The 144,179-nt window shown below is 37.2% G+C and overlaps 5 protein-coding genes across 8 annotated transcripts; 4 read left to right on the forward strand and 1 right to left on the reverse strand.

Annotated features, from left to right (window-relative positions):
• Positions 1-14,212: 14,212 nt before the first annotated feature.
• On the forward strand, positions 14,213-68,909 carry LOC105381457 (transmembrane protein 151B). The gene is made up of 8 exons (XM_038114102.2): positions 14,213-14,612; positions 54,136-54,284; positions 59,904-60,107; positions 64,606-64,690; positions 66,601-66,766; positions 67,137-67,260; positions 67,423-67,543; positions 67,622-68,909. Exons 1-8 carry the CDS (start codon positions 14,562-14,564, stop codon positions 68,519-68,521), a joined length of 1,800 nt encoding a protein of 599 aa, XP_037970030.2. The 5' UTR covers positions 14,213-14,561; the 3' UTR covers positions 68,522-68,909.
• Positions 68,910-70,283: 1,374 nt separating this feature from the next.
• Positions 70,284-72,680, forward strand: LOC125489916. Its single transcript, XM_048627510.1, has one exon. It carries the CDS (start codon positions 70,284-70,286, stop codon positions 72,678-72,680), a length of 2,397 nt encoding a protein of 798 aa, XP_048483467.1.
• Positions 72,681-106,204: 33,524 nt separating this feature from the next.
• LOC105381414 (upstream stimulatory factor 2) lies at positions 106,205-112,452 on the forward strand. Of its 4 annotated transcripts, none has more exons than XM_048627287.1 (9): positions 106,205-106,361; positions 106,558-106,601; positions 106,782-106,868; positions 107,202-107,285; positions 107,505-107,626; positions 107,869-107,925; positions 110,222-110,308; positions 110,744-110,784; positions 111,016-112,452. In XM_048627287.1, exons 1-9 carry the CDS (start codon positions 106,315-106,317, stop codon positions 111,173-111,175), a joined length of 729 nt encoding a protein of 242 aa, XP_048483244.1. In that variant the 5' UTR covers positions 106,205-106,314; the 3' UTR covers positions 111,176-112,452. The 4 variants fall into 4 exon arrangements, with proteins under 4 accessions (XP_048483244.1, XP_048483243.1, XP_048483242.1 ...); XM_048627286.1 differs by having other exon boundaries at positions 110,222-110,278; positions 110,714-110,784; XM_048627285.1 differs by lacking the exon at positions 110,744-110,784 and having other exon boundaries at positions 110,222-110,349.
• Positions 112,453-116,415: 3,963 nt separating this feature from the next.
• Positions 116,416-121,975, reverse strand: LOC105381415 (zinc finger protein with KRAB and SCAN domains 8). Its single transcript, XM_011551133.3, has 10 exons — positions 121,680-121,975; positions 121,148-121,335; positions 120,730-120,788; positions 120,244-120,433; positions 119,606-119,817; positions 118,832-119,415; positions 118,482-118,619; positions 117,492-117,646; positions 117,063-117,163; positions 116,416-116,672 (listed from the first exon to the last, which is right to left on the reverse strand). Exons 1-10 carry the CDS (start codon positions 121,818-121,820, stop codon positions 116,485-116,487), a joined length of 1,956 nt encoding a protein of 651 aa, XP_011549435.3. The 5' UTR covers positions 121,821-121,975; the 3' UTR covers positions 116,416-116,484.
• A 2,075-nt stretch (positions 121,976-124,050) lies between these two features.
• LOC105381416 (protein FAM177A1) lies at positions 124,051-125,610 on the forward strand. The gene is made up of 2 exons (XM_011551135.3): positions 124,051-124,341; positions 124,896-125,610. The coding sequence occupies exons 1-2, from the start codon at positions 124,174-124,176 to the stop codon at positions 125,169-125,171; spliced, it is 444 nt and encodes a 147-aa protein (XP_011549437.3). The 5' UTR covers positions 124,051-124,173; the 3' UTR covers positions 125,172-125,610.
• Positions 125,611-144,179: the final 18,569 nt, after the last annotated feature.

The raw sequence follows: 144,179 nt of genomic DNA on the forward strand, positions 1-144,179 counted from the left end.
CATATTGTTTCCCTAGTATATGGTATAGTTTATAATCCTTGTGCCCCCTCTTACTTAACTGATCGCTTTTCATTCTTTGACTTTACTGACCGTCCTCAACGGTCAAGTCGAAATTTGCTCTTTCGTACCCCAGAGCATAATGCGGCAGGGTATTCGGATTCTTTCACCGTGTCAGCGGTTCGCTTGTGGAACCAGTTACCATTGCATATAAGGCAATCGCAGTCCATAGAAACCTTTAAGTCTAAGGTTCGTCTGCACTACCTCCAGAAGCAGAACAATCAGCAGCAGATCTAATAAATAGTTTATGTGTTTTTGTTGTAGTATGTAAGTGAGACGATGATATTATAATTTTTTGTTATAGTAACTATATATTTAAATTATGTATGTAGGTATACGTTTATTTTATAATATTATGTATAAGTAAGTATATATTCTAGTGTTTAACAATATAGATATTAAACAAAATTAAACTGTCCTCATTGTCTTTCGCACTACCTTTCACTTTCTCCACAACGCCCAAGGTTAACTGGAAGAGAATGCTTTTAGCATTAAGTTCGCCTATGTACAAAATTAATTTATGTGCAATAAAGAATTTAATAATAATAATAATAGGTAGGTATGTCAATTGCAGGTGGAACTTTTTCATTGCTTGTGAGTGTATTTTTAGGGTTTCGTACTTATGCAAGTAACCCACATCTCTGGTTTCGTACCATCGCCGTGTCTGAATTCGTCCTAAGCTACTATCTACTTATCTTGATGTGATAGGTACTTAATTATTAATACATCCTAATCCTAACTAATATTGTTGGATAAATATATTTAATAAAATAAATATTATATAGGTTTTTGCTCACGTGAAGGTTCAAGGTCCAAAGCTCGGCGTGGAGGGCCCTCCCGATGCTTGAGTAATCCGTTTTAATCTTGAGGTTCTCACACACAAAATCACATGTCCACTTATAATCGTATACACAAATATAATGCCTAATAGCAGCTGGTAATATTTAACCGAAAATACAAATATTGCGAATATCGAGACCGCGCCGAAATACAAGAGCAGATAACCCGACGAGAGGCTGCCAACGACTGAGTAGACTGTCAAAAATAAAAGAACCTACCCACATACAAATATAAGAACCTACCCACATACAATTATTAAAGTGTTCGTCGGTACCGAACATTCTCCCGCCTAAGCAGTAACCGCTGCTTAAAAATAAATAAGTATACAAGTATATACGTACAACCGATTTTTTTTGTAATTAGTCTAAAGGCAGTCTAGATAGCCTTCCTATTGCCCGCTTGAGCGTTGCTCCATTTGCAACCCGAATATCCGCTAATCTGACCACACCATCCGATCCTGGGTAGAGTTTAATTATCCGACCGCGATTCCACTGAAGAGGAGGGACGTTGTCCTCTTTCAGCAGAACTAAATCACCTTCCTTAGGAGGAGAGGTGGAGTCCGTCCATTTGACCCGCTGTTGCAAAGTGTGAAGATATTCTAAGTGCCACCGATGCCAAAAACTTTGTGAAATTTGCTGTAACAGCTGAAACCGACTTAATCTATTCATCTTCACGTCTTGCAACGGATACTCCGGTAGAGCATCCAGCGGATGACCGATAAGAAAATGACCAGGGGTCAATACCTCCAGATCATGAGGGCTTGAGGAGATGGGACACAAAGGTCTAGAGTTCAGTACGGCCTCAATTTTGCAGAAAACCGTGTTAAGTTCCTCAAAAGTTAATTTTGTTTCCCCTATGCACCGTTTTAAATGAGTTTTCGCCGATTTAACCGCAGCCTCAAACAAACCACCCCATGATGGACAAGCTGGAGGATCAAAAATCCAAGTAATACCGCGCTTGGACATATTATGACCGATATAATTTTGATTTTGTTCCAAAAAACGATAAACTTCCCTTAAATAATTATCCGCACCCTTATAATTAGTGCCACAGTCCGACCGAATAAGGGAGGGCAAGCCGCGCCTTGACACAAGTCGAGACAAGGCGGCAATAAAAGCCTCAGTAGATAGTTCCGAAACCAACTCCAGGTGAACCGATTTTGTGGCCAGACACACGAACACGCATAAGTATGCTTTGGTGATTTTCGGATTCCGTAACTTATGTGTTTTGACCTGGAAAGGTCCAGCAAAATCCGTACCGATACCTTGAAAAGGTCTAGCCGAAGTAACGCGATCACGAGGCAAATTACCCATCAATGGCTGAGTCGTCAGGACTTTCAATTTGTAACATTGAATGCACTTAAAAGTGACATTCCTGACAGCTCTCCTAGCTGAAAGTACCCAAAAATTCCGTTGTAATATAGCCGTAAGAGCATTTGGTCCCGCATGACAATTTTTCAAATGCAGATCCAAAATTAAAAGTTTTACGAAATGTCCCGATTTTGGCAGAAGCAAGGGATGTTTTGCTTCTAATCCGATCTCCGCATTTTGGAGCCGACCGCCAACGCGCAACAGTCCACGAGAGTCTACGAATGGAGTAAGACTCCTTAAATTGCCTCTGATCTGCTCGCCGTTACCTAGAGCTTCAATTTCTGAACCGAAATGTTTCTTTTGAATCAAACTGACCCAACAAAGTAAGGATTCTTTCCTTTCTGTCACCGTTAAATATTGCTTTGAAATCCGATTATTTTTATTTTTACGATTATGAATAAATCTCCGAATCCAACCTGTAGCCGATATTAATTTATCAAGTGAACTATATCTATCTAAAATCCACTCAAATTCCGAATCCGATTCCGTTTTAGTAACTGCACAACATCTAATACCAGGCAGTTCCGAAGGCCTCTCCACCTCGCGAGAGGGCCAGGCGGACTCATGTTGAGTAAGCCAGGCAGGTTCCCACCACAATGGATGAGAAAGTAACGTTGAAGCCGTTGACCCGCGTGAAGCGACGTCTGCCGGATTCAAATTGCCAGGTAGGTACATGTCGCCAGGTGATAGTAACCGCAGAATTTTGAATTTGTGAAACTCTGTTAGCCTCGTATACTTGAAGAGTATGAGGTGATGTATTAATCCATGCCAAAGAAATCATACTGTCGGTCCATCCAACTATCTCCTCAAATTCAACGGATCTTTGAAGACAAAGACTCACATGATTGAGAAGCTTAACCAGTAGCACGGCTCCACACAACTCCAATTTAGGAATGGTGGGACGTGTCCTGAGAGGGGCGACCTTGCTCTTAGCCATGAGCAAGTGTACCGACACCAAGCCGTCTTGGTTACTTGATCGCAAATAAACCACTGCCGCAAAACCTAACTCCGAAGCATCACAGAACCCATGTAATGAGTAGCTGCTTGCAGGCTTAGTCATAGTACATCGAGGAATAGCCAACCTTTTAAGGTTAACCAAGTCTTCCCGAAACGCTTGCCACTCACGCAACAAATCCGAAGGTAAAGGATCATTCCAATCGAGCTTGTTTAGCCAAAAACGCTGCAGTAAACATTTAACCCAATACACTACTGGGCAAATCCAACCCTTAGGGTCAAATATCCGGGCAACTACAGATAAAATAGATCGTTTAGTGTCCGAACTCGATGCACCAAGATTTAGTTTATAAGAAAAGACATCTCGAACCGGATCATACAAAACGCCGAGAACCGCAACCGTATGGGGATTTTCCGAATTTTCAAATAAGAGAGGTAATTGTTTATGATCATCAGGTAAACCTTGTAGAATTGCTGAGCTATTTGAAATCCATTTACGGAGCTCATAACCACCCGATTTCATTAAAGTAATGAGTTCTTGCTGAAGGCTCAACGCATCAGATTCCGAATCCGTACCAGTGATTATGTCATCTACGTACACATCTGTTCTTAAAACCGCTGCCGCACGAGGAAGGCTTTCACGCTCTTGCTCGGCGAGCTACACCGCAACCCGTAAGTGTTAGTACACAACTCATATGTGAGGAGAGGCTGATCAGGAGACTCCCGCCATAATATAAGTTGGTACTTCCGATCCGATTCGTCTATTACCGTTTGCCGAAACATTTGTTTGACGTCACAAATGAAAATAATTTTATGTCTCCGAAAATTTAATAAAATGTCCGTTTGTAATTTGGGACCAGTGTGAAGACACTGACTCAATGATACGCCCGTAGATGTGACGCAACTGCCATTAAAAACCACCCGAATTTTGGGCACGTCACCCGAATATTTAAAAACCGCATGATGTGGGATAAAAAAGTGTTCCTCGCCCGATTTATAATTAAATTTTGAAACCGACATATGTCCCAGGTCTTCATACTCCCGCATAAAACTGATGTACTCCTTTCTTAAGACCGAATTTTTCATAAGCCGTCTTTCTACCGCATGAAATTGTTTCTCGGCTATGTAACGAGACTCACCTAACACTGGACGCGAGGAAACAAATAAAAGTCGAGTAGAGAACCGACCGTCTGATAGCCGATGTGTATTTTGCTTATAAAGCTGTTCACACTCCTCATCAGCTGGGGTGATCTGTGAAACCGATGGAGGCTCCTCAACCTCCCAAAACTTTTGTAAAGCATCCGAAAGTGATAAAGCAAAAACGTCACCTGCTGGCTCCGAAGTTACGTCAAACGAATGATCAATAGGTCCCAATAAAATGTAACCAAATACCGAATTATACGCCGTTAAACCGTTTGTACCAAAAGTAATTTTATCACCACCGACTAGTGTCAAAGTCAAAGTCAAAGTCAAAATTTTTTATTCATCGTACAAATATAAAATTTTCTGATGAACGTCAATTTTTACAAATTACTCTCCGTTCGGATAAGGGGGGGCTCTTTCTGTCTAAGGAGAAGAACGGAGGCAAGAAACTCCTGAGCCATCTTTTCAAAAGAAAGACTTAAAACTAGTTGGTATACAATACATATAAGCTTAATAATAATTATTATAATAATATGAGCAGAGCTAACTACTTATCACAGCCATGCATTAACGTCCTCTAAGTAATCATCAATCTTATAATAAGCTTTTTTACTGAGTTTCTCTTTAATGTAACACTTAAACTTATTCTCTGGCATTTGAGCAACTTCTGTTGGAAGCTTATTATAAAATCTAATACAGTACCCTAAAAACGATTTATTAACTTTCGCCAGACGCATCGCTGGAAAAGCCAGCTTATGCTTGTTCCTAGTATTAATGTCATGATTACTGCCAATTGTATCAAAAGTTGAAATATTCTTTCGTACATACATTAAATTGGCAAAAATGAACTGACATGGAACTGTAAGGATGTTAATTTCTTTAAATAGTTCTCTCAATGAATCCCTGGAACCAAGTTTGTATATAGAGCGGATGGCTCTTTTCTGTAATACAAATATAGTTTCAATATCAGCGGCTCTACCCCAAAGCAAAATGCCATACGACAATAAGCTGTGGAAATAACTAAAGTAAACTAATCTGGCGGTTTCAACGTCGGTCAGTTGTCTAATTTTCCGTACAGCAAAAGCTGCGGAGCTCAACCTTCCAGCCAATTTGGCAATGTGAGGTCCCCACTGCAACTTTGAATCTATAGTCATACCAAGAAAGACAGTATCATTAACTAGGTCCAATTTATTCCCATCTAGAATAATGTTAGTATCGCATTGTCTAACATTCGGCAGTGTAAATTTAATACATTTCGTTTTCTTAGAATTCAATAAAAGATTATTTACGGTAAACCAATCGTGTATGTCAGATAGAATAGAATTAATTTCATAAAAATTATTTTCACTTCTTTTAACTTTAAAAAGCAAAGAAGTATCGTCAGCAAATAAAACTATATTAGTCAATTTTTCAACCATAAAAGGCAAGTCATTAATATAAATGAGGAATAAAAATGGTCCCAGAATAGATCCTTGAGGGACGCCTATCTTTACATGAGCCCCCTGTGATTTAGTATTGTTAATATCGACCCTTTGTTGCCTCTTGTCTAAATATGAAGCTATCAAATCTAAAGCCTTTCCTCCTATTCCATAGTATCTCAGTTTCGAAATTAAAGTCTGATGGTCTACACAATCAAACGCCTTCGACAGATCACAGAAGACTCCAATAGCATCGTGATGGTCTTCCCAGGCGTCAAATATGTGCTTAATTAACGCAGTACCGGCATCGGTTGTTGATTTGCCTTTTGTAAAACCATACTGCTGGCTATGAAACAATCGAGCTTCATTGAAATGCAAAAGCATCTGATTGAGTATGACCCTCTCAAATATTTTACTCAAAACTGGAAGAACCGAGACAGGTCTGAAATTTGCAGGGTCCTCCATATCCCCACTCTTGAACAGAGGTATAATTTTACTCAATTTCATAAGATCTGGGAACACACCTTCAGCGATACATTTATTAAAAATGTTAGCCAAAATTGGGGCGATTTTATTAATAATAGAAAGAACAAATTTAACTGACATTCCCCACAAGTCTTCAGTTTTCTTCATATTTAAGGACTTAAATGTTTTTATAATAGTTAATGTATTAATATATCTGAATTTAAATTCCTTATCGGTTGAAGGTGCGTTCTCCTTCATCAGGGTTTCAGCTAATGTAGCTGAAGAATCTAGGTTGCAAGTAGTCTCTAAAGGAATGTTCGTAAAAAACTCTTCAAACACTCTCGCCACCTCGTCATTTGATGTTATTATGTCATTGCCTACCTTTAAAGATAAATTAGTCTCGCGTGTTCGATTCTTCCCCGTTTCGTTATTAATAATATTCCAAATGGCCTTAGATTTGTTAGCCGAGTCTTTAATCTTGTTATTAATAAAAATTGTCTTCGCACAGTGACAGACACATTTGTACATTTTGCTATATTTCTTCACATAAGATTGAAAGTCAGGGCGGAGTATGAATGTTTTCATCTCATACAGATCATATAATGTCGCCCTGCTTTTGCGAATACCATCTGTAGCCCAGTCACAAAATTTAATTTTATTGTCTATCAAAACTTCCTTCGTTTCAAAATTACTCTCAAACTCATCAGCTATTATCTTAAATAAGTTAGTATACATCTTATTAGAATTGCAATCTACTTTAACCTTCGGAAGTTTTTCGTCTAGTTTCTTCAAGTAATTGTCAATTTTCTTTGTAGTAATCGGTCTGCATCTCACCTTAGTTTTATTTGTCTTGTCAGTGTTTACTAAGGTAATGGTCTGCCCACTGTGGTCTGACCTCAGACAATTTATCACACTACTGTCTTTAAACTCACAGTTACAGAATATGTTATCTAGACAAGTGGCCGACGTGGATGTAATTCTAGTTGGTTCCAGAAAGACATTAAAAAGATTAAATGATTTAAAAAGTAACAGTAATTTCGACCTATTAGGAGAGTCACGTAATAGGTCAACATTGAAGTCACCACACACTATTACTTCCTTTTTACTATTGGAAGCTAACCTTAGAACATCCTCCATGACAGTCTCAAAGGTAATGAAATCACCAGTAGGTGGCCTGTAGGTACATACTATTATATACTTGTTTAGCTCTGCACATGAAATTTCTATATGGTGTTTAACAGAAAGAGCAACTATGTCCTTTCGTTCTTTACATTTACAATTTTCTTTAAGAAATATAAGTGACCCGCCATGCTCGTTGCACTTTCTGTTAAAACAGCTTATAAGTTTGTAATTTTTCAATTGGAACATCATTTTATTCTCGTCTAACCAATGTTCTGTGATACATAAACAATCAATGTTAAATTTTTCCGAAAATAGTTCTATTTCTAACAATTTAGAAGAAAGACTCTGAATATTCTGATGTACTAATTTAAATTCATTCTTAAATGTCTTGTCCTTTAAAAGATTTGAGCCGAGAGAGCAGTGAACTGAATCAATCTTTATATCAACGCTATGATGCTCTCCCGTTGTCTGAGAACCGTAAACATCCGAACCGAGTAATAACTCAACTGGTTTGGACTTATGAAACTCTGGATCAGCTAAGAACAGTCCTTCACATAAATTTAATACCGATTCATTTAAATTAAATGTTGGCTGATTACCGACAAGATTCCGTAAACAAGTAACCGGAGTGGAAATAACCGGAAACCGCTTTCCCGAAGGTGAAAATGAAACACAAGACCGACCGAAAATATTACCGAGTTCTAATCCTCCTACCCCTCTCACCAGCTCATCCGTAGGTTCTAACATTAATCCTAACTTCCTAGCTAAATTTATAAGAGAGCCTTGGGATCCTGCATCTAATAAAGCCCGAATTTCAACAAAATCATCCAAGTTATCACCATGCACTCTTACAATAGCCGTAGGAAGTAAAATAGTTTTATGTTGAACCGGTGATTGCAATGGGTAGGTAGGAGCCGTATCCTATTGTCGATCATTATAAGATCGCTGCGGCGCCTCACGTTCGCACCGCTGATCCCTTCGACCATCACCGTCACGCTGAGGGTGATGAGAATAACCGTGGCCGCCCACTTGAACCGCACGACGCGGGCTCCACTGGTCGTTCCTCCGACGCTCCGGGGACGCGGCGCGAGCCGGTGACATCCGAGGTGAACGGGTTCGATTCCCGCCGCCGCCGCGACGATAAAACTCCGCGCTCCCGCCCGCACGCGGCGGCGAGCGTCTGTCCGATGCACCATTATTCACACGAGGCTGTGCAGTGCCTACCCGATTAAAACACAGCAATGGATGGTGCTTCTGGCTACCACATCCATCGCATTGCGGCACCTGGCGGCAGTCACGGTAGTGATGACTAGCCAAACAGAAATAACATAGCCGCTTCCGAGTAACAAATTCCTTCCGAGCTACGGGTGTAAGTTCCCTGAACCGTGAACATCTATTCAACACCGAGTGCGACGACTCACCACAGTAAGCGCAGCACGGGACTTGCGCTGCCGCAACCGCATAATTTTGGTGGCGCCGTGGAGGGCGCTGGTCCTCGCGATTATTATGAGAAACAAATTCTCTCTTGGTACTCTCCAATAACCGACATTCTGTTTCTAAAAATTCTACCAACTCCGAGAATGTTGGTATAACATCTGTTTCCGTACCGTATTTTTGTTCGAACCGAGTTTTAATTGATGGCGGCAATTTAGTACTAGCAATATACAGTAGCAAAAAGGACCATTCAGCTACAGGGAATCCCAAACGTTCCAGCGAGTTTGTTGCCATAATTAATGGATTTAAAAATTGCGATCGCAATCCGATTAAATTTGACGAAATAATTGGCAAGTTCATAATTTGACCGACATGAACGTCCGCTAGATGGCGGGAATTTTGGTATCTCCGCATCAAAAGGTCACGAGCTGTTTTATAACCAGCATCCGATATTTTAATATGTTGAATTAGCCCGCGAGCCTCACCAGAAATGCATGACATTAAATAAGCTAGTTTCTGTGAGGATGACAAATCCGTACGATTATCTACCAAGCTGTCAAATAAATTATTAAATCCGACCCATTGATCCAAATCACCCGTAAAAATAGGTAACTGCAGGGTAGGTAATCTCGACACCAAAGCCTCTGAGTCGAACCTGTGTCCGTCTGACCGCGGCTCCGACTCGTCCGTGGAACCGCTCGTGCTCCGGCGTTGTTTTAATTTTTCATACATTAATTTGTCAAAAGCTTCTAATGCCCTCACATACTCCTTACGTGCCGCTTCTAAAATTTGATTTTCCGGGTCCGCGAGTTCAATTATTCGTTGATATGAAGCTTCTAAACTCGTAAATTCTGTATTAACCGTTAACAGTCGAACAGAGACACGGTTGACATGTTCAGGTCGATCCAGCAAGTCAGCACTGTCAATAAGCCATTGAAGTTTTACTTTAAATACCGAAAACGATGCTCTCAAAGCCATATTACAATCTTAAACAATAAACAACGCAACAATACCGATCTCGATGGTCGGTTATGAATATTACCTCACTTTATAACGTCAATATCAAACTTTATCCCGTATTATAAGTATAATATTTTCTATGAAATTAACCAGTTATCTTTAATCAAAAAGCTATAGTTACTAAGAAATCGAAGTTACAAAGTGACTAAACCAACCGCCATTTAAATTCACAATAATATTAACTACACTTCAATATTACAGCCGTAAATTATTCAACATAAAGTAACTAGGTACTTTCTCAGGTCGAATCACCAAATCACCGACCAAATCTCACCACAGCAATACTGCACGATTAGTTAATAAATAGGTAAGTATGTTTAACTTAAAAGATAAATGATTCAACGCCCATAGCGAGCTGAGACAATATGGTAATTACTAACGTGAGACGTAATTGTACCTACCGAATATCTGAGTTACAATAATAATCAAATTATAGCCGTAAAGTTAAGTAGTTAGCTACCGTAGCTACCGTAGTACCTACCGTACGAAAACCAACACAAATATAAGTATTGACCGAACCGAAATAAATATACCTATACTTAGTACAATAGAAACTGTATTCCGAAAGTAAAATTATTACGTAAACAATATGCAATGAAGCTAACCGAATTGATAACGCCGCCCTGAGCTAACCTCAAAAACTTACGTAACACGAAAACCTAATAATATAGCCGTATTAAAACCACGCTCTGCTACCAAAATGTTGGATAAATATATTTAATAAAATAAATATTATATAAAGGTTTTTGCTCACGTGATGGTTCAAGGTCCAAAGCTCGGCGTGGAGGGCCCTCCCGATGCTTGAGTAATCCGTTTTAATCTTGAGGTTCTCACACACAAAATCACATGTCCACTTATAATCGTATACACAAATATAATGCCTAATAGCAGCTGGTAATATTTAACCGAAAATACAAATATTGCGAATATCGAGACCGCGCCGAAATACAAGAGCAGATAACCCGACGAGAGGCTGCCAACGACTGAGTAGACTGTCAAAAATAAAAGAACCTACCCACATACAAATATAAGAACCTACCCACATACAATTATTAAAGTGTTCGTCGGTACCGAACAAATATTATAAATGCGAAAGTAACTGTGTCTGTCTGTCTGTCTGTCTGTCTGTCGGTCTGTCTGTTACTCTTTCACGCCAAAACTACTGAACGGATTTGAATGAAATTTGGTATACATACGGTTTAGACCCTGGGAAAGAACATAGGCTACTTTTTATCCCGGAATTCCCACGGGAAAACTTTTTAAGGCGAAGCGAAGCGCGCAGGAACAGCTAGTATAATGATATTTTTATACGTTTGGAAAGTATTTTTGTTACGATTTTTGTATACGTAGGCAGGTACATTGTACATACCCATACTACATCATACTAATATACCAATATATTTTGCACATGAATAATTTACAGTTATGTTACGGTCCGTACGACTTATTTTATTTACACTTTAACTGCAACGCAGTATGTTTGTGCGCCCGCTATCGGATATTGCTTCCCTATTTGTGTTTAAACTCCCTCGGGGCTGAAACCAAATTCAGTTATTGGAACGACGCAAAACAAAATATAAACCCTTTTCCACTCATTTGGACTGTGACGTATGCCCTAGAGTTTCCCTGGATCAATACTGAATACACCAGGTGTGGAAATAAAATTAGACTTTATTGTAAACCGATAAGAGTGTTCATTTTAGCGACTTCATGATGTTAAAAATAGGTAGTAAAAAGTCGCCAACAAATTTTGCCTTAATTTTGTATAGTTGTACGTTCACGGTTCAGTATGATCACCTGAGTCATGCCTTTCTGCTTACTATCCCCATTTTAAACACCATGACTGTGTACTTAGATATAAAAAAAACTACATGAATACTAAACCTTAGTAATTTTGCCTTATCCTGATTTCCTGAAGTGCTCCGTTCTTTCAGTACCTATGTAGGTCAAAAAGTTCACCTTATTAATGATTGTAACGGCTGAATGAAGGCTCTATCTTGTCTCTGGCCTGCGGAGAAGGCGATATTTCGTAGATACGACGCCGCCGCGGCGCGCCTCGCTGGCGCCGACACCCAGACTAGGTAACTAGGTTCATATACTTTAACAAAAATAACATATTACTGATACATACATACTCAAGAGTAGCCTTTCCTCTTACCCAAGTAAATATATTACTTGTTTATACACTCACGGGCAATGAAAAGATTCCACTGAGAAAAGGACCAAATGACTTCTAAACGGAAAAGGCTAGCTTAATGCCGTCTTCTGCAACATTAAAGTACATTTTACAGAGCATCAGGATATTATTAGTAACTAAAATCGGTATTTCTTTTTCCAATTTTAAATTAAATCTTTGTTAAAATACGGATCGTTTGTTGTCGCCATTTTGTGAGTGGAACTTTTTCATTGCCCGGCATTGTATTTTAGTGACATCAAATTGTACCCTTATTATTAAATGTGAAAGAAGTTTGTAAGTTCGTTAAACTTTCACGACTGCAAGGTTTATATTATTTTAAAATAATCGGACGATTTAAGTTAAAGTTACCTACATGGAAATTGATTCAGTCACTAAAGTCTGTAATAACTTCGCTTAGCTTATGACCAGGATCATCCAAATCGCTACAAAATACGTATGATAGAGCAGTAATCGTTAGTTTCATGTAGCTTTTCCTGAAATTCCTAGTCAAATAGACGACTACTTTTCTAACTACGTTCGCTATTGTTCCTTGCAGTATAAATATCCAATAAAGGTCATGTCAAGGTCAACCAAACGCAATGCACCAAAACCCATTAAAACTGTTGGCAATAGTTAGTTTACTTGCGTATTTTCAAGGCGCCACCATTACAATATAGCGTTGTTGCAAAGATAAAAGCTCTCATGTGTAATTTTTGAGTTTTCGAGAAAATCTATGAAATTGCTTCTTTGAATCGAAATGTTTACAGTGTACGATGTGTGTGTGGTACGTATTTTTACTCTATGTGTCTTATGCAAATAAAAATTTTACATGAGAGATTTAACACTGGAATGGAAACTCAAACATACGATATTTTAATTAATAAATAATTAATAAATAAAGTAAACAAAATGCGGATTGTTTTTTCCTTTGTTTTTGTATGTGAATCAAATTAAGGAGTCAGGATTTTTTTGAATAAAGACCTATACTTACCTGATGTTTTGTATTCAAATTAACATAAGAGTTTTTGCAGGCAAGAGTAGCACTTTAAATTATGTATTTATAAAAATGTGCTAAAAAAGTGCATAAGAGTTTTTTGAGTCTTTGCAACTACGACAGATGCGTGTAATTTCAGCTAAAGCAAAATTCTATTATTATACAACTTTAGAGCTTTTTCCCGAGAGTGTTTCCGGGATAAGAGGTAGTCCGTGTCACTCTCTACTAGCCACTTGCCTCTCACGGATGCCCCTCTGGGACTTGAAGGGACGATATTGATAAAACAAATGAACATAAAATAACCGCAACAAAAATGCTGAAATCATACAAATATAATAATTAAAATTCTATACAGCAGTGTTCACTCAAAGATTACTGAACTAAACAAATTTTAGATTAATGAAATCAAACATTTTTTCAGTATGACAATTTGCTACGAGTGCTATGGAATACTTATTACCCTGATTTTTTTACGGGAAAAGCTCGCTTGGGTATATACGTCTAGTCTAGTCTTTGAAAACGTTGTATTGACTTTGAATCTAATTGAAGATTAAACTTAGTCAATATAATTTATTTTCAGACTGATTAAACGAGGAGATCAATCGCGAGTTTCAGTTTTCTCTTAATTAATATTCAAATGTCGTTTTCAACTTTATCCTTCAATTCATTAAATCACAGAGTTGGGTAAATTACCTTTAAAAAGGTTGAATAAGGCGTCTAGCAACTCGATGGTTGATGAACTCCAAAAACTATAATAGTTTGCAATGAAAGTATCGCATTTTTCATGGCAATAGGCCCGCCCCCTATTACATTGGGACTAACATACACTCTGGCGAAAAGTGGGTGCAGCAATGCACCTCTGCCTACCCCGCAAGGGAGTACATTAGTACAAGGCGTGAGTGCGTGTTTTTTTTTTTTTTTTTTTTATCGCATTTTTCGTCTGGTGCACTTAAAAGGACCAACTTATTCTATTAGCTTTAATTAGAATTTTCATACTATCTAACTACTTACTTTATTTTTCATTACTTTACAGTTCTTGCAATTTATTTGGAGCCAGGACAGGACAAAGGTGAAATACCTCTGAAACATTCTCGAGATTTTCCCGTCGATCGTTCCCCTCCGTGCACACAGATGCAGGAGAGTGCCCCTCGCTGGTCCTGTGTGGAAACAAATGAAGGCTATGCGTCGTCTCCATGGCGACGGGACGCTGCAGCCCGCCCCGCCGCCGCGCCGCAGTGGGCGCCCGCCTGCCGCCCGGGACACGCGCGTTCCAAATACGAACTCAACCTCCAACCTATTTGCGATAACGAAAATTAAAAAGTTAATCTGCAATTTTAATTCGCGTGTGCGTTCTTAGTGGCCAGCTGTATTGTGTTCTGTATGAGTCCAATTTAAATAAAAAGAATATAAAATTCGAATCGTGGTTTAAAATTCGAAGGACGCGTATCTTAGTGAAGGCCTGTCCGGATGCAGTTAGTGTTTGTTTATCCGGTGATGGAGAATGGTGATGTGTGTGTGTGAAAAATGAAGCGCTTTTTCTATGGATTTTGGATCTTTCTAACGGAGACATGACGACGCAGGACCGAGCCAATATTTTTACTGATGATGATGAGGATTTGGTGAGTTTACCTTGATGATGTACTTATTTAAGTAAGTAGAAGTTGGAGATGGGGTCTGGACAAGAGAATATCAACCGTTACGTAACATTATCCTTAACTTTTTGGAATGTTGCCACGAGGGCACAGCCTCCAGCTCTTACATAAACTCTCTGCAGTACGATTACAAAATGAGGTGAATGCATGAATAGAAATATTTTCACAATAAAATTCATTTCGTTTTCCACGAAATGTTATTTATCTTTTACGCAAATTTCAAGTGTAGGTACTTAGGTATAGTATAGATAGTTACTAGACTAGCAAATACAGTTAATTTACATATTCCACAAGTATATTCATGAACACTGCAACACCAATATCGTACATACGAGTAGGTAGGTACCTATCTAGAGAAATTCATTAAGTAATATTTATAATACTCGCTATATGTATGTAATATATACATATACTCGCTATATGTATGTAATATATATACTTACTAGTGATGTAACGAATATGTGTTTTTGGACATTCGCGAATGCGAATGCGAATGCGAATATCTGATATCGATATTCGCGAATGCGAATGCGAATGCGAATATTCAGTTTGTGTTCAAATTTGGCGACATTTGTATGGTTTGGTGGCAGTCTCGTACTGAACGAGTTACGTTCCGTTCTAGGCGTATTCCGAATAAGACTAGGCAATACTAGTCGCAGTTTGTTTTAAAATTAGCTACACTTTATTAAGCTCCCTAACTGTTACGACACATTGCGACTGTGTGCGGTTTCTGAGGGTGACTTAAACGAAACATTTAAACGTACTTAAAATCTATGGATGTCTTGCTCTGACACTATATACTTACGTTCAAAATACACTTTTTGTTTGGTTAAAGAGTTTATTTATATTTAGGTCCTATGAAGCTATTTGAAGTCGGCTTATGCTGAATTTCGGGTAATTATGGATTAAATAGGCGATTTCTACCAAACGCAGCCATACTTTGAACGGTGGAACCATTCACCTTGATGGCAACTTAAAAACTTCGCTTGGGTTGACTCAGGGCGCTAGGACCGAGCGTGCGTGTTAAAACATAAAATTAGTAAAAAAGTGCATATTTCGGCATTTTCGAATTTTCGGTATTACCCGCCCGCACATCGGTAATTAAGAAATCAGTTAAATTATTTAAATTATTGTTTTTTCATAAAAAAAGATTGTCGTTTTTGTTCACTAAGTTGGGAGTTTAAAAACCCTAGCACATATTTTTTTTTGTATTTTCCGTAATTAGCGGACTAAATGTTGGAACATTTTATTATGGAATTCTGTGGATCGGGTAATTTAGAATTATAAATATCACATAAATGTGTCAAAGTACTTCTGGACAAATCTAGGTAATATTACGAAATGTTATGTTCTTGCGAGGTTAAAGTTGATCAAAAAATAATTAAAAGCTTAAATTAATTTAAACAAATTTTTCGATGTAATCGGAATTACGCGCATATATTCGGAATTGCCAAGGGAATTTACAGAATCCTATGAAACAGAGTTTTAGGTTATACATTCAAGTATACAAAGCGACCTTACATGGATAACAATAACCCAACCAGTTCTGATAATATGTCAAAATACGAACATGTAGCGAACTCGACTAAAAACCTTTCGGAATAACCCACCTTCACTATATCTAATGTTCGAAACATTTAAAAAAATATTTCCCAAAGTAAATAAATAATACCAAGTGATAAAGTAAGTCCGGTAAAGTGATTAAGAGGGTAACTTGTAATAAAATGGTTATAGATGAATGGATTTTGATTTTATTAACCTAGGTACCATTATTATCAAATAGTTTTTTTCTAATAAGTACTGATATTCGCAAAACATTCGCATAAAATTTTGCGAATGCGAATGCGAATGCGAATATCCAAAAATATGCGAATATTCGCGAATGCGAATGCGAATGCGAATATTCGTTACATCACTAATACTTACATATAGGTATATGACTTTATTTTTATTGAGAAACTCGTGAATGAACAAATATTTTCTTTCCTGTTTTCATCTAAATTTTAGAGCATCTCTATATGCAAGATCAAGGAACATAAATAAGTACCTACTTGTGTAGAGCAAGATTTACCTGGCAGCTAGGCTATCCTTTTGCCATGTTTATTGATATAAGCTGATTTATAAACCTACTTCCACACCTTTGTCCATGATGTAAGATTCACTCACGAGCAATGAAAAAGTTCCAGTGATAAACAGTGGCGGCTGCACCTCAAGTGCGCCCGTGCGACGCACTACCATTTAAAAACCTTCTAAATATGTACCTTCTTTCTTCCTATACCATACTAGGTACGTCTGCAAAAAAACTTAAAAAAAAATACCAATATAACAACCTTAATACCTACCCTAAACATAAATTACATATATCTGATTATCGTTACAAGTAAAATTAAATCGAGCTGGCCTATTTTGATTTCTACTGCAAAAGAATTAGATCTTATTTTTGCTTGAACAAAAACGGCCTCGTGCGCTCGGATTGTCGCACGGGGCGAGCTCCTACATGTAGTATGAAACAGGATGGAAATCGCCCGGCGCGTGAGACGGAAGATGCTCAGTACAAACTGTATGCAGTTCTAGGATAAATTCGTGCGCCGCACGCGGCCGGAAATTGCCGAAACAATACGAATGACGCCACGGGAGGCGCGGGCGGCGGCCTTGACCGGTGGCGTGACCTACGAACGATGCACTTGTCATTGTCATGTCATTCTCACAGTTTCACCTTTCGCGCGCGAATACGTAATTAATCTGTTACTCTAATTACTTATTAACTAAGAAAGTAGTACAGATTTCGTGAGTGTGTATGTGTGTGTGTGAGTGAAAATTAGTGCAAAATACAATATTGACTTCATAAAAAGCAATACTTAGGACATTTCAAAATAGACTGGACATTAAATCTGCTGGGCCGCCTCGGCCTTTTCTCATCTTAAAACAGGAGTGCAAAACGAATTTTCAAAAGTGAAATGTACAATAAAATGAAATGGTTAGGTGGATGTGAGAGACTATGATGAGATGCTTTATTTTGCTTTCCGTGTGTTGTTTTCGTTTTGGCGTAGAAGCAATTTCGCGTTAAAAAAGGAATAAGGTATAATATACTTATATATTTTTTTACTTCTAATTGTAATAATCTATTTTTCTTCCAAAATTTACTAAACCCATAAAGTGCACCACCGGGTATCTGAGGCACCAGCCGCCACTGGTGATAAACCAAATTACCTACTGAAAAAGCCTGCAAAATTGAAGCATCAGAATATTATCAACTACTTAACATCATTTAACTATTAGATGGGTTTGGGTTATTTGGTGTCGAAACTTTGAAACTGGAACTTTTTCAGTCCTTGTGAGTGTACCTATGTACTAGGGTTTCGTTTTTCCCGACCTTTTTCTGTTCCCGGGAAACGGGAAATTTATTCTAGATTTCCCGGGAATTCCCGGGAAATGGGAATTTATTTCAAATGCTTGCTTTTGCTATTTTCGGGTATTAAAAGTCTATAAAAACACTTACAATTAAATCAAATACCTATACTTTTATCACTCATATAGGTAGAAAAAAGCAACAGTGAGATAAATTAACAACCAAAATTATAAATTATAATGATTTGTTTTACATGCCAAATCATTTGTTTTTCTTTATTATAAATTAAACAATAACACACGTATTATAATTAACAGTTTGAAAATAATATTATTATGACATATGATTAAAATAGAAAATTAATTACACTTGAGGTAATGATTTAGAAAAAATAATTCATTCAACGATTTATCGCTCAACCTACTTCTTATTTTGGTTTTTTCTATGCGTTAGTAATTTATAAAAAATAAACGCGGACACAAAACATAAAAAAAATACAAAACATAATGGGGACATAAAAAAATAACAGGCGTCACACTAGCGTTAGCTTTTACATACGCTTTGGTCACATATGTAAAAGCCGATCAATTGTTTGGTTTTAGGTAGGCGGTAGGTCCAACAGATAAATAAAGATGAAACAATTGAATCAGGAAGAGGTGAAACAAGGTCATTTATCTTTGCAATGCAGCTGCGCGAAAACAATAACACGTATGATTTTCCAATAATTTACAACAAAACCGAGTTTCTGATCGTAGACGATAAGCCTGCCGATTATTTTTTTTGGTTTAAGGTAGGAGAAGCAGATAAAAAATGATGAAAATATAGCATAGAATCGATTAAAAATCAAACCCGGGAATTGCCGGGAATGCAATTTTTTTCCCGGTTTCGGGAAGGACAAATTTCCCGGGAATTCCCGGGAACGAGAATTCCCGGGATCACGGGAACGAAACCCTACTATGTACATTGACCTACCTATGTATTGGTGACTTTTAGCATGGCGCGATACATTGCGGCATTGTACCGAGCCATTGTCCGAGTAATGGAGCATCTGCCGACCGGATTGTACAATGTACACCATTTATATCCGTCCATCTCGGGGAAAATCCGTACCTATATGGGGGAAACTATATTGAGCCTTTGTAACTACAAATTGAAGCCAGGTCTGTGGCAGCACTGACAGAGATCCTTGTTAGGTTGGTCAGTGTTTGACTGAACGCTGATCTTTGTTGACTATATACCTATTATTATAAATCATAGAACAATGCGGACTCGGGTGTACTCATACTCAATCATTATGAATAGTATACTTGCTAGATTTCGGTCATCTACAGAGAAGAAAAAAAACACTCTTCCCGATAGCAGGACGACTTCTGATATTTCTTATCACACACACACGGTTTAACATCTACGGTTTATGTTAAAAATATGAAGAGTTCATTAAAATGCTTATTTCCTAGTGTTAGAAGTCGGAATCTCATTCTATTCATATAATATATACATATATATAATACTAGCTGTTCCCGCGAGCTTCGCTTTGCCTTAAAAAGTTTTCCCGTGGGAATTCCGGGATAAAAAGTAGCCTATGTTCTTTCTTAGGGTCTAGACCATATGTATACCAAATTTCATTCAAATCTGTTCAGTAGTTTTGGCGTGAAAGAGTAACAGACAAACAGACAGATAGACAGACACAGTTACTTTCGCATTTATAATATTAGTTAGGATATGTAATAATAATATACCTAATATATGTACCGCCCACAAGAACCATATTCAGTAACAGCCGAAAAATACAAAAAAAAAACAATAGCGTTTGTTGCACCGTTTGGCAAAATTAATCTACCACCCTTCCTAAATGAATTTTCGTGTACCCGACACAAATTTTAATTTCCTCGTGATATAATTTACCCTTTCATAAACACAATGTGGATTAACATTGTTTATTAGTATTTATTCCCGCGATCCCCTGCAGCTTTTTCTAATTATCAGGTATTTTTCAGTTTCTAATTAGGCATTTTTTTGCGTGCTATTTCAAGTTTCTGTTGAAAAAAATTATATTCCATTTACCGTTACTTAAACAGTTACCAGTTTTTTATGGTGTGCAAATAAAGTTTATTGTATTGTATCCATCTCAGAATCTGTACTCAGAAAAACAAAATCCTTCATCATCGTATTTTTCTTTCAAACAAAGCCAGAACAAAGTCTCCAGCAAGACGTCAGACCTTTCATTCCCAGGTACCTGTACTTCGCAGGCTATGGAGATGCCACCGCATGTCTCACATAAAACCTGGAGGGTTTCTCTATACTAAGTAAAACGAAAGAACGAAAGTGTTGAATGCAACGAGATAGAGTCGTGGCTTGCGCAGCAGCGCTCCGATATACTTCGTTTCTTGTCATATAGAGTGACCCCCTGTGTCGGCGTAAATACGCCCGAACGAATGTGCACCCGAGAATTATGTAAGAAATGGCAAGATTGTGGTTACTTTTGAAATTGAACAACATTTCTAAATATGCATAATAGATAGATAGAATATTCTTTGTTTGCACACACATAAAATAAACTTACATAACTTAAATACTAACAAATATGTACAAAAATGGCGGTCTTAAAGCGATTTTTTCAAGACAACCTTAGGGTGGAAAGAATAGTTAAAGTAAAAAAATTGTTATAGTGTCATAGCCTAGAATTACCTGTTCCTTAACTGGATAATTAAAATTGGGAAAGTTATTATATGTATTACCCCCAGCGCAACAAGTCTACTTGATAATAACGATACCATCTGGTAGTCACATCCACCGGAAAAATACGACAAAAATTTCCTTTTACTTACGTGGAAATCTCTGGTCTCAAATGGTTTGCACAGTAACCCTGAAACAAGAAGACGAGAGCGGCGCGCTGCTCACATTGTGCAGCCACTCCGCGCCTGCAATCTTACAGTTTTCTTTCGCCATTCCTACTTCTGCCCGTGTACCTTTTTGTAATATAATATTCTGTCCTGAATAACACTGAACGGCCTGTAGATTTGAATCTACGGTTTCGTTTTCGGACTTCAAAGACCTTGGTAAACAAAGAACCAAAAAATTATTTCCTTACAAAAATTCAAGTTTTACTAAGGTTTTCTATTTTCGTTTTGATTGTTGATAATTGTTTACCCATGAATCAAGCGATATTTTATTTAAATATTTACTTATACCAGTCGAAGAAATAAAACAAAAAACGACTGGAAACTTTAAAAGCCGCATTTAGTTTCCGTAAGGAATGTACAAAGAGAACTCAGACGTGTATCGTCAAACGAAATCTACGGGGGAGGAACGTGCTTCCTGGAATCCTATTAATTGTAGCGAGCAGCTTCAAAGCGATGGCAAGATAGATCTGCTTGCGGTAAAACAACCGCAATATCTCTTTAAAAGTGAGTTTTTTTTAATATTACGTAAGTTCAGTTAATATTTGCTTTATTTCTTGAAAACAATCCGTGATTTTCAGGCACCTACTAATAAATTGCTTACCATTTAAAAATACCGAATACCCTTTAATTCACGGGGAAATGGGGTAAACAAACTCAAGAGCAAGAGCCATGTTTTCATCGTCAGAATTTTTAGAAGAGGCCATTTGTAGTGGTTGCAGAAGTGCCATAAATAGACTGACAGGAAAAGGTTTCGCGATCTGTGTTGGTGTTTTATTGTCTGCATATGAGTATGGACTCATACGATGCAATCAGACAATAATGCTGCGTATTATCTCTCAAACAATTTCAGTGCCGTATTTCAGGATCCAAAAGCTCGTAGCTTGCTTTTTTCAATACCTGAGCAGCGCGGACAATGGAACCAATCCACGCTCAACCCCGCTGATGCACGCTACTTCACTAAATCCTAGCTTTTATGTCGAGTGAGATAGAGACCATTATAGTCTGCAAATGAATAGCTTCGCGAACAACGTGTTCGGTGAAATTGAACAACATGGCAATATGTGTTCCGTTTTAACTATTTTGTGCTTTAAGCCTTTGTGCGAAGGCTGGAAGTTGTAAATCAGAGCAAGTTTCCCTTTGGCATATTGGCTGAATGGTTGTGTTTTTGACACACTCACTTTCTGCTCCTTCGTCTAATATTCATCGCTTTGTTCCGTACGTGACGGTAACCAAAGGATCGAATTAGAAATGAAATGAGTTGTTTCAATGATTGTGTTACAAGTTACAAAGGTATTGTGTTTTGTTTGTACGATGTTGTTTTGTTTACACAGTCCTCAATAAGTAGTGTTTGCTGTCGAGTAATTATTCTGTTTCTCAAATAAAATGGGATAGGTAATCGTAACAGAATATTAATTAAAATCTCGTTTTGTCTTCAAATTAAACAACTTAACTATAATATTATATTTAAAAGCTCTTTTTGATAAATTGGGATTTTTATTAATTGCAACAATTTATTAGTTGTTAAGATGCATTAATTACTGGTACGCATACAACGGCTACGTTTTGCCTTAGATTTCCCATGTGAAAAACTTTTATAATGGCTATGAATATTGACAGGATGACATCCTACCTTGTGCTGATACCTGAGGCTGCTACATTCTTTTGTACATTTCCAGTATAGTGCCACAAACTTATCTGTTCCGGTGAGAGCTCACGTAAATGTCTAATATTTCTTCATTCTACAAGATTTTTAGATTGCTCATAGTAGTAATTCGCCCTTGCGGTATTATCAAACCCATTTAATCCTTAACAATACATAATTCATTACTTAATAATAAGATATTAATCAATTTAGTTAGCTCTCACCGGAACAGATAAGTTTGTCGCACTGTAACACAGACGAGTCACAGACAAGCTAGAGTGAATGAGTGACACTGGCCCAGTGGCCTTGCGCCCTCTCTGTAGCCTCTATGAAATATTCACGCCTCACGAGCTACGTTACTCTGTACTAACTCGAAACGGTTTAACTTTAATTTAAACATGTGTACAGGACCGACATACATACCTACTCGGAAATATTCATGTCTTCTATGCGTAGGTTACCTAGCTGTTTTTAAGTTAGATTAGGGAAAATGTACAATTGGCGCCCTATAACTATGAAGCGGCTTAGAACATAACCGATATATATGTTACTGTAAAAGCCCGAACAACGGTAAATCCTAAGATTTACGCGTAAAACCTAAGATTTACCAACTCTTAATGGTAAAAGCCCGAAAGATTTTGCGATTCGCACTTTTACCACTATTCACTTGGTAAATCTTAGGATTTACATTAAGGCACGGTAAATGTTGAAAAAGCCAGGTTATAGCTTATAACCTCCGTAGTCGAGCGGGCTTCAGTGATCGTAACTGATCACTGAGGTTTAGCAACAACCAGCATGGTCAGCCATTGGATGGGTGACCGATTTCAAGTGGTTCTTTTCCGGATGCTTTCGTGCTTCGAACGGCACGTTAAGCCGTGGGTCCCGGTTGCTGCTTCGGCAGCACTCGTTAAGCCTAGTCAGAGGCCTTCGGGCGGCTTGAAAACGTCTGACAGTCGGGTTGCCCACTTACCCGACAACTCGCTCAGCACAAGCTTGCTTGTGTTGGGGTCCACCAACCCGCACTAGGCCAGCGTGGTGGACTAGATCGAAACCCTTCCTTCATTGGAAGGAGACCCGTGCCCCAGCAGTGGAGACGTAATGAGTCGTGATGATGATGATAACTTATAACTAACCGAACTTAAGAAATATTTATTAATGCAATCTACTTTAGTGGACGTCAACAATAAAAATACGTGAAAATTATTTTACTTCCGGTTTCCGTGTTTAAATTATCGTTCAGTGAATGAGTGAAAATAAAGTTAATTTTAACTATTTAGGAAATAATTTAGAGGTGGATAATAATTACAAAATGAAAAAATATATGATTATTACACATTGTTAAAATAATTATGTTGATTTAAAGGTTTTAAAATGACTGTTCATAAAAAATAATATAAATTCTGAAAGAAAATAATTTAAGTTTTTGATTGAAATAAATGAATAGGTAATAATTAATCTTTGTTTTATTCCCAAAACCAACTTTTACTAGGTGTCAGTGGTAAAACCTAGCATTTACCAAAATCTAATGGTAAAAGCCCGAAAAAAATGACCCATTTTCACAAATCCTTACATTTACCAACTCATGTTGGTAAATCCTAAGATTTACTGGTAAATCCTAGGATTTACCGTTGTTCGGGCTTTTACAGTAACATATACACTCACGGGCAATGAAATAGTTCCAGTACGAAAATTAACAAATTAGTACTACACGGAAAAAACTAACTTAACGACGTCTTATGCAATATTGAAGTACATTTAACAGCGCATCAGGATTTTACCTACTAAAAACGTAGATATTTTGTTCAAATTTTAAATTAAAATGTTTGAAAAAAAATGGTTTGTTTGATGTCGGAATTTTGTGAGTGGAACGTTTTCATTGCCCGTGAGTGTATTATGTATAAATATATACTGATAATTATATACTATGTAGTTCTCTTCTAAGAAACTTTTAAAGTTAATGTAGTCTTCTAAGGTTTTAAGACGAAAAGTTGTAATTCAGACACTCAAGCCCCTGAAAATATTCATGACGTTTTCAAGTTAGGGTAATGGATACCTTACCTACGAAACTTTTTACTTAGTGGGCGCCTGTTGACCCACTCTACACTGGAAAAATAAGTTAATTTCGTAGTATTAGTAACTTTGCGTTAATCACAAGTTTAAAAAAAAAATAACCTTTAAAAAACTTAAATACGTTTAAAATATGAGAAGGCCGAATAGCCCAAAGTATTGATCAATCCAATAAGAAAATTACTATTGTGTCTGTCTGTCATTTTTGATAATGGTTTTCTACGTATGCTTTAAGTATATTATTATATTAATTGGTATAAAGTATGTATGTAGGTGGCTTTACTTCCAACAAAAGTAGACCGCAACGTAATCTTAAATAAGAAATATGAAAAATTGGGATTGTTTGATGTGACCTATACGAGTAGTTATTAAAAACTAATTGTGTCTTAATAATTCGTAATGATTAAAAAAATTCAAACTGTAAGTACCAAACAAGACAAGAGTATTATTTATTTAAATACATTGCTGGTATAAATGATAAGTGACCTATGAACTGTTAGCTTGAATTATCCACTTTTGGACAAAGAAAAAGTTATAAAACACCTGGTTCAGTAATTCTACGAACACCTTAAGAAATATCTTCATAAAATTTCAACTAACTTTGCGAAGTTCTTTTGGAGCTTATTTATTATGAAAATGTCTGTAATTATGTAGTCCGGAAGCATTCTTCTTAGTAATATTCATTTACTAAGAAGAATGCTTTTTTTTATTTATAGGCTCGACATTGAAAAAAACACTATTTATTTTATAATGCGACTTGTGTGTAGTTATAATTTAGTCCTACAGCAATTTTATTTTATATAAGTAAGACTCTAGATTTGGTAACACTAGCTAGATAATAGAGAAGATGATTTAATAAATACTCTACTGGCCACCGTGGTTTACATACCACTTCATTAACATGAATTTTGGAACGAGCTGAATCAAATTTATAGCTTAAACAACTGTGCCATTAAAGTGGTTTCATGCTAGTACTAGAGCGTATATTATTTAAAATTTTATAATTTTATTTCCACGTTCAGTTTAGCTTTTCAGTCAATAGTATAGTAATATCACAATATATCATTTCCGAGTAATTTTTGTATGACGTTGCCGCGTTGATTGTTCGTCAAACTTTTCCCGATAATTTTTAATTGAACACCTCTAACTACGGATCAAAAAACCGGCCCTAAGGTGAAGACCTGCGTCGGTATAAACTATTGGCAGTCGATCAGCTTGCTTATCTTGCGGCCTACCTGGCTTTATTACAGGCGCTGTTATCAGGCTAGCCAGATTACGTGAACCCTCGTATGACCTGTTACGTATTACACCGTAAACCAACCCTCGTATGTGAGAAAAGCCACTGGCTTACAGCGGTGAGACGTCTAATTCAACACCCTTTGAGGCCTACTGAATCTTGTTTGATACAATGTAGGTAATATTCATAGGACTTACAAAGGGTTTGTTACGTTCATTAAGAGCTTTATTAATCGGTGTACATTGTACAACATAGGCAAGTGGTTTGTATCTTTGTGTTAGACAGATAGAAAAATTTCGTGTATCACGTAATTAAGCCAGCATCAGTTGATGACTTCCAAGGTTTGCCATTCGTACCTATGTTTGTAATGAATACCCATATCGTATGTTTTCGTGCACCCCTACTACTTATCCTAACTAATCCTAACTATCCATATATTAATATTATAAATGCGAAAGTAACTGTGTCTGTCTGTCTGTTACTGTTTCACGACCAAACTACTGAACGGATTTGAATTAAATTTGGTATACAGTTGGTTTAGACCCTGAAAAAGAACATAGGCTACTTTTTATCCCGGAATTCCCGCGGGAAAACTTTTTAAGGCGAAGCGAAGCTCGCGGTAACAGCTAGTACTATATATTTTGTGAAAACTTAATGCTAGGTATGTAGGTATAGGTGGAAAATTATGACACACACAGCTGCTTTCAGTAGGTATGGGTGCTTTCTATAAGGTTTTTAAACGGTTATACTGATAATAACCATTCGATTATTGAATCGCGTGCCAAGTACAATCGATAGAAACATCTGGGTAGGTACAGTGGGGGCTCTATAAACGTAACACTGTTGACTTTGTATCGTGGGTCTAAGAATTGATTTTAAAAGCAACAGTTGCGTTTATGGTGCAAAATGCTCAGGAAAATACTGATACTGAGTCATGAACCCATCACCTGGGATATGTACATGTCCATCACACATATTTTACTAAAGAGATGTACTTTTGTTAGAAAAAAAAAACATAACGTCACTAAAAGATGTATTTTTCCAGATATTTGTTTTTTTCATGTAATTTCACTACCGTAATAGTATAAGAAACCTTCTCACAGACAAAAACTTGTTACAAGAGTAAGCCTCGGAAGCAAATAAATCAAATTGGAATTTACGTAATAAAAGGGTATATTGATATAAAAAGCAAGAAGAAACAGCAACAAAATCCAGACGTAAAACCCGCAGCTTAGTATAATCTCAGAAGCACTCTTCCCCGTGTGGAAACAAATATCAAAATGGATTTTGCTCCGTCAGCTACAAATGTACTGTGGAGGACAGATCTCAGATTTTGTTCTGTTCTTATTTTTTACACGATAGGAGTTATATCCAAAGTGTGTGTATATATGTATGTTTTTATATTCAAACTACAAGTACGTAAGGCACATTATATTTCACCTCACGTCGTGGCCGTTTATTCTCCACTGCACCAGTGACGTCACTAGAAGTCTTTGTGTCTAGGTAGGGCCCGCTGAGTATCTTTATCCTGTTCTGTATATGTTATGTATATGTTGTATGCAATTTTTTAAATTATAAGTATGACTATGAGTTCGGCTTATTTACTTAAGAGTTTAAGACTGCTGGACATAGGCTATCCTCGGCCTACCTCATCCAGCCACTACCAACGACCTATCGAATGTTGTAGATTGAGCAGACCAGAAGACGTTTCAAGATAAGGTTTCCTGTTCTTCTACTCAATGAATTAATCATATTCTGTCTATCTAAAGGTGGCATAGATTATCAGCTCTTTGGCAGATTGTCCAGGCCACCCAATATACATATTTCTATCCCTCTCCAACAAGCTATTTTAAAACATTTAGCTCAAAGTTCTGAAGGCTGTAGTGAAAAGGAAATCGCCCGCCATAGACTGGGCTTATCGACTGGCAACCCTGGCTGCTTCCGGCCTTCATAAAATAGGCTTTCGCTGATCGTTATCGTGAACGCTCACCTGCCACACAATCGATTCAATATTGCCAGCCAACTTTGATTTGATTGTTTTGTGCAGGTAACAGCATAAATTTAGTTTCCCGCCAGTTGATGGTTTGTGTTGCCAGACTGTTAATACTGTTGTAAGCTGGCTTATCATGGATTTCATCAAGGAACATCTGACAGACTTTAACCGCACCATATATATATATATATATATATATATATATATATATATATATATATATATATATATATATATAGTTATCATTTGAAAACCCGATTGCCAAATCAGAATCGCTCCAAATATTTTTACCTAACAATAACAACGAAAGTACTTAGCCTCAATATATCCGTAGCGGTATAGCGGAGCAGTATTCTAAGCAATAAAACAAACCCAATAGGTGAAGTTCCGGCGCAGCGCGTGACCCGTGTGTCAAGGTGTCTTGGCGCCCGACGTGTGGCTACAGAGGGGTCACTCTATATGACGAAAAACTAAGTTTAGATGCGTTGCTTTTCGAGCCACGAGTCTCATTGTATTAACCGTGCCGATTGCTCCACAGCCCTCGTTCGTTCGTTTGTTTGTCCGTATAGAGTAACCCTCCAGGACCGAGCTACTTGCGCTATTATGCTATCATTATTGAACTTTATACAGGGTGCAATTTTATCAATTACTTCCCGTCGGTAGGTTGGTAGGTCGGTAGGAATACATTCGACATGCTGAGCTAGTTTCAGTATGGGATAAGCTGTGAAATCTTACAAAAACTGGTGCTACATGAATTTTGGTTGAGAAAGTTTCAAAGTTCATGGCATGCTTGTTGTTGTAGTTGAAAATTATATTGACGTTTTTTTTAAACATAGAATTGAAGGTTCTAAATCGACATTATTGTTCAATCTGCATGCACTAGGTATCATGATACTTCTACCATCGCATATTTCTATGCAGTATTAAAAAATCCCGTAAAATTGATAAAACAATATTATGACTACCTGAATTTTTTCAACAGTAAACTTACCCCAGTTTTGTGCATCGTTTATTGTCAAGGCTTTGCATAAAATAAAGCATATACTTTACAACTGCTCTTGACAGTAAAGCTGTATGTTCAGTTCCTACTGTACTGTAGGTATACGTAAAAGCAAAAGAATGCTTATACTTTAGATTTGTGTCAAGGTTTGCTACCTTGAAGTATTCCGTGCAGGAAGGTTGCTGTTCTGTACATACATACATCGTCCAACTATACATACCTAGTGCACCTAGGGCACATATTCTGAAAAAAGGTATAAAAGTATCATTAACGAGGGCAGATTTTCTGCAGATGTTTTGTTCAATTGTTTCCTAACTTACTTTAGATAAAAGTACCTACATCTAGTATTCTGTCATTTAGTCACCAGGGACAGTCAGAACTAAATAAAATAAGCGTTAAGTATATAAAATACTGTATACCTGGTGCCTTCGAGTGAGTGTAGAATGTGATGCTAATGCAAACGTCAACATTTCACTTTCAGCAGCAGCTTTGAAATATTCAGGTTGCACGGAAGTTTACCGTTCGAGTACTACAAATTCGATTGAGATACATATTTTGGTATATTTTCTAATAAAGTTTTAAAAAAATGTGGTCCCAAACCTCACCGAATATCACCAGGGGGGAGGGGGGGGTCAAAAAATGAGAAAAACGACCTCACGTGATTAATGGACGGCCCCTTATGCTATTCACTAAATTAACATACGTACCTAATACTTCTAACTTCCTCTGTCTTCCCTTGTCTTACCATTGGCAGAGAAAGCTAGAGAAACAATTAGATTACTGTCAAAACGAACTTATTTCCATTTGCTGCAAGTCGTAAATGGAATGCGAGAGTTTTCTCTGGATCTAGAGATTCTAGAGGCCACTCTCAGTCGTTAAAATATTCAGAAGCTGAACAAGTTGCGGGAACTCCTCGGTAAAGCAAGTACCTTCACTCTGTAAAGTAGACAGTTGGCATCGAAACTTCGGGGTATGAAAACACAGGGCCGGTCATTAATGAATTGCTATCCAGCATCTAGTTACCTAGTATACATCTATAGTATAACTATAAAGTCCTGACAACGGAAGTGGATCCTAAATTTTTAACTAATTGTTAAAGACCGTATTTAATCGATGTATTATATTTATTAAAGGACAAATCCGTAAATAAGTAATTACCAAACGGTGTTTTATTTTAAAATGTATGTACCTAAATGTAAATAACTGATGATGATAGAAAGTCTTTGCAAAACCGCACTTTTTAATGTCATTACTTTATAGTTGGACTGTAGTTTTCAGAAGTGTTGTATTAGTCCCAACGCTATAGGAGGAATGCCTTTTGTCAACCTTCGAACAAATAAAAATCTGAATGGGAAAATACTTCGGTCAGTTCGGTAAAATTAAACAGATCTAGATAGATCTCTATCTATCTAAGAATACACTTTATTTGTACACCAACAAAGAATAATAAGATTAACAAATTGCAACTTAATTAGGGTACAAAAGGCTTATCACTAAGTTCTAAAATAAATCTAATTTGAACTAAATATTTTTTGTGAACTCCACGGTACTATACTTACTAGGTACATAGTATAATATGATTACTGGTGGAAAGGTATTTTAAAGATTTACCAAATGTCGTGAAAAACTTACTTACAAAAGAAGACTAATATTTAATGTTTAACAGCACAAATAAACTGCGAAGTATAGCGGCTATTAAGTCTTATATTTTCGAAATAGAAAGGTCTTTTGATGATACAATAGAAAAAGTAGGTACTTACCTGTTGTTCGTTAAAGTTGCCTTCTTCAGTAAATTATTTTAGAAAAGCTTGTTCTAAGAATAAAGAGCACTTATTAATAATGTTGTAAACAATTCTTTGGAATGAAATATCACCGTATAGATAATGCCGGTAAGAGTTTATACAAATTGTTTTATTAGTTTCATTCTATGCCACTTATGTTCTTGGAAAATAGGCGAAAAAAAACCTAATATTCCTAATAAGTAACCCATAAAAATATTCTCAAATTTGTATTTTTATTCAACAACAAAAAAAAATATATAACGAATTGAAAAAAAATACTTTCTGTTTCAAATGCATTTCATCAACGCCCTTTGCCTAAGTAAATCACGTGGTGCCCTTTCCAGTTACAGACGGGCTATTCACATGCTAGCGAAGCTGTAGTTGCTAGTTAGTTCACTAACTCACTAACTACATGCGGCGTCTTTGTTCTTCAGTTTCAATGTCACGCCACAGATGGCGTGCCGGGGCTAAACTTTCGTTGGGCAAACTAAATTGATCTTTCTAACAACTTGTAGGGCAAATCTAGTCGGTGTAAGTTCGGGTGGAGATTATCTGACTGTAATAATTAGAGTCTAAATATAGATTCTGCGTTAATATTTGGTGAGCTACTCAGTTAAACACCCTAAGTTGTATAATGATGGAATATTTGGGTAATTTTGCGAAAGGGTGGTTAAAAGCAACCTTACATTTACAATTGTTGATAACAGATTACTACTGAACCTAGATTAGAGTATGCTTTATTCGTTGTCAAAATGAGTTCATACCACTGCACCCCAGTTTTCAGGCGAACAAGAAATTGAATTTCATGACAATGTTGTGGATTGTGAATATTATTATAAAAGTTTTCGTTTCCAGAATCTTAGATCTCTACTATTGTAACTATTTTACTGGTTACATGAATATTTCTACATATTTATAAATATCTGTAGAGTAAAAAAATCGGTAAACTCTTTTTCATACGACCACTCAATCTGTACAAATGATTGGGTGCTCACGACTACCGCCCTGCACATCTATTATCCCGAAACTTACTAAAACCCCGTATCCGATAAAATAGCTGCGTCACGCATTTTGTTCATTTTCCCCAAGCAAAGTGCGTCCTACCTACCCGCAGTCACGAACACGATAGAGGCAAAATTCGCTTGTCACGGTAATAAGCTAGCGGACCACACCTTGTCGACCCCAGGTTCTTGGAATCAATTTTACTAATGAACGTTATGGATAAACGATCGTTTGCATTAATTATGTTGCGGAATTGTTAGTAAATTTTTCTATGTTTATGCGAATATGAAAATATGAAGTAAAGTATAGTTAGTTCCACATTTAGGGTGGCTTGCGCCAAATATTTAAACGCTATTAAATCATTTTCTGTCCGGCTTTGGCAGTTTATACTGTGTCGGAGCAAGAGAGCAATAGATTTTTGATTAACTTTTTGTTGCAAATTTCATATTATGTCGATTTTTCATTAAAAACGCTTCATTTTATTTGGCTGAGCTACGACCCACGACCTAAAGTCAAGTGTCTCGAGCAGGTTACTGCGAGCACCTCTCAGCTATCTTAACAAAGAAGTCGCCGAGGACCATTCCAATTTCAATATAATGAATTTATGTGGATGCTTTTTTCTGTCATTAATTGTATGGTTTATTTTATACCGAAGGTACTTATTAAATCTACGCCACGATTATTTTATATATAGGTACTTATGTTATTCTGTTTTGCAAGCCGGATTTTGGAAAACATTCCAATAAAGACCAATTTAGCTAAACTTTTTTTTCCAACTAACGTTAAACACTAATATTTGTATTTATATTCTGCCTAGTTGTAGTAAATTGTAAACTTCTACTTATCTCTAGTGTCAAATGGAAGGAAGCCTATGATACAGGTTTAACCTAGTTTAGGTTTTCAGTGATCAATTATTATACCTAGTACTTACAAAACCAATGTATATTTGTACCCTAGTTGTAATATTTCTTTCTTTTGCCAAATAAACGATTTGAATTTGAATTTGAATAGTGGTTACTCACAGCACAGGCTTAGCCTAGTGTGAGAACCCCAGCTACCATAGTTTTTAATCTGGTCCAAATAATTTAAAATATATATTATATTAGATAACCTGTGTTAATTTTTTGGTTAAATAATTGTTCATAATTGTTTCATTTTCATACACCAAGGCTGTTAGTTAATTACCCGACTGCCGAAGGAGGAGGGTAATGTTTTTTGATTGTATGTATGTATGCATGTATGCATGTATGCATGTATGTTTGTCTGTTTCTTTGTTCCTGTAGCCTAAACGGCTTGATAGATTCTGATGTATGAGGTATCGTTAGAAGCGTATTGATGGCGCGATGGTTATAGGCTTTGTGGCATTACATTAAAATGTACATAGCGCCCTCTAGAGGACATGACGTGATAATCGAAAAATAATATTTTTCCAATTATGCCGTGTGGGGTATCAAATGAAAGGGCTTGATTTGTATATTACAAAAATATGCATATTGTAAGTAACAACACCAAAATTATTGAAAAAAAAAATGTTCATGAACTAAAACTACTGACGTAAAAATTCATAAAATAAAAATAACTAAAAAGTTACAAATAAAAAAGTATAATTATAAACAAACAAAAAACCCGACTGCACGCTTAAAAGATGAAAACAAGTCCCAATGTTAATGGAAAGTATCGCAGGCGGGGACCAACTCGACCGCCACACAAGGCCGTTTTCTAAGTAACATTCAGGATCAGGTAAATGGTGAACCCTCTGCTGGTCCCCGCCTACGATACTTTCCATTAACATTGGGACTTGTTTTCATCTTTTTTAGCGTGCAGTTGGGTTTCTTGTTTGTTTATAATTATTTATTTATTAAGTAAGCATGGAAAACCAACAGCATGGAATTATAAAACTAGGTAGGTATAGTTAAGTTAGTAGTAACAAACATGCCATTTAAAGGTTTTCGCATATAGAAACATGCCAGTTACATAACAAAGAAGATCGAACGAAGATGATATAATCAGCAGTTAATTGGTTTTCTGATTGCTTGCTTTTAATGAACGTTCGTATCGCTGAAATATCGCTTACACAAGACCGTGTTGCTTCGCTTATTTTGTTTATAAATACGCCGTGCGTAATTTTCCACTCACATTTCCATAATACGAGGGCGGGTCAATAAGTCCGTGACTTTTTGAACAAAATACTGGTTTTTGGATATTTTTTTTATTTATTTTTCAACGTAGTCTCCTTTGAGCTCTATACACTTTGTGCAAAGTTTCTGCAATTTTTTATCCCTTCCAAAAAATGAGGTTTCTCGAGGTCATCAAAATACCCACCTTGGCCTTCTTTGGCGCCGATTCACCCCGAGAAACCCACCGTTTAGACTGATTTTTGGTCTCTGGTGTGTTGTGGTGGATCCACGTTTCATCCACGGATACAAAACGGCGCAAAAACTCGTCCGAATTTCGGTTTAACAACGCCAAACACTCCTCTGCGAAGTTGTCATTCGATTGCGTTTGTGAGCAAACGCGGCAGCCATCTTGCGGAAAGCTTTTTCATACCCAAGTGATCATTCAAAATTGAAACCAGTGAGCCACGTGATATCCCTGTGGCTTCCACTATCCCTTTCACTTTCAATCTCCGATCGGCCAACACCATGTCGTGAATTTTTTCAATCATTTCAGGTGTAGAGACCTCAACTGGGTGCCATGGACGTCCGGCATCTTCCGTACTTGTACGGCCACAACGGAATTCAGTAAACCACTTTTAACCATAGATATTGATGGTGCAGAGTCCCCATAATCTTTATCAAGCTTAGCCTTGGTTTCAGTGATGGTTTTTTTCCGTAAAAAAATCATGCTTAGTGAGCACACGAAATTCAGTTTTTTCCATTATGTTTTTAAATCACGCGGTTGTTGCTAAGAACGGGTGTAAAACACAAACCAAGTGACGTAACTTGTGCAAATTTTGACAGATGTCTACTGACAGATGCTTGTTGACAGGAGCAGTGTTGTTCTTTCAGTTAAGTGGCGGGAAATTATAAAAGTCACGGACTTATTGACCCGCCCTCGTATAGGTGAATATTTTGGATATTTGCAAACCTAAACTTTTTATAATACAATAATTTACATTTACATTTATAATACCTATACAGAAGTGGACGACCGAATGGCGTAGTGGTTAGTGACCCTGACTACTGAGCCGATGGTCCCGGGTTCGATTCCCGGCTGGGGCAGATATTTGTTTAAACACAGATATTTGTTCTCGGGTCTTGGATGTGCCCGTAAAATGGCAATAGGCCCGCCCCCTATTACATTGGGACTAACATACACTCTGGCGAAAAGTGGGTGCAGCAATGCACCTCTGCCTACCCCGCAAGGGAGTACATTAGTACAAGGCGTGAGTGCGTGTGTTTTTTTTTCTATACAAAAGTTTCTAGAATGGCACCCTCCTTCGGCTTACTATACCGTTTTTGCAACACAATGTAGTAGCCATTGTAGGATTGTAATTTTACTAATCAATCACTGTTAAATCACACCATATAGATAGTTGTTTATCATACCAAGGGCTTTGCGAAGACAGGTGAAAAGCTGCTTAGTGGTAATTTATCTCGATCTTCAAACCATTGTCCAGAAGCTCAGGATTTATAGCGGGCGAGTGGCGAGGTTCATCCCTGAAACATAAAAAAGCATCTTAAAGGCGGAAGAAACTTCCCGCGAGTGTAAAATTCGACCCTCCAATTCTGCCTCTAAATATTTTTAACACACACTTTGGAATTTACAAGTTTATCTTTTGATTGAAATTCCAAACTTGAACAATATTTTATGAGATCAAACTGCAAATAAAAGAATGCATAAATTACCTACCTACTAGGTAAGTACCTTTTTAAAAATAGGTAGTATCCAATATTACTATCAAATAATATTATCCGACATAATCTCCGGTTAAAACTTTTTTTTTTACCGGAAAGAATCTAACGCGCCACTAAAAATATCTTACGATTTTCATAACAAAATCAATTTACTTAGTATTGGTCCGCGCGAGTTGAATTTATATACCAAAGGAACAATATGAGAGGGACGGAACTAAAATAACCTGATTATTTATTCAAGCAATATCGACGTCCTGCGATTGTGCGAGACACGCCAGCCGCTCTATTCAATTTGTAACCGCCCCGGGTTGTTGCTGGCAACATTGACAAATCAATTTGAAATTAGAACTTTTGGTAAACATAAATGCTGGCTGGTTCGGAAGTAATTGTTCTGACAGTCGATTGTTGCTGAGTCGAGTGAATGTTCCTTCAGGTTATCTACTAAAGTTGTCGTGTATTGTACTTAATTTAGTTATTCCTGATGGGGTTTCGCCTTCTATAAACTATCCTGCTCCTGTTACACTGTAGCGTTAGGCTGTAAGAGCAAAGTATCAAAAACACTCGCGAGCAATGATAAAGTTCACTTCCGTTGCCACGTGCTGGAATTTTTTCATTGCCCTCAGTGTATTTGTAAATTACTCGTTACTTACACCTCATGAGTCAGCACTTAAGTAACACTTTTCATTTATAGGGTTAGAATGAAGATGGAGTTTTCGATTCCCGCACTATTATCAGGCTGCCACACGCTTCACTCGACCTTTCGTCCCAAAACGATTTGCCCGACGCATCAACCTCTGATAGGCTTGTAGGGCGAGCCAATAAACAAACCTTACTTTGTCCTGCGGATTCTTATTTTCCTCTATATACAGGGTGGTACCAGTTATTATTCTGTGATACAGGGTGGAATTTTACCTGTGACTGATTCATATTTTCCTCTACATATAGGGTGTGTATTTAGAGGTGACGTGCCCGTTGGTAGATTGTAGTTTTACTATTCAATCGACTTAGTCAATCTCTTAGGTATATGTAAAACTACACCACATACTTACTATGGCACATATAATATTATTATGTCCACGGAAGTAAGGGCTTTGTAAAGACAGGTGAATGGGTAATCTGAAATTTCAAACCATTGTCCAGAAGCTCAGAATTTATAGCAGGCGAGTGGCGAGGTTCATCCCTGAAACATGAAAGAGCATCTTAAAGGCGGAAGAAACTCCTCAAAATAAGTAGGCCCTATTCTATTTAGTTCGCACTTTTGCCAAACAGAATAACTATAGATTCTGTTGGACTACAAATGGAAGAATTTTCTTACGTAAGGAGATTGGCTCTAAAGAAATCAACATTACCTCTGAAAAATGCCTGAGAAACCTGGAACAAAGCACTACTAACACTAAACAAACATAATAAGTATTATATAGAAATAAGTAATACCTACTCATGCCGTTCTTCTACATTAATCGGTCAGTTTTCATAATGTTTGCAATAACTTTATTTAAAAATATCAACATAATCACTGTACATGTCATATCCATATTATCTTTATTGTATAAAAAAAATAATAATTATAAGATGAGCGATCCTACTTCTCAATTTACATTTCTGCTGAAAATTAGCTCAAACAGAACCCGCTGTAGAATTAATTATCTTTATTTTCTTTCAAAAAATAGTGACCTTACTTTTGTACCTACTCTATTTTTTACTTTCCTGTCGCTTCATATTGCATCTAAACGGTTTTTTATAGTAGTCAGTAACCTAACTCGTACTCGTACATGTGAACGGCTAGCTTGTCACTGGAGTTATATATTGTCATAAATGATTAACAGTAATGATGTTATGTCAGAAATTGACAATCTTGCCGTGTCGAACTCATACCTTTGTACATTAGAAAATTGTGTTAATTTAATCGAACAACACAAATCGCCTCTGAACATCTTACATCTCAACATTCGAAGCATCAACAAGAATTTTTATGAGCTGCTTACGATACTATCACAGCACAAACTAGAATATGATATAATTGCCCTTACTGAATGCTGGCTCGAAGCTAACACTAACTCCATCATTCCACAAATAAACGGTTATGAAACTCACTCATCTAAAATTCATAGCAATCAAAACGATGGCTTGGTCATATACATAAAAGAGAATCTGAAATGCTGTGTATCTGAACCTCTGTTTGTAGAGGGAAGTTGTATGACTGTTAAACTTGGGTTAGATATGGTGTTTGTCTTTATCTACAGATCTCCGTCATACAAAAATACAGATCAATTCATAGCCAGCCTAGATACAGTCCTTAACAATCTAAAGTCTTATAAAACTCTAGCTATCGTGGGTGATTTAAACATCAACATAATAAATGACAAACAAGACTCTCATAGCGACAACTACCTAAACCTAACTGCATCTCATGGGCTCTTGCCTGCCCATTTGTACCCAACTCGTGAAGAAAGCTGTCTGGATCATGTCATTCTTCGATCACCCATCTCATCAATTACTATGGTTATTGAGACAAGCATAACCGATCATGCCCCGGTGTTATTAAGTATCGACTGTGCTAAAACGAAAACGGCGACGGGCAAATACAAAACCTGTATAGATTATGAGGCGATACAAAGGGACCTGCTTGCTTGCGATTTTTCCAATGTAACTGATACTTCGGATGTCAACATTGCTACAAACAACCTTATCAGCATTATATCCAATGTGGTTGAGCAGAACACCAAATACACCATAGTTCCAACAAAATACCGCCTCCTGAAACCATGGATGACTGCGGGCCTTCTACGTTGTTTAAAAAATCGCGATAACATGCACAGCAAACTAAAAAAAAACTCCGGATGATATCATATTAAGCATCACTTACAAACGGTATCGAAATTTTTGTACTAACTTACTAAGAAAAATTAAAACCAACTATGAAAAAAACGAATTGGCAAGAACTAAACACAACTGTAAAGCTCTATGGAAAACAATAAAATCAATTGCTAACCTGAAAAAAACACTTAAATCCTCAAAAGAATTGCTTAAGTGTTGCTCCGTTCCTTCACTCTCTATAAATGCCGTAAATCAATTCTTTGCACATGTAGGCGAAAATCTTGCATCAAAAATTCCTAACTTAGGTAAATTTAAAGATCCTCCATCCTGCTGTTCCCCTAAAGACTCTCTGGTAATACTTAAATCCGACTACAGTGATATCGAAACCCAGATACTCAATCTTAGGGATGACTGCGCTGTGGGCTGGGACAAAATCTCAGCAAGAATTATCAAGGCCTCCAGAGCTACTCTTGTTCCACCTATTGCATATATCTGCAACTTGGCAGTAGATTCTGGAGTTTTTCCAGATGCCTTTAAAAAGGCGATTGTTCACCCAATCCACAAGGCGGGAGATAGAGGCAGTGTCGACAACTACCGACCAATATCGGTCCTCCCAGCTCTGTCTAAGATATTGGAGAGAATTCTTAATAACACCCTCGTAAACTACATGAATAAAAACAGTATTATTTCTGATAAACAGTTCGGTTTCAGGTCTGGAAGGTCTACCGAAGACGCTGTTATTGCATTGACCTCCTCAATTGTTCAACATATCGATAAGAAACGTAAATGTCTTGCTGTATTCCTAGACCTGTCTAAGGTTTTCGATTCTGTCTCTATCCCGCTCCTTGTGGAAAAGATTGAGCAAGCAGGAGTTAGAGGCGTCGATATTTATTGCGACTACCTTAATGGCCGAAAGCAGGTATCTCAGATTGAGTCTCTTACAAGTGACGAAGAAGGTATCTCCTATGGTGTCCCACAAGGCAGTATTCTCGGCCCCACTCTCTTTCAACTTTATATCAATCAGCTATGTAACCTTCAACTGTCAAATTCTGAAATATTCACTTATGCCGACGACACAGCTATTGTCATCCACGGCACTGATTGGTCGGAACTTAAGGAGAGTGCGGAGATCAGCCTTCGACGGGTACAACAGTGGTTATCTACCAACTTGCTCACTTTAAATATTAAGAAGACACAATATGTTGCTTTTGCATTATTGAACTCCCAACAACCACCACCAAATTATTCCATCATAGCCCATACATGCAATAACGGCACTCTATGTTCGTGTATTCCCATAACTAAGGTTACTAGTGCCAAATACCTCGGCGTTTATATTGACGAGAAACTTAAATGGCATGCACACATAGAAGCTCTTACAAACAGGGTCAGAAAACTAATAGCCATATTTAAAAATCTCCGTCGCTCAGCTGACTTCTCTACATTAAAAATGGTATATTTTGCCCTAGTAGAATCTAATCTTACCTATTGTATAAGTGCATGGGGAGGAGCCGGGAAAACACTGTTACTGAAGCTTGAGCGTGCTCAACGCGCGCTTCTAAAAGTGTTGATGTTTAAACCATTCCGATATCCAACTGCTGCACTGTACTCAGAATGTGGCGTGTTGTCAGTTAGGAAATTATATATTCAAAAAACAGTATTACGAAAACACAAATCAATTACAGCTGAACATCTCGCTGCCATAAGTAATTCGCGTATAGGCAAAAATGTTTTCCCGACTGTTAAGCACAGGTTGAAGTTTTCCAGTCAAAATTACGATATTCAAGGCTCTCGACTCTATAATAAGATAAATAAACTGATCAATATTTATCACACAAATAACTTTGAGTGTAAAAGAAAGGTCACAACACTTTTGCTAACCTTAACCTATGAAGAGATTGAGGATTTGCTCAAAACTTTATTGTAATAGTTTTAGATAAGTAGTATTTTATATGTAAAATTTAGTTATATCTTGGCTTATATAATATCATTGTTCATTGTTTATTTATTTCAGTAACATAAGTTAACTTTAAATTTAAATAATGTTTATCCCAAAATTTCAATCCAATTAATGTCCTACGTAAATCCATGTAGTAATGTGTGTTGTATACCGGTAGCAATTAAGGATATTTAAGTATCCCCTAAGTTACAGGCTCTGCCTAGTTTAGGGGTTACTACCCCATATATTTCTACTGTAGACTCTCTGCCATTGTACCTATATACCTACTGTTTGTACATTCATTGTAACTGTGTTCTTTTTGGCAAATAAACTTATTATTATTATTATTACTAAATTCAAGGATAAAAAAAAAAAAAAAAAAAAAAAAAAGCCATAAATATTTTAACCTGAAAAGAAGTATACCACTACTCTAAAAAGATGTGTTATAGCTTTGTATATGTGTCAAGTTATCGAATATCTCATTTTATTTCTATGATTTTTGGAATTATGCTTGGGGACTTGTTCGTTTTGAAAATTGCTAAAATGTGTAACTGTATTTTATTATGGCTACAATATTTTCCTCTTCTGCATAAGCTGAATAATTTTATAGTTTAAGTACAATACTCATTTGTATGAGAGTCAATCATTATCTTTTACATTTATAGTTATCATAAAACTACATTAGCAAATTTTGAGCAACGAACGACCCTCTGGAGTCCATGATATTCAGAAGGATGACTCTAGCTTGACAAAATCTCACGAACGAGAACTGTCATGGAATCGGGACGTTTAATACAACGAGATAGAATGGTGGTCAGCGTAGCAGTTCTCCAAAACTTCTTATTTCTAAAGCTAGAGTAAGCCTTCAGGTTTGTGACCTAACATTGAGCTTACCTCTATCTAACGACTAGCTTTGTGCAGCGAGACTCAAAGGACTTGATTTGAAGCTTCACATTATGGGACTTTCTAATTTGTGACGTATTTACCTACTGTATTATGTTTACACTAGTACACCACGTATAGGATTTGATTTCAGAACTAACTATCGACGCATTAAGTCTGACTGAAGCGTCCGTAGTACTGAAAGTGTAGTCAGAGGTGAGTCACCTCTCACAAACTAGCCAGTGGCTTTTTGCTGTAAACATTGATCATGAAATATTATAGCGTTGATTTTTTCACTTCATGTATGTAGGTATTTAAAAATATATATACTTGTATACTTGTACCCATGATCACAAGGTGGTGTGATCATAAACTTTAATTTTCAAACGACTATTTTTTGAGAAATAAAGGGTAATATTGTCCAAAGTCTAGTCATACATAAGCTTTACCTAAGCTTTGTGCAAGGACCGTGGGTAGTAAATACGTTACGAAATATAAATATGATCTACGGACGTACATTTTGTATTCATGGAGGAAGTGTTCATGCAATCTTAAAATAGTGCTTTCCTGTATCAGTGTGTGGGCGGAGATCACAAATTCATTCAACTACGTTCAAACTAATCACTACAAGCTGAAGTTCCAAGCAAAAAGCTGACGTATAGTAGTAAGTACTTATTACATTTAGTTAACTGTATTAAGTCTATGGTTTACTCTGATAACACGATACCTTACCGTAGTTTATTCCTATAATATTGTGGTTTTAAAAATGCTTCATTTCATGGATGGTATCGAAGCGATTCAGATGAAAGGAACACAGAAATGTTTTGATATTAAATAATGGTGGAGAAAAGAAAAATGGCGTCATTATCATTCATCTCGCTGCTTTATAAGTACCGGATTCCTTGCATAAGACGAAGTGCTGTGTAAATAGGGAATATGCAAGTGGTTCAAATAAAGGTCAAATATTATTTATAATAAACTTTGTTGTTTCATAACTACGACTCCATCATTATTTTTGATGATAATTTATTTTTGAGCAAGTAAATGAAGTTGAAAAGTACAAAAAAACTTCGGTTAAATTCTAACTTCCGAGAAACGTCACCCATTTTCTTAGGGCGGATGTGACGTCATAATTCTTTATATATCAATCTCAGAATAATTACTTATTTACGTTTGCGTATAGTTAAATAAATGTCAAGTGTAAACAAAGAAATGTTAATGTCACCGAGTATTTGTGATGCTCGTTGTGATCAGATACGATGGATCACATAAAAATTCTTCCAATACGAGTAGATCCTAGCCTCCTATAACCTCTCCACTTCTTGTTTGATATGCTTGTTTGTTTGCAAAGTTTAGGACTTTTTATATTTTTTGTTGGTAGTGTATGGGCTGCCACTAGTTGTTCTATTGTAATGAGGCGTAAACAGCCATTCGCTAGTCAACGAGCCACTCAAATATGCTCCATATTGCAACACAATAAAATTAAATTTGTATTGTAAGTATTATGACATGAACATGACACAAGTTGCTCTTTCTACTTTTAGGTTATAATGGCAGTCGTTAGTATATTTCAAAAGTTGTTATTTTTTTCAAAATTAAGTTATGGAAGAATTCTCGTAATCAGAAGAACTGGACACATTAAATTTATTACGCAGTATGAACGAGTAAACTGTGGCCAGCTGCGGAAAAGGACAGCAAAGACTATTGAAAAGTCGAGAGCCGTGTGCCCAAATATTAGGGAATATGCATAATATTTTTATACTCTTATTCGATAGTTTAGATAAGGGGGTTTAGACCTTTGAGATATGCACAATGGTTCCATTCAAGAGAGCCAGGTGCAGGTTCTTACACCCCCACAGATAATAGAATAGAATGACCCATTAACCCTAGTCTCTCTTACTGAGAACCAAAGTTACAGTAAGTACTTACATACAATACAAATATTACTTTATATTCATAATGCCATAATAGCGTAATATTGTGTACAAGTCCTCTGGTTTGCGCGCTCCCATTTCAAAAGAGCTACTAGCAGCTATTTACGAGCTCCCATTACAAAACAGCCACTGGTCACACTTTATTACCATTACAAAACAGCCACTGATCACACTTTATACACTTCCTTTTTCGTTTGTTACCATGACAACATTGGTTTGTTGAAAATACAAAAGTACTCTGTGATTACTTGATTAGGTAAAAAATCTATGCCGACTGACGGGACTCATTATTCTGAGCCGTGAAATTAAACGATTATGACGTCACGACAGCCCGCCATCCTGACGGGAATTTCAAAGTGGTCGTGATGGTTGTAATTTTTAAACTTTCTTTAAAATACCTTAAATTACTTATTTTAGCGTTGAATTTTTTTTTACTATAATAAAGTGATGTAAAACTATCCAATAAAAGTATAAAAAAAAATTACGCATATTCCCTATTGACAAAAGAGGACTTAAGAAATAATGGTCTGTACATCTACTTATGCTATAGACTATAGAGGTTATTATGTTTATTATGTTAAGAAAGTTAAAAGCCTACTTGCGAAAAACCTTTATTTATTTATTTATTTATTTAATACTTTATTGCACAAATATGAGAAATAAGTGTACAAAAGGTGGGCTTAATGCTAAAAGCATTTTCTACCAGCCAACCTACAGGAGGTACGAGTTTATATTTTATTGGTATAAAAATAACTATTTACATTTTAACTACACAAGTATGTCATAGCATTTAAAAAATCATTTAAAGAGTTGTGAATTTTATAGAACCGGACGCCTCCGGTGAAATTAAATTGAATTAGTCTGCGCCGCGTCGATCACGTAGCGGCTCCGGGAAATATACACATTTTACAGCATTATGTTTAATAGCAGCGATGTACACTATTTGCATAGGTTTATTATTATTATATCGTACCTACTAGCTCTGTAAACGATGAAATGAAAGGTAAATTAAAACTTTTTCATATTTAAAGCTGTTCGAGTGAAATTTCCATGACTTTAAATAACTCTTGTTAAGCGTATCGGGTGTATTTTCAGCCTGCATTGGTCACCGATTAGATTCACCATCTGTATGTTATTTTGCTTACCAAGTCAGTATCTACGAACTTACACCTATTATGAAGTTATTTCAGTAATATGTGGTCATATCTTGCTCTATAAAATTATGTTGGTACAAACAAGGGTGCTCCGTAAACCATAATGGAGGTAGTCACGGTAGTCAACTACTACATTCCCCATGTTGTCATCCCCGCTAATGACGACGTAAACATTTTAAGTAGCTCTCAAAACAGACACGAAATAGGATTACTGTCTTTGGCCCTTTCATCTTATTTCATTATGCAAGAGTCCTTACTGTACGGATACTTACAAGTGTTTGATTTTTTATTCATCCTTTTAAAATAGAAGTAGTAATAACAAAGCAAGAATATTGAATTTATAAGTTGAATACCATCAAAATGTAAGTGCATCAGATGAAAAATATCTGATTTAAAAATTGTATGATCGAGTTAACCTTTTATGCGTACGTAGGTAGCAGCAGTAGCTAGGTATATATACATTCTGTGTAAAAAGTATCGGGATTATATCAATAAATCAAAAAATCTTAGTTATTCATCCAAAATTATTTTATGACCTTCAAAGTATGCTCTTTCAGAAATGATACACATACGCCATTCAGAACGAATTACTTACCGCTTGACTTTCTGGCAAGAATTCCGAGTGCACAACACCACGATAGTCAAAGAAAACAGTCAACATGACTTTGACTAACAATTGATAGAAGACAAGACAATAAGAAAAATCGCCGCGAGTACTCGTACTAAAACACAACTAGCGATAAAAAAAATGTTGTGATGATTGGATAATTCATTCGCGTATGTGTATCGTTTCTGACGGAGCATACTTTTAAGGTGATAAAATAAATTTGGATGAATAACAATCATTTTTTGTTTTATTGATCTAGTCCCGATACTTTTTACACAGAGTAGTATTATATTATCTACACGAATTTACATAACAATGATTAGAATAATTAAACGCAAAAAGTCCATATTCTCGTCGACAGCCCATGTGAAAAACGAGATAAATGAAACATTTACGGATGGAATGGGAACGGGAGAGATCAATCAATTTTGAATCTCTCGTTTTTTCCCATCCAATCTGAGCGATGGCAAATCCATCTGATGGGACATAAGCGGTAAATGAGTAGCTTTCTAGAAGTATATTTAGGTACTTTTTTCATTTTACGTATGCATAATGAAGCGTCCGTAGTCGAGCGGGCCTCAGTGATCGTAACTGATCGCTGAGGTTAAGCAACAATTGACAGCTTTTCTGGACGCTTCCGTGCTTCGGACGGCACGTTAAGCCGTGGGTCCCGGTTGCTGCTTTGGTAGCAGTCGTTAAGCCTAGTCAGAGGCCTTCGGGCGGCTTGAAAACATCTGACAGTCGGGTTGCCCACTTACCCGACAACTCTCTCAGCACAAGCTTGCTTGTGTTGGGGTCCACCAACCCGCACTTGGCCAGCGTGATGGACTAGGCCTAAACCCTTCCTTCATTGGAAGGAGACCCGTGCCCCAGCAGTGGGGACGTAATGGGTCGTGATGATGATGATGTATGCATAATTAAGATCAAAAAAACTATCTAGGTTAACGTAAAACAACCAATAAATGCAAAGTTAAAAGAGTAAATAGTAATGAATGGATGATTCAGGAAACTAATATGCTATGTCTCATCGATCAAATCAACAGAAATGATTCATCATAACTTTCAAAATATTACACCCGTGTCTTTATATACACACGAATATGAAAAGCTGTTTGCAATCTGTGTTACGTGTAACGAGATAGAGCCGTGGTTAGAAAAGGGGGGTCACTCTATGTGACGGCAAACGAAGTTACGGAGCACTGCCGCGCGAGCCACGACTTTGTCTCGTTGTGTTAAACGTGCCGATTGCACGACAGCTCTCGTTCGTTTGTTTTTCGTCAGTATAGAGTAACCCTCCAGCACAGCTCTCCAAAAGCTTCTCTTCGTATTTCGTTAAACAAGAGTAGCCCTCTAGGATATTTCAGTTAGCGAACATTTTCCAATACTGGACGAGTAGGAAGTAGAAACTTGCAATATGATCAAATCGTTCTGCATTTGAAAAGCTACCGAACCAGGCTTGGAAACTTTATAAGTGGGATTCAACTGTAGACTGAAGTATTGGAGTAATTTCGTTGGCTCTCTAGTGGGCTGTGGGTTGAGGTATACAGGATGTTACAAAATGAACAGGAATAATGTGATCGATGGATGGTCATACAAAAATGAGTTAGCTTCATACGAAATTCGTATTTTTGTCCTTGTGTTACTTACTTAAGAACTATACAGGGTGTTGCAAAAAGGGTATACTAAGCCGAAACCTATATGTGCAGCATGGTATATCTAAGCCTGAAACTGAAATTAGAATTTGAAAATTCGCGAACAAAAATATTCATTTTCCATAGAAACTTTGTTGGTCACGTGACTTTTTACTATGGAAAATAAAATATTTTTTTCGCGAATTTCCAAATTCTGATTTCAGTTTCGGGCTTGGATATACCATGCTGCACATGTTGGTTTCGGCTTAGTATACCAATTTTGCAACACCTGTATAGAGTATTATAATTTGTTAATTATTTCTTGGTGTACAAATAAAGAGTACTCTATCTATCAATATAGACATGATCAAGATTCTCCTTCTAAGAATGGTGGCTATCAAAATATACTTATATTTACAGCGAACCCATTCATCGTTTCCTATTGTATTAATTGTCCTCGAAATTTATAAAGTTAATTCGCCGCGTATAACACAAGACAAAAGCAAACAACAAAAACCCTCGAGAGTACAAGTCCTTTTTGTCGGAGTGTTTCCGCCGAGGACGACGGAGGGGCAAGAGGGGGTGGGAGGGGGCGGGGTTCAATTTATGCTAACGGGACTTGAGGTCTCCTTAAGGTAAAAATAGTGAAAAGGATAACTGGGAAATCGCCGATAGTGGTATGGGTTCTTTTCTTACGCGATAGTTGGGTACTAGTTAGGCACTAAAGGGGTTTCCGTCACAAAGGAAGGGTTTTTTCTGTAATATCGATGCCGGGACGACACAGAAAGCATCAGTTTTCAACTAAGTATGTTATAGAAAAATATAAAAAATCGCTTATATCGGCCCAACCGCCGAAATAAATAAATTCTAAGGGAACATTTTAAAAAACATATACGTATTACGAACCTCGCTTTATATTGAAGTTGTCACGTACCCAACACACGTCACATTTTCCCACTTAATTGCAACTGTGCAGAGAAGTATGGACTCTCTAGCGATGAAACTTAGTAGAACTCCGAAGAACTTTGCTACACAAACGTACACATCCGAGAGACTATTTAAAGAGATAAGGTTCTATGTTCTGTAAACGCTACCTTCATTAAAGAACCCGAACAAATTACGGAGGCACCTAGCAATTTACGAGAGATAATAAACCGTGAGACGAAAGGTTTGTGTTAAAATTACTTACGGAAGTTGAATGTTTTATGTGTGTTGATTAAATTACACAGACATGCACAAAAATATTCTAAAAGCACAGTAAAAGCTGATGTGTGTATGTCTAATTGTATGTGTGATTATGATATCGTATTTTATACCATTGACAAGTGTCGGTAGTTAATAAGGCAAAAATACTAGTAGTAGGTACGCCTGAGACCTGAGATAGTTGACTACACAGGGAGTAGGTAGGCTAAGTAGTACTCACATAATAAGTAACAACTTGCCATTGTTGTCTGTTTTTCAACAAGTAATCATGAATGGGAATGCCTAACAAAAATCAGTTAATATATGCATAATACGAACGGGGTTAGTATAGATTTCTGATCGTGTTTATAATTGTTAGGAAGGTTTTATACCTGTCTAGCTAACCTATAAAGCTTTAACTTTCTCTGTATAGGTTCAGATAAAACGACCCAAAATAGATGAGAAAGTTAGGAAAGTGAAAATTATAGCTGTCTAGGGCCGTAAAGATCGCTCGGGCAGTCTGATTTATGACTTCAGAATAAGGAATATTTTGGCAGCAAGTGACTGCCAAGTTTGATTGATGGAGAGTAACTTTTCCTTTAATCATCGCTGTGAAGAATTTTTTGTATCTAAAAAATGATTAGATAAATTAGATTGGTATTGTAGCTACGAAGATAATTTATTTGTATACTTATAAAAGTCCTAGAACATACGTTGTTCAGAATTTTGAAACACCATGTATAAGGTACATCGTGGAATTAACCAACCTACATGTTATAGCTAATGTAATATTTTTTTTACTTGTTTATTGAAAACCATTTTTTTTTCAACCTTCTCCGAACAGGAATGAACAACCTTTGAATAAAATCGTGGAAATGAAAATATGTATTTTATCCTCCAGTAGACAAGATGGGTTTAATAATTAAAACAATATTTTATACCCGGTTTTTCCATCTCTGGGGTAATATAAAAACCTCTGACCAGAATAGAACAGTTAAGCCATTTTCGGGCCTATGAAAATAGTAATAAAACCCATTATCGTGTAAGTGCTCAGTGTTGTATCGTTTCCATAGCCTTGTGTTAGTTAAAATGTATGCGGCCCTAGTTCGTGGATTTCAGATTATTTTTGGCGGTGGCGGTGATACTAGGAACTGATTCGGGGAGCCTTGTTTGTGTGATTGTGATTTTTTAAAAACATAAGAACTTAACTACAATAAAAAAAATAAGTTCAGGAAACAAATACCTAGGTACCTATCGGCTTCTAACTCGTATGTAGGTATTATATGTATCATAGTAAACCCCGCTAATATCCGTACATATCTAAAATATAGATGTGCAGGTTTACTCACGATGTTTTCCTTGACCGTAAGAGTACGTGATATAATTTTACTTTATCTCCTTATTTCTATAGAATTAGGTAATTGGTAAATTGCATGATTCGAACCCACGGCCTCAAGAATGAGACTTTATGAGTTACGCCACCACTAGTTTAATGTTTCGCCAGAAAACCTGAAAGAAAAAAAAACTGCCCTGTCTCCACACACCATCGTACACCGGTGGCCGCGGGCAACTGGGCACGTCAATTAGAATTGGAAATCGTAGTCTCGACCGCAGCGGCCCGGATCAGACTATTAGATACGGAAACTCGGGCTCATTCGGATATAGTGCTACCTCGAATGGCTTCATTTCTGACTAATATCTGAAGCCGACGTGTAATGTGTCCGAGATTAATGTTATTTCTTTAAGCGCCGATTTTTCAATAGTCATATAAAAGTTCTCTGGGGAATAATTCTGATGCTGCCGCGTCTGAATGTTTGTATTAGACAGTGACAGCAACAATTTTATTCCTCAGATAACATTTACAAACGTAACAATGAGTAACGTACACCGTATGTACAATTGTACATTATTATTATAACTTAAAGTTCAATTACCGATGTCGCTATTGATAAGTCAAATTCTATTGGTCATGGATACGTAAGATTACATGAAAAACTGCTTTTAATCACAACGAAACAGAAACTATTTACAAACTAAGAAGGGCCGACGGGGAACGAGGGCCAATATTGCTCGCACGTCGAAATATTCCCTAACAATACTGTTTGTGCCGCAAATTTAATATTGTTGATAGAACCGAAGGCGTCGTTGCAAAAATAGCTTTATTTTCTACCATATTGGATGGTTTATTGAATGAATTTCGCTGTGAAAGGTTCGTTTCTCTATTGTCAGCATGCACTGGGAGAGTTCAGAAAGTGGTATTGCCGTTGTGTCGATGTGTTTTGTTTTTGTTCAAGGAAACGAGATCAAACAGGCAAAGTGATCTAGAGTTCTTGTACTAGTTTACAAGACTCTTGATATCTATTTCTCGTATGAAACATGTAACAACCTATTCATATTATTTATTTTTGCTAACTGATTCATTTATGATGTGATGTTGTACATAATATTTTATTACAGGTACTAAGACCTGCTTAGGTTTTGAATTGAACCCGCGAAATTCAATGTGAAAGGGCGCCCATTCTTCCAAAAACCTACTTTGGGTATGCTATACCGCGCTATACTGATATTACGCCTATACTTTAAGCTATAAGTCAAGACAACAACACATGCTATAAGTCTACATGTGATGTGGCTTACCACGCTTACCACAAATATCTATGTAGATTGTACCCAAATATGCGTGGTTTATGTTAGAAGAAATGTATGGAATTTAGACCTAAAACAGTTGTAAAAATAGTAGAAAGTAGAATCCCGGGTATCGCAGAAATATACATAAAACGATTGGCTTTGTTTACTAATGTATCCTTTATGGAAAGTAAGTTTTTAGTGCTTACTTATAGGTATTTTCAGTACACTATAAAGAATGATTCTAATATGACAGAACAAATACAGGTACACCAAAATACGTACTTTTAAACAGCCTCTAGTTTTGGCCACCATCTTTTTTATGATAAACTGGGGCATTATGGTGATTTGGTTATTTTTAACGAACATAGTGTATACAAAAAAAATTGTGTGCTTTGTAAGCCTATAGAAAACTGTGAAGCGAATATTTAGGAGACCAAGAAATTAAGATAATAAGGAGACATTCGTTCTGCAACATTTCCCCATCTCAGAAGCTTCAATTTCCATAATGTAAGTCATTTGTATAATTTTATGTCTCCTCTGTATTGACAACAGTACCTAACTACCTACCTTATACGACTACGACATACACAATAGATAGAGTAGTCTTGTGAAATTTATTGAAATCTCCAGTTTTGTCATCATACTTCGTTTGATGCTGCTTCCTCTTCTTGGTCTACCAAACGGTTACACAATTCAAACGTGAGTACACAGTTTATCCAAAGGTTAAAATATATATGTGTAGGAATTAAATCAGATGTTGTATTTATCACTTTTATTATAAAATAAAGGTCAAAATAAAATAAAGAAATATGAAATCGTCTTTACGTCTTTATACGTCTTTCACACTCTGCTTTCACTCTATGCTCCTCTGTTATTCGTCGTCATGGATACTTCACCTTGCGTTCTGTTCCACTCCCACATATGTAGCGAATAGCGAGTAGCCTAGGACAAAAGTACCAAATTGATATATGAACCAATTACAAAATATAAATCTTAGAAACACAAAATTGGTACTAAATTCCATTACCCACAAAATAAGCTCTATTACTTAGTATTCAGTCTAGACAATAGAGCCACTGGCGGCTTACAGACCCGGAGGGCACAGTGCGGCTTTAACTGCTTTGGATTAACTGAAGTTTCCTGAATTTAACTTATCATTGTGAAAGTAATCTAGCCTTCCATTTTTTTCTTTTGAAATATCGATAGTGAATAACTCTATCTATTTTTATGGATTATTGCTAAGGGGAAAGTTTTTTTTTATTACTGATTTACTAGCTAATCATAAACTTTGAATCTATCTCTAGCTATACATATTATACCGGTCTACCTTTACTACAAGCGAAGGGAATAGCTTCAACACAGCAATTATAAACTTTTGTTTGTTTTTACTCACCAGAAAGTCAATATTAACTCTACGCAGTATACTCGGCGGGAAACTACAGTCATTTTCTATTTATTTCTCCTCCAAGTTTTAACAGCATACATAAGCATAATAAACATAGTTACCTATACATAAATCATCAGGAAAACAAACACAATTTAATATACAAAATATTACAGCACTCCTGCCTCGTGACATCCCAAACAAAAAATATCCTTCCACCCTAAGGCTGTCTTAAAAAATCGTACTAAGCGATAAGACCGCCATTTTTGTACATATTTGTTAGTATTTAAGTTATGTAAGTTTATTTTATGTGTGTGTACAATTAAAGAATATTCTATCTATCTATCTAGCTAACAACATATGGACCCAAACACACAGAATCACATATACATAAATCTTATATCACCTCTAAGATCCCGAGTGAGGGTAGTTAATAAACGTGTCCTGTGAGCGATGGAGGTAGTCGAGCGATTTGTCCGCCTCAGGCCTCTATGGGCGTGCACTCATGTGTGTGGGAGGGTAGTCTTGCAAACATTATTAGCCTACCTACTGTGGCGCACACGGGTTTTTATACTCGACTAGAACTTGGATCGACTATTCAATTTAGTACCGTTATATGTAGAGTAGTATTTTTGTTCGCAAGAATAGTTTTTGATATTACAGTCGGCAAAAGAGATACAGCAGATATAGCTCCAGCGAAAACACGTTCATGCCCGGAACGCTAAAAGATGGATGCTGCCTGATGGGCAAGCTTTAGAGCCGAGACATATTTAGTAATATTTACTTATTGTGTTACCAATAGAACTATAATAATTTTAATTTCTTATTTAATCAAACGCACATAGGTTGAGTTTAACCACTGAGAGGTAAAAATCCGTCGATCAAGACAATTTTCAAAGAAATTATAATATGTGTCTTTAATCTCGATCTCTCATCTTGGAGATACAATACCAGCAATTTTTTTATAAGTATACATGTTCTCCGACGTCAATACCATTCCACCCCTCTTTTTTGAGTATATTAAATAAAGTAAACTCACGCGTAAGCAAATACACCAAAGAAAACAAAACTAGTAATTTCACCATTTCACCGAAAGACGAGACGTAAGTAACCCTCTACATACAAAGCAAGTAAAATATGCGAACTCTGAAACCTTATTCTGAGAAAAGGACTATTCCAAACAAAAGAATGCCTTGAATTTACGAAATCCCGAGGTGTGTTTCACCAGAAATCTCAGAGGGAATATCTTCAGGAATGTATCTAGTAATTTAAAAGCAAACGTGAGTTGTTAACAATGGAGCATAATATTGATACTTAATGCAAGCACTTAAAAAGAATCCTTCCTAATGTAAGCAAATTCAAAGAAACATAGAGAAATATTAAACAATTACTATTGAATATTCAGAGAATACCAGCTACTTTAACCTAATCCTACGTACAATATACTAATTTCGTCGCTACATTTCGGATACAATATAGCAACTAAATCACAGCACTTTACACCTAATAGCTCTTTATTTTCATCACAGTTAGCAAGTCTTTCACACACAAACTTCCATTAGTGAAGAGGGTGCGGATTACTGAGCCATTGCACTATTCATTCTAAGTCTGGTTTTTAGTACAAAGGTAAATTAAGACTACCTACTTTTACCTCTTATTAGTATCAAGTATAGCTTTAATGTACGTTATTTACGGTACACACAAAGAGAAAAAATAGTGTCAAAATAAGTTTTTTTTCCTATCTAACTTTGGACGGTGTAATTTGATGAGATGAGTATTCAGGGTGGAATTTAAACCTGGCAACAAGAACGTCATTGATAAAAATTTACCCTGCATAATGAGTATAATTACAGTCGTATAGTCCTCGTATGTCTTCCGCATGTTGTGTGTTGTCGGCGCGTTCATCCTCTGTTCGACCCCCATCGGTTAACCGCGAGGTTTACTAACAGGACTTTGATGTCCTGTGTCTTATACGTAGCGAACCCGCTCCCAAAGTGGAGAGATTATGTTAAGAGGTAGCTAAATATGCATGAAATGAAAAAAATATAGTCTTCACAGAAATTGTAATCTTGATTTAAGTGTATTACAATAAAATATAAAAAAATGACAACTTATAAATAAAATAATACAAAAGGCGCCTATTGCCGACAACCTTTGGATGGAAGAGCAACTTGGTGTGCTTAGCGTGCCGTCCGAAGCACGGAAGTGCCCAGAAAACAACCACTTGAAATCGGTCCCTCATCCAATGGCAGACCATGCCATGTGTTGTTTACCCTCACAGTGATCAAGCTAGCTCCAGTACGGACGCTTCACCATCACTCCTCCTCCAAACCTTGTTTCTTTGTATTATTTTCTGTTTCTTTTTCATATTTTTTTTGTAGTATTCTTTTTCTTTTTGTTTCTGTTTTTTATTGTTCAGTGTGTCAAACAAATGTTTCTTTCTTTCTTTCTTTCTTTCAATCAATCCATCACTCTTCCCTCATGTTTACCTTTCGTTCCAGCGTCCGCGACAGCAGAGCCTGGGCGGCGTGCTGCGGCGCGAGGGCAACTGGAAGTGCTTCATGCTGACGCTCATGATCGCCGGCTGCCTCGGCTCCGTGGTGTGGTGCAACACCGCCGAGATCGACCGGGAGATCATTGACCTTAACACGTGAGTTACAGATCTTAGAGCTACTCAGTAACTAACATAATAGTGCTTCTTGCTGGCATGGACTGATGATGCAAGGTTGTCTGGGCCCCGTGATGTGATGCAACACCGTAGAAATTGTGAAAGAGCTTAGTATGTATCCTTTGTAGCTTTAGGCTTTATCGTCTCAGTTAGTGAGCCAAAATAAACTGGAAGTGTTTCATGCTGACGCTCATGATCGCCGGCTGCCTCGGCTCCGTGGTGTGGTGCAACACCGCCGAGATTGACCGGGAGATCATCGATCTCAACACGTGAGTTACAGATCTTAGAGCTACTCAGTAACTAATAGTGCTTCTTGCTGACGCTGATGGTGGAAGGTTGTCTGGGCCCCGTGATGTGATGCAACACTGTAGAAATTGTGAAAGAGCTTAGTATGTATCCTTTGTAGCTTTAGGCTTTAGCGACTCGGTTAGTGAGGCAAAATAAACTGGAAGTGCTTCATTCTGACCCTCATGATCGCCGGCTGATCTAGGGCTTAGTATCCTTTGTAATATTAGGCTAAAAAACATTCAGACACACGCAACTTGAAGTGTATGCTGTTAACTGAAACTGACCAGCAGATCACGTAGTTTCAATGTTCCGCACCTTGACATTTAAGATTTAACATATTAATTAACGCGGATCTGAGAAAAGTATAATGTGTATTGTAAATGGAATAATCCCGAAAAAATATATTTATAATAAAATAATTTCATTGTGACGAGGGAGACATTTTAATCGGCCTAGCATTATGAATAATATTAAAGTTTTGAAAGTACATAGAACCGTAAAGTTAACAAAGGTGCGGTGGAGTACCTGCCGCGTGGTCACTGTTTTGTTTTCTCAATCCACTTGGGCAGTTCCTATTTACTATACTACGACTGTGATTAACATGTGTACTAACATGTATTTAAAGTTATACTTACAGTAGTAAATTATTAAGTTATTAACATGTTTAAACCTATAGCAGGACCTGTCACAAAACCATGCCTTGTGCACAAAACATACAAAAATATACTTAGTTTCAGTACTATAGGCGGCCTTATCGCGAACATCTTCATAACAGCTTGTAGTTTATAAGCTCACAATTGCCGAACAATCTTAGTAGGTAATTAGTTTACCTCCCACAAGCCATCTATCATCAGATATCATCTAATTATCCTACCTGGCAATTAACCTATTGTGTAAGTCAGCAGCTATACTGTAAGGTACAGTGAAGCAGCTTCCTACAAATAGCAAGTTAGGTATACGTGTTAATTAACATGTAAGAGTATTACTTATACACTTTTATACCTTGGGACCTATCGCGAATTTGTTTTAACAACGATTTTCCGATTCAAGATGGATTAAATTTGACACTAATGACTACGTCAACATTAATAACAGGCAACACAAATAACATAACACAACAAGGCACAACAAATAACATTATTTCGATTAGACTTCGCCATAAGTCCCTTAAATAATAAACAGTTTCTGAATATACTGTTTTTTTCTCTTTTGGTGCAAATAAAGAGGATTGTAATTGTTAATATCTTACATTTATATTTCAACATTGATAATGTACAAATAGTTACCGTGTTTATATGGATGCCTGTATATGGATACCACTCATACAACTCTCTATAGCATCGTAAATACGGAAGCGCAGCAAAGGCTGGAAGTTAAAGTAAACTTGTAAAAGAAACACCGCTGGAACGACTAGGCTTGTATTTATTGCTCAATAGTTTATTGATTTTATATAACTATTTTCTACGTTGCGCAATCATTTATTCATTCATATACATTCATTTATACAATCATTTTAAAGGCTCGGTCGATCAAGAGTCAAAATAGCAAGAAAACCCACTATTTCACTTGCTAAGTGACATATCAACTGTACTTTATTTACTTATTATATGTCTGGCGCTCCCTGGGCAGTAAGTGACTGATGCTAATCTGACTGGCTTATCCTATCACCGCGGTGACCAAACCAACCCTAGACCAGCTCTAGTCTTTGACACCGATACTTTCAGGAGAAGAGATTGAGTAGAGGTGAGATTTTAACTACTGTAAGCTGATAAATAGAGGGGAGATGTAGCTATCTACGCTGACGGCTGACGGTTTTATGTTTATTATACTGTTTCTTGTGGATACTCCGAGCAAGCTTATTAGTACGCAAGAAGGAAACCTAACACTGTATCATTTGCAAGCAGCATTAATTAAATTTTATCCTCAAATGAGTTTTTTTATATTCTTTGCCTGGTGTACTGTAAATTAAAAATGTTGCTTCAATGGTATTTTCCACTGTGAAAAATATATTTCCGCTATAAAGTTACAGAATCTCGTGAAAAAAAACTATAACATACATAAATACCATAAAGATTTATTGATATGACCATCGTTTTGTCTGGGTTTTAACGTTTTAGTATCGAATAAAATGTTAGTGAAATACGAATACAAAAATGTTTCAGTAGCACAAATCTCTTTCTCGTGAATAAGTAAACATTGAAAAATACCTTGTTGGTTGGTATTTCGACAAATAACTCCGCAGGGTTGAAATTTAATTAACTCAACCCGTTTCAGCGGATACCAGACAAATCCATTAGACAATTAAATAGATAACTGGGACAAACAAATGGACTTGTGAAACCAATTATTAGATATACATCCCTTTATTCTGGCCGTTGAAATATCTTAGTAACGCGAGGTGTAGAGTTGTTGAGGGTAGTCCAAATATCGATAGTCGATAAATACACTAAGTATGGATAATTCAATAAAATGGTAAAGGTACGTGTCTATCGAACAAATGGGAAAACTATAGTATTGATACTACAAACCCGCTCGCGCTATAAAAAAGTGATAAGTATCCTAGTGTTTGCCACCAGAATATTAAATTTCGAAATATAGCACCTATAGGTAATGGATTATACGAGAATTAATCAAATTGTAGTCATATTAACTGTTACATGATTGATTTGACTATAACAATCAATACTGAAGATATCGATTTCTCACCAGAACTAGTCTAGACTATATGGGGGGCACCCTGTATACGGCTCCTTTCACTGAAGCGATCAATACGCCAAGTCCGATGCATAATGGTTGCCTGACGTGGAGGTCTCGTAACGGGGTAAGTCGTGATTGATAAGGGTTTAATTTTAATGTCTTTCATCGTCTATCGTCACATGTGTCACCCTGCGATAAAATTCATACAGAAAACTTCCAATAAATGGTAGGCAATAACTTTGAAACCGTCCCATATTTATTCCCGTCGCTTATTGGTATTAAATTTTAATTGCGGAGAAAATTATATGCCTACTTTAGACTGTAAACATTATAATTATTATTACATACTGTACTGTTTACAAACCGCAACCAATAATAGCATTTTTCATTTAATTTACGAATATAGTATAGTAACTAGCTACAAAAGAGAAATGTATTCATTCACGGTCCAGAACGTGACCGAAAATTTATTCAAAGTGTCCGAAACGAGCCGCATCTAAGAAATGTCGCTACTAAACTTATAATGAGTCGCGCAAACGAGCCAGCTCTTCTGCAAACGGGAAAAATATGCAAATAGCCTACAAAGTGGCGTACTGTTCATTCAGTGATGCTGCCGAAATGCCGGTCAACTCTGCGAAAACCTAGTTATACCCTATAATAACGTAGCTGTTTGAATTTGCCAGCGTTATAATGTGGTTTTCGTTTGATGCTGGCAGTTGGTCGGTATATTTCCGCTAAATGCTTGTGCAGTAGGATTGATTGTCGAGATTGTGAAACGCCGAGTCATGCATGCCACTCGTGAGGTTATGAGCATCGGGTACAACGTGCGACACATGTAGCTACGTATGAGTAGGTACTTTATTTTGGACTTAGAATACCAGTGTACAACTGTACATGTTTTGCATAATCATTAAAGGTTACGTTTTCTTACACTCTATGAGGCAACTCTAGGGAAACAAAGACACATAATACCAAATTAATGTAAACAACACATTGTACCACAAACGGATCAAATAATGGAAGAAAACCATTTTTTTTTTCGTTTTTGTAAACAATAAAACCGCTACTATTGCCACGAAACGTTTTGGGTAAATCCATGCCAGCCCGATCTCGAAACAATATCCCAAGACTAGTGACTAACATAACACTAACAAAATGAAAAGACTCCTTTTCAATAACATTCAGTACTTATCAACACGCAGTGTCACTGTGTCACCATCACTCCACATCTACACAGTATGCATAATGTAGATTCCTGTAAAAACGACAGAATGATTGATTGTAATATACATTGTTACAAGATAGCGGGGCGTTTGTTTAGAGAGAGTGCTTTGCGAATTTAAGCTCTATGTTGATCGAAAGCTCGGGAGCTTCAATCTAATTTGCATACCAGAACATTGGTGCCAGTCTAGGGCTTATACCTAATTTTGTTTCATTTTGACGTTCGTAAATATACCGTAGGGTGAAGTGGACGTTTACTGACCATAGTACAGAAGGTACTAAGTTCGAATCCTAACAACGGATTTCATTTTCATTACTCTTCTATATGATGTGTGTTTAGTTTAAATGAAGAAGGCGTTGTGTAATCTAGAGTTAAGAGTAGTAAATAGGTAAGTAACATTTTACGTGAACAAATATGAAATACTAACACGAACAAAATAGTTTTGGCTTTTAAATTGCACTGCGAGTGTGAGTCCCAACAAACGGAATCTGTTTGGGAAAGTCCAACTTAGTTGTGAATGTCACGAACTGGATGGAAACAAATAATTAAATTCACAGTCGTACATTGTTGATGCGATGTACGAGCTACATTAAGTTCACTATTTTAATAATTTTACAGCGTTTGTGAGAATTGGGAGGCAACTGTTTTGGTAATAATTAATTATGATATGCCTAATGCTATGTAATGTTGCATGTAATATCATTTAGGTATGAGATAAAATATGCATTTTGTAATTCATCGTTATCTATTACGTAAATACTCCTATTATTTGTATTGTTTATTCAATTATCGTTAAATCGAGATTAAATCTATAGCAGCTGTCATGTGTGGCAGCTGAACAGTAAGAAAGTGACAGCAATATATTTAATCTCGTTTTATAGGCTTGGTGGATTGGACTTATTGGTGTTTTTTCCTTCTTTCTGGTTTAGTATACATAGCTTTATCATTTTATTTAAAATAACAGAGACAGAATAGTATTTATTACACTGCATTTAAAACTTTACCATAAAAAGGATTGGTTCAACTTTTAAGCTCTGGAAGTCCACTTTTTGGGGTGTCCATATTGCCAAACATTGCACAATCTACAGCAGCCGCTTAGTAAGCTAGACGTGGGTAGCTACAAAGCAGGCTTAGAATTTTCAGCTAGCTGTCAGTAATCTTATTAAATTTGATTCCACTGTATTATATATCTTAACATATATGTATAACTAAAAGCCCATATTTCAATAATTTTAGGTTTGCCGGGTGGCGCCGGGCTTTATCGTAGCAAATATGCATTGCACTAACATCTTAACAACTATTAATTTAAACAGTTTATCCCTCAGATCAGGTAGGTAGGTACCCCATCAAGCGGATCAAAAAACAACTACTAACCTAAACAGTTTCTCCCTCAGATACCCCATCAAGCGCACCGTCCGCGAGTCCCCGTGCGACGTCGGCTACGCGTACATCCCCATCGCGTTCGTGCTGCTCCTGTATCTGGTGTACCTGGTCGAGTGCTACCACAGCACGGCGCGCATCCAGCTGGCGCGGCGCGTGGACGTGGCGGCCGTCAGCGCGCGCGTGCACGCCATGCGCGCCGCCACGCCGCGCGTGTGGTGAGTGTGCCACTGCTAGTGTACTGGTGGAGTGCTACCACAGCAACACGGGCTCGTTATCGACGTAGATAAACGTCACTATATCGCGATTTCCCATAAATATGGCGCTGTGATTGGTGGAACGCACTCTAAACGAGTTTATCGACGTCGATAACAAAACCGTGTAGTGGCAGCTTATCTATAGATCTATACAAGTTACTTTAGATTTGATAGATAGGCAATGCTGTTAAAGGTTTTTAAATTTGCTCATGGGTGTTTGTGGTAAGGTATGTAGCTGATGTAGCGAGCGACGCAATCTGATGTTTGATTGTAGTTCACCTCCAGAATTCAAAGGCGGTGAAGATGTCATCTTTACGCAATTTTTGTATGAGATATATATTATGTAAAGACCATTTACTAGGTTTTTTATATTTGTACACTCGTAGATCTACATATTGAACATGTTCACATACAAATAAAACTTGAAAAGGTACCAATTTTGCGTCGCAGTGGAATGATTTCAAAGCGGGATTTAGTAAGGCCGATGGCCGCGAGCGCAGAGACCTACCGCAAATAGATTTATCCTTTTAAAACGAATTCAATTTAACGGTTTGCATAAGTTATAATGGATACCAATTCGTATCCGCTGTGACGAACGGGCTTCGTCAAAACGACCGAAATCACACTAAATATCTAACATTAGGGGTGGCTGTTACGAACTTCTATTTAAATACTACATAAATTCATTTAGCTAATTTTGTTTAATGCACTAAACAATTTTATTCTAAACATGTTTAGCTTCATAATTCACCATGGTCTTTCGATTACTATTTAGTTAAATGTGTTTAGCATCCTGCGATTTGTTATTTACGTTCAGTTCCACATCTTTTAATGAGAGACTTCATATTTTTTATTGAACATTCGAAACGACTCAGCGTAAAACGGAGTCAATCTATCAATTTCAAACATAGAGAAAATAACACTAAGTACTTATTTCAAAACAAAACTTATTTCGGCTTTCACCGCGTGGTGGTGTTTGTATTTATTCGAAACGACTCAGCGTAAAACGGAGTCAATCTATCAATTTCAAACATAGAGAAAATAACACTAAGTACTTATTTCAAAACAAAACTTATTTCGGCTTTCACCGCGTGGTGGTGTTTGTATTTATTTGTTGTTGTGATTTCAAAGTAAAATGAATAGTCAAGCAACTTCTTCTCGTGTTCGTGCCCCTAATTTTACAAGGGAAGAACAAGATTTATTGTGCAATGTATTGGAACCATAGGTACTTGCACATTATAGAGAGCAAAAAAACGTTGTTCCTGAATGGTATCAGGAGATTTAATGTATTTTTATACAATAATGCTATTGCATGAGTAACTCTATGAATGATTCTGCAAGCTGTTGGTTCTTCCAGTTCTTCCACACCTATCACATCTCCACAAGTAATTAACTGACTGCCAGTTGCATAATATCGGAGTGTGCATAACAATTGGTTCATTGGAGTAACTGCATTATTTCTGTAACAATAATTATAGGTATAAATAAAAGTATAAGATAATTATGTAGTCCTAACTTTATTATTTCAATACCATAGCTACTTACCTGGTGGAAATAAATTCAAGATGATGTTGAATTTCTTGTAGTAGAAGCGATACAGTTTGTTTTGTCAAACGAAATCTCCTAACAATTTTTTTTTTCCGGTAGTGTCTCAAATAAGTTAGTTCTTTCTGCAATATAGCGTAATGAGCGAGGTCTATTCATATAGAGAAGTAATTCTTCATCATCGTCATCAAACAAAATATCCCACAAATCCATTATTTATTAGATAACCTCAACATAACCTCTGAACAATGACCTCTGAATCTCTCACAGACAACAACTAGACATCACTGAGGAAAAATGCTAGAAATGGAAAAGTTCTCTTGACAGCCGGTCGGTCAGCTGGTCGCCGCGACTGACGCCATGACATGCGTAGTAGATAAATGTGTTTAGTAAAGTTAAATAGCCATTTGACCGCATTTAGGTTTAACAGATTACTAATCATTTCAGTCGTGGTAAAAGATGTTTTACGAAATTTAATTTCAAATTGTGTTTAAATAAAAAGTTAAATACATTTATCACTTTGATAAAAGCCACCCTAGGAATGTTGTTGATAAAAATTGTTACCTACCTTAATTATTGATTGGTGATGTCAGCTATTCGGGTACTAGTAATATGGTAAACACCACCCGTTGTCTGCCTAGATGCCAGGTTACAGATTAATCACTTAGAGTTGAAAGTAAAATTTAATACAGCGGTAATATTCCCAATGTACGTACATGACATTGCATTATTGCTTTACCTTAATAAGATCAAGGATACGTTATTCATCTTAATTATTGTCACCATCCTCATCACGGTACGAAATATAAACCTACCTCAAACTAATTATTTCTAATTACTATTTTCTGCGAGACAACTTACATAAAAGCCCCATCATCAACTGTGGATACAAAGTGACTGCAACGTTATTTGACAGACCTATGTAGGTATAACTAACTTGAATTCATCGGTGTGCATAGATACAATTCAGTTTTTAGATGATAAATTAAATAATGAACCTGTTATAATTACTTTGTCTGTTTGTGAATAACTTAAACTCTGTTGATTATATCTCATCGCACGGCAACATTAATATTACCAGAATTAAATAATCTCAAAATTCCTCGGCACTTTCAAATTACGCTACGCTTTATCCGCCCATTACATAATTAATCCACGAACCGAAACCCCAACTTTCTTTAAATTTATCGTGGCTAAAAGCTGTTAGAGCTCAAGCTCGGTACAAATGTAATTAGCCGCCCAAGTCACAAAGCCGTCGTTTATTTCCTGCACTACAAGGGCCGGGAATCTACATAATTTCCTCGCAAGGCCAACGCTCGACATTGATTGCCTCACCTACACGAGTTATCCAAATCACCCTCCCCGATCTCGTAAATTTAACCTGATAAAAATGCACAGACGTGAGGAAAAGTTGTTCGCAGAATTTCGATACATTTGGTCTTTTGTATGGGACTACGTGACTTACTTTGACTTTTATTAAGGAAGCTTTGTTATGGTGATACAAATAGTAGCGCCAATTTCTGCGTTGAACTAAAGTAGGTAACCAAAATTACGCCCCAAATATGCGATGGTCGACAGAGAGTATCCCGAAATAGATATTCTGAGACTAGTCTATTGTTACTGCTTCGTTAAGCTATATATAACTGTAACGAGTGTTTATATTGTTACATAATAACGAGAAATCAAACGGCTTACTCAATATTATTCGCAGCAGCTTGCTCTATAGCTATAGAGCAAGGAGGCAGTTATTGCTAACTATTAACAAACTAAACAGCTATCTACTTACCTACAGTAAAGTCCTTGAGCTACCTATCCTATTTTCCTGTGAACTCACGAAGCAGTGGGAATCGTAAATAATCTAATTACATCCAATTTGTCTATCGACTAGCCAGTATTTTCTGGAATATTTTCCGGTGGAAGTTCTGTTGCTGACTAAGTAATATATTTTGCTGTTAGAATTTCGTGATGAAACTCTTACGTATTTGTAATATCGAGGGCCTGTTTTACAATATCTGGATAATGGCTGCCTGTGGGATAGATAGATAGATAGATAGATAAAGCGTTTATTTGATCCACTTTCTTACAAACACAACAAATCACAATGACAGATATACACATTTTTTACTTATAACTAAATAGTAGCTATGATAAAGACAGGTTTGTACTTAGCAGGTTGTGTGTTGAAGGATAAAAGACATGCTGTCATCTCTGTAATTACGTTTTGGACAGTGAAAGCATGTCTTTTATATCCCGGTGCATTGGTATCCATTACCCCATTACCCAGACATTGTGAAACAGGCCCTAAGTATATGTAATAATATTACTTATGGCCAGTCCGTTCCTGTTAACCCTTCAGTTGGACCGACTTCTCAGTTCTCAGAATATTAATTAAGCTCTCAAGTCTCATTCGATTCGGAAAGTAATGGATATTGGATCTTCATTGTTAACGTTCCATATGTGCACAGAAATACCTAGATGCATGAAAATATGTAAGTGCCTATGTATTGTATGTATAGTTTACAAAACATGCAAAAATGCACATTTATTATTAGCACACGCGAAGAAAGGAAGAGGTTTTCAATTCGTCTGTACCTACATGATTTAGTATTTTTATTTAAAGTAATCAAAATATATATAAACTTATTTCAACAAAATTACACTCATGTAGGTATGTAAATGTAATTTCGCAATGGTATTTTTTTTCTATATGAAAAGCTCTACATTATGCAGTGTGATTGCTAATTCGATGTTTCATTTAAATTGGTCGTAGAGGAAAGCATTTCCAGTCGATTGAACCTATAACGCCTTATCTGAAAAATATTGCGAATCTAAATTATACCTAGTTTTAGCATTGTATTGGATGTCCATCTCATATTGAACGTTTCTGCTATCCAATGTTGGCATTTGTTCGCAGGTGGAAGGCGATCTGCTACCACTACGTGCGGCGCAAGCGGCAAGTCACACGATACCGGAACGGGGATGCGTATACCACCACACAGGTATGTACACAACTATAATACAGGGGGTTGTGATGACGGCATCGAGATACGGAAAGAGTTCTTTGAAGTTCTCCAATGTAGCTCGTATTGTTGTAATGAGAAATGCTCCTGTGAATATGAATATACTAATATATACTAATATGAATCTTACGACTAACGATAAGCGTCCACCATTCGGCATCGTATGCAATTCGGCACGCTTTCAGTATTCTTTGTATAGAAATTCCCACAAACGCATCAAAACGCCCTTTCTCCATACATTTATGACAATCCGATTGGTGCTATACGTACGATAGCGATAGGTGCCACGCTTACCTTAAATCATACTCGGGTTCACATAATCTATATCAGGAACAATTATTGGTACCGTGTCCATATTCAAAATTTAACCTGAAGGTTAGTTGTTAAAAATTTACTGATAAAATGGTACTAAAAACTGGTATAACATATGTATAGCTAAGTAAATCTAAAAATACGATAACATTTTTATACCCCTTACAACGTACCCTACTAAATCAAGCCGGGCCGTTGTAGATGGAACAAGCTGATAGGAAAAGAAAGTTATGACAATTGCGGAGTTATGTAAGTGGCTGTGAGGGTTTGGGTCTTCCAATATTATTTCTTGGTTTAGTTTACAATGGATATCGAAATTGGACGTTTAACTCTTGTATAGGAAGTAGGAAGGATCATCAACATACATTTAATAGACTAACTAAATTATTTACAGCGGAGTTAGGTCTGAAATTTGTGCTTAAGTATACCAAACATACCTAGGTAGGTACATAATATTTATTTTTCAGTGACGAATTAATGAAGATACAACCTTTGAAACAGAAACGAGATCATTTGTTAAAGACAAATTTCACTTTCAAGTTCTGAATCCAGTTAAAAGTTTGATAATTTTAATGTTCACGACAAAATCGCTATTATTGTAAAGGAGCCGAGATTTGTAGCTTAACCCATTAAGCCGAAGGCTCCTTTTGTCATGGCCTGTAATAATAATTGTGCAAGCTATTTCGGTGCTTATCCTTTATCGACCTCTCTAAAATTCTGCGTTGATGGTAGGTATAAATTTAACTGCAAATGTGGGATTTTTTGCACGGCATTTTTCCTCCACTGTACGGCAAACCAGTATTGAACTGATGGCACATTTGAGTCCCAGAGGAATACAGGGGAATGAAAGTATAGACAACAGAAACAGTTTTGTGAAGAAAAAAAAAAACTTTCTGTATAAGGTTCAATTAAACTATTTTGTTTTGGTTATCGTTTCAACTTAGACCAATACGTATAACCCTTTTGTTTGCAAGAAATGCAAATAATGATTATTTCTTCGCTACGCACGAAGTTATCTTGACGCACTGAATGAGTATACAGTTCATATACATTTAGTCCGTTTGAATCTCACGTGAAATAGTCAGTAGGTATATTTGTATAAATTCCATTTCGATACATTGCTAACGGTACAGCTCCTGAATGAGGAATTCCTTCAGCATGTGGATATGCAGTCGGGAACGAGGAGTGTTTGAGCACAGCAGCCTCGCCGGAGCCTCGCTCTGGGTGACATATCTCAGAATACCCCGAATTGCAGTTTGTGTTTACATAGATTAGCTTTGTGCTTTACACATTGCTAGTATACAGCTAGGGTTAGGGGGTAGCTTCCTGACTCTGTGCTGTGTTAGCATTACGTATTCTATACAAATATAAAAAGAGCGTACCTAAAACAATATATATTTACCTACAAGAACGTCAACAAAATAAAATTTATGGTATAATTCGGATAACCTAATATATATATAAAGGCTCGTTAAAAAAATCTTTAAGTACACTCTCCCTTGCAAATTCTGCACTTATCAAGCTCTCCCGCTTCCTCTTTCTCCCCATCTAATACAGCTATCTCTCTCCCGCACCAGGTGTACTACGAGCGGGTGAACACTCACAGTGCTAGCACGTCATTCGCGCACGCGTGCTGCGGCCAGCGCGACGCGTCCAGAAACCTGGTGCTGGATACTAAAACGCCCATCACTAAAGTTCGCTTCAGCAAGGGATTCGCCTTCGCCAACATCGAAGCTGCTAGCGGTAAGTTGTAACTACCATATCAGCATATCAGCCCTCTATGGCCCACTGTTGGGTTTAGAACTCCTTTTGTGTACGCGAATTTTTTCGGTGCTGTGCCGCTCTTGTCCACATTTTCGCTGTAACGCTATTGATATTATCTGGCCATCTAGAAGGTGCTCTACAAACTGCTCTCTGATTGTCTGTAGGTCAAATTGGAACGGAATACGTTTAAAGGTCGAATGAAGCCAAAAATAACAACAAAGTTTAGCCGAGACGACTGAGTAAATGAGCGAATCGCAGTATTGAATTTCCCGAGACGGTTTACAGATACAATTAAGGAAACAGTCAAATTACAATGTAGGCGGTATACAAGATATTATGATTGTTGCAGAGTTCGAAGACCAGCGATCGAGATTTTTCGCGGAACACGAGCGGTTCGACGACTTCATGGAAATGAGAGAGGGCCTGGACCTCATCGGAGTCAGCTCCTTCAAGGAGTATATGGTCGCATACAGGTTAGACTCACAGAATAACCCATCACGTCCCCATTACTGAGGCACGGGTCTCCTTCCAATGAAATAAGGCTTTAGGCCTAGTCCATATCACCATAGATAGTCTCTTAAGATACTGAATATGTGGGTGTGGGTTGAAATTTAAATGTGGATGTTTGGTTACAGGGATACGGACCGTTGCGCGTGGTACTCATCTCAGCTGCTGTTTTGGACTCTGTCCTGCCTTCTCTTGTCCTGGCCGCTGAGGATCGTCATAGAGTGTAACACCGCATACGTCCATTATACTGTAAGTTTTTTCGCTACTAAGGCCAAGATCTGTATAAAAATATTTAGGATGTGCTTAAGGAGTTGTCTTTTGTCGTAGATAACAAAGATCTTCGGTACGAACTACGAGCTGGACCCGAGCCGGCAGCTGGACCTGGACACGCACCTGTCGGACACCCTCCCGCCGGTCCCTGCCTGCAACTACACGTGGAGCGCCCTCGCGGACGAGCAGAGCGCCGTGCTGTGCTCCGCCCCCCGCCCCCCGCGCGCGCTGCCCCTCTCCCACGCCTCCACCGTCGACAGCCTCGAGCTCTTCGCCGCTATACGAGAAAACTGTGCCTTAGTACCATCCTACTCCGAAGCCATGCGCATCGACGCCGCCCTCCGCGAGGACCCAGCTGAGTCTACAGCCGACACTGGAGTCCTCATCAACATGGAAACCCCTCCAAAGCCTCGACCGGCGATTAAAGCCGCATCTTTCGACGAACCCATCCGAAGGCCCAGAGTCGCTATAGCTGGTACGCATTCCAGCCACAACATTTCTGCCAGCGCTTCTCATGAAGCCAAGCAGCAGAACCGGCGGTCGTGGGCCGGCGTGCTGTCGACGAACAGAGTCGCGAGGCAGATCCTTGAGGATATTAGATCTTCTCGTCCAATCAGCTACCAGTCGATCCAGGAAGCGCAGAGCCAGCGGGAGGGGGAGAGGGCGTTGTTTTTCTCTAAGGATCTGTCACCGACTTGTTCGAGGGATCCGTTTGGCGGTCGCGAGCGGACGACGCCCACTGACGAGCCGCCATCGTACGAGGAAGCGCTCAAGCTTCCAGCACTCAGGAGACTCACGCGCTCCATCACTGGGACCGACTTTGGAGGGCCGCGGAGAGCGTTCCTGAGGGATGTCTTAGCAAACAGAAGGTCGTGTCTCGAGGGTGTAGGAGTCCTCTCTGAAGCGAAGGTGGTGAGGCTTCCCTCCAGCGACCCTGCTGATGAAACTCCGCTATAGCGAGTTACTGAGACTTTTTTGTGTGCAATTATTAACTTTATGGTGCATGAAGTCTGCAACACTGTTGTTGTGCGCGTCGTTCATTACATTAATCAAATGGATTACAGTGTCATTATAATACATGATTAATTATTGTACCGATGTATGTATGGAAGAATTCAATATGCTTTGGAATTGGTTCGAATACTTATAGCTTGCATATTGATACTACTAAGTGCTTGCAAAATTTTCTAGAAGTCCGGAATTGACTTCTTCTTCCCTATTAAAACATAGCTTTATTTTAAGCGATATGCAAAAAAAAGTTATCGAGTCCTTATGAATAGATCTAAAAGTGCTTGTAGATTGATTGTTACATAATTTGGATTAAATTACAATTTGGTAAATAATTCTTAAGAACCGACAGAGGGCGCTCTGAACATAAACATTAGCTCCGTGTAATTAATTGTTTTTAAATACATAAACAGAAAAAAGTCACAACAACAACGTTCCACGACAAACAATACATTGTGAAATATCCGTGCTACTGTTATCCAGACCGAAGATTGTGCAGAAGTTGCTTTTATCTTCAAATTATCACAACAGCTGACCGGAGGACGAAAACAAGTGGAATCAGGAATCAGTGGAAGTGGCCTATATTGGTTTTTTATTGCACCTACATCAAGAATACACAAAATCTCCGCATCTCAGTGCTATACCAGTGAAATAGTGTGATAAAAGTGGATAATATAATCAACTCATTATCATTACATATTGTGGGTTGGATAACTATCTTCAAGTATCGCCTACCTCCAACCACTGATTAAGTATCGACGCAATCCAGTTCGGTTAAGAACCTTATTTTCGTTGTTTTGAGAGAAGCTCCTGTGGTGTAACGGCTAAGACCTCTCCTCCGTTATCAACTGTACAATATTTACAGTGATCAAATCACGCCGCGGACAAAACTTTTTTATTTTTTTTATTTTTATTTTTTTACTATTTTATTTTATGTGTTGACGTAACCAGCTGTGGTGAATTAGTATTTGTATCGAAGATTAAATTGTTTATAGTTTGTAAAAATGTTTGCAATTTAAACTAGGCACAATCTTTTAATTTCTTTTGACGACAATATTTTATAGATAGTAGATAGAAAGATAGACATTTTAATATACAATATATTTTTAATTTTACTGTTTTTGACATAATAATATAAGCAATTAACATTTTGATTTGTTTTACGACTCTTGACATGTAATTTTTTTATTTTTATTATTATTTTTATTTTATATACTTAAGTTGAATAATGTGATGATGATGCATTAATGGGATGACTGAATCTCGGGCCGTTTGCCCGCATTGCCCCGGTTCCTCAAGGCAGTTTGTTGTCCCACGGGGTTTAAATGTCCACATTAGTCGGGTACATAGGGGCGCGCTTCCCCACCGGTCTCAGGCGACTGCGCAAGATGGGATCGACGATGGCCCGCCACAAAGTCCACAATCAGCGCTGGGCAATCTTTCTCAATTACGCAGAAATGTTCGCGTGTTGAAACATGTCCCGAAAGGTGCGAGAAGTTTGGCGGCGAGTAAATTATCTCAATTAATTGAGAGATGTGTGCAGTCGAATGATACCGGTGATTGGTACGCCCTGCTTAGTTTTTCTTATACCTGCTTGAGAGTCCCATGCCCTGGCGATAAAAGTCGATCCCTGACCTCAAAAGTAAAGGCCAATATTTTGGCTAGCGATTTGGGCGACTCGCTTTCACAAAATGTGGCACCGTCGAATGTAATGGTTGGCCGCCGCGCACTTTACAGAGCTGTGGAAACCAAGGTCCATGATGGGGATCTAAGCGGTGCGGTAAGAATCCTCTTGTCTGACTGCTCCATTGCGGAGAACAACGAGGAGACTTTAGAGGCTTTACGCCTCAAGCACCCGGCGCCTGGACGTCCTTTGAATTTCCCGCCTGAGCCTGCCTCGTCTGATGAATACCTGGTTGTGGAGGTGGATGATGTTGCGCGTGCTATTGGCTCATTTAATAATGGCTCTGCGGCGGGGCTAGACGGTATTCGGCCCGAACTGCTGAAGGAGTTGACGTCGTCAGGCGCTGGAGACAACGGTGCCACTCTGCTGCAATCTATTTGCAATCTGTCAAATTTCCTGCTCAGAGGTTTGGTCAACAGGGAAGTTTGCCCGTTTTTATATGGCGCTTCCCTGTGTGCTTTAAAAAAGAAGGACGGCGGCATCCGACCCATCGCGGTGGGCAGTGTACTCCGGCGTTTAGTCGCCAAGCTGGGGTGTGCCGCAGTGAGAGACGTTATGTCCCAGCGTTTGCAGCCTCATCAGTTGGGTTTTGGCGTACCCTTGGGCTGTGAGGCTGCTATACACGCGACGCGGTCTTTCGCGTTTTCCCGCGATGGTTCGGATGACGTGATCATCAAGGTTGACCTCAGGAACGCCTTTAACACGGTTGAGAGGGACATAATTTTGGCGCGGGTTAGAGATCATACCCCAGCGCTGTACCCTTTTCTCCATCAGTGCTATTCGAAACCAAGTAATTTATTCTATGGTGATAGCCTGGTGGAGTCAAGGGTGGGTGTTCAACAGGGCGATCCTTTAGGCCCTTTGATCTTTAGCCTGGCCACCCAAGATGTCGTGGCTCACTTGCGCTCTCCTCTCAACGTGTGGTATCTAGATGATGGTACCTTGGGGGGCAGCCCAGAGGTAGTTTTGGCTGACATTGAGACCCTGAAACAGGGTCTCAGTAACTTGGGACTGTGCTTGAACACACAGAAATGCGAGCTGTTTCCATGTTCGGGGCAGCTGCCTAGCGATACCCGCATGCGAGTGGAAGCCGCGGTCCCGGGGGTGAATTTGTTAGCCAAATCGGACTTCACTCTTCTGGGTGCTCCCATCTTTGCTGAGGGTGTTCCTGGGGTCATCCTTTCCAAACTCAGGAATTTGACAGACACTAAGCCCCACCTCAAGCAGCTCTCTGCGCATGTGGCTCTAACCATTTTGCGCAGCTGTTTGTCCATCCCAAGGCTGACATATACTCTTCGTACTGCGCCGGTCTGGCTGTGCGGAGAGGAGTCCTTGAGGTATGACAACATGCTCAGAGAGTTGCTTGAGAGTGTTCTCAACGTGGGGATGTCAGACCTCCAGTGGTCTCAGGCGGCACTACCCATCAGGCATGGGGGTTTGGGCATTCGTCGCCTTCAGGACATCGAGCTGCCGGCTTTTCTGGCCTCGGCGAGCGGGGTGTTGGAGTTAGTCACTCGTATCTTACAAGTCAATGGTGATGACTTTAGCATTCCGTTCGCTGAAGAGGCCTTGAGTCTCTGGCGTGCTCGTTGTCCTGGCTGTGATGATCCCGACTTTCCCGAGCGACAGCGCGCTTGGGATGAGGAGATCTGCCGAGTATCCCTCGATGGCCTCCTAGGGCATAGCTCGGGGGCTGAGCGTGCGCGTCTGCTGGCTGTATCCCGCCCTGAGTCCGGGCTGTGGCTTCACGCTTTGCCATCGCCGCACTTAGGGACTTTGTTAGATGACAATTCCTTGTGTGTGGCGGTGGCACTTCGTCTGGGCTGTGACGTATGTCAGCCGCATCGCTGTGTTTGTGGTGCAAACGTTGACGTGCAGGGGCGCCATGGGCTTCATTGTGTCCGAAGTGCAGGCAGAATCTCACGGCATCACGCAATAAATGATATCGTTCGGAGGGCTCTCATTTCTGCTGACATTCCGGCGGTTCTTGAGCCGCCGGGGTTGAGTCGCAGTGATGGGAGGCGTCCGGACGGTCTCACCTTGATACCGTGGGAGAAAGGTCGGTGCCTGCTCTGGGACGCCACATGCGTCTGCACATTTGCCCCGTCCCACGTGGGGCACACTGCTGGCACGGTGGGTGCGGCTGCCGAGGCGGCTGCACGACAGAAGTGCGTCAAATACGGCCAGTTGATTGCGGGTGGCTATATTTTTGTGCCTCTTGCCATTGAGACCACTGGGGTTTGGGGGGAACAGGGGAGGCAGTTCGTCAGGGAGATTGGGCGACGCTTGAGGAGCCGCGGTTTTGACTACCGCTCTGGGGCGTACCTGGCACAGAGGATCTCCCTTGCCGTGCAGCGCGGCAACGCAGCTAGCGTTATGGGGACTTTTGGGTCGGGTGCGTCCTGGGGTGGTTTATTTAGCTAAGTAAGTTGTGTTTTGTTTGTTTGTTTGTTTTAATTATTTTTTTGTATTTTATTTTTGACGAAGCTAGGGTGGATTTTATGTTTAATGTTTGATAAATTTTGTATTTTATTTAATAAATGATTTTACGTTATTCTTAAGTATCTGTTCTTTATAAAATTTCTTGTATGATTCTTGAATATTTTTTTGTTTTATTTTATACACCATTTTTAGTAGGTACATTTTGTATTTATGCACAAAAAGTTGTTATTTACTTTAAGTACTTACTCGAATTTAATGTTAGTCGCTTATTGTTATTAGGTATAGGGCAGTGCCTTGTATCGTTGTTATGATAGCTATATATAATATTATGTATATGTACCTACGGATAATTAAGTGATATTTATACCTATTGTAAATTCTGACATCACAAAATTATTATTAAAAACTTTGAATAAGTTATGTACATAGCTTTTAAATTATAAATATTTAAATAGTTTGATAACTACTTATTTATCTTTTGCCATCGATTTGTCATAAAATTTTATGCCATTGATTTAATACTATGAGTTGAGTTGAATACAGCCAATTTAATGTAATGTCATAATTTCCAATATCATATTTTTAATAAGATACGTTTACCAACAAACTTTTGTGAAAGTATCTATTTAAAAATATTAAATAGTTAGTATTGAAAACGATACAATGCGATGAATATATCGTATAAAACGAATATATTGCTCGTTCAAATTATCCAAAGGTGATATTAATTAATTTAAACATTGTACCATTTAAGATATTATTTTAAGAAGTTCAATTACTGAATACTGAGAAGGAACCAATTAAATTAATTATTTCATTAAAATTTCATTACCAACTTATAGTTTTGGGTCAGTCCTTAGGGAGAATGTAAATACAGTCCGATAGAATTAAAATAAGAATACAGGTTAGAATGTTTACTGTGGAATTCCCGAAGGCAGATGAATGTACCTACCTAGCATGATGAAAAAAAGTTGGATCCTTAATCAATCAAATGTATTGAACAGGCGTTTTTGTGTTTTCATACTAGGTTTCATAATTACACACACGGGCAATGAAAAGGTTCCACTGAGAAAAGCATCCAATTACGTCTAAACGGAAAAGGCTATCTTAATGACGTCTTCTGCTACATTGGACTACATTAAACAGAGCATCAGGATACCATCAACTATAAGTAATCATATTTTGTTCAAATTTTAAATAAAATGTTTGAAAAAATTGGGGTCGTTTGTTGTCGGAATTTTGTGAGTGGAACTATTTCATTGCCCGGCAGTGTATATTGAAGTTCAGCATGTCGGACATCGGGCACACTTCCCTACCTTCAGGAGGTCCACTGATAATATTCCACCCTGTGTACCATTTCAAGTGCCAATAAAAAATGACAGATGAGTAAGATGTAAGTAAATAATTAAGAAAATATTAAGATAGAAATGAGTTTGGCTATGGCTACGATTTTATCGTTAAACCTTACATTATTATTTAATGTTCATTACATAATATCCACAGTAGCATTGTTTTTAACTTATTTTTAAACATTTGTAACGAAATCTCTTGAAAAAAAAACCGGCCAAGTGCGAGTCGGGCTCGCGCACAAAGGGTTCCGTAGCTTAAATCAACCTATCTCAAAAACTATAAGAGATACTTTGATCAAACCAAAAATCGTTGAAAGAGTTAATTAGCATGCATCACCTCTATTTTTTTTAGAATTTTATACCCCGTAGTTATAAAAATAGAGGGGGGGGGACATACTTTTTACGACTTTGAGAGCTGATATCTCAAAAACCGTTCACTTTAAGAAAAATGTTTTTTAGAAAACTTTATATCATTTTAAAAGACCTTTCCATTGATACCCCACACGGGTATGTACATCGAAAAAAAAAATTTCATCCCTCAGTTACATGTATGGGGGGCCCCACCCCCAATTCTTTTTTTTACTATTTAGTGTCATATTTTTGTAGCGGTTCATACAACACATATTCCCATCAAATTTCATCACTGTAGTACTTATAGTTTCCGAGTAAATCGGCTGTGACAGACGGACAGACGGACAGACGGACATGACGAAACTATAAGGGTTCCGTTTTTGCCATTTTGGCTACGGAACCCTAAAAACGTATATTGCAACGTATTGATTGATTATAATTTTTAAATTCAATAAAAATAATGTGTCTTGCAATAAATATTTTTGAATTTGATTTTATGTAGTACCATACTGGCGTCAGGCCTATACCCAATTTTATTATATTATGTACAATAAAATATGGTTTATAAAATCGTAGCCTATACTTTGCTGAGAAAGAACTCTCTGATTAAAAAAAACTACACAAGCTTCAGCTTTTCAGCGCACAAAGTGCAGGAATTATACAAAAATACTATTTAACATCTAAGTATTAATTAAGTACTTATTATGTAGACATAAACCGCTTTTCATATTGTAATATTTATGAACAACATTTTATGTAAATGACTGATATAGTAGTATGGCTAATGAATAAAATTATTTTGGAGTGTAAATTACGGGGACAAGAGAAGTTTATTATTTTCAATAAACTGTATTATAAAGCCGAAAATGTGTTTTATCAATTAATATATACATGACTGTATTGTTTTTTAATTCATCGATATTGTCCGTGAGGTAGCTTCCAAATGAGTACAAAATATACGTCGTACGACCTGCATCAAATTGACAACATTTCAAATAAAATGCTCACCGATTTTATTTTATTTTCGACGAGATATCACAAATTTAGATGACCCGTATTTTTTATTTCTTAATATTTCTATGTTTTAATATATTTTTTTGATTTCAAAGTTCAAAATATTTATAGTATGAGTGACGTCACGTCGAGGCTTTGGATAAAAATATTTTCGTTGCCTGCCTAACCTAAAAAAAAAAGTTGGATGACATTAACTTGACATGAACAAGGACCAATCAGCTTCAACTTCAACTTTATTTTGTGGCAAGGACCAATCACGAACTTCCGTCATTGACAAGGACACATAAAAGTGACAGACATTTGAGTGATGTTTGTCATTGTCATTGTCAAAGTGACATACCATGTTTTTTTTGGTTCATGTTTTAGAAGTAAAAGCGCGTTTAATTATTATGCCACATCGTGATGTCACAAATGATAATTTAGATTTTTATGTTTTTCTCTGAAATAAATCAATAGAAAAATCGGAAACATTTTTTTTGTGAATAATAGAGCCATATCTCTAAATGGTTTTCGAATTTCAACTGTATAATATTTTGAAATGTTGTCAATTGCACACAATAAACATATTAGATTTCAATAAGTCCTGCGATTTTGTTGCTACGATTTCTCGTAGCTTGCTACGGTGCTACGCGGCTACAACTTGCTACGACGTGACGTAGGCCTTGTATTACTTTGGAAGTTACTATTTTTTAGTAAAAGCAAGCAAGGAAGTTTAATGAAAAATGGCGAAACACTTCCGCACAGCCAGATAGGTACTTTTGAAAAACGAATTTTGAACATTTATTTTTGGAAATCTATACATTTACACGAACACCCCTTTGGCTTGCTGTCTCTTTTTTAACAACCGGTATAACCAACAAGAGCTACATAGTCACAGTATCCTCATAATTAAAAATACCTAAAGTAGGTACTTTACGACACGTCATTAAAAGTTACCTTTTAGCTTTCAGTGAAGGCCGCACTTAATTACCTTTTTTATAAATGACCCCTCACATTAAAGACTAACGTTAATCATCTTTAATGTTCTTTACCTACCTACCTACTTCCGTTACCTGATTAACTTTCCTGCGCAATTCTAGAAATGCATGCAGGTAGTGTAGTTAAACTCTAACTAAGCTTAATTTAAGGTTAACTTTTACCTCGCACAAGATAACTTTTACATGCTTCCGCCTGCATGATTCAGACTTATTACCTACCTACCTACTTTACCTTATAACCTACCTACTGCACCCCGATCCGGAAAAAACAGAGCTAACGTATAGAATCGAGTGCAAGTGCAACTATTCGAGAGTGCTGTCAAGTTGACAGCACTTTCGAACACTTTTTACCTATCGAATAGAATGACCACAGAGTACATTGTATTATTCTAAGAATGACCTATGGAATGATAGCTGTCAAACTTTCGCAAATCTATTCACCGTTATTTTGTTTTTGACAGGTTGACAGAACTTTCGAATAGAACACTCGCACTAGATTCTATACGTTAGCTCTGTTTTTTCCGGATCGGCCTAGTAGTCATCTGAGTCGATTCTCTATCATATGTAAAGTATAGTGAAATATAAGTGAAGTACCTATATATTTTAGTAAAAAATCCTCATCCAATCCTCACAGGATCTTAATAATTGTTTGAATATAACGTCGTATTTATTTTTTTAAGTAGCTGTACTTCGAATCTTAGAGATTTGGTGACCAACCATCGTGACTAGAGCTTGTCACCTTGGTGAAAGGATCAGCCAGTCAGGTTGGATGCATTTATGTGGTAAGTACATGAAAGGAAGCCCCGACTGACTTATATACTTATATTTGTATAATTTACCCTACGAGCAATAATACCCATCATAATACCTCGATAAGTAGATTCGCAAATATTCTGCCAAATATTAGTTCGCGATTATATCTACACATGATACGGAAATGATTTTTATATTATACTAGCTGTTGCCCGCGAGCTTCGCTTTGCCTTAAAATTATTTTGCCGTGGACGACTCCTGAACTACCTACCCAATAACATGCCATGGTGGTATTAAATTAGATGAAAGTTGACAAATAAGTACGAAGATACTTGACTAAAAATGATTTTCATGACTTCATTGAGCAAAGACTTGTAAAGCAATGGCAGAATAGTAATTTATAAATGTTTAATTTCAAGCATCTAACTTATGCAGTTTTGGTTTTTTTCATACTACTTATTTTTTTTCACTTTAACTCCAATTTTTCAAAACAAAACCATAACTTTACTAAGGTGTGCAGACATGTTAGATTGAAAACATCTAGGTATCTTGCAATATCCTATTGTAACTAAGCTTTACGGCTGTTTTAACAGCATGCAGATTTCATCACGCACGTGGGATAGCACGCCATTTTCCCGCATCTCATGTGCATATTCCACGCGTTACAATGAATACTTGTATGAACGCGTGCGGGGAAATCCCGCGTGCGTGATCAAATCCGCATGCTGTTAAAAACAGCCTAAGTTAATGCCGAATTTCAACCGCTAACTCCGGTTTTGTGGGAAAATACGGTACCTAAGCTACGTCCCTTCCAAATTTCAAGTGCCTACGCTACGTTTAGCCTGTGCGTGTCAGTCATGGGAATTCCGTATAGAAAATCTTTGCACATTTTTCCTAAAACACCTACGTAATAACTTTCATGGTTTTATCTTCAAAAATGACGCATAAGAACCAAATGACAATGAATGAAACCTCGTATTGAAAAGTACAGTCGTTTATTGGGTTGTTTTCGAGGACCTCTAAAAACTTACCGCAAATACATACAAACTATAAGTACATTAGCTAAAATCAAACCATACCGCGATCTATATCCGATCCGACAACGCCATCTAGGAGCGGACATAGCTACTATATAAATTAAACTTCTAATTTCAACACCCATAAAACTTTCAACCCCTATATTACACCCCCACAATGGGTTTTTTTTTTAAATGCTAATAATATTTTTTTTGTGATTATGTAGTGCCTAAATACAAAATATAATGTTTTTATCTTCAAAAATGACGAACTTCATACAAAATATGAACCACTATTTCATCCACTCACAGGTCGAAGTTTCAAAAACGCTAGAACAAAATGTTTAATTATTGCTCATCAAGTGCTTAAATATAAAGTTTATTTTAAAAAGATCTACCCCGGCCGGGAATCGAACCCGGGACCTTCGGCATAGCAGTCAGGGTCACTAACCACTACGCCAGATTTTTATCTTTTAAAATTAAGTATTCGCATACAACTTTTAACCCCCCCTTTTAACCCATACAACCTCCGTTTCGCAATAAAAAGTAGCCTATGTTCTTTGTCAGGGTCTAGACCATATGTATACCAAATTTCATTCAAATCCGTTCAGTAGTTTTGGCGTGAAAGAGTAATAGACAGACAGACAGACAGACAGACAGACAGTTCCGGATATAACCAACAGATGGCACTAAAAGCGCAATACAGAGAGCTTGTATGGAACCGAGGTCAATTAATATGAAGATCCTACATCGCAGTATTAAAGTTTTTCAGTTGTCTGAAATAAATACAAAACCTAATATAATAAATCTATTCTATAGTAGGAGAGTACCTTGACGGATTTTCAGCCTTTCACACTACTAGGTACATTAATAAAGCCGGGGGAGTCATAGTCTACATCAAAGAGTCATTTAATGCAACTGTTACAGAACCTGTCATTAACGATGCTGACTGTCTTCTAATAAAAATGCCGAACAACTTCTCGATCCTCGGTATCTACAGATCCCCGTCCTTTAAAAATCCAGACAATTTCCTGAATTCTCTAGACGAAATACTAACCAGCGAAGACTCAAGCCCGAACGTGGTTCTTGCTGGCGATATCAATATTGATATTATGTAGTCTGAGCCTATCTGAAACCTAGTTAAACATTGTGAGATATGGCGTTTCGACTTTCTCCGTGTTCGGCATCATAAGGGTCACAGTGACAGTTAAATAAAGTCCATTTTTCTCTCCACCTTTAATTTGCAAGGTGCGGGTGCCTATATAAATAGAGTGAGTCGCCCGCGCGCCTCAGTTGGTTTTTGATTTTTGAAGTGAACACTTCGGCAAAATGGCTCAATGTAGCCACGGTTCTCGTCGGCTTCGCTCCGACGGGGAAAAATATAATATTGAATTTGCGGAGTCCTCGCTACCGGGAGCTGTAGCGTGATGCGGACCAGGCGGCGCGGGGCGTGCCGGCTGCTGCGCACGCAGCCATTGCTGAGGATTTCGCAACGAAGGTTTGAGTTGATAAGCTGTGAGTAAAATGCTATTATTTACTGCTTTTAAAAGCTCAGCCACTGGTCATAATGCTCCGGCGCTTGGGGTTTTTATCCCACGCAGTAGGGTCCGATTCAATAGTCGTGGTGATGATTGATCACATATTCCGGTCCTACTAGTGGCGCTTGAGCTAGATACTTACATTAATGACCGCTTTAAGTAAAGCATATGTTAATTTTATACAGGAAAAAATAATAAAAATATATTTTTCTACCCTCAATTTCTAATTAGAAAACAGTTGATAAAAACTTTGCTATTACAATAATGCACTTGATTTTAGCTAATGTAAGGCTTTACAAACAGGAGCTTTCCAGGACCGTCATAGGATTTTTTACAGGAAGCACGTGGCTCCGAGTTTCAGTATGTTGGGACATTGTGGCATGTGCGGCGAGTAATGTGATCCGCCGCCGGTACCTACCCGCTGAGGGTAGGCAGGCCGATTCGGTGAAATTGAAGTTTCGTGTAACCTGCACCCGGCCCTGTGCTCCTGCGCTGGCCGCCGTCTCGTGGCACCTGCATCGCAGCGTACACCCGGCCCTGCGCTCCTGCCCTGGCCACCGGTTCGTGCCACCTGCATCGCAGCATACACCCGGCCCTGTGCTCCTGCGCTGGCCGCCGTCTCGTGCCACCTACATCACAGCTACAGCCCTGGCCACCGGTTTGTGGTAAGTACCTGCATTGCTGAATAGCCCCAGCCATGCACTCCTGCCCTGGCGGCTGTACACCCGGTCCTGGCCCTGGCCACCGTTTTGTGCCACCTGCATCGCAGCGTACACCCGGTCCTGGCCCTGGCCACCGGTTTGTGCTACCTGCATCGCTGCATAGACCCAGCCATGTACTCCTGCCCTGGCGGTTGTGTTGTCCCACCTGCATCGCTGCGCACACCTGGCACTCCTGTTCTGGTTGCCAGATCCAAACGCCCTCTGTCTGGGAAGAGATTTTATGCTCAGCGGAACCGCCTGCACTATTGCTAGCACGGTCATCATCATCATCAGCCATCATTATGAGTGACTTATTTAGAAGGTATCGAGTAACGTGCGCTATTCATCAGTGATTTTGGCATATGCAGACGAACGTTTACTGCCAAGGTTGGTCATGTTAGCCATACAAGGGCACACCAACGAAGCCTGAGTAACCACCTGCAGTCGCCGTAGCCGCATCGGCATGGATGACGACAAATCGGGTAACGTGCACCGCTTCTAGAAGTGTTATAGCACTTCAATTTGATGCCTCTGCTGAGGTAGGGTATTCTATTAAAGCAGCTTTCTTCTGAACTGCCCAAAGTGACCTGTAGACTGCTCCTGGGGATAGTTGTGCAATCAATTTTTTATTTCGATGTCTCTGCTGAAGAAACTGTCTAATGCAGCTTTTGTTCTAAACTGCCTAAAGATCATTGGACTGCTCATGGGAATGGTGACGCACGGTAAGTACAGGAGCGTTACTCTATACTGATGAGAAACGAACGAACGAGAGCTGTCGTGCAATGGGAATGTTTAATACATACAAACAGATAGAGCGGCTCGCGCCGCAGTGCACTGAAAGTTTGTTTTTCGTCATATAAAGTGACCCCCCAGACACTATCTTAAGTGTCATGACACATCGGCAGATTCCAGATTTGAGTCTTTTCTTTTCTCGGCTGTGAGCAAAGTGAATCCCACCGGCGAGTGTTCAACCTGAAAGCACTGAGCTAATTCCTGATTTCGTGAAAGTCGCTGTTGCTATACCATACCGCTTCACAAGTTACCGAATTTATTATGATCCTACTGTCGGGTGATCATGATCAGAGTGTCATCGCGGTTTCTGAGTGACACCATATAAGCTGTCTTCCTTATGTCCCAGTGGATTGTGAGTGTGTGTCCGAGCTCTTTGTTGAAAAATGCGTGAACCTCCTACGCAGCAGCTGTCTACTAGTTGTGTATCGATTAAATCGAGTAACGGTGCTCTTGCACGAGACGACTACCTTTTGGTAAAATTATAACTTCCACTATTCTGGGAACATGCATATACCTACTGTGTACTGTGTATCACATCACGTGTAGCCGTAGCCCAACTCAATTTACTGGGCTAGATAATAAACAATGGCAGTCGTCATTAAATTTCTATGAATTTCGAAGGTCATCATTTGGAGCACAATTCAAAGGGTGAAAGTACCTATTCATGCCTAAACGGCTTCTCTAATGAAAATGTATTTTTAATTCGATTCTGGCGCAAACGTTTCATAACTTTTTTTCAACACTGTATCTACTTAGACTGACTGGTTAAGATGCAGACGTGCCGTTTTCACAATTCCATTTTGAGTAATCTGTTTTATGGATCTTTCAGTTAGTTACGTAACTAGTTACTTACCAAGTAAAAAAAAAAAAAATTACTTGTGTCATGCTCGTACTCGCATCTCATTTAGGAGCTCTCTGGCCTCTAGCTGAAGGCTAGAACTGGTATATATATCTACTAAGCTAGTACAGAGTTATAACCGGGCAGCGGTGACGTGGTAGCTGCTTGTTTTTTTAGAGTTTGCGGAAAACTTTCTAAATAAGTAATAATTATTAGTCATAATATTAACTCTTCGCAGTTCTTTCAGAATGCAATACCAGGTCGCTGAAGTAGGTAACCTTCCTTAGCTGGACAACAACAACAAGCCTTTTTGTTTTAAAGAGTGTCACAGTTATTCGCCGTTCCACTGTCATATCGATGTCCAAGGACTTTTTCTTGGGTATAGCTAACTACCTAAGTTTACCTATAGATAGCCGCAAGCTATCTGCTGTTGGCGAACTGTCAGTTCTGATTGATAAGTCAGGCTCGAGGTGGCTCGTCCAACTGTCCATGTTCCCGCCACCATGATTGTTGCTTCCACAGATTAGAGAGTCTATGTTGGCTGTCGTTGCATCAGGTTTGATCAGGTACAACTAACATCTTTACGTACCATCTTTATTCAATCGAGCTATTTTATTTTGTTTTATCTAGGTTGACTTAATGGTTTCAAAATCGAACCTACAACAATGTAAGTAGGTACCTACCTACGTACCTTTGAAGTTGCAACAAGGCGAAGCCTTAAGGTTTTGGCCGAGACCTGCCCTTAGTATTGACGAACATAAAGGTGACCTTGTTAATGTTTTTCATATGAAGTACTGAACATTTTACTTATCCTGGTGGCATGACTGATCATTTACTTACCCAGTTAAGACATGTTAGCCGGGTTTCATTTATCAACTATTATAATTGTTATTGTTGTGTTAATCAATCTTTATTAATTGATGTCATCTACCAAGGAATGCTGCCAGAGCTCATAATATTCACACATGATGATACAGAATGATAGTAGCCCACAAAATCGGTGCAAAGGCTTATAAAATAACTTTCCTTCCTAGTAGGACTGCACAGGAACTCGTTAACCGCCGAGTTATTAGAATACAAAATTAGACTGTGTGTTACTTGTCAATCTAGAATATGAATATAGTGACCTGCATCATGTTTTGAAAAACTGAATACTTAGTTATCCGCCAGTTTCACAGCCTTCATCTAATCTTTTCCAGTAGCTGATGAGTCTGAAATATTTAGTAAAATTATCTTCCCTTCAAGCACCACTCCTCGCTCCAAGGACTAGATGCCACGCCAGGTGTTGCAGGCCGTGTCGTCGTACGGGGCTGACTGAGCAGGTCCTCGAGGCTCCAGGGTCGGCTGCTGCATTTCTGAGGTCAGTCCAGAATTACATACCCTAGTCAGCATGTGCTGACCTGAGCCCCAGCGGCCTGGATCGATATTCTACACTTTACAGCTTTTAAATATTGTTGCAAAGTATTTCACTGGTTCCATCCATTCGGCTAGTGTATGTTAAAAATATTGCCTTGACAATAACAAGATTTTGATCAATAATTACTTATAAGTATTGCTTTCGAAGAGGCACTGTGTGTATCCATATGTATAAATACCTACCTATATGTATAGGTACATACCTTCCATAACTTTATGACAAGTCAGGAATAATAAGGAAGTACTTAAGTCTTATGTATACTTATACCTTTCTTTTTAGTATATCTATTACCTAGAAATCTATGCATTATAAATTTAAAGATTCAAATATTTCTCTACTGATATACTCATCAGTAGCTTATGGGTCACAGTTGGTTTTCTCTCCACCATGCGATAATAAACACATCTCACAATGTTTAACTAGGTTTCAGATAGGCTCAGACTACATAATAGACGCATTTTTCCTGAAATAAAAATGACATATTATGTATCTAGCCTATCTGAAACCTAGTCATTTCTGCATGGTGATATTACAACTGAGGCGCGCGGGCGACTCACTCTATTTATATAGGCACCCGCACCTTGCAAATTAAAGGTGGAGAGAAAAATGGACTTTATTTAACTGTCACTGTGACCCTTATGATGCCGAACACGGAGAAAGTCGAAACGCCATATCTCACAATGTTTAACTAGGTTTCAGATAGGCTAGATACATAATATGTCATTTTTATTTCAGGAAAAATGCGTCTATTCTTCCCAACTCACATGATCCTCGGAAGAATGAATATTTATGTTTAATGGCTGAGCACGGTTTAAACCCAGCAATCACCATCCCTACTCGAAGCACTTCCTGCATTGACCACATATTTATTAAGTCTAAATTCAAGGCTGAAGCACTCGTTTGTACAACTTCAATCGCGGATCATGATCTACCCATGGTTTTTATAAACACAGGAATTAAACATAGGCCCACTCAAAAACGACAAAAGACCCTGGTGGACTACTCTGGTATATCAAAGGCATTGGAACTTGAAACATGGTCTGATGTGTTATCTACTGATGACCCTAGTGAGGCTTCAGATAAACTAACAACTACCCTAAACCAAATTATAGAGCAACATACGAAAGTCATAACTGTCAGCCGATCTAAGCACAATATTAAACCCTGGATCACTCCAGGCTTGATAAGATGTATGAAACATAGGGACAAATTACACCTAACATGTCGAAAATCACCAAATGATCCTACGGCCAAGCTTGTTTACACCCGCTACAAAAACTTCTGTAACGACCTTCTTCATCAAGTTAAAGCTAATTACGAAAAACGATTGCTACAAGATAACATGAACAACTCAAAAAATCTTTGGAAATCTATAAAAAGTATTTGTGAACTCTCAGCTAAAACAAAATCCCCAAACGAACTTCTTACTTGCGATGATGATGATACTCCATTACAATCACTAAATAAATGTAATTCTTACTTCTCGACTGTGGGTGCCTCCCTTGCTAAAGATCTCATGCAGAAAATTAACAAATCTGAATCAGAACTTGCATCATCCATAGCAACAACCCCATCACATGTTTCTTTTTACTTAAACCCAACTGATGAAATCGAAGTAGAATCGTTCATACGTCTTCTTAAAATAGACAGTGCTCCCGGTTTGGATGGATTTCGTAACAGTCTCATCAAACATATTTGTAAATACATAGTTCCTCCACTCACTCACATTATAAACTTAAGTTTAAAGACCGGCATATTCCCTGATATATGGAAAACAGCTGTGGTAACTCCAATACATAAGGCGGGAGACAGAAAAACACCTAGCAACTATCGACCTATCTCTCTTCTATCCGTCTTCTCTAAACTACTGGAAAAAATTGTTAATCTGCGACTAGTCAAATATCTTGAAGCTAACAACCTACTCTCTCCAGTTCAATATGGATTCAGACAAGGCAAATCCACAGAAGACGCACCTTCCTCTCTCATTACTTCTATATCTTCCCGTCTAGATGAAGGACTACATTGCATAGGTGTTTTTCTGGATCTCGCGAAAGCATTCGACACGGTGTCCATAAAAATTCTTTTAAAAAAGATGGAATGCTTGGGTATCCGTGGTCACACACTAAACTGGTTTGAGAGCTACCTTACTAACCGTAAACAACGTACTAAATGTAACGAGCTTTTGAGCGATCCTATGCCTGTTAACTTTGGTGTCCCTCAAGGCAGCATACTCGGACCCACCCTTTTTCTCATTTATATTAATGAACTAGGTTCTACTCTACCTCCTTCTTGTAACGCACAAGTAATCTGCTATGCCGATGACACCGCACTTCTATTTTATGAGAAAACTTGGGAAGCTACTATTCTAAGTGCGGACAGAGGCTTATCCATAGTTTCAAACTGGCTTGACTCTAATCTTCTCACCTTAAATACAACTAAAACAAAACCTCAGCATCCAAACCCAAATTCATTTTACAGTCCCTTAAAATTCATTCAACTAAGTGCAATAACCTATCCCAACACTGTGACTGCCAATCCATCACAAGAGTTGATTCTCTTCGGTACCTAGGAATTATCATTGACGAGAAGCTATCTTTCTCCCAACACATTACTTCTCTATCAAATAGAGCAAGAAAGCTCATCAACATAATGAGGCTTCTCCGAAATAGTGCTGACATGCAAACACTTAAAAACGTATACACTGCCTTATGCGAGTCCGTCTTAAGTTACTGTATTCCGTGCTGGGGCGGCTCCACAAAATCACAAATGATAACCATAGAACGTGCTCAAAGATCCATACTCAAAGTAATGCATAAAAAACCCCGAAGATACTCAACCTTTAGGCTTTTCCAAGAAAGTGGAGTCCTCTCAATCAGACAATTGTTCATCCTTAAAGTCACTTTATCCCAACATCGTAAATCAATCTCTTCTTCTGACTATTATGACAGACTCTCTCGTCGAACCTTCAAGCTTCCAACTATTCGTACAAATACCAACTTCGCTCACAGATTCAGCAAGTACCTACACCCGCATATTTATAATAAAATCCAGTCACACATTAATTTAAAACTTAACACCATACACGAAGCCAAAAAGAAAACCAAACGATGGCTCTCTAGCCTGAACTATGAAGAAACTGAAAACATATTAAAATCATACTAAACATATAACTTATATATAGGTATTTATCTGCATTGCCTACCTTGCATTATGTATTTCTAATATATACACTTATATTTATATATACATATATTTATTTATAACATAGGTACACATATGATTAGCTTTTATCTTTCAATTAAGTAATTCTTATTTATATTTTTAAATACCCTGATTAATGTTAAATATTTCCCATATTTTATTAAGTAGTACTAAACAAGTAGGTATTACCTACGTAAGATTTTGTTTTTATAGTTTTTAAGCACATTTTTACTCAAATTGAGAAACTGTTTTTTTTTTTTAATTTTTGTTTGCTTTATTCATTTTATTATGTTTTAACATATGCATCCTTAAATGTAAAATTTGTTTTATATAATTTAAATTTCAAATTGTTAAACTGCGCCACCTGTTCTATATTTAAACAAATTGTTAAAAACCTGTTTACTGGCTGTCCACGACACAGGCCTAGCCTAGTGTGGTAGCCCTTGCTACATCACCACCTTTAAATTGTTAACAAACGCTGCAACCTCTATTTTTTGTATCTTCTTAATCTTTATTTTAAATATCATCAATATTTTCATTTTTTTTTCATTTCAGGATTAGGATTTAGGCAGTGGCGTATAATGGGCAGGCAGAGCTGACTGTATTCTGAGTGATAGCTGTACTAAGGTTGTTTAAACAAACGCTCATCAATTAAATTAAATTAGGTATTTTACAAAAAATATTTCAATTTGATGAATTGATGGCTTGTAAACTCATATCATTACCGTTGGTCCACGCTCGTATCATAGACGTGACGTGCAATATAATATGTTTACACGTAAATATATCCTAAAATAGAAGCACTTGTTTCATAATTTAACTATTAACCCGATATATATTTCAATAGCAGAGGATCTAAATCAGCCCTCACTGATCAATTCAAATATTCACATAATTGAACCATAACCCGCTTTCCGATTAAATACTTCATTGTAATATCGGTTTAATAAACCTCCATTCATGTCAGAACTCTCGATTCGCTTAACTTCATTATTATCAAATATGAATTAATAATGTTTAAATTCAAGTAAGTATTGATTATTATTATTGTGCTTTTTGTAAACACTCGTAATTTAAAGATCGTAAATTTATTCCCATACAAAAACATGTACTAGTTTAATCAAAAATTCAGTAACACGATAAAAAAGATTCCGTTTCCGCCAGCACGCCTCTGACCAAAACAAAATGTTTTCCGCGAGAGACGAGCGACAATGTTTTCCAACAATAAAACCCCTCTGTGAACCATTTCAAACGGCCCCCGAGTTATTTGCACAGAGTTGTTTCATTCTGCTTATAACAATGAGTGAAACTTCTCCTAGCACGGAGCGGATAACACGGAGTATTATAACGCCTCCTCGAACAAAGCTTTCTAAATTGTATGACAATCCGACACGAATATTACATAACATTGTTAGGAGGTTTATGTGAGTGTTTTTTTTTTTACTCGCGAGCAATTATAAAATTCCACTCACAACAAATAATTAAATTTTAGGTTAATAAAATTACTAATGCTTTGGATTTGTTTTTCAGCGCACTAACATCAATAAGAGTGTTAGGTATGTTTTCCTGTCACATGGAACTGGTCTCAACATTAAATTATTTCGTTTGAAGTCGGTTTTTTATAATATTTTTTTGTAAATATTGTAGGTTTGTGGTTGTAATGTCCAGTGTTATCTGCCATGCATCCTGGGAATAAGCTACGCCCCGGGGGTAAATTTGTTCAATTAAAAATACCTGCCACCGACCCGACTGCTATTTCAGTGCTGCCAAGCAAATTGTGGGCTTTTCGACCATTATAATGAATTGTTTCATTTACGTGCAGTGTATATAAATAAAAATAGGACAAAATAAAAAAAAAAATCATATATATTTTTTACCTAAACGGTAAAGCTGTGCAGTGTGCAGCAGTGATAATATTTAAATGTTTATATAAAAATATATTAATTTCAGTGTTAATATAATAATGATACAGTAGTAAGACTGTATAAGAAATTGAAAATCATAATCTAATAGTCTGATTTTTTATTATCAGGCATATTTTAGGTAATCTATGCATATTCTACGTAGCGTAAAACAAAAGCTTGCAAATTGTATTATGTAACCTAGCTATTGCGTTGCGTTTCTGTGAATTGTTGCTTGAGGTCTTCTCGCGTGGTTGTGTTCACACGTGCCGGTATACAGGGTGCCCCTGTATTGACCGGCCATTGTTGTACATTCGCCGGCTTTTGTTTTTAAACAGCAATAACGAAGCATTGTACGGGCGAAACCAATTAAACTGCATTGTTCGCTGTGAGAGCGTATTTTATTCCGTTTATTGAATATTGTACAGCAGTCAAATACGGTATTGTTGGTTATTAACAAAGTACAGACAACTTATTCCGTTTTTACAAAATTACAAATGATTTTTCATATATCAAGCTCTGAAAGTCGGTTATAATACCCCGAAAAGAGGCACGTAAATATCTGTCGTAAATAGATGTTTTCGTGCTCTGTGATTTTTTTTTTCTTGCGCTCTACGCTCAAGCACCACACCTAGCCTCAGGCACAAAATAAGCGTGTATCACCCCTTGGATAACAATATTCTATTGTAACGAAGTATGAAATAACAGAGAGGTCGACGTCGACGTCGAAGTCCGTACAGAGTCATGCCCTAAAGAATAAAAAATATACTAAAAGAATAGAGGAATGTTATTAAAATGTTTATGTGGTTGAATTTATCGGAAGCACATACGTATGTGCTAAATAATGCGTTAATTACGTAATTAACATCCTGTATAAACAAATGAAAACCAATGTTATCTATGATTGAGCTCAGCTAATGGTGATTGGACGTGTGAAGCAATCTCCGTAAGCCTATCAGTTCACCGCAAGATTTGGTCACCCGCCTCAGTGGAATGGCTTTGAGACCTTCTATCACTTAGGGTGCATCCACTTCGCAGGAGATTTATTGAAAAACGGTTGCTAGTGCTACCTATATCACTATTTATTATTTATAAAAAACAATAAATTATAAGTGTGTGGGAGCTACACACAGTAGCTCAAAATTTTTTATAGAAGCTTTTATATGTATTTATAATCTGAATGGAACTGTTTAGCTTTAGATTATTCCAATGTGATGCCATTCCTTATGAAGACGAATGAAATATAAGGAAGGAAGCGTATGGTTTTCGCCCCAGAATCCTGGGAAAATTTGCGGGGTAGAAGAAGAAGAAGTCATTCCTTCGTGAGTAAGTAAAGATAATTGCAACTGAACTGAGCAGATTAAATTAATCCCGGAATATCCTGGATGGTCTAGCGCAGTGGTTCCCGATATAGTATTCCACGGAACCCAGGGGTACCTTGAGAAGCCTTCAGGGGTTCCGCAGCTATTCTAGAATACTGAAATCAAGCACTTGCTGCGTAAATAGGTGTATGGCATTAGGTTGAAGGCCTCAGCTGGGACTCCGTCAAAAACACGGCTAACAAAAACGAATTTTGTAGGGAAAAGTAGTAATGAACCGCAGGTCTACCGGTTAATAAAGCAGGCATTATTAACCGGTCTCCATCTACGAAAAAACTACATACTATGCCACAGTTTATATAACACTATGTAACAACACCATTTAATTAAGGTCTCAATATTGCCGAGATTAAAACGGGTCGTTGGCTGGATTATATTGCAATTAACAGCCTTTCGGCCTCACTGTCGGCACAGCGCGGCAAACCACAGTAAATGAGGTTTTTCACGTAAAAATTTACGTTTACTCGCCACTTCTCGAATGGTGTAAATACTCACACATGATGAATGAAAAAATCCACTGTCTTAAACTTTCAAATTATACAACGCTTTTAAACGTTAAAGCATAATATTACAGAACTTACAGGAAAAAGTTCGGCAGTAATGAAAATTTCAATGATTTATTAAATAACTAAGTTTTTTTCTTATAACTTTTCTTTATTGTGCTAATACCGGTTTAGCGTAAAGCGTTGTATAATTTGAAAGTTTAAGATGTTTGCGCATGTTAATTAATATTTATACATAACCGCCTCTGAATTTTGTTGTTATAATACCTTATATCTGAGAGTAGGTTACGAGTATGTCCATAATTATGTAAACGCTAATATCAACAAACAATGTGATCACTGCACTAGATCTCTTTTTTATTTTTTTTCATCCAACATTTTGTTTGAAATTGTCTATTTGTCTAAGAATATCAGTCTAGAAAGTCTTAGGACGTCCCACTGTGTAAATATTATATGTATACATATTATATAGAAGGTTATATCGCGCATAATAAAATATTCTTCTTTAGGAATTTCGTAGTAATATTTATTATGGTACAGTCAGCTTCATCAGTGGCTATGCACTTTTATACCTTAACAAACTCACAAATATTTGAATGTGTTCTAAAATCCACATACTATTATTTATTTATAATACCATTACACTGACTCTGAGTGAATACATACAATCAAACATACGGGATTAATCTGCAATGCCGTAGTTCAGCATCGTTATTAGAAGTCCGGTCGAGACATCTCCTTAACGAGTAGTTTGTGACGAAGTTCATTGACTCAAACCTATTTCCTCTGTGATTCTCGAGTCTGCTAACAAACTATCAGCGAACTTTAAATATAGATTGTAAGCGCAGCACAGGGCACTGATTTTCTATTCGGAATTTAGGATTAACTACCAACTAGCGGCTCAGGATCAGGAGTAAATTTGAGCTCCTGCAGTTAGAATAAAACTTGCTCGATCGATTGACGCCAAATTGATTTGATTGATCTGCTTTTGTACATAGCAGCAGAGGTAGGTAGACATTGAAATTCGTCATATTTTAGTCTAGATACCTAGGCAATAGTCTATAGGCAAAATCATTTACAAAAGTAAGCTTCTGAAAGAAGTATAAATTATTTAAAATTAGCACTTAGAATTCCTGAAAAAATCAAGAAACACTCCACTAATACAAATGCAAAACTTAAATTTTCCTGTACTTGGTTAGTATAGTACTTAAAAAATGCAGAATTAAACTTCAGTGTCCGATTCCCAATACATCTTTTTAATCAAATCAATTAACTATAGCCTGGCCTAGTAATAGGTAGATTAGTGGAATCGTGTGCAGAGCCAAGTTAAACCTTTAATCCACGCAGGCTCCCGGCGGGCGGCGGCGGCGACAAAGCTAATTTGCCAGCATTATGCCGATCCGATTACAGACGGAACACTTTGGGGAATAAATAAAAAACAAATGAAATTCTATTAACCTTACCCACCAGCAACCGTTATCTTATTCAATGAATGTAACCCGGGACCCGGGAGACATCGTGAGGTACGAGTTGTTAGTGTTATCACATATTTTATTAAGATATCTATTAGGGTTATCAATGGTGTTGACGTGAGTTTAAAAATGGGGTTTATTATCAGGTGGCCTCGGTATAGATATCATTGTAACTAAGTAACTTTAATTAGGTACTTAATGAACTTGAAGCAACGTCTGCCTGTTTCTGTCAAAGCAAGGCAGCAATACATAAGCTCAAAGCTCCTTTGTGCAACTCAGCGTTAGGCTAGAATTTATTAACGTTTAATTTAAACCATTGACAGTGACTGCGCGACCCTATTCAGCCTTGTTAAGCTTAACAGGTGTGTGATTGCACCGCAAGGACGCACTTCTACTGATCGATACCCGACGGCAAACACAGTCGGTTATACTATACAGCTATAATGATAACATTCGAGGCAGCGGGCCGCGGCGAGATCAAAGCAAGCCTTTGATGTGCCGCAGGGTGCACCGAGCGGCTAATCTGATAATTAATTGCAAATAAATTTCCCTGGAAATGTGCTAGAAAAAGTCCTTACTTTGTAGATTAAGTGAAAAGACATTATGTCGAGTTGCATACTTAAGTATAGTAGCGTACTTACATACTACCTTTATTATAATTATGTAGCCTTAGACATAATATATTGGAGGCTATAAACTATGGCTTCCAGTTATTAAATCCAGGTAAGATCGTTGCGTTTATATTAATACCACTACCGCAGCCAGAGGTTTAAGTCGTCAAGGAGGGTCATGGAATAGAAGAAGGTATTTTGTGTCGCTGTGGCGATACTATTGTAATATATAAGTCACCATCTAAATTTAGTCAAGCCTCCTTCCTGTTCAGTCTGAGTACACTCTAGACTATATTCTATAGGTTATGATTATTATATGAGTAGCTTTAGCTATAGTCCATTTCTGCGAAGATACTATGACGCTTTGACTCCGTTTGTTTGAAGTCGACCCGCTAAGATGAAAGACCTACTATAATCCGGTAATAAAACACAACAATAGAAAGAAGCAATATCATGTTATACCTATCTAGAGTAGACTATACAGGGTGTAATAAATAATCATAGAGTCGTCGCGCCGCTCGTCTCGCCTTATGACACCGGGTAGTCGGGACGTGTGCGGTCTCCACTCTAATGACGTCACATTCTGAGATGTTCTAGAGCTTTCCACATGTAAACAAGAACAAAATAGGATTGATTTGAAAGCGTTATTGGATTCAGTTTGTCTGATACATTGAGGGTTGATAACTGTTTTATGAATCACCAATATGTTGGAAGCGAAGCCGTAATTCGTTTGGAGATTGACCCGTTAATACACTCACGGGCAATAAAAAGGTTCCACTGAGAAAAGCTCAAAATTACTTCTAAACGGAAAAGGCTATAGGTTAATGCCGTCTTCTGTAACATTGAAGTACATTTGACAAAGCATCAAGATATTACGGAATTTTGTGAGTGGAACTTTTTCATTGCCCGGCAGTGTAGTAATATCGAATATGTAGCCGTTTGAATTCATTCATTGGTTTCTTTGTACGACTTACTTAAAAGAAATCTAAATCAAATTCTTTGATTATCTTATTCTGAGAATTTGACGAGGTATCTTCTGTATCTATAAAAGGCAGAGCTGACTGATGCTTTGATCAAACCACTGTTACATTGGGAATGGAGGTTTATAAATAGCTATAATGATTTTAGCTTTAGAAAGTATTTTATTTATGACATGAAATTAAATTACTTTTTTGAAGAACAAAAAGCAAAAGAATGAGTTTACAAAACTTCCCCGGTAAACGTAAAAACCTTTTGAGACTAAGTGCCAATTTCTCCATAGTCGGTTAGAGCATAACCAGGTATTAGTGGTTGACTTTTGTCAAGAATTTTATAAGGAGATGACGTATAATTGATAACCAATCCCTGGTCCGCGTCCGTAGTCGAGCGGGCCTCAGTGATCGTAACTGATCGCTGAGGTTAAGCAACAACTGACACGGTCAGCCATTGGATGGGTGACCAATTTCAAGTGGTGCTTTTCTGGACGCTTCCGTGCTTCGGACGGCACGTTAAGCCGTGGGTCCCGGTTGCTGCTTCGGTAGCAGTCGTCAAGCCTAGTCAGAGGCCTTCGGGCGGCTTGAAAACATCTGACAGTCGGGTTGCCCACTTACCCGACAACTCTCTCAGCACAAGCTTGCTTGTGTTGGGGTCCACCAACCCGCACTTGGCCAGCGTGGTGGACTAGGCCTAAAACCCTTCCTTCATTGGAAGGAGACCCGTGCCCCAGCAGTGGGGACGTAATGGGTCGTGATGAATCCCTGGTCGGTTAGATAACCGACTATGGAGAAATTGGCACTAAGGGTTTTAACGTAAAATCTTCATGATACTTAAAATTTGGCTTAGCTATTGAATATATTCAGCACACCTCAGCAAACAAAACCAACTCTTGAATACCTAAGTTTCCCCAATCACGATGTACGTGGAAAGAGTAACAACCAACTTACAAAGTCGTCGTAACTGGTCAAGAGTTGCCACTGATCATTCACCGCAACTATGCACTCCGAACTTCTGAAGCCTTAACTCTTATGATGGTGCCTATGGGTTTATTTTTGATTGAGGAGAAGCATAGATAGAGGACACGTGAGAGTGGTGAATGAACGGAAAGTTCCGCGGAAAGTTGGTTCAATCTCGAGGAAGTGGCAATGTTAGTATTTTGATTAATGTGTCAGGAGCAGGTTCTCGCGAATGTTTTTCCTGTTTTTACCCGTCTACTGAAAAAAGAGGGTTATCATGTTGACCAGGGTGTATAATATTTGATCCATACGTCAAGTTACTCTCGGATAAGCCTTATTCTTCAATGATGAAATCGGGCCTCAAGTAATTAATAAACTAGTCCAAAGTTATCTGCTTATGTTTTGGAATTCAATGCCTACAGCTGATGTAATACATAATATAGTGCCGGTACTGTACTGTGTACGTTTGACTCGATACCTCGCCCCCATCCGTTATCAGATCAAAGCTTCGTATCTGTTTGTGAGCAAACACGCTGCGTCCTCTTCACGGGAGGGTTACTCCATACTGACGAAAAACGAACGAATGAGAGCTGTCGTGTACGTTTAATACAACGAGATAGAGTCGAGGCTCGCGCAGCACCGCTCCGAAACTACGTTTTTCGTCCTATAGAGTGACCCCGCAGGGCCAAGATCTAAGCAAACCATGCCGGATCCGGAATGCCGGTTCAGTCCGTGTAGAACAGCTCCGGTGTAACAGGGCTTCTATGATATTCTAATATAAAATACTCGCAATTATAATATAGTAAAGTATCTAAAAGTAAACAGATTAATCTTGAACAATGCGAAACATGTAGCAAGCTGCATAACATACAAACTTAAGAAATTATTCATATGCAACCAACATTTTACTTCGTACACAATGGTGTTATGTAATGTTTGTCTGAATTATACGAGCACAAGCAATATTTATTTTCATGCGACAATTTTTACGCGGTTACTGAAAATGGATAATCGGATTATCACAATAAATAAACTGGCGTACGTATCGTACAGTCATATTATACCCATCTACCCACGTATCCATGTATACTGTACAATGTACATGTACACATGCGTGCATAAATATGAAATAAAGCACCGTTTACTAAACCCAGTAAGCCTACCTGCAAATTTAATAAATACCTAATATACAATTTTGTCAGGGTAATACTCGTCGGGTTTTTTGTTGTAATTTTGCGGTGATTAGGTAGCTTCGAGCTTAATCGTGTCGTCAGTAAAATATTAATTATGTTTTATATTCAATTACAAGTTTACCAACATTGATTTTCTATTGAATAAACAATAACATTACTGCAATTATTACGTAATGTTTGTAGGAAAAGTTGGAAAACCAACCACACTCGATAACAAATTATCTTTCATGTTTTGACTAAACATGAGTAAACATTTTCCTACAAATTACTTTTTACGCAATGTTCTTCGTAAACAGAAATTACAAAAAGAAATACACTGCACTTTGGGGTAACCTGGTAGATAATACTTATAAGGTTAGTTGCCTTATTACTAATTGTAATTTTTACCTCGGAGGAGAGACATTAAATAAGTAATTAAGTAAAGAAAAGTATGAGTAGATATCCAGATAATATGGTAATTGAAGGATTTTCTTAACAGACGAAGCTTCATAAATCGTAATCTTCAGCTAACGTGCCCTTAGTTCACAGGGCTCATGAGCCTCCTCATGACTGATCTCAAATATATAGTTCATTTATTCTTTACCAATGCCGACTTGCCTGCTTGCTTGCTCCACCGAGTAAATGAGGCTCCACTGTGTCTGAATGGAGTTATGATGTTTACTGTTCTGCTTTGTCCGTGTTTCTGAGCGGCACTACTGCTGAAATCGTATAAACGGGGAAGCAAGAGGACAGCTTTTTGTTATACTACCGTCAGAAGTCGGGGTTTGTACTTGTGAATGCGGCTATTTTTATGAAAAAAACATAATATTATGTTAAAAAGTTTCAGTTATGAACATAACGCACGGTTACAAATATCAGAAAACAGAGGCATTACAAAATTTTGTATCTAGATATTTATGTTTATGTTTAAGTATTATGGCAAATATACAAGTTTTAATTTACAATAAGTATCTACACAGTATTACTTAGTAGTCTATTGTGCGCTATTCTGACTGGCCAATTCTATAACCACGGTGTCAATCCCTAGTCTAGCTCTAGTACCTATATTTTGCCCCCACTCTTACAAGACAAGAAGGGCTACTATGATATTTATGTTGACTTATAAGTTTCATAAATAGTTTATCACGAACATTACACTATCATAACTTCTTCAACAAGTTCAGCCTCTAGTTAGTCAAGTTCCGCATGCTAAAGTTACCGGCATAATTTCGTTATTATAAATCTCCTTTGCCTTCCTCAAAACTTCTAACTACCTAATGACCCGTGTAGCTCGGCTGTAGTTTTCAACTAATTAGTATTCAAGTTAATAAGAATGCTCTGGAGTAAGCAGTCTTTCCGCAATAGGAAGTGGCAGATAATATTTAATTTTTTGTATTTATATGAGTATTTAATTAATAATAGTTAGTAAGTATCAATGTTATTTGGATATGTATTTTTCTTTTTAAAATATTATTTGTAAATACACCTTGTAAATGCCCTTTTCTATGTTTAGTTCTTTTCTTACAACGGTTGTCTGGAAGAGATCGCTTTTAGCGATAAGACCGCCATTTGTGCATCTCTGTTATTTAAGTTAGATTTAAGTTTTTTTATGGTGTGCAAATAAAGATTATTGTATTGTATTGTATTGTATTGTAATTTTGCGTGTAATTTTAATTGAACTCATTGCTTTTGATCAATATTAAAGACACTACCACAGTTTCACACCTGAGGGCGTCAAACTAGAGCACAATTTGAATATGGAATGCAGTTGTTATTGGCTGAATTTGTCGTTGAGTACGACTTAAGTTCATCATAGTATTCTTCTTCATTATATTATATTTACACACATACATGTAAGTAGGCTTATGTGATAAAGTAGGCTTAGGTATATTTGTACTGTCACATAGAATTCGTGTATTGTAAATTATTTCTTACTTTTTATCGTATACCTCTATGTACACACATACATACATATGTAAGTTTAGTCAAGTGAGAAACTTGTCCTACACTACACAAACAAAGGCAGCGCTTTAAATTCTGAGCACGATGAATAAACATACTGTTCCAATTAAAAATTAAAATTGCCGTCGCAAACAACGATGGCTAGTTAAAGACTTCTCGTTTATTCTTGTGAATCCCAATGTAATAATATCTTCTTATGTAATCCTCAGTAGTTAAGTATCAATTCCTTATTCAATATGCTTTAAACTTCGCAAACGAACAAGATAGAGGTATGTTAACCCCATGTACCTACTTCATGACTAATAGTTTAATAAGACCTATTCAAGGCAGGAGGACTCTCGCCTCACAAAGCAGGCCCTCGTGTTTGCCCCGCAAAGAAAAAGAAGGATAGGGCGCCCAAGAATAACTTGGATAAGGACATTAGCCCAGGAGATCAAGTCGATCAACATGAGCTGGCCAGAAGTTGTGGCTGCTGCCTCTGATCGTCAGAAGTGGAAAGCTGTAGTTGCGGCCCTATGCTCCACTAGGAGTTAAAAGACTTAAGAAGAAGAAGAAGAAGAAGACCTATTCAAACCTAAGTGATATTGCACTGTGTCGTCATGTTGAGTCAATATATTATTATGGCATAATCGCATATGACTGCCACTTTCAATAACATTACTTACTACGGTGATGGTTAGTTATAACGTTTTATGTGATAAAATTGTATTAGCATTGATACATAGTTGCTAGGAAAATAAATTATATTATAAGTAAACATTTTTTCCTGATGTCAGCACTGTTTGTATGCCTCTCGTCACAAGGTAAACAAAGGAAGATCATATTTCACTATGTAAACTCAGGAGAAAAGTGCTTTTCTCTGAAATATGCTTTTATTTCTGAAAAAATAGCTGACCGAACGGTGCAGGGTGACCTGAAGGGCTAGTACGGGGCGCATGACGTGACAAGAGTTTTGCATCGCGCTCACTCACATCGCGCAGCCTCAAGAACGAGCGCGACGGACGGTGTCACGTTTTAATAGCGTCCCGTGCTACAGGGCCTGATGGCACTACGGTTAGTGACTTAATTGAATCCCGGGTTCGATCCCTGGCTGTAGCTGATTTATTTCATTATAAGTTTTCACGGTTGAAGGTTGTGCGGTTGGGTCTTAAAAAACAACACTGGTGAAACTGAAAAGTGGGTGCAACAATTCAGTTTTTCTTCTAAAAAACAATGTGTTCAAAATGACCCGCAGTCTCCCCCTTTCGGCTTATTAGACCACTTTTTGGTAACCCTGTATACTCGTATACCTACCTAGTTCCATTTCTAAAATACTCTACAATTACAATTAAGTAGATACTTACTCGTATACATAATATGTCCAGACTGACCAGCTTTAAAGTGCTTGATAAAAATTTATAGCTATTTTAAAATTTATGGCTTTCACTCCTATCCCATCTCCTCGGTCCTATTTTTGCTGCTATAAAACTTCAGCAACTTTGAATTGAAATATTTCCTGTAAAATACAAGGAATACCTAAGTTACCTCCGTTAATAATAGGTATATAAGACGAACTTGTTAACTTGATTAACTTATAACTATATTTACGTTAACGTTAAGTATAATTAATTCGCTACATAACATACCCATTTAGTAGCACAAACAACGACCGAATCGATAGCAAAAACAATTTCAAGGTGACCTCTTAGACCTCTTATTTCTTCTCTTTTCCCCTCAAACATTATTTATCTTCCCTCTCCCTCGCACAGATGATCTCATCTTGCAGAAGCGCCATAGAGTCGCCCATCCAGGCGCCTACGCGTCTCGACACATCCCATGTAAACAATGTAGGTGAGATACACCCTATTGTAAGTACCTAAGGGTGGTTTTTCAATGCTCATGGTAAATGGATATTTTGGGTGGCACACGGCTCCGCAATGTGACGTCATACTGGTGTCGAGTCTTGCCAAAAAATACATAACAGTTAGGTTACCTACTTCTTTATTAGCAAATTGAATACAAACTTTCGTAGGTCAAACGCAATTGCGACTTTTTGACGCCAAAAAGGACTATACGATAAAGAGAAGTTTACTTATAAATTTATCTGCACGTGAATGCGCAATATGTAAGCTATGTAAGCATGTTAACTATAAGTTTGTAAGTACATCGAAGAAAAAATAATGATAAAAAAATGAAAATAGCTAATCTTATGATGCCTTACATAAGTGGGCTTGGAAAGAGTGTTGACAGGTCTACGAATAAACTAAACCTGGGTAGCAATAGAAGCAATAGGATTTTTCATATTGTTTCTTTATCTCGACGCGTTATACATTACATTATTTGTCTATGGTCAATATATGGCTCGAGTCGTGTCGATGGAATGCAATTAACATCAAAACGTGACAGCCAGACCGCTCATTTCTGGAACAGTGCAAATTACGCAATACGTGTTGTGAGTAGGTATAAGTACGTGTAATTATTAGCTATACTATCTATACGTCTATCTATATCTAGATCACCTACTGCCAGTTTCAATAACTCTATCTACCGATGACTGTCAAAATCGTATGAAAGTAACTACCAGTCATCGTTAGATAGAGTTATCGAAACTGGCAGCTAACCAACCAAAAACATAGACGGAAAAAGAAGGAGACTTCTTTTTTCAAAGCCGCTTAAAAATAAATATTTAAATGCAAATAAAAACAATATAGTCAGTATTTTGTGCGATTGTTATTTGCTACGACGAGGCTACGCCGCTCCGTAGCAAACGCCTACGCGCTACGATTTTGCGTAGCACTTAGTTCGTAGCCTTCGTAGCTGATGAACTGCGTAGACTGGCGAAAGCGTCAATTCTTCCACACTGAAAGTCTTATTTAATTTCACGTGATTTAAGTATGTATTGCTAGTAGTTTTCGATCGTCACGTATTAACAGTCAGATACATACCTACACATACGAGTGAAACATAAAAGAAATAAACAACATGATTCTGGTATCTATTTTAGTTAAGTACAATCTGTACAACAGATGCACAAAAATCAATATTAGGTGGAAATCTAGACTCTAGACCAATTTATAATCACTAAGCTAGGGCAGACACTTAGAATCCAGATTGCTATTCATCAACAGCCAATCGACAGTACCACGATTTTGAAAGGTTATGCCAAGCTTAATTTGAACGAAAAACTAGCCAATATTGCAGTGAAGATGCCAATTTCAACAAAGACCATCATTAAAATTCTACTCGGCTAGCCTCGATCCGTCTCCCAATAGGGAGGCCGCGCTGTGTCGACTCGGTTCAATAGTTTCAGGATAAATTCACCAAATTAAATTTGGTAAGACCAAGACCATTGTAGATTTTTCTTTTATTCTCATTAAATAATTAAATTAGGTTCATCGTGTTCCTCTTTTTACTGGATCAAATAAGTATCTTCTTTTATCAGGGTGTCCCAAAAGTCAACGTCATCCCTTAAAGGGCTGATAGGTCAGCTCATGAGAGGCAAGAATATCACAATATGACCGTAGTAAAAACTCGATAATTTTCGAGATATTGACACTTTTATAAATTTGGTGAAAATCGACACCTTGGATCCGTTTTTTGCGTGACGCCGGTACAAAAATCCATATTGTTAGAATTTCTTTGGTGTTGCATCACCCTGTATAGCCCTGCTATTGATCGCAGTCAAAAAAATATCGAGTAATGCTGTATGTTAAAAAGCGTTTTACTTGTACAATATCACACATTAGCACTACTCAGGAATGTACGTTACCATGCGCTACATTTATGGGGAATGTGAAGTTGCTATAGTCCACTTTTTTCGAGAAAGATACTCAAAATGCGTTTTTTTTATTAACTGTGACAACGTTGTCTCTTTTCCTACTCCCGGCCACACCACCTATTTTACTTTTACTCATTCCAACATGACTTACCCTTAATAAATTCAGTCAGATAAATTTCCTTCAAACAATTTTACATCGAGGTCGTTTTGTACTAAAATAGCAATAACTTTTTTGTTAATTGAAACAATAGCAACGTTTCATACCATTTTGGAAACTGCATTAAATGAGCTATCTTTTCAAATAAGGTGCCAGGTTTGCGTGGTATATTTTTTTTACAGTATATAGAGTCAAAGTTGTTTATAAAAAAATACGATTACCTTTTATGACTTTGAAAACCGTGTTTTTTTTAAACATACAGCATTACTCGATATTTTTTTTGACTGCGATCAATAGCAGGGCTATACAGGGTGATGCAACACCAAACAAATTCTAACAATATGGATTTTTGTACCGGCGGCATGCAAAAAACGGATCCAAGGTGTCGATTTTCACCAAATTTATAAAAGTGTCAATATCTCGAAAATTATCGAGTTTTTACTACGGTCATATTGTGATATTCTTGCCTCTCATGAGCTGACCTATCAGCCCTTTAAGGGATGACGTTGACTTTTGGGACACCCTGTATAGAGATTTCATTGGTTAGGGACAGCAGGCTGGTTATCATCATCAGCCCGCAAACGTCCGCTACTGGACATAGGCCTCCCCGTCTGCCTCAATACTCTGTCATGGCTGGATATAGCCCGGTTTATTGAACATTCTCCGAAAACCTCAATAAAATCAAACAATTGAATTGTAATGCAAATTTAATCTTTTTTTTATCAAAAGGCCTCACCAAATGTTTGCCTCCCCGATCCTCTAAAGGCGAATCTAATTTATTATTCAAGGAAGCAACAGAATATTTGAATTTCTTCTCAAGAACCTCATTATCTGATCCCAAGATGGAAAAAACTAACCTTCGACACGACAGTTCAGTACACAAAAAATATTTTCTTTACGTTTGAAAAAATATAAGTATATTTTTGTAATAAATATATAAAATAACTCATAATAGAAGGAAATCATAGCGCTTGTTTTTTAAATGTATTTATTATTTGGAAGCAGTAACAGATGAGATGTATTTATTATTTTGAAGCAGGGAAATTGAATCATCTGTCACCTCTACTCAGCTGAGTCTTGGTTCTTATTGGGTTACACTTCTCAACCTATGTATGATTAATTAAAGTAATTAACTCAAAAAACATACACACAAACATTAACTAGGTTCATTGGATATTTATTTAATATTTTTTTTCGATAAGTATTTTATCTCTGATCATGATGTCTAGTCGAGACAGTGTTGGCGTATGTTTGACTGAAACGAACCGAGCTCGAGCATAAACATACTTAGTTCATGTAATATTGAAGGGTGTCCGCCCGACGCTTGCAGTGAATTATTCATAGAAGTATACGTTACGAGTGCCACTCGCGGGTCACACTCATTTTTATTTAACCGGATTATGCTCCAGCGGCCATCCTTGTAATAGCATCCTAGATTGGGTCCACCAAATGACGCAATCTTCGGTAATGTTTGCAGCAATCCTAATAAGTTGGTTCTTTCTTTGTCTTCGAAAAACTGCCTTGAGTAATCGGATTTTATGGAAATTACTGTACTGTAGGTACCTACTTCTTGCTGTTTTACATAGCAGAGGCATGGTTGTGTCATTTGCATATATTTGCATCTTTTCTCGTGCAAGCTGGAACGACATGTATGTAATTTTAATTTAACACCTAATTACATGGACGATGAATGCAAACAGAATGCTTCCAATATATTCTGCTGAACAAATTTTGACAAGAAACAATATCAAATATGGGTAAAAAAATATGATTGCTATTGGAAAATTAGTATTTCAGATGGAGTAATTTAGACCCTTTATATTTTTTGTCAGTTACTAGCTAAAGTTGTCAGACATTAAATTTGGCCGTTCCAAAGACTGCTCTAATGAGAATATGATGGGCTCTAAAACCCTTTTCAGACATTACGCATTTTTGCCTTTATTTCCTTACTACAAAGAGATTACTATAGCTTGACAAGTGTAAGGTTAGCTTAGTGTGAGTTTGGTATCGAGAAACTGTCCAAACACTATGTCAGGTCCCTACTAATTGGGGTCACAGTGTAATGGTGTAAACTTGGGCATGTATTTGCTATTCAGCTACGTAGGTACTTAAGTAATTAAATTACACGTGTAATGAATGTCAATATTTACATAACTAACGATTACGTTGGTGGACTAGTTGTTAGCTTCAAGACTAGTCACGTCCCAGTTACATGTTACCACCATCGAACATTAGCAATTTGATAATCCTAAGCATAAGCAGCCATAGAACAATGCGGGTCTCGAGTATAATTTAAGAGGCGGTGCATTTTGTAATGACTAGTAGTAATCTGACAGATTGGCAAAGTGATTACTTACTAAAGAGTCGATGCACGATGGGAAATGGTAAGATTACAATGGCTTCTAATTTTACCTACTACCTACAATCGCATTACTATATTTCTCCTTGTTGGCCCAGTACAACCTAGCCAAGCCGGACAATAAAGCCATAAATGTCTTCATCATAGTGGTCCAGTGAAAGAGTCCTATAATGCTCACAACACTACATCAATCCATCAGACGGCAGTAACAAGCGAGCACTCAGGGGGTCACTCTCAAAATTTACGAACGAACGAAGCGCGAACCATGACTTTGTCTCATTGTATTAAGGGTGCCAATTCAGTGACGATTCTCGTTCGTTTGTTCGTCGATAGAGAGTGACCCCACTGCTACTGTGATTGATAGCGTGTCGGCAGATAAGCGAAGCTATTGGAAATGACATCGATACTACATATACTTAAGGGCGCTTCGGTGAAGAGTCTTCATTAAGTGTGTACACTGTACAGTATATAGAGATACCTAAGTGTTTGCCTGGAAGAGATCGCTTTTAGCGATAAGGCCGCCTATTGTGCTTACTCCTTTTGTTATTTAATGTATGTTGTGTGTTTTGTTCAATAAAGTTATATTGTATTGTATTGTGGTTTTATTTATTTAAGTTGTTCTATTCTATTATCTGTGGGGGTGTAAGTACCTGCACCTGGCTCTCTCGAATGCAACCTTTGTGCATATCCCCTAGGTCCAAACTGCCTTCCTCTAAGCTTGGACCACTTCCCACCACGGTGGTCCAATGCGGGTTGGTGGGTTCACATATCTAGTTTGAGTGCTAAATCTAGATATTCAGGATCCTCACTATGTTTCCTTCACCGTAAGAGCGATGGTATACATTGTACATAAATTCAAAGAAATCATTGGTACATGTCAGCGCCGGGATTCGATCCCGCATCTCTTGCGTGACAAGCGGACGCTCACCCGACTGAGCTACCACGGCTTTACCGCTACTATCGCTCTCTGTTATTTAGTTTAAAAGTTAAGGTAGTGAGGTGTAGTGCAACACTTACGGATAAGCAATAATAAATGATTGAGTATTTAGTACCTTTCACTGTACATGCTAGGTATATTTTTCAAAGGGCTCCAGATTTATAACCTAACTATGATGACAAAATGCCTCCATGAGTATTTATGATTTATTTAAAGCTAATGATTTATGTGATTATACTTACATAATATATTTAGAATAAAAACCTACTAGGTAAGTATATTTAAATATTATGAACTCTTTGACAGAATAAAGGGTAGGTAGGTTTATTGAACAAATCTGTATCCTATAAAAATGAGGCATTTTCAAACACACTCCTATGCTTACATTATGAGTAAGTGGTTTCACTCTATATGCTAATATAAAACATACAAAAAAACATCGTTGGAAAACTGTGCCGTCCCTAGTTCCCTACTCTGTGTATATTATACGCATAAAGAACCCATTTGCACAAATATTGAATATATATACCTATATGTACCAACCTACCCATAGAATGTGGAACACTTTCCTTTTGCCTTGGGGAAGATTTTTCAAAGTCATTATAGTGATTGTTGGTATGATATTAATAATTACTAAGTATAGGCAGTAGTAAAAACGTGAATACAAAGTTTCTCGGGATAAGATTTTTTATCGCGAATTTCTAAACGTTGTAGAACAAAAGTTGTTCGGATTGACCCCTTGATACCCTCTTTCGGCTTAGTATACCGCTTTTGCAACACCCTGTATAAATAATTAGGTATGTACCTAAGTATTATGCAGAGCTCTTGGACAGAGCTGCATGTTTGTGCCCTTTGGTGCAGAGTAAGCGTCTCTAAAGTGTGTTTAGATACCATGTAGACACTCTGTAGCCTTGGAGCGCAGAAGCAAAAATGGAGTGGTCAGCGATGCTGCGGGTGACCAAGTGACCATATCGCACCAATCTCGGGCAGCAGTTTGGACACCCATAGCTAATTATTATTTTTATGAATAGGTAGTTACAAACGTAACACTGACATCTTTTGTACATTATTTGGAACTACATACATAGCAATCTAAAATGTTTTAATTTTTCCGAATAAACCTAGGTGGCAGCACATTAAATTTTGATGATAGAGTTTCCTAATAAACACAATAGATGGCATTAATTTCTGTAGCTTAGAATAATCTTTTAGGTATTTTTATTTTTCGCTGGTTTAATATTCAGCTCAAGAGCTCAAGAAACATATAATAGGTATTTCTTAGCTTTTTCGGCTTCATTGCTGGCTTGAAAATGCTTGATTTTATGTCAAATTTCTTTTTTTCATTGAAGATTAGACTCCGTATTCTAAGATTTATTATTTATGGTGATTTATAGAATAGCACATCCTATTTTTTTTCATATATTTTTAGTCTGTCTTAAATTCTATGTTGTTTATGGAGCATATCACATGACCCGTTTATTTTGTCCCCGTGATCAAGTTTAGAAAATTCAAAAAATAATACTTTACCATGTCCAAAGTTGAGATAGACATACCTGATAATTCACTGGACAACAGGTAAATAAATAGTGCAAGTTATAAATAGTGTTAATCTGCAGCGGCTATTACATAATTAGCGAAGAATTTAGTCCATCGATTGAAGGTCGCTGCTTTACTGTATTTTTGCTACTTGGCAGCCGACGCGATCTATTTATTGAACTGAACTTCTTTTCCTGTTGTTTGTTGTATAAATATTTACTGTTTCCAATTGCAGTGGCGACGGTGAATTACTAGGCATGGTAGATGAGGGGTCATTTGGTAAGTTCAACAACATACACACAACTTCTCATGTCAATATTTTGCACAAAATAAATCGTCAACGCACTCTTTGGATAACTTACCCGCTTCACACTCAATTTAATTATCACACGTGAAGGAAGGCAATTATTACCAGTGACTATTAAATTAAGGTTAAATTAAATTACTGGTGTATTTCAGACAGTGCTGAAGACCGGAATCAGATGGTCTCACAGTCGTTTATTGACGGGAACGAGGAGGACGCAGGTCACTACTTCAAAGATATTGGTAAGCTTATTTTGACACTACTTGAATAATAATAAGCTTTTGTATAAACACAGTGTAAACTTTATGTAAAAGTCTAGCTCAATGCTGGTTCAAAGGCTGCCCTAATGCCATATTTCTGGTACAATCACAATCCACAAGATTTATTTAAATATCTATCTAACACAAATCAGTTCTACTTAGCTAATGTGTTTCTTGCATTTTTAAGTCACCAAGACAGTAGGTAATAAGAATATAGGCAGTTATTTTTGTGAACATTATTTAATTTCAAGTCTTTTTACTAAAAGTGTTCAATATTCACAAAACCTTTATTTAATATTAATTTTGTTTTTTCAGGAGGAGCAGTGACATACAGGTTTGTGCCAATGACCTCTGGAGAGGAAACAATTAGTGATCAAGCATCTGGCTCGCCCACCCATGGTAAGCTACTTTCTCTTAACTAAACTAGCAGTATACTCTCATCTTCTAGATCCTTTCTTTTAGATTACCTATTATAACTATAATATAACAGATCTACTCAAGCACCCAAAAACAAAAAAATGGGCCAGCAAATGCTTGAAAGCTTCTTAATTTCATGATGACATATACTTACATCAAAATGAAAAAGTTTATAAATATTTCAATATGTTTAAATTCCAGTACTCGCAAATCGTGAATTCTATGTAATTGGCAACTCAGTAGACGTGTTCGGATCCTCCTCAAATTCCAAGAAACCTATCAGAAGAGATCCAATGCAGGCAAAAGTTATTACTACTAAAAAGGTATGTCATCTACAACAGTTTTATTTTGTGGTCTTCGTCAGTGGTGGAACTTAATGGCCCACCTAGCACTGTCTCCGACTCCCTTCGACTTTCTTAAACTTTTTTTTTTATTACCTACTTATAGTACTGTTACTCCCCTGTGGAACTTAGGGCTACAGATATTCTTCGCCAAGCTTCCCTATCCTTACAATAGACCTTTCTCTTCATCGAGTATTAAAATTACACATTCTTCCTTAACCCAGCGTGACGACAAGCGGCGAGCCACCCACAACGAGGTGGAGCGGCGGCGGCGCGACAAGATCAACACGTGGATCAGCCGGCTCGCGGCGCTGATCCCCAGCTCCGGGCTCCCGGACTCCGCCAGCAAGGGGGGCATCCTGGCCAAGGCCTGCGATTATATCACGGAGCTCACGACTAAGCAGAAGAAGTGAGTTGGTTTACCTTAATTATGCCCTAGACTACCCTTATAGTAGCTATTGCCAGCAAGCGTCGATTCGCCAAGAGGTTTACCCATAGTAATGCAGTGTGTAAGTTTCCTACATACCAAATTTCATCAAAATGCGTATCTGAACAGTTAGGTTGGATACTAGGACAGAAGACGACTCCGAGAATCCAACCATGGTTGGAAGATGGGTGAGATGGTGATGATGCGTTGAGTCGCGTCGTCGCAGTCATAAAGTATAATAAATAGTAAGTAGTAACGCACCCATGGGTGTTCCCATAGGGGCCGTCCATTAATCACGTGAGGCTCAAAGGGGGGGGGGAGGGGGTACGGAAAACCTCACGAAACATCACGAGGGGGGAGGGGGGGTCTCGTCAGACATCACGTGTATTAATTTTTTTGTCAAAAAGCGCTAGTTATTTCTGAACCTAAATTTTGAACGACGCAAAAATTTGAACGATTTGTATTATTCTCTGATTTTTAATTGGAAAGAATTCTGACATTTTATAAGTGATGCTACTAAAAAAGTTCTTTACCGAAAAAATGAAAAATTGCGATCCATTTCTGGGCAATAATTATTTCTTAATATTTTTATACAAAAAGATAAATCTAAATATTTACTTGCTCAAGTAAACTAATACAAAAATAACAAATATTTCAATATAATAGCTGTTCCCGCGAGCTTCGCTTCGCCTTAATAAGTTTTCCCGTGGGAATTCCGCGATAAAAAGTAACATATGTGTTAATCCAGGGTGTCAGCTAACTTCATTCCAAATTTCATTAAAATCGGTTCAGCCGTTTTGACGTGAAGAAATAACAAACATACACACATACATACATACATACATACATACACATTTACACTTACAAACTTTCGCATTTATTATATGAAGTAGGATCACGACTCACGACCCATGTATCGAATTAATTTTAATTGCTTTATTTTATTCTTTAGCATGGCATCACTTCCTACTAAATTCAGGGATAATAAACCTTTTTAATCAATTTCAAAAAAAGATTGTCTATTCGGTAAGTACATATAATATGTTCGGTGTGTATGTAAGATTATTGGAACTGCACCATATTGACATATGACAACATACGAGTATTAGGGCTAATAAACAAATATTCAAAATTTTATAAATGTTTATGTACCTATGTACGTTTATATGCTTGTTGGTATGTATGTTTGTCCACGCATATCTCCGAAACGATTGATCCGATTGTCACTATTCTTTTTAAAGTAAAGTCACTAAAGTAACTAAAGTCACCGACATAGCTCACCGAGTTAGTAAGCTTAAGTGGCAATGGGCTGGTCACATCTGTCGAAGAACCGATGACCGATGGGGTAAACGTGTTCTGCTGTCTTACTCCCAGCGATGAGTCGCTGACACAATTTCACCTGTATCGCTAATTTGGTACCACCACCGCACATTTTAGACTCACAGTTTGCTGTGACGACACGCAAGCCAGTCAGTGCACACAATACAATTTTATAGAGCGACATCTCTTTTTTTTACCTCTATTCAAATACGAACGCAACATCGCCCTGACATCGGCGCGGCTACCGTTTCAAAAATAATTACTAGTTGTTTTTAGATATATTTTCTACGACAGCGATAATTATATAAGATAATTGAGATTATCTTTAATTGTATTTTTCACTGTTTGTAATATATTTAGGTAGGTACGGTAATTATTTCTCACCGTAGGTAAATCCCCTTTTAATTTGGAGCGCCGCACTTAATAAAATGGATACAGGGACTAAAAAAAATATATTATAGTCTCAGATGTCCAGACTCGTATTGAAAAAGTGCCCAGCCCAAAAAGGTTTGTGATCTCTGATTTGTCTAAAATTGATAACTGTCAGAATTCCGTAAGATTACTAATAACAGTGTAGGTGTGACCTTGATTGACTCGCCAAACATTGCTAAGCAACGGCTCCCCGCGCGCCGCGAAAGATCGCCATTTTCGTTATATTTTTTCTAGTCAAAAATAGCTTTTACATAGACTTCCAAAAAATACACGTGATCCAGAGGGGGGGAGGGGGGGGGTGGTCCCAAACCTCACCAAATATCACCAGGGGGGAGGGGGGGGTCAAAAAATGAGAAAAACGACCTCACGTGATTAATGGACGGCCCCATACTGACAAGATCAACACGTGGATCAGCCGGCTCGCGGCGCTGATCCCCAGCTCCGGGCTCCCGGACTCCGCCAACAAGGGCGGCATCCTGGCCAAGGCCTGTGATTATATAACGGAGCTCACGACTAAGCAGAAGAAGTGAGTTGGTTTACCTTAATTAGGCCCTAGACTACCCTTATAGTAGCTGTTGCCCGCAAGCGTCGATTCGCCAAGAGGTTTACCCATGGTAATCCGGTGTGTAAGTTTCCTACATACCAAATTTCATTAAAAGGCGTATCTGAACCTTAGGCGTATCCAACAGTTAGGTTCGATACTAGGACAGAAGACGATTCCGAGAATCCAACCTTGGTTGGAAGATGGCTGAGATGGTGATGATGCGTTGAGTCGCGTCGTCGCGTCGTCGCAGTCATAAAGTATAATAATAAATAGCAATGCAAATGCACCCATGGGTGTTTACATACTAACAAGATCAACACGTGGATCAGTCGTCTCGCGGCGCTGATCCGCCAGCAAGGGGGGCATCCTGGCCAAGGCCTGCGATTATATCACGGAGCTCACCACCAAGCAGAAGAAGTGAGTTGCATTACTCTAGACTCTAGACGGAGTTAGGGTTTGTCTGATCTTCCAACCTAAGAAATCTAACCTTGCTTGGATTCTGTCCTAGTATCCAGAGAGCTTAAAGTTCCTTTCTCCAACTCGGCATAAGGTGCTTATACAGAGCATACTTACGAAGCATTTAACTTCATGCCTGATTAGTGATTTTATTATGACTATTAGTTTTACAATAATCTATTTCTGTTTCAGATTCGAGAAGTTAGAAATCGACAATGAAAAACTCGTAATGGAGGTACTGAAACTGAACCAAGAGCTAACAGAATTAAGAAAAGAGAATTCCTCACTTCGAAGCCAAATGGTAGATAATTGTATAGTATTAACACACAGGCCTAAGAACCAAAAGTCTTAGTTTAAGGTGAAGCCTAGAAAAGGGCATAGGGTATAACATGAAAGTGCTAAATTATGGAATGTAGCGGATAATGGCTATTTTCTGGTGCTGTGATTCATGTTGATCGACTAGCAAGAAGTGAATTTAGATTTTACATGCGAGTGTTAAGTTGGATCAACAGGTTTCTGTCAACAATTTTGGCAAATTACCTATTTCACTTACACACTTATAACCACAGGAGATGGGCCCATCCTAGAAGCATAAAAAGAAAGTACATTTAACTATATCCTAGCTAGCTTTGGGACAGATCCTATGCTATGGAAAAATATCGTAACTATCCCACATTAATTGTATTCATGGTAATTGTCATACCATAAATGTGCTGCTATGCTATGAAGTAAAAAATATAATAACGCAGGAAATCATAAATAAAATTAAAATAGATAGATGATAAGATAAATCCTTCTACCCCACATGGATGAGCAAAGTTTCTGCAGAAATGCAGTTTCATGAATGATCACAAACCCTAGTACAGGTCTAGTCTAGACCATGCTAGCAACTAAGAAGATAAACTGGGATCGGAGTTCGGAAAATAATAAAACTGGATCTTAATAATAATAAATAAAAAGGCGTGAATTTAATAAGCGTTAACAGTAAGACCAAGACTGCCTAAGACCTTATAAAAACATAAGTGAAATAAGTAAAGCTATAAAAGGAACATAGGGTGACAAATAAGTTTAGAGTAAGATAGTTTGAAATAAGTATAGAAACTCTGTTATAAATTGTGTAATTAGAAAACATGATATCGCGCATGATATAAATATTCTGAATTTTGTTACATAACATGTGTAAGTTGAAACATTTTGTATATTAACTACTGAAGTTGCAAACATTGTTTTAGAATGTTGTGGATTTTCAATGTATATCCGTGTAAAATATGTTTATGTATCAAAAAATTCTCGGATCAGTTGTTGAATACCGTAATATTTATTGATTAGGTACCTAACTTATAAAGTTATCATTATGTTTAAGTTTTATATTTTTGTTATGTATTGTTTTGAATGTAGTAAATATTTAATTAGGTACAAAGGTTTGTAAATAAAGTATGAAATCAAGTTTCAGGACGAATAGGTACTTCTTTTGTAGTTTACAGATCTTCCCCTTTCGTCTTCTGTGAAATAGAATAATTTCTTAACATATTTTAATTCCCATTAAATTGATCTGGCTGACTACCTATTTTAATCAAGTTTTGTAAAAATACCTTTTTACTTATTACAGTGGAATGCATTTAGTAAATATTTCTGGTGTATTATTTATTTCAAATCCTGTAAGGTTGGCGGTACCTATATGAATGCTTATACAGGTGTTGCAAAAAGGGTATACTAAGCCGAAATATCATTATCATTTTCCATAGAAACTTTGTTGGTCACGTGACTTTTACTATGGATTTTTTTTATTTTTTCGCGAATTTCCAAATTCTGATTTCAGTTTCGGGCTTAGATATGTCGCAGGCATCTGGTTTAATCTCCTGTTTGATTGAACCGCTAGCCCGTTCATTGGATGACGCTATTCAGTTGTATGACTAGGCCGAACGTTGATTGAACAAACGTCACAAAACGTCCAACTAGTTAGCGGACTTAAAATCAGTCAGGTGGTGAATAAAACAAATATGGCGTCTAACAGCGAACAGCTGACACAAAACGGACTTGTATTGTTATTTTTTTCAAATAAATTAGCTTTAAAGTGCGTTATTTATGTTAAAATAGTGTGACAACATGGATTTACCTATTATTACACCGCCGGCGGATAGTTTCAAAGAAAAAATGTGCTGAAACTGGATAATTATGAACAACAATATCAAGGTACGTTTATTGTTATTGTTTAGTTAATTTGTGAGATGAGAGCTTTGTAACATAGTCTTTTTGTTGACTCTTGTCTGGTCATGTTATCCTAACCAGACATTACAAAGTTGCTATACTATATCCCATTTAACGACTTCGCTGAATAACGTTCAGTCAAGACGTTAGACGTTACAGTCAACCACTTGACGAGTCGTTCTTTAGTCATTCAACTGAGTAGCGTCATCCAATGAACGGGCTAGCGGTTCAATCAAACAGGAGATTAAACCAGATGCCTGCGACAGATATAACATGCTGCACATGTAGGTTTCGGCTTAGTATACCCTTTTTGCAACACCCTGTTTAATTCACACTTGCATCTTCCTGGAACTAAATTAAAAGAAATAACAAATTAAAAAATAAAAGTTCATTAAGTACTTAATGACTTTATCTTATTTATTTTGTAGACTTTCTAGAGGTAGTCAGAATCACTAATCTGAGTCGCCAGCACAAGTTTCGATCCTCCGTTACAGTGCGACAAACTTATCTGTTCCGGTGAGAGCGAAATAAATTGATCCATATCTCATTACTTACTAATGAATTGTATATTGTTAAAGATTAGATGGGTTTATTAACACCGCAAGAACGAATTAACAATACTGGTAAACTTAAAATCTTAGAGAATTGACAACATTTCAAATAAAATGCTCACTGATTTTATTTTATTATCGACGAGATATCACAAATTTAGATGACCCGTATTTTTTTTATTTCTTCATATTTCTATGTTTTAATATATTTTTTTAATTTCAAAGGTCAAAATATTTATAGTATGAGTGACGTCACGTCGAGGCTTTGGATAAAAATATTTTCGTTGCCTGCCTAACCTAAAAAAAAAAGTTGGATGACATTAACTTGACATGAACAAGGACCAATCAACTTCAACTTCAACTTTATTTTGTGGCAAGGACCAATCACGAACTTCCGTCATTGACAACGACACATAAAAGTGACAGACATTTGAGTGATGTTTGTCATTGTCATTGTCAAAGTGACATAACATGTTTTTTTATTGTTCATGTTTTAGAAGTAAAAGCGCGTTAAATTCCTGTAGTCCCGCTGTCCCCGTAATTCTTGTCCCCGTTAAGCGGGGACAACGGTACTTTCAGAAAATAAATAAAATCAGGCCCGTTGTCCCCGTTGGACGTGAGCTCCTCAACGGGGACAGCGGCACTTAATAAAAAAATAAAAAATCAGACCCGTTGTCCCCGTTCTCAAAATAAACTTTTTAAACACAAGTAGGTATATTTTTTATTTCATGAATTTTATATAATATCTTCACATCAAATCGCTTTTTTAGCTTAGATCAAATTCATAACTAACCTGGGTGATAATTTGGCAAATTTGATGAACGTGTAAATTTTAAAGGATGCGCTAACGGCACGACGAAATACTGCCGCGAAACGAAAGCACAGATAAAAAAACACACACTCACGCCTTGTACTAATGTACTCCCTTGCGGGGTAAGCAGAGGTGCATTGCTGCACCCTCTTTTCGCCAGAGTGTTATGTTAGTCCCAATGTAATAGGGGGCGGGCCTATTGCCATTTTACGGGCAAATCCAAGACCCGAGAACAAATATCTGTGTTTAAACAAATATCTTCCCCAGCCGGGAATCGAACCCGGGACCTTCGGCTCAGTAGTCAGGGTACTCACTGGTCACCACTACGCCATTCGGTCGTCTAAGATAAGTTTCATTTTATTTTGTCCTTTCGTGCTAATAGAATTCGGAAGGGACAACGACACGTAAAATTTTGACGGCCCGTTGTACCCGTTCACTATTGCCCGCAAAGGGGACAACGGAACGAAAATATAATGACGTCCCCGTAACTGTGTCCCCGTTACGGGGACAACGGGACTACAGGGTTAAATTATTATGCCACATCGTGATGTCACGAATGATAATTTAGATTTTTATGTTTTTCTCTGAAATAAATCAATAGAAAAATCGGAATTATTTTTTTTGTGAATATTAGAGCCATATCTCTAAATGGTTTTCGAATTTCAACTATACAAAATTTTGAAATGTTGTCAATTAAGAAATATTGGATATTTATGTGAGCTGTCACCGGAACAGATAAGTTTGTGGCACTGTACAAGGCGGGCGAAATAACTAGACACCTGGGTTAAATGACATTTGTCTTTAGTACTGAGTGCAAAAAAAGTAATATCGATATTACAAAAAATATCCTCTTTGCTATCAGTATTTTTATAACTAAGCTCGGCTACAAAAATAATGAACCTCGCAATACTGCGCAGTTTTAATGAAGTAATTTTATAAAGAAAATTGTTGCGATAACGTAAACATAATAATATATACATGTAGCGCCCCGATATTTGAAATTATTCTGGTTATCTAAAAACATACCTACTTACTTACCTGACTTTTGTTATATTGTAATAAAATGTATAAATATTTGTTTATACAGAGGGTGTTGCAAAAAGGGTATTATACTAAGCCGAAACCAGCGTTTGCAGCATGTTATGTCTAAGCCCGAATCTGAAATTGGAATTTCAAAATTCGCGAAAAAAATCATTCTCCATAATAAAAAGTCACTTGACCAACTAAGTTTCTATGAAAAATGAATAAAAAAAAATACGAATTTTAAAGTTGTGATTTCAGTTTTGGGCTTAGATATAACATGCTGCACATGCTGGTTTCGGCTTAGTATACCCTTTTTGCAACACCCTTTATAAGTATTCAAGTTGATACCTACTTGTTAAAGTAGTAACAAAAAGTATGCGATAAAAAATATTTATTGTTAGGTAATCGTCTGATAATTCTTATGCTAACGCTACAAAAGGACGAGAGCGGGGCCTCACGCGGGGAAAGGGGAGAGGGGTAGATTTTTGGGCCAGGTGTCTAGAAACTTTGCGCGGGTTGTAACGTTGCGTATCGTCAACTGTCACTGTCTGTTTGTTTTTTCCATATGTTAGGAGGAATTTCACCAAACGGCAATAAACATATGGCAAAAACAAATGTCACTTTTGTAACTAACTTTGCCTTACATTTTAACAGTGACAGTTGACGATACGCAACGTAAACGGAGGTTTCGAATCCTGTGCTCACGCTTCTGTTGAATACTATAATACGATTTTGTCCATAATAATCATTAATTTGAATGGTGTTCGGGCCAAGTATAGCGTCGCGAGGAAAATATCACTGTGACATTCTAGTCTATGACTGTGACTGTCATCGTCATCAACCCGGAATCCTCTACTTCTGCTAAAAGTTTTCAATAACTGGCCACATTGACTGCTGGATTGGAGAAGAATGAAGAATCCGAAATGTACTCCAATTTTATTCTTCTTGCGTGGCGGATTAGTATGCCTCCGTCTTTGATTATATACCCGTATATTCACAAATACGCAATTTTCAGGGTAACGGGCGTATACTATAGAATTTTCATCTCATTTTCCTAGGCTTGCTCTGCTATACGCCAATAATCACTTCTTTCGCACTTTTCTTATACTCTACTCTGGTTTCCGTGACAACAATGTTACTCTTCTTATTATTTGCATTCCGTTTTGCAGAACAGACAATAGACGAGTAGTGTTGTATGAGGCTCCATTTCTTTGTAAACGCTTTACCACAATTTTCACATCTAAATGCCTTTTCGCCTGAAAAAGAAAATAAAACCATTTAGGATGAGCTTAAGCATTATTAAAGGCAACAGAGGGTCAGGGTTTTCATTACTGATCGAGCAGTGAATCCTAACGTAAAATTGTATGGCGCGGCGCTAGAGCAGCTCCTTACCGCTAGGTGGCGACTCTCTCGCGCCATACAAATTCGCGTTGACTCGCCGCTACTCGACCAGCCTAGAAACTCGCACTCACTATGCAGTAGGACGCCGATGCATTTTACTTCAAAGAAATACTTTATCTCGATTTTTTTTAAAATATACCATAGGATGTACGATTTCCCGCGCTGGTGTGTTTAAGTATGGAGAAGTTAGCGTTTATAAGTTTCCCGTTTTATTTCTGTATACCTACTATCTAATAAATAAGTACCTGTATGCTTATTCCGTATGTGGTCAATCAACGACCTGGGGTCGGCAGTTTTCTTCCCACAAGTGGGACAGTCGTGAGAGTATTCCATGCTGTTGTGTTTCCTAAAAACCATATAAATAAATATATTCTTATTTATCTTACAAAATTTAAGTACATAATATTCATTAGTGAGGCAGTGAAGACTGTTGAGTTTGCCCAGAACTTAAAACTAACAATACTGCCTTTTGTTCCCATCTTTAGAGATTCCCAATTCCACACATATTAATTTCGACTAATCCCCAAATCTACAGATTTAAATACCAAAAATAAACATCAAAACGGCAGCCTTATCTTTGTGAGTTTAAAAATCGTTTTCAGGTAGCTTTGGTTCAGGGACACTTATTAATCAATATTACTTATACTTCTTCATTCAACTATTTGGTGACTTACCACTTCTTATGTAGTTTAATTTCAGATTTCCTGTAGAATCCCTGGCCGCACTCATCACAGAAGCAAGTGTACTCCTTCTTGTGTCGTCGGATGTGTAAGCCTAAGTTCTTTTTACTTGAATTGGCTTTCCCGCATATGTTGCATACCAGTGTAGGCTGAAACAAAAACCAGTTTGTAAAGAAGACTGAAAACTTGAGATCATGTTTACGAGCTTCAAAAAGCTTTCACGTCAACTAGAACCAAGAACGTAACATACATACGTACAATTTATTAATTACTAGCTTTTCACGCGAGTATGGCTTCGCCCGAAAAGGTTCCCCGTGGGAATTCCTTGAAAAAAAAAATATTAACCATATACTGTATACAGTATACTAGTGTTGCCACGAATAGTGATTTGGCCGAATACCGAATACCGAATATTCTGCCGGCGCTCTCAGCCGAATACCGAATATTCGGCCACCGAATATTCGGCAGGTGATCCAGTATAATTCAATAAGTTAAATTTTTATTTAAAAAGTGTTCTTCTTAATCTTACGGCAGATCCGTATAACTGGTTGACCACCAGTTGTACCAACTCGAATCAGTAGCCAAACCTTATATATTTTTTAAAACATACCTGTGTCTCAGTAGCAGGTATTGTATATTTTATGAAGAAAAGCGCAACTGTCGTAATCGCGATGTTGTATTCAGGTTTTCGCAATTAATTATTGTTTGATAGTTAAATGTTTCGATTAAATTGATTTTTTTATTCCTTTTTGTAAGATATTTGCTACTTTTTTAAGTATTCGGTATTCGGCCGAATACTACTTACTATTCGGCCGAATACCGAATACTGAAAAAACTGGCCGAATAGGCGGAATACCGAATAGTTGCCGAATATTCGTGGCATCTCTACAGTATACATGACGCGAAAAGCGAATTTGCTATGTAGTGATAATTTTACCATGACCAAAACCAAAAGATTAGGTCACTGCATTATTTTGTACTCACATCTATTTCTACTGGTTTCTTTGTAGTATTTTTTCGTGGATTTTGAAACTTCATGTGTGCCATCATGTGTACCTCGATCTTGTGCTTGGCTGAGAATACACGCTTGCAAATATCGCAGTGGAACTCTTTTTGCTTATTCTGAAAGATATCAAACGTTAATAAATCTCGAACAAACATATTACATACAAATGAAACTGAGAACCTCCTTTTTTGAAGTCAGAGTTAAGACTTTTTCTGCAAATCATGAGTGTAATAGTTTTGTAAAAATCCGCACACAAAATAATATTGAGTTACAGGATATTAATGTTGTATGTATAATATGTTTTTTTAATAAATAGTAAACTTCTTACTTTATTGATTTCATGCCTATCCACGTGTCTTTTGAAATTACTTCCGTCAGTAAACTCTTTCGAGCACACATGGCAGATATGGACTTTCTTTGGTTTCGACTGCGTTATCAATTTTATTCTGTGCTTTTTATTATAATGGTAGTTCAGCCCTTTCAACGATTTCACCTTACGTTTGCAAAGTTTGCACTGTAAATCTTCTTCACTATTGTAATATACTGTATCACCATTTTTATCTTTGACTTGTTCAATATTTTCATCTATATGTTGATTGGATGTTGGTTCTTTATCATCATCATGAGCTTCTCTGTAGAAGTTTAATTTAAAAAATGGTTCTTGACTTTGAGTTTCCGCAAAAATATCTTCTGCTATTTCTGTTTCGCCTTGGACATTCTCGAAACTTTCAATGATACACTGTCCAGTTGTTTCAATTGATTGACTGTTTTCGTCTTCTAATGTGCTAAAAATTTTCTTTCCAATGTAAATGTTGTCTAAAGCTGTTTCTGGTTTAATTGGCTTTGTGTCTTCATCAAGATGCTCTCCAAACAGAATATTTTTTATTGTTGGGGTCGTAGCCCCTACATTAGCTATAAAAACAAAAAAAAAACTTACACACCAAAAACATTACAGATTTATTATAGATAGTGTTATTAGTTAATGCTACATTTACCCTGGAATGGAAACTTTTCATGGGAATGGAAACTATGGGAAGCCCTTTCAAAGTGATACTTATCACGCATAGAAAATCTAATTTTGTAAAATAAAATCTTGACTTACATGCAGGAGACACAATTAGATGATCAAGTGAGTATTCAACAACACTCTCATCTTTTAATGCCGCTGCCAGGTTCCTGTCTATGGTATCTAGTTCTTTATTCTCTTTGACCTCTTCTTTCTTTATTATCTGTGGTAATGGCTTCAAAAGCTTTTCTTCAAAGAGCTTAGTCGGAGTGGTCCGAAATGGACGTGGTGACGAAAATGGGCTCAAGCTGTGAATTAAAGATTTAGGTACCTTATTATAATTTTTTGTAAATATAGTTGGAACATAGGATATTTTTAGAAGATAGGCAATGGTTCACATTTCTTTTGAACAAATTCAGATTAGTAAGCCTTCTTGGGGGCAGTTATTATCAGCTTAGTTTTGGATTTATACCAATAGCCTCATAGCCTCTTTATAGAGTATGGTTAAGTAACCAGATTCAAATGATAAAAAATTGGGATACTTAGTGCCAATTTCTCCATAGTCGGTTAGAGCATAACCAGGTATTAGTGGTCAACTTTTAACACATCTGTCAAGAATTTTATATGGAGATGACATATAATTGATAAACCATCCCTGGTCGGTTAGATAACCATCTATAGATAAATTGGCACTTTGTAACCATCTATAGATAAAAAACGCAAACTTGTCCCACCTCAAATCCAAATTGAAATCCGAGTCTATGGACATGTCATCCTGCAGCCAATGGGAGTCGAGCGAGTCGTCCAATATGTCTGCCTCCTCCGCGATCACCTCGCGCACGATCCGCGCCTCCGAGTCCGGCAGCTCCTGGTCTCCGGGCAGCATGTCGTTGATGAAGTTGCGTATACTTGTGCACGTTGATTCTGCAAGTTATATTACAATGTGAGTGTTATTTTATTTTTATTTTTTGTTTACTTTCTCATCTGCCATCGACATTCTGTCTTCATCAGATTGTATGTTCATTATCCCTAAAATAAATGTGAGTGTTATAATAATGTTTTTGCAAAAACTTAAAAATTTTGATATATACTATATGTGTGTATGTTGTCTTCGTAAACGAGCTGTAAGTTATGCATTAAAAAAAAACAGAACTGCATGTTTCACTCTCACTTCTCATATTTAGTTTTTTAAATAATTTATTTATGTTGTATTTAATTACCATTGTCATCCTCTCTTTTGTGTGCTGGTGTACTGTATTTCATATGAAGATAAGGAAACCTGTAAAATAGAATTACATGAGATAAATACATACTTTCATACTGAATTCAAATGCAAAAGTTAGATAAAAAATCCTTTCTTTATTATTATTACAATGGGGATAATGAGTGGTGATGATACAATAGCACAGATGGAGGTGAACCTTAGTCCATAACACAGGTAGGCACAAATCCTGCCCAGGCTTGTGTCTAGATGTTTTTTTTATTTTTTAATTTAAATTAAATTTTCTCACTGCTGGACATAGCTCTCTTTAATTTCCCAACTATCCCAATCCAATGCAGCTACCTCCCAAACCGGAAAATATCAGACCAGTTTGTATACTGTATAAATTCAAATAAAACATAACTAAGTGGGCTTACTGAAAAGTATCATCATTGTTCTTGAGGAAGGTAGTGAAATCGAGGCCTTCTTGGGTTTCTTTCAGTGTGACGTAATTCTGGAATTTTCTATCAGAATTTCTGCACAGCTTCCTAAATTTACAACTCATTTTCATATTTATGTAGCAGTCCTTGCAGAGTTGGAATGTGAATTGGTCATTTCGTTTTACCTGAAAATGGCAACAAGACAAGCTATTGAAAAATATTTCATACTGTAAATGGTACTCAATTAATTCTGCTTCAGTATTTTATTATCCTGCTCTTAAGAGATCAGGGAACCAGTTGATCTTGTCAGAAAAAGTATACTTAATATTTTGGGTCTGTCCAAGTTAACCACCTTTTAATGGTGCTTTGCTATTGTTTTGCAAACAAGCACAATCAAGTAAGTAATTAGTGCATTCCATTGTAAGAATAAAAATAGCATTCGGGCACTTAGTTATAAAGTTAGTTTATTCTTTAGCTGTTAAAGTAAACATAAGCAGAATACTAAATTCAGTTCTGAGTATGTTTTTACCTGTAGGCCTGTAGAATAGAGGAAGAGCCTCCTGTTTTTCTCAGTATATTGTATCAGTTCATTTGGATTGCTGAATTGAATAAGACAGCCCCGGCAAAAGTTATCAAGGCCCTCGATTGCGGCTAAACTAGATCTGTTCATTATTTTAATGTTTGGTTAAAGCTATTGAATAATATGTGTAGGTTTTTTTTTAATCACAGCACAACAATTAGACATAGTTTTATTTACTCTTTCATTTGATTTAATTCCTTGATTCCTTTTTCCTTGATTTTTACAAAATCAAACCGCGCCACCAACACAACAACAACAACACGAGAACAACACACAGAAATCAACAATGACAAAAAATAAAACCGTCAAACGCAAACATAGACTACCTACCATAGAGTAAAGTCACCGACACACTAGTGGACGCGGCTGTCAGCCGCGACTGATAAGTGTGCACGGTCTGTTGGGACAGTTCGTGCCAAATCGCTCTCGGACGTCTGAAGCTGCGTACAGCCCCCGTATTTTGTAACTATTTGAGAGTTAGCAACCGGTGATAATTGGTATCAACTTAGAGACTTATTAACCGAAAACACCAAAAATCTTAGTGAAAGAAATATGCAAGAAGCCTACCAATATATCCTTACATTCAACATAAACGTTTGTGAAATCAGATAAGTCAGTAAAAAGTTATTAATTAATAATGCTCTAAGTTGTCAGCCATTTTATACCAACCAACCCCACTCGGAGTTACATAATACGGACTCAGGCCGGACCAACGAACGCCCAACGAACGCCAACGGTTATCCCAACGATGGATATTTATCATACATAATACAGGGCAGATTGCAGCAACGAAGGTCAACAAAACCCGTTCGTTGGGCCGGTCTGTACGCGGCTTGAAAGCTGAAGGTCAGTCCAAGGTTACGTCCACGACTTACGTCCGATAGGTTGAACAGCGTAGTGTACAATCCTTTACGTAGATACTTTTAATGGTGCGTACAGACCGGCCCAACGAATGATATATTTTATCGTTCGCTAGCGTTGGCTTCCGTACGCTCGTTGGAGTTCGTTAATATGTACGTCCAAATACATTTATTGCTCGAACGAACGTTCGTTGGCACTTGATTCCGGTTCTTTTCTCTTTCATTCGCAATTTAACTATAGACGACGACAGAAAACATATCGTCGTTACTACGTTCTTTGTTTTTCTGCATGATCTTAATAGCGGGAAATATCCAAGTAATTTTCAAATTGGACGTCTACACGCTACGCTCTCTTGCTTCAACTGAGGGTTCCGCTCATCTCGCATAATCTTTATTGACCAAAACTCATTTCGCATAACTCGTATGGTCTAAACTTTTTTGGCCGAACCATCACTTTGCCAAGACTTATGTGGCATTATAAGGCTCGTTTCGTCTAAAACTCTTTAGGCACAATCTTTGAACACCTAAGTTTCGTTTGCTCAAATTTATGTTCGTCTATACCTATGTATAATCTTGTTTCTCCTAATGTTATCTTAATAAATAATATATTAAGTATGTAGTAAATGTACAAATTGTGGTATTTTTCTCCTACATCCCGAAAATCACGATATTGTATGATCAAAAAATCGAAAGTTAACGACCAATATAATTATTACAAACCCCATGAGATCGAAACCTAAAAATAGGTGCGACAACGAGCAAAGCGAGGAGGAGCGTGTTAGGTGCACATGTTCATCAAAACCAGCAAGAAGGCAGGAAGCGGAGCGGAGCGTTTTCCAAACAGCGGAAACAATACAAGGCACCAGTTTGCGCTATGTGGGGAGACGCTCCGTCAAAGTTAAAGCCAAACGAATATTATTACTTTGTATAAACCTATGTCATAGCATTATTAGGCTATTCAAGATTTGGCCATACCATTATTAGGCTAAACAATGTTATGCGGAATAACTTTTTACTAAACGAGATTTATGCCATACGATTTTCGGCGTAACGAGACTTTGACTAAACGTTACTATGCAATACGAGATTAGGCAAATAAATCTTATGCCAAAAAAGGTAGAACCTTCAACTGAGCGTTCGTTCTTTGGCCTTCGGCGACCGTCCAAACAGGGTTCGTTCAAATAGCTCGATTTTTTTGATGTTGCCGCCACGCTTCGGATCACCGGCACACGCCAACGAGCGATCGTTGGCATTCGCTAATCCGTCCAGATTGCAGCAACGAAGGCCAACGAAACCCGTTCGTTGGCCTTCTTTGGGCCGGTGTGTACGCAGCTTAAAGTTAATGTGGGGCCGTAAGCCTGCGTGTGTCGGTCCCTTAAAAAATACGTTGTAGTTTCATCAAGTTGTGGGGTTGTGTTTGTCAAAAGCATGTCAAAACGATAACACTGTCAAATTGACATTTGTCAATGTCAACTGAACTGAATCGTTGTTTATTTTTTTCTTGGATCCAAACAATGACGAAATCTTCTAAAAATACATAGTTTTATAAATTCTGATCTATCCATTCTACCAAAACATAAACGATGGAGACCAGAAGTGAAAATGGTGCTGAAAATCAAACTGAAATCACGATCAACAGAAGAATTAAAATACTACATTTTAGTGATGGTGTAGAAGAGGTGATGGAAGAAGTGAAAACAGGCGATTTGCAAAGTGCACCCGGTTCTAAACCTGAAGACAATGTTGACCCCGTGAGTTTGTAATTTTTGTTTTCGCTCGGATATGTTTTAATTATTGTTGAAGTTGGCAATCATGGAATTCTTATACCTAAGAAATATTTTGTTCGCTTCATACTTTTGATTCTAGAACAAAGGTTTGAAAGGTAAAGGTGTGTTATCAAAAATCCAAGCTATACCTTCCTAGCATTAGTGTGTATGCTTGTATCAAATGAACTCTATTCATCTTCTATTTTTGTGTCACAAAGTTAAAACACATTTCTTTATTTCGGTTACTGATTTTGTTACAATGAATTTTTGATTCAAGGTTTTAGGTTTCTACGCCGTTAATATTAGATCATCAACCTTGATTTGCTTTTTACATTGTCAGTTTGTTTGTTTCCTTATAAAATAATTGTAAGATACATACTGATCTCTATAATTTATTCATAAATAATTAAATATGTCCTTAAAAATTACATAATTTTCATAACTACAACTATCCACACATTATACCAATCTTCTTTTTTTTATTATTATTATTTTTTATTTATAAAAACAGGCATATATAGATTACATTTTTCTTTCAGGCAACCTTATCCTGGGGGCCTTGGTTTTCCCACTATGCCTGGAAATCTGGCACAAAAGTTCTTGGTGCCATAGACACCGCTGGTGAGAGCTTGGCAGGGTTCTTTGGAATCACATCACCTAAATACCAGATTGAAGTGGATGAATATGAGAGAGTGAAAGAGGAAAAAAAGAAGTTAGATGATGAATCGTCAGGATGGGTCCCGAAGAACGGTGGCGGAGATATACCACTGGTTCTGGAGGAGCCTGGAAAAGATATTGAAAAGGCTGTTGTTTAATATTTCATGACAGTGATGATAGTAGTGCTTGCTTATGCTGTTTTTATTTATAAATTATTTAAGATACACCAGCAGCATAATATGTTATTATCACCGTCATAAAGATGAAGAAAAATATCCCAAAACTAAATCTAATATTGTAAGCCAATAATGTTGCCTAATCATTGACCATGTTGACCACATACTGCACTGCAGATAAAAAAAACTCTTTGATACTGGAAATGCACACGCACATTTGTTGACTGTTTTAAAAAGAGTATTAAATACATGTATATGTAATTTTAATAATAATATGTAACTATATTGAAAATTAAGATTTCATATGTTTCAGTTTTACAACTGAAGCTTATGTATTGTAAAATACTAATAATTTACATTCGAGTAGGTTTGTGATGTGATAATGATACTGATTAATATTATACACATACCTACTAACTTACATTTATTTATTTATTTATTTATTGGTTTATTCAGGTAATCAACAGCATATTACAGTAAATTAAAGCCTAATACATGTTTTAAATTGTATAGCCAATAATAGATTACCCCATTTATACAAACAAAAGATGAGTAGGTACTGAGCAAACAGAAATATTCTACTTAAGTAGTTCTACAAACTTACAAAACTTACAAAAGAAACCAGTATTTTAATTTACGCATTTAAAGAAAATAAAATAAAAAAGAAGCAACAAGTTAACAATTCATATTTCCTATACAAATAATTCTAATAATACATACATACATCTTACATACGCATATAAAAAATATATACTATAAATAGATAAATATATTTATATAAATACCATTGATAAATATATAATTTTAATAGATTATAATTTTTTCTACCCAAAGAAGTTCAAAATTTATTAATATACATTAAGTTTATAATTTCATAAGTATCCACTTAACGAAAAATAATTAGAGGAGATGTTACGTTTCCAATAAATTTCTTATTATATTTTTACGAAAGGTTGGTTTTGATTGATTGAAAGGATCAATTTCGCCAAATAGTTTATTGTATAGCCGTGTTAGACGAGTAAGAGGTTCATTGAGGCCGTAATTGGTGCGGTGAGGGGGCGCGTGCAGCAGCGCGGGGCGGCGCGTGCGGCGGCGTGGCGCAAGGAACAGCACGCGGCCCACCAGCTCCGGACAATCCACTCGAGAATTCATCAGGTCATACAGAAGCATCATATCCAGCATTATCCTTCTATTTTCCAGAGATAACAGGTGAAAACCATTGCATCCTTCTTCATAGTTTAGGTAAGAGCGTCTAGTACGGTAACACAAAAATGAAATAAATTTCTTTTGAATTGATTCAATATGCTGCTTGTGAATGATGTAGTTGGGAGACCAAATACTACAGCCATATTCAAGTATACTTCTCACGTAAGCAAAATACACAGTCTTACATACCCAGTTTGTTATTGTGTTCACTAATTACTTATATTAAGTTACTTACTTATTATGTTTTAATTTATTGTTATTTTACATGTTATAATATGGAAGAATTCCCTCTTCCAAGGACTAATGTATTTTTATAATTGATAAGAAAAATGCAATGTGCACGCTTTTTGTACTAATAAATAATTATCACTTAATACAAGCCTATCTAATTACCTACTATTTGAACAAAAAACAAGATTAGAAATCTACAATATTGTGAACAAGAACTAACGCTATAGTAAAAAATATAGTAAAAGCGCCATCTAGCGGAGAGTAGCTATACTTTAATGTTAAACTGACAGGATTACACTATAAGCTACAGTAAGACCGGCTTCATTAAGTAACTAACAGATGGCGTTGTACATCAAAGAAATAATCTCGTAAATCATACAGAATTGAGAGATAGATGGGGCAGCAAGATTGGGAAATTTCGGTATCGTCTACTAATAATAAATATTATTAAATATTTCTCAATAAAGGGAGTAAAGGTAGGTAAAAGTATAAAAATACATTCATGTAGGTTGGTAAGTTAAATTAAAAAAAATTAAAATTAAAAAGTCTTTATTGACACCATACTTAAAATAAATCAAAAATGTAAGCTGAGAAACTTGAAAACATAAAATTTAAACATCTTAAACATAAAACAAAAATATTAAAACTTTTAAGAACTTAAAATTTGTACTTAACTTAAAAATTAAATAGTATTTAAAAGAATATATCAAAAAACTTAAGAATTTTGAGTAATTCACAAATAGTAGTAATAGAAATAATTGAAATAATAATATTGGTGATGTTTTCCTATGAATGTGTCAGTGACCCTCACACTAGGCTAGGCCTGTATCGTGAGTAGTCTGATGAGTAGTTTATTTCTAAAGTATTTACCAATGCTTGACAGGTGGCTCATTAATTAAAAATAATTATACGGGTATGATATATACATTAAGTAAAATGAATATACTACTATTGATATATAAAAGTAAAATAAATATGATAAAGATAGTGAAAAAATATAATAACGTAATAAAAAATAAATATAAACTTGTTAGCATTGTTTTTTGTTAATGCGAGAGTTTATTTAATAATGCACAATATAGCTTCTGTATCATTATAATCCATAATTTTTAGCCAATTTTGTGTTTTAAACTTAGCTTCTTTCACTGTTAGGAGTTGTAGTTCGCATTCTTTAACAGCTTTATTGTAGATATATGGATGCAGGAAATTAGGGAATCTTTGACCAAAAACTGTGTTAGTAGTGACTGGCTCTACTCTAAATACTCTACGAGTTAGCATGATGTCATAGTTAATTGAATTTATGGTTTTACGATGCTGTGATAGTATGACTCTGAGAATGAAAAGTTTGCGAATTGTGAGAACATTACATAGATTGTATAACTCTGTTGTTGGAAAACGCCTTGGCTTTTTGAGCATAACCTTTAAGATCGAGCGCTGAGCTCTTTCTACAGAGATAAGTGCTGTTTTACATGCGCCGCCCCAACAGCTTATACAATAACTAAGCACCGATTGACACAGTGCTATATAAACAAGTTTTAACGTTTCTAGGGTGGCTCCATTTCTTAAAAGACGCATGATATTTATGAGCTTCCTTGCTCGTCCCGTTAGTGATTGTAGATGATTATGGAAGTTTAATTTGTCGTCGATTATTACGCCGAGGTACTTGATGGAGGGAGCCCTTTCAATTGAGACACATGAGCATAAGTTACCTGAGAGATTACACGAATGGATTTTTACTTCTAGGTCAGAATCTGGTTTGGAAGCGGCTGTTTTGTGAAAGCAGAGGTATTTAGTTTTTTCTGAATTTAGAGTTAATAAATTTCTAGATAGCCATTTTGATATATGTGATAGACCGTTAGTAGTCTGGAGGTGGACAGATTGCCAGGAATTATCGTGAAAGATGAGGGCTGTATCATCTGCATAGCAGATAACTTCTGCATTTGATGAGGGAGGAAAGGCCGATGAAATATCATTTATGTATATAATAAAGAGCGTGGGTCCTAAAATGCTTCCTTGCGGAACTCCATATTTTATAGGTAAGGGTTCACTGTAAGTGTCTTCTATCTTAACCAGTTGTCGCCGATCAGTGAGGTAACTTAAAAACCAGTCTAGTGGTATGCCCCTTATGCCAAGGTTTTCGAGTTTTTTCATGAGAATTTTGATTGATACCGTATCGAAAGCCTTGGCCAGATCTAAAAAGGCACCGATACAGCATCTGCCTTTGTCTAAGTGTGTAGACACTGAACTGATTAGAAGTGATACTGCATCCTCAGTTGATCGGCCATGGCGAAAACCGAATTGGGTGGAAGAAATTTTATTATTCGATTCCAAATATTTTACCAATCTGCTATTGACGATTTTTTCTAGAAGCTTAGAAAAAACTGGAAGGAGAGCTATTGGGCGATAGTTCGAAGGTGATTCCTTGCTGCCGGCTTTATGAATTGGTGTGATGGAGGCTAATTTCCAGATATCTGGAAATATACCACAGGAGATACTTAGATTAAATATGTGTACGAGAGGTTGTATGATGTAAGGTGCGATAAGTTTAACAAGTGAGTTATTAATGCTATCAATTCCTGGTGCAACATTTTCTTTGAGTTGACGAATATAACTTAGAACTTCAACCTCATCCGTAGGTTGCATGAAGAATGATTGTGCCGAACTGGGTGATGATGATGCTAAAGTAGCAAGGTGTTCCTCCGTTTCATTTGTGCGATCCAAGATAGAGTTTGCTAGTTTTGAACCTAATGTAGTAAAATATTCGTTACATTTATTAGTAGATTCTTTGTGGGTTTCTGTTTTATTGAATAGTTCACTCGATGCATTCGCTTTACTATTTGATATTTCACAAATATCACGGATGGTGTTCCACAACTTTTTTGGGTCTTTTTTATGTTTGGCTAGTTCTCTGTTTTCATAATCAGCTTTGACTCTGTGTAGTAAATCAACGCAGAAGTTTTTGTACCTATAGTATATTAAACGTGCAGTAGGATCGTTTGGATATTTTCGATATTTCAGGTGCAGCTTGTCTCTATTTTTCATACATCTAATTAAACCTGGCGTTATCCATGGTTTAATATTTGATCTTGATTTACTTACCTTGATTTTTGTTGTGTTGTTGTTGATAATTTCACCAAGTTTATTGGAAAAAATAGTGGTACTTTCTGATACATCTGTTGAAGATGTTACATCAGTCCAATCAAGGTGTTTTAATTCAGTAGTTACAGCAGAATAGTTAATTTTACTTATAAGTTTGTTAGATTTACATATTTTTGATCCAATATTTAAAGCAACTAACGAGATATCGTGGTCGGTGACCGATGATTTGCATACTATACCGAGTGAATTGTGTTTCGTTTTCAGAAAGATGTGATCTATACACGATTTTTGTCTTGTTGGTAACGTTATAGCTGGTATCAAGCCGTGCTCTGCCATTAGACATAAGTACTCCGATTTACGAGAGTCGTCAGATGCAGGCAGAATATTAATATTAATGTCACCTGCAACAATAATATCAGCTGAGTTTTTCGATGTGTTTAATACGTTATCCAAAGATACTAGGAAGTTATCTATATTAGTAATGGATGGTGAACGGTATAAAGCCACTATGATCATATTGTTTGGTAAAGTTAATTTTAAACAGTTAGCATCACTAAAGTCAGGCTCAGTAACTGAGGAGTTTAAATGGTTTTTAACATAGATAATAATGCCCCCATTTTGATTAGTATATTTGTAGGTGTTGAAGTGACTATATCCCGTCATTGATCTGATTACTGGATTATACCCTAGCCGACATTCTGTTAGGATTATCACGTCACATGAAAAGTTTAGTCGTTCCAGTAAGATCGTAAAGCTGTCGTGATTACAGTTATGGCTCCGGATGTTGAAAGTTAGGATTTTAAGATCATAATTATTAGGGATTAGATTATGGCAAAGTTCAGGTAAGTCTATTGCGTGACAAGGAATAACCAGAGAGTCGTCAATATTATCATTAAGGATGTCTAAGTTGGCCATTTGTTAAAATTTAATTTGTTGGTGGGAGATTCAGTTTGTTCACGCATAAACTTGGCCGTCTTTGCTTTCATTGTTGTGTCATTTGTGCACTTGTTTTTTAAAATAGATACGAGGATAATATTACGTAATTTGTGTGTGTGTTTAGATAATTTATATATAAATAAGATCATGAATAGAATAGGATATATTATTGTGTTATACTTACAATTTAATCGAGTGTAATTGTGGCTTATAGTTAGTAGGAACATTTCAATTAACCTAGTATTACATAACAATTTACAATGAGATCTGAATTTTATAGATAATAGAAACAATATTATAACAACATCATAAATCATGTTACTACTTAAAACTTTGTCCGGATTGAAGTTCGTTGAGGTCTCTTTCATTTCTAATGATCTTTGCGTATTTTTGCCCTTCTTTTCTGATGAATATTTGACCGTTTTTGACCCAACAGTATCGGTACCCGAACTCTTTGGCGCGCATTCTGGCGTCTCGAAAAAGCTTCCGGTTTGTTTTGGTCAGCCTCTCGTTAAAGTAAATCGTATTTTGAGGACCTTTCAGATCGATGTCAGTCGTCGATAGGTTTCTTCTGACTCGGCGGGCGTTGACCATTTCATTCCTCTTGGAGTTGCGAATGAACCTTACTACGATTGGGCGTGACTGAGTGGTTGACGGTTGGTTATTTGTAAGTAGTAAGTAAGTACCTACCTAAAATTATTTGACTGGTCTAGTACCTAGATATTTCATATTGAACCATATTTTTTCCTAGGTGTTTCCCACTGGAAGATTTAACTTTTTTACTTAGGCAAGTACCTACCTCGTATAGAAGTTTTTTTTATAAAGTTTTTTTACAATATTTACTTAACTTAACTACCTACTAGTAATTAGTATACCTACTACTACTAGTTAATCTGTTAATCTAACAAACACTTTTTCTACGTGTAGCATAGTACGTAAGTAAGAACCTACCTACCTACTAATAAAACACAAAATTCTAATAAGAAGCATCAGAAACTCAGCAGGTCAACGAATTCAACAAAGGACGTGGTCACCTCAGCAGACTCACTCCCAAGAACAAGAAACTTCACTCCAACTATTCAAGAAGGCTTTAAAGTCAAAATTTGCTGTTTGTAAACTGTACTTCAGCTGCTTTGACATAATGTTCAAATTAACCTGCCCAGCGATACACTATAAATTACGCTGAGCGCACTTGCAAAAAAATCACAACCACCATAGCAATGTCTACAGCAATTTCAACCCTAACTTATAAGCAACTGAGTTGAATTTGCAATGGAAATCCAGAGTATGTTATTGTTTGTCAGTGTTTAGCATGTGATATGTCGAAATGAACGGCTCTCCGCAGATCAATATGCGTGCGGGTGTTTAAAGACATGCGATTGGCTGAGCGGAGGGGGCGTGGCCCACATGTGACGGCCCGCGGTCTTTTCAACGGACGCGTGATTTTGGCGCGAAATTAGGCATTCTATTTTCGAACGGCCTGCTTCGAGTGAAAGTCGAAATAGGTAAGGCCTTGGTCTCCTATTTACGCCGTAGTTCGCGTCCAGCGTCACGCCGTAGGCCGCGTCACAATGCTCACTATAGAAATGTACTGACGCGGTCTCCCTCACACGCCGACGTTGGCGCGTAGATGTTATGAGTATCGTGACGTGGCCTACGGCGGTGACACTTGACGCGACCTACGGAGTAAATAGGAGACCCGGGCCTAATAATTTCATTTTGTAACTCACCTAACTCAGGTTCTTCTTTTAAATAATAAATTAGGGCAATGAATTCTGAGGACGATCTTAATTTAGACTGTTAGTCCTTCTGGAGTCCTCAACTCTTCACAATTTCTATTCAGTATCTAAAATGTACGTAGGTATATTTAAATTCACTAACATAGATCATTAAATCATTAAATAAAGCTTGTGTTCACTCGTCCGCAACCACACTGTAGCCGGACAATTACAGACTAATTCAATAATTCGCGAACACGCCAGGTCATTCCGAACAATGTGGAATATTTTTACAAAACTCTATTTTAAATAGAAGTCTTTTATTGAATAGACAATAATTTTGCCTTTGAAATTAGTTTTAAATTAAGAGGTGGTTCCGTAATTTATTCCGTTGCAAAAAATACAAAAAATCATCATAGACTGCAATCCTCCACTGTTGCACATACCTACGCCTTCCCTAAGGATCTATACCTATAGAGATTTATAACGTCGAGTTTTATCGACTGCCTAAATATCTATATAAATATTACCTAAGTACTTACCACTAATTACCTACCTATGTCACAAATCAATATTTTGATTATAGTATAATAGGTACCTACGGGGTACAATTATTTTTTCTAAGTTCCTATTTCGATTTAGCTATATATATATCTATATTGACTATAGATGGATGCTTACCTACAGAATACCGTAGGAAGTTACCTACTCGTAAGTAGGTAAAATATTATTTATCTACGGAACCCCAAAAGTGGTATACAAATTTTCAATACAAACTAGAATATCAGGTTCAGCCCCCGTATTTTGTAACTTTTTGAGAGTTAGCAACCGGTGATAATTGGTATCAACTTAGAGACTTATTAACCGAAAACACCAAAAATCTTAGTGAAAGAAATATGCAAGAAGCCTACCAATATATCCTTACATTCAACATAAACGTTTGTGAAATCAGATAAGTCAGTAAAAAGTTATTAATTAATAATGCTCCAAGTTGTCAGCCATTTTATACCAACCAACCCCACTCGGAGTTACATAATACGGGGGCTGGTCACCTCGTGCTTTTCTATTTTTGCACGGATTTGCTAAACATTTTGATTTTCTATAGGCGCCATTGTGTTAAATCTAGTTTTATAAACTTCACGGTTTTGATTGCGAAATAAATAGGTAATAAAAATTAAACATATATATTTACTACATACACTGACTTATTGATTTGGAAAATGTAAATTTAAAAATATGATATGCTGATAGACATCTTAAAAAAAATTACTAAACCTGATTTTTGAATGTAAGTACCTAGGTAGGTACTAAGCATGTCACTGTATATTATTACGTAGGTATCATTATAATAGGAAGGTACCTACCTAATAAACTACATAATCTACATATTTGCATCTACACAGGTATATAGAGTGGTAGATATATGTTTCCTAAAATGTAAGTAATATGTAAGATTGATGTCTGAACCGCAGACAAACCAGTAAACTGGTATTGTATGATTATAAAAACTTAATAAAATAAATCATTCGTTCGATTGGTATTTTATGTTTAATGTAAAAATTTCTAAACTCCATCAGCATAGAGTTCAAAATAGCAATTAATAAACCTTCTGTACTTGTAGCATTCAGTAAAAAGTTTGCATCTAATTTGCATGCCGTAGCATCAAAGGAGGTATTATGTTTATAAATGGTCACAAACGGTTTTTTTTTCATAAACAACATTCGCGAATGCACGTTCCAAGTTCAAATTTGGAACATCTGCTGGCCTACCCTCGTTTATAGAAAGTTCATCGGCCGATTGTTGCAAAAATTTGCATATTGCTATTGAATGAAAGAAATCCTTTGCTATCTATTTTTCTACCTGGTTGGATTTTTGATAGGACGTTTTGTGTGTTGGTCGATCTACGATTTAAGTTTGTACTTAACAGTTCCTCTAATAATTTTGTAAACTAAACATATTTTTACGCGTAAGTATAATTAATCACTGAATATTATAATTAATTACTGAATATTATAATGAATTGGTTAATATTTTAATTCGCTCCTTCAGTTATGGTACTTATAGGTACTATATACTTACGAACTGTCAACTTCAGAAATTTCGTAGTGTCGTAGCAATATACTCGTAGCAAAAAATCCAATCCAATGCACCCGCAGCCAGAAAATATATTATAGATTACTTATGATTTTTTTGTGCTTCCCAAGAGAAATGGAAGTCATGGCCAGAGACTGGCTGGCCACAGAAGGAAAGAAGCGCGAGGTGCCAGTCCCAGACTCCGGAGGAGTAGCGGGAATGAAGAACCTGTCCTTTTTTTCGAGTGTAGGTAATGATTTAACTAACTTTTCTCCAATAGACAATGTACTAGGTAAACACTTTATTAGGTAATATATTAATAAAATTTATAATTTATTGTCTGTTACCTAGGTAAGTATCATTTGTTAACCATGTATAAAACTTTAGTAATAAGAATGGGATCTGTGGAAAAGCAATATCGTAAGAACAAAACAAAAGCTCCTAAAATAAATGCATAATCAAAGTGCAGATGTACCATAGCATAGCCAGGGGGACCGTTTCCGGTATACCTACCTACCCGGGTATATGCAAAGTAACAATAATGTCTATCAAACAACTAGCAAGGGTTCGGAATATGCAAAACTGTTTAGCACACGGGTGGTGTCGGCATGGCGGACCGACGTATTTGAACGTTATTTGGGTTTGGATTCAAATTAGAGCGATATTGATTCTGTGTTATTTATTAAAGTTACGAACGATACATTATTTTACACCGGCCTCGTAGCAGTTAGATCAGACTCAAAGTAGAAGCTCTAACAGCATTTAGTATTAAAAATGGTTTGTTACCGACACGACAAGAAGATAAATAATTTCAAAATAAATAAGTAGGTGCGTAGCTAAGTCTTTACAAGTTTCCTGCATCTAAATGTAGAATACATACCTACCTATATAGGTACTCTACATAATCATATTATTATCTAGTTCAATAAACTCCAAAACCGGTACCGACCGCACCCGCAGCCGTAGCACAAAATTCGCAAACCAGTTTTGGCAAATCCGAAAAAAGGACACTTAAAAAGTTCCAAATACAAACACAATGGACCTATATTAAAATAGCAGTGGGCAGTGTCCATCTGTACAATGGACGTACTAGCCGATTAATTCTATGCACAATAGGCGAGGGGTGATGTCCGAGAGGTCATATTTAGGTAGAGTGGGTCAAGGGTCGTGCCTGGGGCCTTAGTTATTGGTAAATAGAAGGTTTGAGGAATGCCAGGGGTGTGGCTGCGGCGCGAGTTTCGCAACATGTCGACGGGTTTGGAACTAAATTTATGTCTTGTAGCGCTCGCGTTCGGACCACTGTGGGGTAGTTTTATGCGATTTCTATGGAGTCGTTTGGGGAGGGTTAGGTAAAGTTAGTAGAGGATAGATTTTAAGTTAAATCCCGTATAGGTATATGAATAATTTATACAAATTAACTATGTTAGGTATTATTTGTTACCGATTATTATTTTCCACATGATGTGGAACAAACTGTGGAAACAAAAGTAGCGGAAATACGTCAAAGTTGTCCAACTTTTTACCATCGACGACACATTGATACAGTAAGAATAACGCATTACATATTTGGGTACTAACTTATTAATAATTGACTCCTTGCATTTCAGTCCCGTTGAGATCAGACAACTGCGCGAGAGTAGATTATACGTAGCTCCTAATAAGTCTCGAGATCATTTCCTGTTCCATATCTAACAGAACAAAATAAAGTAATAGAACATAAGTGAGACGGATATACCCTACTACGACCCACAATACATTCATATATTGAACTAAAGACACATCTGACAAAAACTAAAGTTAATTCCATCAAAAACAATACCTACTTGTCAAAAAAAACAAGTCTCGTAACTCAGTTGTTCTACGGTAAAAAGTTGTGAGATCCATGTAATACCAAGTCTTATCCACGCACGCATCTCAATCTTAAAAATCTTTAATGTTTTATATAAATATATTGACTCGGCCATCGCATGGAATGGAAACACGTGTTAATTAAATTATTTAGTGCGATGACCAAGTCAATATATTTATATAAAACATTAAAGATTTTTAAGATTGAGATGCGTGCCCCGACGTGCCCCCAGATTTAAGTACTATTTTTGATGTTCTAATTCAATCCTTACCCTAAAACAGACTGTTTAACAGTAGCACTCAGAAGCTAACTAACAGTGAAACCGATAGTAAAATTGAAGGACTCTCCACGAATCACGGGCCAAATAAATATCAAACTGATGAACAGATAGCGCGAGCACTTGATAGAGATCGCTCTACATAAAAGCTGTGACTGCCTGTGACTGTCAAATGTGTAACAATAGATTGTTTTTAATGTGACGCGGGAAGCGCCGAGTGTGAAATTGTTGATGGTATCTCTTGTACAATAGAGGATTGTAGAGGACGCGCTAAGTGTAACTCTTTGGACTTTGTGGCGTTCTTAGAGTTTTTGACCAGAGTGTAGCGTTTTTACCGGCTGTAGCTGTAATTTTGAACAGAGTGTAGAGCTTTTTACCATTCGTAAGAGCTGAAAATCTTGAAACATACAAATCAGTGCTTCGGAGTCTGCACAGCAGGTTATGTAATGAAATGTTCGTTATGAGAGTTATACTTTCCTAATGCGTCTAGGACTTATTGGAAAATACATTTATATACGGTCAATTTTGTAATTTATCAGGAAGGATTAATCTTATATTTAAGTCTGTAACCTACCTACTTAAGTTTAAAAAAAATAATATACTTAACACCTATACTGAAGTAGGTACTGTCTATCACTAGAAACTAAAACCTTTATACTTAGACGCTAATTAAGTTTGCATTAACAGATAATCCTCAACGTAATGTACGCATCACGTCTCGTCTGTCGATGAACACAAAACAGTTTTTTTCAATATCCCGCACGCAAATTCAACTTTAACACTAAAATAACGAACCATCACGAACCGCAGTAGCAGTAAAGGGTTAACTCTCACTCTTTGTACAATACGCATAATAAATATAAAAAAAAATACAAAGCACCCATCCGACGCATCTAACCCTTTCACTGCGTTCAAAAAGACCAATTTTATATGCGTCCCCGGTGTCTCATTTCAATAAAAAGTCTATACAAAAAAAAGGTTTTATATCTATTTTTACCCACGAATCTTTGGGGTCACATTTTTTGAATCCTTAATTTGCAACAAGGTGCATCGCAGGCAAATAGGGGATGCTGGCATTTAAATGAGTTCTATAAAGAAAAAGTCGATAGGGTTGCGAGTTCCCATCGATACAAAAGATCGATGTTAGTGGTGTTTGACATGTGATGTGTCGATCAAACGAAATATTATTATAATGGTCTGTTGACCTTAATTTTTAATGTGGTGCAATTTAGAAATAGCTTTAACGGCTATGTTCAACAATTTCAGTTATTTTTAATGGGTACTAGACTAGTCAATGCAGTTTATTCTTATGAAATAATTGTGTACATTCCTATAAATTCTAAAGTCCCTTTCTAAGCTTGTTACAATTTTTATACATCAAAAATCGCTTTTATCGAAGATTACTCTCCAAAATAAGATGTAAATAAATCGAAATACACATGTTCATGAAGTTTATTATAGCTACAGTTTGCCACAAATATGCCATAAAGCCATAGAATATCTCACATGTTATATTATAAATTCACGCCAGCCTGCGGCTTTGGTGTGTTTTTAATTTGAACTTTAAATTGGCCCGGTCATAATATTATGTAGAAAATACCAGTTATGCAACTAAATATTACAAAAGACAAAGGGCCGTGGTTGGACCTTGTATATTATACATGATTATACTGACCATACTTTTACAATATTATTTTCATAAGTTTGTTAATAAATTATTCAAGTAGGTATGTACGGTGGCCTGCGCCTAAAAGTATACAGGCGGAGTTTTTAAAATAGCGATCTCAAGCTCACATGCTGCTCAAGCACATCCACATAAACACCACTGCTACACACATCACACACAACACGTCCCCGGATTTATAACAGATGTAGCTGGTCCCTTCATCATCAGGGATCGCTATTTTAAAAACTCCGCCTGTATACTTTTAGGCGCAGGCCACCGTACTTATCTCCAATTTAATTTATGCGAATTTAATTTATAAGATTGTATGCATTAGCATTAGGTATATACTTACCGAAATATAAATTTAATATACAAGGGTCTGTTTCACAATGTCTGGTTAGTGGCTACCTGACGGATAAAATACATGCTGTCACTCTCTGTTATTATTTTTTAGACAGTGACAGCATGTATTTTATCCGACAGGTAGCGACTAACCAGACATTGTGAAACAGGGGCTTATTATATTTTATTAAATCTAGTTATCACTCAAGTCGCTAGCTCACACATCAATGGTAGGTACACGTTGGAACGTAGCCAGCTTCGTTCTGAAATTAATTTGAGGCCGCGAGCCGAAATGCCGCGGATGCCGCCTTTGTGTTAGAGCAATCAGCCCGTCTATTGTTGTGTTACATATTTTGGCTCCAATTTCAAAACGTTACTTTACTATGTCGACTTTACGAGGCACCGGCAGGTTTAAGGTTAAGTAAAACAGCTGGAATGTTGTCATGACGCGGTTATTGGACGTGTATTAATCATGGTGAGATAAGTTTGAACCCAATAGGTATTTATTTCATAAATGACTTCATATATTTTAACTTGTTCATAGTATTATAACTCTTGCTCCGTTTACAATTTGATTTTGATTACCTATAATATGCCGACACAATGCCACAACCTTGCACACCAAACTTTCAATCGAAATTCTCAGAATCCAAATCAACCTATGCCTCTCCAATCTCTACACATCAAACAACAAACGTCGCGTAGGTTAGGTACCTACAGTAACCCTCTCGAATGTCTCCCTTAATTCCACATACTCCATCCATATACGTACATACAGACAGGCAATTTTAGAGCCCTGTCCTGTACAGGATTTCCCTTAGCTTGTGTCTTGAAACGGGAAGTGGGCCCGCCACCCGCTTCTAACCCCTCCCTGCTTAGTTGACGACCAAATATCGCGTGGGTCGGAGAGCGGGGGTCCAGCGGGTTTCACACTTACGTAATCGGCACATAAAGTTATGTAAATGTGGCAGAAATAAACGAATGATGGATTTTGTGAAATGTATGCATAATTATTGTGAAATTCACCATAAAAAATCTCTACAATAAATCTTACCTAATTAAACACAAACATAACAAGTGAAGCTTGCGAGTCACCGCTAACTTTGGTAATTCCTGTACATGTTCCTAGTAGTCAGGTATGTATTTTTTTATCACTGATAGAAACATGCATCGCGTTAAAACTTGCGACCACATTTTCAGCTATATACTCTTCTACCTTGCACCAAACACTAAGGTACACTTACAAAGCCCGCGCTTACCCGTGGACCAAACAGTGGGGGTAAGGGGGGCATGTATCTACCGTCTCATGATATATAGTGTCATCTAAACGGATTACGGGTGATGTACGATGAACGTCGGCAATTCAATTTGAGAGTTATTGAGATATGGGTATAGTTTCATGACGCGATATAGTGCCATGTACTGGAGAGCAAGTTGGTTGAGCTAGGATTTTGTAATTAATGTTTCATTGGAGAGTGATTGATTTTCCAATGCAATATTTGTAGGGTCTTGGGTGTTAAATTTTTGTGTTCTGTGATAGCAGCAACCGCCTGCTAAGCGTGAAGTTCCATTGAATCTCCTGTCTTAGAGTTAATTATATTCGGTGGTAATACCTAACTGTAGTGGATAACGAGCTAAGTATGCGTTGCATTGAGTAAAAAAATGCGGTTCCATAAGCGTACGTATATCTACGGACAGCGTCCTTAAAGTTACGAGTTCGATTTGTCATCATCACCCGTTATAAACTTTAAGTGAGTTATTCATCTTCAAAACATCAAAACGAGCGTAAAATTATGCATAATCTCTCCTGCCAAAGATAATTTGAGTCAAAAATTTAAATTAAGCTCATACTTACCTCATCGGTATTCGAATGAGTACCTACACAAATGAGCTAAACAGTGCCTAGAGACGGAACTCGCAAGAAAAACTACAAGATGCTTAGATATATTTATTTTATCACACTGTGCTCTTCATATCGATACATAAATATTGATTAATATTTGTATCATTGCTGTAGCCAATCAGCTAAACTAACATTTAAAATATATATACCTACAAACAAATAAACAAAGACATACGCACTATGTAAATACGGCAGAAAATCCTCGCACCTTATTATGTATCACCCCTAACATTTTGTTCGAAGCACTCTCATCTGTCTAGGGTGAGTGCTCCAACATCGGCCTGTGCCTAGGGTGAGTGTTCCAACATCGGCCTGTGGCTCCTTGTGGTATTCCAATATAAACCGAGGCTGGCATTAGACGGACTGGCACGCGGGAGATGTGAGTACACTACCCTTGTCTTTCAGTGCTAAGATAGTGTGGCGTTGGTTTTTTTTGTTAATTTTTATAATTTAAAAATGTTTACCTTCAGATTTGATACTAATTATTTTTAGACCTGTCACTTTTAAAGTCACGTTAGAAAAGTCACTTATGAATCATAGGTACAAATGTGTAGCGAAAAGCTCATGGCAAAGTAGCTATTTACATAAATCTGACCCATACAACGAAACGAAATCGAGCAAGGAACATAAATAAGTACTCCTCTCACCAGGAATCATGTGCCATCTGACCTTAGCTTAAAAAAAAATTGACCACCTCCACGCTAGCCCAACACTAAGGGCAGACGTACACATAGTTGGGAAGCACTCTTCATTTCGAATGCCTGTCCACGCGACGCCCGCCCCCGCCCCGCGCCCCGCGCCCCGCTCCCCGCGCCCACAGATCTCGGCTGTGGAAAACGCCCCGCGTATGAGAGGTGTGGATGGAATGTTTTAGTGGATAAGGTAAGTATTATTTACATTAATTGTCATAAAATAATTAGGTATTAATCTTCGGTCATTTCTGGGTAGAAGATAGATTAGTTTGATTCCTGGTAATTAACATTAAATTTTCGAGATGTGCATTTTACTAACCACAAGTCACGACGTCATCCACCCAATAAACTACAGAAAGGTGATCTAAAAAATGTCAATTTCTGTTTGCTTAGTGGATATTTCTAGAAAACACTATACTGCACAGAACTTACTAATATCATCACCACAAATTACGTATATACCTGAAAAATGATGTAATAACCTAACTAAAACCATCACATCCATTCCCACTTACTCCACCCCACGCATGCCAAGGAAGGACGTGTGATGCGTACCATTGTGGTCTGTCTCTTAGCAACAACCCGGGGAGACCTCACCACCTCACCCTGACCCCAACACTCGCAATAACCATACTTATACCCAACGCAATAGAGTTGGAGACGAATGCATAGGTACGCTGGGCTAAGTTTTAATAAGTCGAACGCTCGAGAAATAGAGTGGAATAGACGAAAGTCGTAATGGCAGGTAACAATGCGATGAATGAGCCTGACAGTGTGTAATATTTGTCAGGCTGAAGCTTTGAACAACAATTTCATTGTTTGTAGGGTAGAAGGAAAGGTAGTTATTAGTTGTAATTGTTATAACTTACAACGGCTACTAAACGAAATGTGGCTTGCTACGAAGGCTACGCCTACGCCTGGCTACGCCACGGCGTAGGCCTCGTAGCAGTTTCGTAGCATTCATGTAGCACTTTCGTAGCATTAACTAAATAAATAATATTTATCAATTTATTTTGGTATTTTAGTATATTAAAATGATGTGAAAAGAATGAGAGAGATGATAACCCCAATCTAAAAAAACTGCGTCTACACTAAACTTAATGTCCTTAGATAAAAACGTTACTTAATTTTGAAGACCGAAAAGGTCGGTAATTCACCCTCAATTTTATATCTAAGTAAAAACGGTATTTATACGTACCTACTTGATAATTCAATCCAAACGCCAACATACCAGCTATACGATAAACAATACCTTATTTACATCAGGTGAAGACAATTGAAGATCGGTTGCCATGGCAACGGCAAGATGGCCGACGTCTGCTGCGGTCTCTAACTTTGTGTCTACCATTCAAAATTCGCAGTCCCCTTGATTGCAGCCCTTTGTTACGTAAGAGACTCTTATTAGCATAGACGTAGGGATTAAATATGATAAAATTATAGTGGTGGTTGGGGACTGGTTAAATTGGAAAAGCAGTAGTTCCAAATTGTTGGCGTTTAGGAACGTATGTACGGTGTAAATAATTATCTTATATGCTCGTGCTAGGACGCTGTGAGACGGTCTCGGTAATTATAGGTAGCGTTGGCAGAAAAACTAAGAAGTGATCTTGGAATTTAGATAATTATAAATAATATAGTTTAGGAGAGGAAAACGCTCAAAATTTGCACCATTTTTTTAATTTTTTTATTTATAAAACAACAGGTATATAATAATTTCACAGTAATCTTCTTAAATTGGTTTCATCTCTAATAATATTGTTATCATGTCATGTGTATTGAATCAGCGTGTCCTAAACATAACATCATTTACATAAAATTCATAAAAAAATAAAAGCGTTTTTTCATAATGTTTTGTAACTAACTAACTTTGTACTAATTCCATCAGATATAATGTACGAAAACGAGACAGGTGAACTATTAACAAACGTAAGTACCTATGTTACTAGATTATTTTTAACGCCAACGACAGGTGCACAGATTGTTCTGCAAACCGTCCACTGCTGGCTCGTAAAGGATTAGTGAAGGAGGATTTAATAAGAGTTGGTGAGACGACGAGTGTTCGCTCCGAGCGGCGCTAATGAATGCCGAGTGTGAGCCATGGCGAGAGAACCGATTGTCTAATTATTACTTATATTTATAGAATAATTTGTATTTAAATCACATGTGTTGAATCAGAGTGTCATACACAATATGATAATTATGTGATTATGAATAATTATTGATCTATTATTTAAAGGAGGATTTAATAAGAGTTGGTGAGACGACGAGTGTTCGCTCCGAGCGGCGCTAATGAATGCCGAGTGTGAGCCATGGCGAGAGAACCGATTGTCTAATTATTATATTTATCGCAAATCGTAGTTGTTTAAAACATATGAACCGATGAATAATTATTGGATGATAAAAATAATCTTAGATTCTCATTCCTACTTATATCTAGGTACTTATTTTTTACTTGTATCTCCTGTAGGTTGGCTGGCAGAAAATGCTTTTAGCATTAAGTTCACCTTTCGTACACTTATATTTCATATTAGTGCAATAAAGTATTAAATAAATATACTTGTACAGTGAAGGAGGATTTAATAAGAGTTGGTGAGACGACGAGTGTTCGCTCCGAGCGGCGCTAATGAATGCCGAGTGTGAGCCATGGCGAGAGCGCCGATTGTCTAATTATTATATTTATCGCAAATCGTAGTTATAAACGACCGAATGGCGTAGTGGTTAGTGACCCTGACTACTGAGCCGATGGTCCCGGGTTCGATTCCCGGCTGGGGCAGATATTTGTTTAAACACAGATATTTGTTCTCGGGTCTTGGATGTGCCCGTAAAATGGCTATTGCCATTTTACGGGTGTTATGTTAGTCCCAATGTAATAACATTGGGACTAACATAACACTCTGGCGAAAAGTGGGTGCAGCAAGGCACCTCTGCCTACCCCGCAAGGGAGTACATTAGTACAAGGCGTGAGTGCGTGTTTTTTTTTTTTTTTTTAGTTATAAAAAAA

The sequence above is a fragment of the Plutella xylostella genome, chromosome 18 (genome assembly GCF_932276165.1).
Source record: "Plutella xylostella chromosome 18, ilPluXylo3.1, whole genome shotgun sequence".
Classification (NCBI taxonomy): Eukaryota; Metazoa; Arthropoda; class Insecta; order Lepidoptera; family Plutellidae; genus Plutella; species Plutella xylostella.

Coding starts and splice junctions, on each gene's coding strand:
- LOC105381457 (XM_038114102.2), top strand. CDS start 14,562: ATGACGACGCAGGACCGAGCCAATATTTTTACTGATGATGATGAGGAT. Junction 64,691..66,600: donor ATGCGTATACCACCACACAG/GTATGTACACAA, acceptor CTCCCGCACCAG/GTGTACTACGAGCGGGTGAA. Junction 67,544..67,621: donor CCGCATACGTCCATTATACT/GTAAGTTTTTTC, acceptor CTTTTGTCGTAG/ATAACAAAGATCTTCGGTAC.
- LOC125489916 (XM_048627510.1), top strand. CDS start 70,284: ATGGTTGGCCGCCGCGCACTTTACAGAGCTGTGGAAACCAAGGTCCAT.
- LOC105381414 (XM_048627285.1), top strand. CDS start 106,315: ATGTCCAAAGTTGAGATAGACATACCTGATAATTCACTGGACAACAG. Junction 106,602..106,781: donor GGTAGATGAGGGGTCATTTG/GTAAGTTCAACA, acceptor GGTGTATTTCAG/ACAGTGCTGAAGACCGGAAT. Junction 106,869..107,201: donor TCACTACTTCAAAGATATTG/GTAAGCTTATTT, acceptor TTGTTTTTTCAG/GAGGAGCAGTGACATACAGG.
- LOC105381415 (XM_011551133.3), bottom strand. CDS start 121,820: ATGAACAGATCTAGTTTAGCCGCAATCGAGGGCCTTGATAACTTTTGC. Junction 119,416..119,605: donor TCTAATTGTGTCTCCTGCAT/GTAAGTCAAGAT, acceptor TTGTTTTTATAG/CTAATGTAGGGGCTACGACC. Junction 116,673..117,062: donor CATACGGAATAAGCATACAG/GTACTTATTTAT, acceptor TTTCTTTTTCAG/GCGAAAAGGCATTTAGATGT.
- LOC105381416 (XM_011551135.3), top strand. CDS start 124,174: ATGGAGACCAGAAGTGAAAATGGTGCTGAAAATCAAACTGAAATCACG. Junction 124,342..124,895: donor CTGAAGACAATGTTGACCCC/GTGAGTTTGTAA, acceptor TTTTTCTTTCAG/GCAACCTTATCCTGGGGGCC.